The sequence below is a fragment of the Henckelia pumila genome, chromosome 2 (assembly GCF_033568475.1).
Source record: "Henckelia pumila isolate YLH828 chromosome 2, ASM3356847v2, whole genome shotgun sequence".
Taxonomy (NCBI): domain Eukaryota; kingdom Viridiplantae; phylum Streptophyta; class Magnoliopsida; order Lamiales; family Gesneriaceae; genus Henckelia; species Henckelia pumila.
This window is the reverse complement of record NC_133121.1, coordinates 142396249-142524908: the sequence shown is the minus strand read 5'-3', so window position 1 is coordinate 142524908 and position 128660 is coordinate 142396249. Positions and strand designations below refer to the sequence as shown.

Sequence of the window (128660 nt, the reverse complement as noted above, 5' to 3'; positions counted from 1 at the left end):
AGTTTTGATATTGCAAAACTGATCGGTCTAAGTCGATAAACTGCATTCATCAAGAAAAGTAGAGTCAAGACATAAACTAACGAGCCATATAGAAGACATCAACTGAGTAGATATTGACCGAAGCTCAATCAAAGAAGATGAAGTAAATTATATTGCATTCAATTTTAGGTGCTAATTAAACTGAATCAATTTCACTGTAGTCAAAATTTTGTCAGTTGATCAAAAGCGAAACTACAGCTCAAACAAAGATTATCTAAATGATCAACTGAATGGTCCATCAAACTGATTGGTTACTTCATCAGTTTACCTGATCATATGGATAAGATCAATCGTACAAGACCAGACGCTGCATATTCAAAGCACTCAGTGTACGATGATGTCAGGTAATGTCTGTGGATGAGACAAACTAACGATATTAATTCAAATTCAAAAAAGCCGTTGTCCGCCAAATATAAATTAATATTCACCTAGGGCATCAGAAATGAGATCCGACTCAATAAGAATTCTTGCATATATACTCCAGTTAAGGTAAACTGAACTCTTTCATTTTACCCACTCAATCGAGGAAACCAGCATAAAGCACTTTGAAGCTTATCATCTGAGAGTCGTCGAAGAACACTATCAAGAGCATTCAAGCATAGCAGATCAAGTGAAGATCAATTAGTGCTAAGTGTTGTAACAAGTGTTGTTGAAGTGATATATCAGTTAAGGTTATGCAAACCTCATTGTAACAAGAATCAGTCGTGAACTAAGTTCTTGAATGTTTTTAGGAGTTCTAGGATAGGCAGTTGTGTGTAAATCCTAATCTTGGAGTGGGCTGTTACAAAAGAGTTGTAATAATCAAATTTTTTTAGAGTGAATCCTTCCGAGGTAGAAGAAGCGATGACGTAGTAGTTTTTGAAATCTCCGAACATCCATAAACAAATCTTTGTGTTGCTATATTTTCAGTCGATCATTTTCACCCACACACCAAGTCCATTTATCACAAGTTCAATCAGTTAGTTGATCTCATTCCTCATTTATTCAGTTGGTCAATTAATATCGACACACAAGAAGAACATATTTTATAAGAATGGCAGCGGGGCGGGTTTGGGCAAACCCGAGACCCGCCCCGTGAACCCGGCGGGTCCAATCCGGGTTAGACCCGTTGGACCCGTCAAATTTTATATAATTGAAATTTTATTAAATAAAAAATTTAAATAAGTATAAAAATTAACAAAAAATCATTAAATTTATTTTCAAATTTATATTAACAATATCTAGGACAAAATATATTTTCACAAGTTAAAATATATATATTTTATTTAATTAATAATTAAGAACTAAAGAAATTTTATAATAATACATTTTCATATTAAAAATATCATGATATATTAAAATCATTTCAACCCAAAAATATTATAAACTCAAAATCTCAAATTATGGATAAAATATTGATTATTTAATATAAAAATAAAATTATATATTATTAATATATATACACATATATATTTTATATTTATATATTAATATATATATATTTTTGGCGGAACGGGTCCGGGGCGGGTCCGTTCAAACCCGAAACCCGTGTGTAAACCCGCCCTTCGGGCCGGGTTCGATGCGAGACCGGGTTTATATCCGACCCATTGACATTCCTAATATTTTAGTAGTTTCAATCCCCCCTATAAACCGATCCCAACAAAGTTAGTGATGCAGCTAAACTTCTTTACATAGGGATATTTTCATTGAAACGGTGTGCATTGGAGTCGTGACAAACTAACTATTTGCAGCATCAAAGATTAGCTTATGGTATTAAATATGTGAGTCTCATTTTTAGCGTACTCTAGTACAACAAAATAAGGATAATCATAGTTTATAAACTTTGGAAAGACATCGCTTACCAGCTTCGAGCTATCAGCCATGATCGTAGACTCCAACCAATCAATGAAAAAAATAAATTCACAAGTCCACAAATCTTGAATTGTGATTCAATCAGAACACTAAATGTCAGGATCTAATTAGATATAGTCAACCTCCTCTAAAAAAAACATCTTGCAGCCCTCGTCTTTTCACCCTTATTCTGAGCTTTATTAGACTTATGCTTTATATTGGAAGATTATATGCTACGTCGAGAGAATCTTTCATCTTTTCTTAAGATGTTTACGCGAACATCTCACTAAAAAATATATAAAAAAAAGTATTGATGGGGTTCAATGCCAATTAAGTATAAACATGGATATAGATTATAAATAAATATTGTATACTTAATTTAATTTTATCGAAATCCAATGACACTTTTTATATACTAGTAAAAGTCACGAACATCTTTTGTTGTCGATAAATGTTGTTAAATAAATTAATTGAGATGAGAAGATATTAATACGCAGTTAATAAATGATAATTTTCATTGTAATAATGGTTAATGAGATCCTACAGTAAAGGTAATACCCAAATCATGCATCTAATGGTTTGTATTTTTACACATAGGCGTAATTAATGATATATTTTTGACGTGACAAATAATGAAGACCTTAGATATATCTTTGGGGTAATACTCATATGCTAGGTTGAACTCAACCGGTAATAATATATATTTTTTGGAAAAAAAACATATTACATGTCTTAGTGATGTAATCAATATAATCTTCGACATTGCAATTAATAAAAATATTTGCAACATTTTCGAACAATGTAACACTTGCAGTTTCAGTGTTTGTATTATTTACGGTCATGATTATTGTAACGCCCCAAAATTATCTTAAATTGAGATTATATGAGATTGATATTGATATTCCGATATTATGAAATTTGAGGATCGAAGTGAAATTTGATCAGGGACTGAATTGCAATTTTTGAAAAATTTAGAGACTAAAGTGCAAATCTTGACTTTAATAGATATTTGACTTGGACTTGGATATTTTTATGAGATGTATAAGCGTGTGTTTGTATTTCTCTTCTCCTCCATAACTGATTCCTCCATTGTTGCTTCCTCCAAGCTTTTGAATTTCCGATTTGCACGATCCGTCCGGTAGATTTCAGAATAAATCGTATATTCGCGATCACCGCTGCGAGGGCTTCGTTTTGCTGTAAGTTTTATTCCGATTGCTTATACTTCAATTTTTAGATGTTGTTGGAATTGAAATATTATTGGATATATACATTCTTGAGCTAGCCGTGATAGTATATCTAAGTCGGATCGAAAAAATAGTAGCGTTTGGATTTGTTATGAATTTGGAGGGATTTCAAAAAATGGGGCTTTTAAGTAGTGTTGATATTTGAGTTGTTTATGATGATATGAAGATGTTGTGATTGATATTTGATGGTTATATTGTTGTTGTTGAAGTTGGGATTGCCGATATATAGTCGTTACGCCGCCGGTTCAAGTTTTGATACCGGTTAGTTTGAATTGATTGGGTCGTGTTTCGATTGAGTTTGAATGTTGATATTGATCCTATTATACTTCATTTCAGATTTGGATTGAAGTTTGTCAAAACCAGAAGATTTAGAATTCGAACCAATAGAGTTGAAGCACAGTATTGTGTTTATTTTTCATTCGAAGATTGATATGAATTTGAATGAATTTTGATATGAGATTATTATTGATTATCCAGATTTGGGAACCTTGAATCGAGAATAAGGTATAAGATGACATCGAGTTGAAAAGGGACGAACACTCGAATCCGAATTGATTCTCGAGTTCCCTAAATCACATACTTGCATGTTTATTTGATCTTGAATGAGAAGTTGAAAGATTGATTGGTTATACACTCTTATTTGACATATTATGAAATGAATTACTTGAATTATGATTGAATGCATTATGATTTATATATGCATTCATCTTGAGCTTAATTATTTGATTTCGTTTCGAATTAGACATTTTGGAGACTATAATTGAGTGGTCTTGGTTGTGAGTTCTTCCAAGAGCCCGAATACTCCTTATAGTTGCACCAGAGTCTAGAGGATTGAGATATACATCATTCACCTCGATCGGGAGGGTCGGTGAGTTAGTTTTGATATCTTGTCCTCGGGATCCCAACCGAAGAACCGAGTTTTCCCTTGATTATCCGGTTACATAATCCCGAATTTTAAAGACATGCATTTCATTTTATTTATCATTGAAATATGTTTATGTTATATCATGATTTTGATATACTATTTGATATTGCATGTTATGTCGCTTTTACTGGAAATATTATTCTCACCGAAGTTATCCGGCTGTTGTCTTGTTTTTATATGTGTACTTGGCAACAGGTGGGGCAAGATCGATTCAGAGCGACATGACTAGTTTGGGTTTGAATGATAGAAGTGGGGAATCGGTTTAGAAGTCGAATTGTAATTCGAACTTGATTTTTAATTCTGAAGTTTAGCAAACCTGGAAATGATGCATGTTTCTACCTGTTGAGTACTTTACCTACTCTAGATACTTCATGTATTATAGAATGCTAGATGGATGTAATAATACTTGTTGTGGTTTGTTATTTGAGTTGTCGATGGGATTTTAGATTTGAAACGCCTTAGGAATTTTCTGATTTTTAGCAGGACACAGACTTCGTGCCTGGGTCCGTGTACCTTTGCATTTGTTACTGATTTTATTTTGGCTATGCACGGACCCCGTACATGCATCCGTGCATGTGTCCGTGTGAGTTTGTGTTGAGGCAGTAGCATCCAGATTTTGAGTTTTTGGGCACGGACCTTGACCCGGAGGTGGCACAGGATCCGTGTACCTTGCATTCGTTGATCCTTGGCTACATATTAATGCATGGACATGAGCACGGAGGTGTGCACGGAGTCCGTGCATGTTTTTTTTAAAAAAAAATTCATTTTCTTTATGTCTTGACTTATTGTTGATGCTTGAATGATTTATTCTTGATTAGATGATTAGAACCGATGTCCTCACAATTATTTTACATCCACATTAACAGTTTAGAATAAGACATTATCGATAATTCATGTAAGCTTATAAATATAAGTGTTACGTTTATTGTAGTTTTACATTAACACAATATCGATATTGAAACTTATGTAATTATTACAGCTCGACCGAGTTTTATATTTTTTTATTAATCTTGAGAAATTATGACATGCTTCGTACCATGAATTTGTTTTATTTTCTGAAACGCCTACTACTAGTAAAATGCGGAAAAACTTTTTTTTTTAAATAATACTATACATATACGCCCATACATATATGTATATAAAAATAACATATATTTCTTAAATAACCTGAAAAATATTAAATAATTAAATCCTTAAAAATGTTTCATGCATCAATTTAAAATGATAAACAATGCTGCTGAAAAATCTCATACGCGGAAACAATAGTAAAATAAATCATGTTTCAAAACTCAACGCAATAATCTAAATAACTGCGACGGTCACGGGGTCCACTACCATGCTCGCTCATACGTCCTCGCCACCGGTAGGAGCTACATAGACATCATCATACTTACCTGCACCATATAAGCATAGTGAGCCTAGGGGCTCAACATGTCTAATCCTTTATAACAAGGTTAAAAATAATGCATTACGTAGATACTAATAGATATACATGTACATGAGCATGCATGAAAATATTTTTCATAACATAAATGTTGAATCATAAATCATAAACATAACATAACTTTCTTCATCATACATAACATAATTGAGCATGTCATAATCATAAAAACTGAGTATGGTCATATCCATGAATGTGACTAATAACTGTGCCGACTGATCAGTCTAAAGAACCATCATACGTGGCGGTGGATAAATCCACCTCTATGCTGGTAGTAAACTACCTCTGTGCTAGTGGTAAAACCACTTCTATGCCGGTAGTAGAACTACCTCTGTGTCAGTGGTAAAACCACTTCTATGCTGTCACATCACTTCAATTTCCATAAAAATATTTTTCATGCTCAATTCTTAATCATAAACACATCATAGAATATTTCATGTATGCATGCACTTAAAATATGTCCGTAATATATATTTAATTAATTTTAATAATAAATATACTTTTACTTAAAATAGACTTCATGCATAAAAATAATTAAATATATATTCCGGAATTAGTTTATTTTCATGGGTTGGTCCAGACTGCTGGTCACTCACTCTAAGCCCATTAAACTTAAATAAAAGCCCAATAATCATATCTTAGCCCAAATAACTTAATTAAACTTAATTGGGCCTAAATAAAAATATTTAAGCCATTAACTTAATTAAACCCAATAAAATTCTAGACTGGCCAAAAAATACACTGACTGGCCCAATGGGCCCAAAAACCCAAAGACTGGCCCAATAATTTCCATGGGCTCCCAAGCCCATAAAATTAATTGGATTGACTTAAATAAATTATTTGAAGCCCAAATAAAATTATTTAGTGACCCAAATAATTTTATTTCTAATTAATTAACCCAAAAACTCAATTAAAACATAAGTCACTTAAAAATTAAAATACTCGAGCCCGGCTCACCTAGCCCGGACCCGGACCTACCTGACCCGACCCACTTACACCCTAGACCCGACCCGGATGCCCAGACCCAACCCAGGACCAAACCCGACCCGGAAACCCCCAAAAAACCCCAAACCCGTAGCCCTCTTCCCTTGTTCTATCGGCTGGGCGAGCAGTTCTGCTGCTCGCCTTCGGCCGGCCAACTACGGCTACCTTTGGCCATGAAACCACCGCCTACACCTAGCCCACTTCAAGACGTTTCCAAAAAGCTAAAAACCAGCTCAAACCGAGCCCTAACGAAGGAGAACGACCCAAAACAATCTAGCCCTTATTCTGCTCGCGCGCTACGCGCAACCAGCGACTTCAGGCCGTTCGGCCGACAATCTCCGGCAACCACTGGCCGGAGGCCCACCTGTACTACCTTCCTCTTTGTCTTACGGTTCTAACCCAACTGGAATCAGCCTAAAACACGCACTGTGGCTTGAGAACGAGTCAATCTCCCTACCTCGCTCAACCTGCGCGATCTGCTGCACCACTATGGACCAAAAACTGAACCAGCCTTGAACCCAGCCAACTCCAGCCCTTAGCCCGACCATGGTTTGATTCCCTAGGACCCTAAATCACCTCTGACCCGAGCCCCAAGCCCCTGGACTGAGCCATGCTGAATAAAACATGAGCTATGACATGAAAACACTCAAACATGCATCAAACTTCAATAACATTGCATAATTTCGAAATATTCTTATGGAATCTGAAAAAAAAACATCATGCATGAATAATAGCTTATATGGTGGCCAAATAAAAGTTTTAGACATGCCTTAAACGAAGATAGATTGAGAAACGAGACAATAATCGCGTGTACGGCGCTCCGGGACGACGAACGAACCAAAGACTCCAAGAATCTATGAAGGATCGGCTATGGAGATTGCTTTCTGTTGAACGTGAGAATGGGGGTGGGAGGAGATGGGAGTTGTCGGCTGAGTGGGGTTTGGGTAGGGTAGGTTTTTGTTTTTAAATTTTTGTAACTAGGAATAATTTAGGATAATAACTAGTATAAAATAATTAGATAGATAATATAACATAAATATAAGATTTTAAACTCTTAAAAATATCTACTAATCTGATAACTAATCAAAAATCTCGAAATACTAATTTATAGTATTTTTAAAAATTAATAAAAGTCATTAAAATGACTTATTTTGGCTAAAAATCAACTCTTAAATAAATATATAATTAAATACTAAAATTTTCTTGACAAAATACCTTAAAATAAGATTTTAAGGCTCATAAACTCATAAAATATTTTTGGCTAAGAATTTTGGTATCTCGTCCGTCCACGGTCCCGTCTACGCGATCAAAATAATAAATATTCTCAAAAATCCAAAAATACCATAACTGCGGGTTAAATGATAAAATAAATTTAAATCATGCATATAATTCACATAATAACACATAAATGTCATTTAACCCAAATATAAATTTTTAAATAATTATTTTTTCTAATTATGAATGCGAATTTATGTATTAAAACTTTCGGGTGTTACATTTTCTATCTCATTTATGTATAATTTATTCTTTATTTGTTAATAAGTGAGATATATTAATCAAATAATATTAAATATGATTTATAATTTTCTATGTTATATGTTGATCACTATTGATTTATGGAAAAATAATTAGTATAGAAAATGCATTCTAAACATTAATTTAAATTATTGCGTCAAATATTTTTTTATTTTATATTTGGAATTTTTCTCTCTTTAACGATTTTTCATATCATGTGTTTTTTTATTCTCCATGAAAGAATCATTATTATCATCATCTTCAATAACAATTCTTGTGATACTGTCTTCATCATTTGCATTTTTCTATCGTTATTATTTAATCAGACGTCTCTTTTTTATACTAAAAATATTTACTTGCAAAGAATAAAAATAATTTCAAAATTCTCATCTACATTCTGGTATGTTATCGTCTTTCATTACTTGTATGTCAGTATCGTTAACGATCAATGTATTTGTTGGACATCCTCTTTTCTTTTTAATATCTCGTTTTTCAAAATCTACTGATCTCTTTTTGCTTACAATACTCTCATTGCTAAAAATTTTGATAGAATTTTGAATTTCTTTAATTACAAATGTTAACATTCCATATTTTATCTCAACCGTTTTGTTGCATATTTTTCTTTATTTGTTCATCTGATTGAAAATTCGCATTAATGTAATTTTTACATGATCTTTAATTTAATGTGAGAATTTTTGGGTTGTGAAATACAATCAATATTGATTTTGATGATAACAAAACTTGTTATTGTGTTTCTAACATATTTAATCAAGTGTTGTAGTTAGTAGATCAAAGTTGGAAATATTTGAGCTGGAAATCAAATAAATCAATCTGGCGCAGTTCAGTAAATCGATCATATCTCATGGCTCAGTAATCCAAATGACTTGAGGCCAAAACGGTTGGAAAGCTTACTCAAATATCTACAAGTCATATCTCAGGCCAGATGAGTTAATTCAGACGTTATCAAGGCGAAATGGTGGTCGCAACATCGAGCTGGATGCAAAGCAGATCGAAGTTACAGCAACCAGATCAAACAGACTAGTCCTGGTACTTTGGCCATAACTTACAGCTCTCTTATTCAAACGGGATGATTCAGTATGCGTTACGAAGCTAAGACAATGATCTAAAAATCATCTTCAAGAAGAGCAATCTGAATCGGAGTGTAAGAAGCAGACAAAGCACGATGAAGCTTCAAGATCAGCACAGAAATTCTGCAGAACAGAATTTCTGATACAGATTAGTATTTCGAGTATAGCTCTCACATACAAACTCGAAATCGAGCGATTCTTGATTTCGTGGAAACCCAAGAGAAAGGGCTAAAACTTTTATGTTCATCATGTTGCCCAGAAATCAGTGAATCAAGAGCTATAATCAAATGAACAGATCAGATAAAACATGACCAAACCAGATTAAGTGAACAAGTCCAGATCGAAGTTGTTCTAGACCAGATCAATTGAACCAGACCAGATCAAAGCTTGACCAGATAAAATTCGGACCAGACCAGATCAAAGCTTGACCAGACCAGATGATTTTGACCAGATCGAATCGGTCAAACCAGCCCGATGAACAGTAAATTTAGCTCAAACTCAAAAAAGTGTCAGCTACTCAAATATGACCGTTGCAACTTCAGAAAGTGTCCAGAAACATCCCAAACGGTCATATTATTGAATCTAACGTTCAAATCATTCTTGGAGCTTATAAATACAACACTTTGAAGATTAAACACAAGCTTGGGCATGAGATTCAAAGTGTGGGCAGCCTACATGAAGAAAACAAGCTAGAATGAGAGCAAGCCCAAGGTGTGAAGAACATCATCAGAATTCTTGAGCGTGAGCAGCCTTAGTTCTTCACACCCAACTCACTCACATATTCGAGAGATGTATTCATAGATTAGTTGAGTGAAAGTCTTAGCACAAAGACATTAAAGATTGTGTTTGTAGTCTTGGCATAAGAGACGTAAAATATTATGCGGATTGTGAGGTTGAGACCTACAATCGAGAGTGGCTAGGAGTTCTCGTTTAGGCATTGGATAAGTCGTAAATTGGATTGAGTTTGTACAAATGGGTTTGTATAAATCAAAGTCTTCTAGTGGATCCTTCCGAGGTGGAAGAAGGGGTGACGTAGGAGATTGAGCTCCGAACATCCATAAACAAATTTGTGTCTATTTGTTTATTGCATTTACTTTATTATTGCCACTGTTTTAAGATGCATTGTTGAAGCATTTTATGTGTTCTTCATATGTAAGAGTGGGTGCCCAGTGAGCCAACTGTGTGGCTATGGGCTTTGATGACTCTTTGTATAAACAATCTTTTGTTTAATATTATTTACACTTTTATGGCAATGACTTTATATTACTTCATATTGTTATATTGTGATATACTATTGTTGTTTTGATAAAGACCTTGAATATACTATAGTGTATGTAAGATGTGGTAGAACATGGAGATGTCTATCATGAAATACATCTTATAGTCACTGTATATTCTAAAAACCGTTCCTAGTCGATTGAGCCGTCCGATAATAAGGATAAGGATCGCTCGAGTTTGAGACTAGCATTTGCGATGCGGAGTACCACGTTTCATTGGTAGGGAACATGGAGATGTTCGAAGCATGCAAATGGATATTCATAGGATGAATAATCGAACTACCCTATCCGGACTTTCCAAGTGGTTATCACTTATCGAGTGGATAAAGTCCGCGGTTTTGGTTGTACACCATTAGTCCTTACGACTTGAAACATCATGGAGACTCTATATGCTAGTGCTGTGCTTTGACTCGTTTACCGACTCTATGGGGGTCATCAGGTGTCGAGATTGGGTACAGTTACGACACATATAGGAGTCAATGCATTGTTGTCAAGGATTCACCACATACTTGCGAGTGTGGATATCCTATGCGATCTGAGGAGATATTAGTGTGACAAATCTCTGGCCAGAGTACTTGATGTGATTTAAGAAATGGTTTCTTAGTAGCACATGCGATGTCACTAATTTGATCTTCAAGATGCATTGCATAGTTATCGAATCTTGAGCGACTCTCGATATACCAATGGTTGTTGATTCGATCGGGATATATGGATGAAGGGACCGTACTGTACGCTAACCAAAATCTACTGGTTCTTGTAGGCACTATCAGTGATACCTAGGGAATCATGGGGCGATGTTGCTAGGCGTTTTACCATGATTCGTTGGGTAAGTCGGAAAGTGTTGTTCCGAGTCACAAGGAGTTGTGAGCCCACGGCTAGCTGTATCCCTGAACCATTGAGGGTCACACAGTGTAATGGAGTTTTAATCCCCGTTGAGATAGTTAAATTTAAAGAGTTAAATTTAATGAACTAAGGAGTTGGACTTCTTAATTAAGAGTAAGGGAGTAGGGTTTCCTAAAATGACATAGGGATGGACATTTTTGGAAACCACTGAATTCGGATTCAGGAAAATTTATTTTGACTTTAAAACGTGCAGAAATGGTTTCTGTGCACATTGGTGAAATCGTTTCATCAATCGGAGTCACGATGAATTTTATATTAATTTCTGAACGAGCGGGCTTTGCTTGTCAGGCCCCAGCTTATGATTAATGGGCCCTAAGGTGTTAGTGGCCTGCATTATAAATAAGTTATTTCAGTACAGAAATTACACACAACAGGTCATAATTTTTGAGAGCAAAAATCAAAAACCCTAGTTCCTCTCAAAGATTGTTTCGGCCGAACCCTCCCCATACTCTGCCCGAGATTTTCCGGTCTGTGATTTTGAATCGCAGTAAGGAATAACGAATCAGATTCGTTTATTCTCTTCGCAGAAAACTTCTGATAGATTTTCTAGTGCAATCTATCAGAGGGATTAAACCTCTGTTCGTGGACCTGATTGAAGGAGTTCATCGGTTCCAGGGAGAGACAACAAGAGCAGATAAAATCTGTTGGTGTCCAGTAATCTCGTTGCGAGATTGAAGGTAAAATTTAATAATTGTTATTTGAATTTTACACACACAATAATTTAATCGTTAAACGGTTGATACCCACACCATGGAATTGTTCCATGATAAAATTTTTAAACTTCCGCTGCACCGGGTATCAATCGTGATTGATCTGACCGCCGCGTTTTCCAACAGTGGTATCAGAGCCAGGTTGCTCAGATCAAACGATTAAATTAATCGATTGTACAAAATTTTTGAATCTCGGTTTTTGGAAAACAAAAATAAATATTTTTAAATAAAAATTTTTTTTTTTTCGGGGCAAAACCCGGGCAGCGATTGGATCGCTGCCCGGTGGGGCAGCAATTGTTGCTGCCCCGGGCGGCGCACGGCGCCGCCCAAAGGGGGCGCACGGCGCCGCCCAGGACGGCGACCGTCGCCGCCCAGGGCGGCGCACGGCGCCGCCCAGGGCAGCGCTGTGCGCTGCCCAGCGTAGCGCTCGGCGCTGCGCAGGGCAGCGCTCGGCGCTGCCCAGGGCGGTGCACAGCGCCGCCCAGGACGGCGCACGGCGCCGCCCAGGGGCGGCGCCAGGCGCCGCCAGGGCAGCGAGAGTGCTGCCCTAAGGGGGCAGCCGGGCTGCCCCCGGCCCGCGCCCCGGGTACGGGCCGGCCCGGGAGTGTCCCGGGCGGCCCGCGGGAAAAATTTTATTTTTATTTAAAAATTAATTTTAATGTGTTGAAATTTTATTTTTGGTCCGGTCAAAAATTGTTTTTGATTGGTTCACGAGATTTCGGATCGAATTGTTCGAGTCCGTAAATTTTAAAAATTGATTTTTGGATAAATTTGAATTTTTGGAAAATTTTAATATTTTATCCTTAAATTGAATTTTGAAATCAATTATTTTTGGTACAATTGATGATAAGATATGATCTTATGATATATTAAGTAAAATATGATTTTATTTGTAAAATTGGATTTTATAGATAAAATATGATTTTATTTGATATAGAGATAAAATATGATTTTATATGTGAAATGAGATTTTATATATAAAATATGATTTTATCTTGTTTAAATTTGAATTGCCACTGCATGTTATCCAATAAATTAATTTTGAATTAAATGTTATTGGATAAGGATGATCGATTGCCATGACCAATTTTGTAGGTGTATGTTAGGAATTTACATTTTGTTTTTATTGTTGTTGGTTTTATTAATGGGCCTGGTTTATGGCCCGATATGAATGTCATATGTAATAAAAGTGGGCTTGGTTTATAGCCCGTTGCCACCCCTAAAAATGTATCCCCTACTTGTCATTGTTTTTTATTGTAAATACATTAGATTTAGTGGGAGATCAAGATTTGAAGACGGTGGGCCCAGGAGACAATAAAGACTGAAGAAATGTAAATTGGAAGCACATGTAATAGGATTGCATTGCATACTGCATATTACCTAGGATTGGACTAAGACCCGTGATTGGCAACCACGGGTCAATTAGAAATGGAATCGATCATCCTATATAATATTTGATATTATGATTGTATGCATGTTTAGACATAAATTGCGAGAATCCGGCAAGCATGCAATAAAATAAATATGATGAGACAAATATTTTTATAATTAAAAATCCCTCATTTTAAATATGATTTAAAATTTATATCAAGATAAATAAAGGAAATTTAAATTTGTTTAAATGTTCCCACCTTCCATCAACGGTCAATGTATGTGACGCTACCCGCAGATACGGTCCGGCTCATATTATTGGGGGGGCCCGTCCGTCGGAAAGCTGTACATTGGATCGACAAATGTTGTAAGTTGGGTGGAACTCCCATGGGATCGGCTCATATTATTGGGGGATCCACATGGCGACCGTCCATCACAACTTAATATTGATGGGTCATCTTGACATGTCACTTTAAACGGCGTCATATTATTGGGCCCTTATTGGACATGAGGTAAACACATGGGGGTTGCTTTGGAAGCAATTGGGCTCTACCTTTTGAGAATTATGGTTGGCTGATATTATTCGGGACCATAAGTTTGTCAATTGGACTCCATGTTCTCACTAAGGAAAAAGTTTCCCGTTTTCACTAGAGGGTGGTGAAATCGTTAAAATAGTGGGAGTGAGATTCATAAAATTAAATTCGCCTATTTTATGTCTTAGTAAATTGTTAAACAATCATTGATATATGTCTGTTTTTCTTTTCAGTATTTCATACAATGAATTCGCGAAATCCATTATTCTCGATCCTCGAACAAAACAAGTTGACTGGCGCCAACTATACGGAATGGTTCCGGAAGTTGAAGATTGTCTTAACTTCGGAGAAAATGCTCTACGTGTTAGAGAAGCACCTCCGAAGGAAGCACCAGCTGACATAAGTCCGGAGGAATTGGCCAAACTTGATGCATGGTGTGACCATGACATCAAGACCAAATGCTATATGCAAGCCTCGATGTCTGATGAACTCCAGAGGCGATTTGAGGACACGGTGAATGCTGCTGACATTCACACGCAACTCAAGGAACTTTTTGGGGCTCAGTCGAGGGCTGAAAGGTTCGCTACTGTTAAGGAGTTGATGACGTGCCGCATGCGTGAAGGGACTTCGGTCCGTGATCATGGGGTACGAGTGATTTGGCTCATACAGAAGTTGGCGACCCTAGATTTGGTGTTGGAGCATGAACTCAATGTGGATTTATTGCTTCTGTCTCTTCCTTCTTCATTTGATGGATTTGTGATAAATTTTAATATGAACAAGATAGAGGCCACCCTTGAAGAGATGGTCAATATGCTCGTTACATATGAATCCACACTTAAGAAGGATAAGCCAGCTTTCTTGGTGGGCTCCTCATCTTCTGCTAAGAAGGGGCCAAGTATGAAGGGCAAGAACGTTCTGCCCCACCCAAGAAAGTCGAGCCCGAGAAGAAGCAAAAGACAAAGGCTTCAAACAATGGAAAATCCAAGGATGTTTGCCATTACTGCAAGAAGTCGGGTCATTGGAAGCGCAACTGCAAGGAATATCTTGAGCAGTTGGGAACTGCAAAGGGTATGTTCTATATTGAAATAAACATGTCACTTAATACAACTTCTTGGGTATTGGATACCGGATGTGGATCTCACATTTGCAATGATTTGCAGGTGATGACAAGAAGTCGCAGGCTTAGAATGGGTGAGACCCAGCTGAGGCTCGGGAATGGTTCCAGAGTTGAAGCTACGGCCATTGGAGATGTTTGTTTGACTTTGCAGAACGGTTTTAAATTATTGTTAAGAGATGTTTTATTTGTGCCAGATTTAATTAAAAACATTATTTCTATTTCTATGCTTGATAGAGATGGTTATTCTTGCAATTTTGTGAATGGGATTTGCAATATTTACAAGAATGATGTTTAATTGGAAATGGACAACTTGAAAACGATCTATACAACTTAAAACTAAAAGACGTTCCAGTGAATTATGTTGATAAACCGGCGACAACAAACAAAAGGAAAATCGATAGTCAAAACCCGGCAAACCTTTGGCATGCTAGGCTAGGTCATATTTCCTCAAGGAGGATGAACAAGCTAGTGGGAGAGGGCATGTTTGATATGTCTGATATTAATTCTCTACCTACTTGTGAATCCTGCCTAAAAGGAAAAATGACTAAATCTCCTTTTAAGGGGAAACCTGAGCGTAGTCAAAATCTATTGGATTTGATCCATACAGATGTTTGTGGTCCATTTAGAGTAGGGACTCAACATGGCCACACCTACTTCATTACCTTTACTGATGATTATTCAAGGTATGGGTATTTATATTTAATGAAATATAAGTCTGAAGCATTTGAAAAGTTCAAAGAATTCAGGGCTAAAGTAGAAAACAAGCTAGGTAAAAGTATTAAAGCACTTCGATCGGATCGAGGTGGAGAATACTTGAGTACCGAGTTTTTGGACTATCTGAAAGAGAATGGGATTCTCTCTCAGTGGACTCCTCCTATGACACCACAGCTTAATGGTGTATCGGAGCGTCGTAATCGAACTTTGTTGGACATGGTTCGATCTATGATGAGCTTCACTGAGCTTCCACCTTCGTTTTGGGGCTATGCGCTTGAAACGGCGGTATTGTTGTTGAACAACGTCCACACTAAAGCAGTGGACAAAACACCATACGAGTTATGGAATGGCAAAGCTCCTAAGTATTCGTACTTGAGGATTTGGGGATGTCCTGCTTACGTGAAGCGGACAGTGGGAGATAAGTTGGATAGTCGATCCAGCTTATGTTATTTTGTAGGGTATCCGAAGAATTCAATCGGATATTATTTCTATTATCCTGCTGAAACAAAGGTGTTTGTTTCTAGGAATGCCACCTTCTTGGAGAAGGAATTCTTATTGGATAAGAAAGGCGAGATGATGGAACTCGAAAAAGTTCGAGAAGAACCCGAAATACAAAATAACGATCCTACACCTCAGGAACCATTGCTGGACACGCCTGCACCTAGAAGATCCGAAAGGACTTCTAGACCTCCAGTTCGATATGGTCTTCTTCTTGAAGGGGATCAAGATGAACCCGACATTGGATGTGATCCAAGAAACTTCAAGGAAGCAATTTCTGATGCGGATTCGAATTTATGGCTTGAAGCTATGCAGTCAGAATTGGATTCGATGCATACAAACCAAGTTTGGTCTTTAGTAGATCCTCCCGATGGAATTGTTCCGATAGGGTGTAAATGGATCTACAAAAGAAAGCTTGGGCCTGATGGTAAGGTATTGACCTACAAGGCGCGATTGGTGGCTAAAGGTTATACTCAAAGGCAAGGAGTTGACTATGACGAAACCTTTTCACCAGTTGCAATGTTCAAGTCCATAAGAATCCTAATTGCCATAGTTGCATGGTATGACTATGAGATATGGCAAATGGATGTGAAGACTGCTTTTCTTAATGGAGACATTAAGGAGGAAATCTATATGAAGCAGCCTGAGGGGTACACATCCATGGGAAGCGAGCATAAGGTATGCAAGCTTCAGAGATCAATTTATGGTCTAAAACAAGCATCAAGAAGTTGGAACCAGAAATTTGATGAAACAATAAAAGATTTTGGTTTCATCAAGAACCCGGAGGAACCTTGCGTGTACAAGAAAGTAGTTAAGGATGCGGTGACATTCTTAGTACTTTAAGTTGATGACATCCTACTCATTGGGAATGATGTAGGGATGTTGCAGTCAACAAAGATATGGTTATCAGGTAGATTTTCGATGAAGGATTTGGGAGAGGCATCCTACATTCTTGGGATACAGATCTATAGAGATAGGTCTAAGAGAATGATAGGACTCACTCAATCAACCTACATCGATACCATATTGAAACGGTTTTCAATGGATGGGTCCAAAAGAGGACATCTACCCATGTGTCATGGAGTTTCTCTATCCAAGTCTATGTGTCCCAAGACTGATGAAGAGATAGAGAATATGACACATGTACCATATGCGTCAGCTATAGGTAGTATCATGTATGGGATGATATCTACCAGACCGGATGTAGCATTTGCTCTGAGTGTCACGAGCAGATATCAGTCTAATCCTGGTCAAATGCATTGGAAAGCCGTGAAGGACATTCTTAAGTACTTGCGAAGGACTAAGAATAAGTTCATGGTTTATGGAGGACGAGAACTCAAATTGGAAGGCTATACCGACTCTAGCTTCCAAAGTGATGTGGATGACTCGAAGTCAACCTCTGGATTTGTGTTCATGCTCAATGGCGGTGCTGTCTCTTGGAAGAGTTCCAAGCAGGACACCACAGCGGATTCCACCACTGAGGCTGAATACATTGCAGCATCAGCTGCTGCTAAAGAGGCCGTTTGGATGAGGAAGTTCGTCCAAGAGTTGGGCGTCATTCCTGAATTTGTTGGTCCAGTCCCGGTGTACTGTGACAACACGGGTGCCGTTGCTCAAGCAAAGGAACCAAGGTCTCATCAAAGATCCAAACACGTACTGAGGAAATACCACATAATCCGGGAGATTGTGGAAAGAGGAGACATCATTGTCGAACGAGTGGCCTCTGCAGACAATATCGCTGATCCGCTTACTAAGCCCTTGCCAGGACCATTGTTTGACAAACATCGCGAAGCAATGGGTCTACGTAGTATGACTAGTTGGCTATAGGGCAAGTGGGAGATTGTAAGAGTGGGTGCCCAGTGAGCCAACTGTGTGGCTATGGGCTTTGATGACTCTTTGTATAAACAATCTTTTGTTTAATATTATTTACACTTTTATGGCAATGACTTTATATTACTTCATATTGTTATATTGTGATATACTATTGTTGTTTTGATAAAGACCTTGAATATACTATAGTGTATGTAAGATGTGGTAGAACATGGAGATGTCTATCATGAAATACATCTTATAGTCACTGTATATTCTAAAAAACCGTTCCTAGTCGATTGAGCCGTCCGATAATAAGGATAAGGATCGCTCGAGTTTGAGACTAGCATTTGCGATGCGGAGTACCACGTTTCATTGGTAGGGAACATGGAGATGTTCGAAGCATGCAAATGGATATTCATAGGATGAATAATCGAACTACCCTATCCGGACTTTCCAAGTGGTTATCACTTATCGAGTGGATAAAGTCCGCGGTTTTGGTTGTACACCATTAGTCCTTACGACTTGAAACATCATGGAGACTCTATATGCTAGTGCTGTGCTTTGACTCGTTTACCGACTCTATGGGGGTCATCAGGTGTCGAGATTGGGTATAGTTACGACACATATAGGAGTCAATGCATTGTTGTCAAGGATTCACCACATACTTGCGAGTGTGGATATCCTATGCGATCTGAGGAGATATTAGTGTGACAAATCTCTGGCCAGAGTACTTGATGTGATTTAAGAAATGGTTTCTTAGTAGCACATGCGATGTCACTAATTTGATCTTCAAGATGCATTGCATAGTTATCGAATCTTGAGCGACTCTCGATATACCAATGGTTGTTGATTCGATCGGGATATATGGATGAAGGGACCGTACTGTACGCTAACCAAAATCTACTGGTTCTTGTAGGCACTATCAGTGATACCTAGGGAATCATGGGGCGATGTTGCTAGGCGCTTTACCATGATTCGTTGGGTAAGTCGGAAAGTGTTGTTCCGAGTCACAAGGAGTTGTGAGCCCACGGCTAGCTGTATCCCTGAACCATTGAGGGTCACACAGTGTAATGGAGTTTTAATCCCCGTTGAGATAGTTAAATTTAAAGAGTTAAATTTAATGAACTAAGGAGTTGGACTTCTTAATTAAGAGTAAGGGAGTAGGGTTTCCTAAAATGACATAGGGATGGACATTTTTGGAAACCACTGAATTCGGATTCAGGAAAATTTATTTTGACTTTAAAACGTGCAGAAATGGTTTCTGTGCACATTGGTGAAATCGTTTCATCAATCGGAGTCACGATGAATTTTATATTAATTTCTGAACGAGCGGGCTTTGCTTGTCAGGCCCCAGCTTATGATTAATGGGCCCTAAGGTGTTAGTGGCCTGCATTATAAATAAGTTATTTCAGTACAGAAATTACACACAACAGGTCATAATTTTTTAGAGCAAAAATCGAAAACCCTAGTTCCTCTCAAAGATTGTTTCGGCCGAACCCTCCCCATACTCTGCCCGAGATTTTCCGGTCTGTGATTTTGAATCGCAGTAAGGAATAACGAATCAGATTCGTTTATTCTCTTCGCAGAAAACTTCTGATAGATTTTCTAGTGCAATCTATCAGAGGGATTAAACCTCTGTTCGTGGACCTGATTGAAGGAGTTCATCGGTTCCAGGGAGAGACAACAAGAGCAGATAAAATCTGTTGGTGTCCAGTAATCTCGTTGCGAGATTGAAGGTAAAATTTAATAATTGTTATTTGAATTTTACACACACAATAATTTAATCGTTAAACGGTTGATACCCACACCATGGAATTGTTCCATGATAAAATTTTTAAACTTCCGCTGCACCGGGTATCAATCGTGATTGATCTGGCGTTTTCCAACATCATATACCAAAATATAGCATACAAAGTGTTTGATAAAATGCTTCACCAAAACTGTTTTTATCATTTGAACTTGCATTATTTCAAATGACTTTCAAAATATTTATTCGGTTTCTACGAAGGATTATTTCGAGTGTATTACGCTTGGTTTGAAAACCAAACTCGATATAATTCATCGGTGCTCGGTTTATTTTTTAACATTTCAAAAAGGAGCTATTGTAGCTCTAAAATATTTTTAAGTGTGTATTCACCCCCCCCCCCCCTCTACACACGTATTTCGATCCTAACAATTGGTATCAGAGCGGGTTGTTCTTGAAAGAGCATATGAAACTGATTTTGATCTTCAAAATTTCGTTTTTAAGATTTTCTAACACATATATGCATAGTTGATAATTTTTTACAGCTTACTTTGGAAAAAATGGCATAACTCCTTGCTCGAGTGTCCAAACGGCAAACCGCTTTTTGCGTTGCAAACTAGACTCGTATAGGATCGTAGCGGTATAAAATTTGCACCCTGGTCATGCACCAAAAAATGCAGTTTATTCCTTGAAGGCAGACCATGTTCGCTGCGGCAAAAACTGGAAATGAACATAGAGTTGGTTTTTTTTGTCAAAAAACTCAAGGATGTTGCACTCATCAATAGAAGAGACAAAGAATCTTAAATTGCAGTCACACGTCATCAAGAAAACTTGGTACAATCGTTCTAAATTAGCTTTAAGAGAGCTTTTGAGTTTGATTGCCAAAATGATATTCTACTTGTGATAGCATGTCTTGGATTAAGAATGTCTAGTCATTTCCCTTAAAATGTGATTGTGCTTAGTGACTAAAGGTTGCTTAAATGTTTCATGAATATTTCAGTTGGCATATCAATTTTGATTTTGTGATGCTTGATAGTTTGAGATAATTTGGTTCGATTTTGATGAAGCTTGCTAATTGTCAACTTGCTTATTTGTTGTGCATTGCATATTTTTGTACTAAACCCATAACGGTATGGAGAATGCACGGTAGGATCAAATATTCAGTTGCCATCAGATCATGATTGGATACCACCAGTAACGAACCAGATTAATTAGATTGGATGTTGATGTTTGTTTGTTATGATATTGCTAAACAGAGATTTTGTGTTGGGGGCAGTTATCCGAGACTCGAGGGGTACAATTTTGGGTGCTTCGGCGCATGCCATTAGACAAATTAAACTGGGTCAATGAAAGAGGCAGAATTATTGGTCATTAGACATGGGATGGAGTTTAGCGTGAAGAATGGGATTACCGACATGCATCTTTTCGGATTCCAATCAAGCCATTAATTCTCTGAATTCAGCGGGTGAAGATTTGGGTCCTTGTGGCGCTATAGCAATGGAAATTAATTCTCTCTTGGCCACAGTCCATCATCTAGCTCATATTTTTTTTTTTTTGAGTTATCTACGAATGTTGAATGGTTTGGTGGAGCCATGCCTTCTTGATTTTGTAATATTGTAACTCAAGACATTGTGGAATAAAATTCCTGGTTTGTTTTAAAATAATAATAATAATTTTATTAAAAAATTATTAATTTTTTTATATGTTTTGTTAATTTTATATTTTTCTCTTATAATGGCCAGATAGCTGCACTAATAATTAATAATAATATATATTTATTTTATATAAATAAATTATATTTGCTGTTTCGAGAGTCAAGATTTTGAATCTTCAAAAATGATTATAATGTTTTGATAAATAAATGAATTTTTTTACTAATTCAGAATGACCCTTTACATTTTTACTTGACTTGATAATCATAGAATGAACATATGAATACAATCTTATCCATTGTTTACTTACAAAAATCCAATTTCCTCAAATCTCAAGGTCCGTCATCCAACTCTAATTTCACGAGATATCTCATCCTTAATTACATAAAGTATAACATATTCTGAACAATATTTATGGAAAAAAAATCAACATATATAAATTCTAATATACCCTCCTTTAGTTCCATTATTTACCACCCAATTTCTCTCACTCTCTCTCTCTCTCTCACATAACTCGGTCTATAAATTTTATCTATTTTGAAAAAATACAAATTTTTAACTTTAAAAAAACACATATTTTTATACACAATAATTTTGATAAGTTAAAATGACTCACATGATCATCAATAATAATTTACAATATTAAAAAATAATCAAATTCAAATACATGAATACAAAATTAAACATAAGATTATTTATCATAAGTGGAGGATAAAACTGTAATTCGTCCCTCAATCATTATTTTAATTCCAAAATTAATAACTCAAAATAAACATGTTATTGTTTATCCTTCAGTATTCCACATCCTTCAAAATTATTTTAATAGTACTAGTATGATTTATCCACATATTAATTATAATCTCATCTCACTAAGTAAATAAATTCTTACATGCATCATTAAGAGCATGTACAATGACCAATGAAGTTGAGTTGTAAGGCCCAGGATTATTTAATGTAATTCGGGATTATTTAATGTAATCCGAGATAATTTAATTTTAATCCGAGTATATTTAATTTGGGAATATTTAGAGTTTTGATTTAAATTCTAATATTCTTAAATTATTTAAGATTGAAATTGAATTAAAATAAGGGTCGAGGACTGAATTGCAATTTATAAAATTTCTAGGGGCTAAAGTGCAATATTATTTGAAGCTATCAGATTATTAGTTGCTTCATCAGCATGTATACGTGTGATGTAGAGAGAAATTCAGAAAATGGAGAGAAATTGAGAAACAGAGCCGAGATCTTCTTTGTTTTTTTTGAAACTTTGATTTTCAAATCACCGTATTTTTTGATCCGATCGTCCGATTTCGATTCCGAAAGGTGTTCTGAAATCCTTACGACGAGGGCTTCGATCTAGTGTAAGTTTTTACTTCTTTCGGCATGGTTTGAAGTTCAAAAGTTGGTAGATATCAGATATTGATGATATGTATATGTTCTTCGACGTTTATGTATTCCGATATCGAAATCGGGTTGAAGAATTCATGTTGCTTGTACCTAATCCTGATTTTCAGCTTGTGTTCGATGGTTATAGCTGTTATTATATGATTTTATGAGTGGTTATTGCTGTTGTAATATACGTATGAATTGTATTCAAAGTCAGAAATAGTTTCGATATTTCATCGGTTACCGATTTTTAATCGCTACGCCGTCGGTTTAGGTTTTGAAGTTGTTTTGATAGCCTATGATTGAGCTGAGGATATTGTGGTTGTATACTGATATTTCTTGATCATAATCGTTACATTTCATATTAGTTTCAAGCTCGATCAACTCAGGAAGTCCGACTTTGAACTGAGGAAGTTTGCTGGAGGTTTGAAGTGATTGTATTAACGTTATATTGATGAGTTTGATTCGATCTTGGATTGATCATCTTGAATGAAGTTTGATATGATTATTGGGATTGTTATATTTCATATTGGAAGTGTTCAGAACCAAGATATACGAAGGTATAATGACGACATCGCGAATCAGAGATTTGAAACTCGAGAATGACGTTTCTTGAGTTGTCCCGCAAAAATCACATACTTGATTATCTTTTGATTTGATTTTTATGTTGTCGATCCATCTCAAGTAGTGGATCTTTGAGTTTGAGTCGTTATGATTACAATATGATATGTTATTGAATTGATTCTATGCCAAGGTCTGAGGCGACCTTATTTTCGAGTCAAGAATGACTACGACATATGGATATCCATGTCAAGATCGTTCACGAATCTTGATGACAATGATGTTTTTATGAATCAATTCTTAATCGATATATGCGTTATTTACTCTATTGTTGAGTCGATTATGAATAGAGTCGATATGATTTATTTAACGCTTTATATATGTCGGTTATACTAGAAATGTTTTCTCACCGGAGTTTATCCAGTTGTTGCTTTGTTTTGTATGTGTGCATGGCAACAGAGGGGGCAAGAGCTAGTCAACGACGACATTGATAACTCGGAAGCGAGATTTAGCAAGTGAGGACTCGGGCTTTAGATGATGTATGATAGTTGGACTAGCATCAAATTTGTAGAAGAATTATGACTAGAAGTACACTTTGTGTAGCTTATGGTTTTAGTGCCTTTAAAACTATCCGTTTAATGTAATAATTGCATGGATTGATGCTTGAGACTTCACATATGTATGTATGCATATTTCCAGATTTTATAGCATGTGTAGAATCCATGTTTGTTGAGGATTTATGCTTTGATCCAAGTTTTGACAGCACAAAAAATTTCTGCAGGTTTTCTGTGCAGAGAGGCCGCTCGATCGGTAGGATTTCACCGATCGAGCGAGGCCTGTTATTGCTGAGCAGAAACTTAAATTTTCTTGCTCGCTCGATCGGTAAGATTTGATCGATCGAGCGAGGTCAAGATTTTCTCAGACCCGAGGGATGAGATTCCTTGCCCGCTCGATCGGTAGGATTTTACCGATCGAGCGAGGTGCAATATTTTTTTTAAAAAAAAATTATTTGGTTTGAGTATTCTTTTAAATACATGATTAATTATTTATTAATCGTTAATTGTTTAAGATGAGATTAGCAACCCGAGGTCCCCACATGAGCGATCAAGCCCAACTTCATTGGCCTAGTTTCCGCGTGCGGTGAAGTTTTTGGGACCCGCGCGGAGACTTACCGCATGGTGAAACCCGCACTTTTTTATTTTTTATAAATAATTATGAAAGGACATAAATTAAATTTTTTTAAAAAATGAAAAAAAAATATCTAATTTTTTAAAAAATATATAAAAAAAATTACCAACATGTCATTTTTAATTATTTGTATTTTTTACTCATGTGTCATTTTTAATTATTTGTATTTTTTAAATTATGTATGTGTTTTTAATTCAATTGTGTCATGTTTTTAAAAATTATGTGTAAGTCTTAATATTTAATTATGTGTAATTGTATTTTTTTTCCCTCCACTATGTGCAATTTTAATATTTTTAAATTTAAATATAAATTTATTAAATTGTATAAAAATAATAATATTTCAACATCACCATTACAACATCATCACACCATTGTAGAAACGTACGTACAATGAAGTTATCAACACTGAAATCATCATGCGATCAAGTCATCAACTTCACCTCACCAATTTTCTCACATCCTTGAACGTGCTCTAAAACCTATATTTTGTAAACGCTTCAATAAGGATTTTGGTATATATATATATATATATATATATATATATATTTAAAAACAGTATTAAAATCATTTATTTACCAAATAATCTAACTTGAAAATTTTTCAAGTTTCACTTTTATTTTAAAACAGTACCTTAGTCACTTTAACCTGGTATTTTTTATATGATTCATTCTATTATCAATTTGAAATATAAATCTTACATGTAAATTGTAAATAATCTGATATAAATTTATTAGAAATAATTAAGTTTTTAGGAATTAATTAATATAATAAACATAACTCATATGCAAACATAAAAATAGAAGGTCAAGCTAGGAAACAATAATGGTCGACGTAGAATTTTAGTTTGTCGATCCATGTTTATAAAAAATTAAAATAAAATAATAATAAATAAATAAATATCCAAGTTAACGTAAGGTAAATTAATTAGGCAAGAATTTAAAATAGGTCCAACAATTCCAAATAATTACAGCCGAAATCTTGAGGTTTTGGTTAAGAGCCCTGTTTTCTGTCAAATCTTCATAATTTTGTTCATTGGTTTCTAATATGTCATGTCTACACATTTCTATCGTATTGGACATATTATGGTACGACGACTTTACATCCTCTTTCCAATATAAATAAAAATAATATATTATTAGATACATAGGATTCTATCTATCCACTCTAATGGACGTTGGAGATTGATTTGTTGAAAATTAAAGGAAATTCGTGTGATCTCCATGCACTTTTTTTATGTATATTATCGAATTTTAGTTTCAAACATTAACGTGTGTTTTGTCATATATATATGACTAAAATATAGTTTTTCATTGAAATTAATTAACTTATTGATAATTCTCAAATCTTTCCAGTTTTCCGGCTTAACAACCCATCATGAATCATGATAATGTAAACTTATATTATATATATATGTATATATAATATACAAAATGTCTTCAAAAATTGATAAATTAATGACATAATTAATTTATATAAATTTGAAAACATGAAAGGTGTGAATATTAATTAAAACATAAACATTCCAAATAGTTTAATAGATTTATAAATGTCGCCCCCTAGTCCGCTAAACAAATTGACGAGTGGCCACAAAAAAACAAACGATTCCTACCCACTCATTCTCTCAATCTCCATACTAGCTATGCCCCGCCACCCCAACTCAGCCATTATATTCACACTTTTTTCTTCATCTTCTTCTTTCTTTTTTTTTCTTTTAAATTTGCAAATTTTATTCACTTGTTTAAAAAGTATTAAAAAAAATTGTAGCTGGATTAGGGGTGAATATTTTATCATGTACGCTCAAGAAGAAACTCTCATCGTGTATTTGTACGAGATCAATGTTTGTGTAAATTACATCTCACTTGAAAACAAAAACAAAAAAAATTATAGTTGACATTACATGTTTGTTTTCAAGTGAGATACTTGTCCGAACATCTGAGTCTTTTTCTGGATATAACATAGCTAGAATAACCTCATAAGTACTAATCAGCTAGTTCATATTATATAGTTACTGATTTTAGCTAGGTACTAATCATGATATGTACAAACATAGATAAATCTATTTAATTATCAGAATCATGTTCAACTTCATGTTTAATTTATATCAAATTTTGAGGTTGACTAATTTGATTTTTCCACTTTAAAGAAAAATATCCTCCAAGATTAAAGCAAGTCAATCAAATAAGTTTAATTTTACGAGTACTTAATTCACAACATATATATCGAGATTAATCTTAATTTGTGTAATTTTGTAATTTAAACTAGGGGTGGTTTTACGGTATACCGTACTAAAAATATTGGTAAGAAAAAAATTCATACCGCGATACCGATAGTGAAATTCTGAAATTTTGGTATGGAAAAAATTCATATTAATACCATATAGATACCATAAAAATGTCTGTATATCGAAAAAAATTCGGTACGGTATGCCGAAAATTCGGTATTTTGGTCCGGTATGACAACCTTAATTTAAACCCCACAAAAATATGTAAAAAAATTTCCAAATAATAATAATAATAATAATAACAATAACATTAAAATTTGTCGATAGATAGATATATAATTAGTGATTAATGTGAGAGCTAGACTATATTTCGTCACGTCATTTCCGCAATACCGACCAGTCATGATCTCATTTAATAGGGACCAAATTTACCAGTCGTCATCTCTTTCTTTCTACATAATCTATAATATACTATGCAAAATTTACATGTTCTCTAGTTAAAATGATCCACATATTATATATTGATCCCTTCTTCATTAATCTTCGATCTGTCTCTCTTTTCTTTACCTTTTGCTCCAGTACTCCGATCCCTTGTTAATTTCCAAGCAGCTCTTATTGCTTAAGCTAGAAGCTGATCATCATGAACTCAAAATATTCCGCAGCTCTCGATCTGCTTTAGCTATCCTTGTTTAACAATATATATTAATTTCTTGTGCAATTCATCTGTATGATTCTACAGGAGAGTTCTTAATTAGATTTTTCTGTCTTACTATATATATATATATATATAAATACTTGGGATTATAACTGCAGTAGTACTACTGATCACCGGCGATTGATGGAACCGGCTAAAATGTCAGCGGAAAATTCCTCCGACCGTGTTTGTTACGTTCACTGCAACTTCTGCAACACCATTCTAGTGGTAAATATACTAAGAATTTCTCAATCTTTCAACCCCCAGCCATATATTCTTGAATTACTAATTAGTTTAATTTATAGGCTACGACGTGTGTGACCATTTTTCTTCGGTTCGGTTTGATTTTCTTCGCATGGAAATCTTATCATATGATTTCTTTTCTTCTTCTTCTTCTTTTTTTTTTTTTTTTTTGCTGATGAATGTTTATGTCAAAAAGCTGGCAGCTGAAATATATAGGAATATAGATAAGACACATGAACGAAAAGAGTTGCAAGATTTTCATCTGGGCTCTAGCTCGTATATTATATATAAGATTCTTGAACATGGATTTATATATATATATATATATATATGAGTACTGGTACGTACTTTGATATTGTGCGTGATTTTATGATGAATCTGAAATCTGGATTTGTTTTCTTTGAGTGGTTTTTGGATCAGATGCTTCCGTGTTTCACTCAGAATGCTGAGCCCTAAACGAGAGAGATCTACAAAAACAGCAAGAATCTTTGTACCTTTTCAAAACCCTATTTTTCCATTTCTCGACAGTACCCATCGATCGTAGCTAGCCAGCCAGCCCATATGGTTAATATATATATAGCAGCTGTTTCTTTTAGGGTTGTTTTTACTAATTAAGTTGGGGGATCCCCAGAGTTCCCCACATATATCTTTCCCAAGATTAATGATGGATACAGATTAACAAGTTCCATGCCATTAATAATATTAATTAATTAGGGATCGGAGTTTCAATTATGTATATATAAAATTAGTATCAGTTGTCTTTAATTTCTCTCCTTGCTTCTTCGTACTGGTGCAGTTGCAACCATTAATTGAGTTGTAACTTTGATGCCGACAGACACGTCAACGTGTTGCCTACTGTGTGGAAAATGGGTGCTTCTGTTCTCTCCACTTGATCTTCATTTCAACTTTGTTCCTCAGATTCTCCATTTTCTTCGCCCAAGAAATTAACCAAATCATGCAATTCATGATCTTTATTTATTTTTCTTGTTTAAAGTAAGTAGTAATGAAAATTACCCTTTTCTAATTTTCTGAATCGCGGCAGCTTAGCTTAATTGAAGGGAGCACTGATTCCATAATATCTCTCACGTTCAAGTCACGTCGTTTTCCTCTCTCTCACACACTGAAGGTGTCAGAGCACCAGAAAAAAAAAAAAAAAAAATTTAAAGTCAGGAGCACTGATTGGAAAATGAGAAAGAGAAAGAAGTTACAAGTCCCTTTGGGGTGTATCACGAAACTAATCACCCATGTGAAAGCTAGCATTTGTGGTGCCTTTCTTTTCTTTTCTTTCAATGGCCTCCATTAATTCTACTCAGTCTTTCGTACATTCTGAAAGCTACGCATGATGTTTTCACCACCATTTTTATTACCCTTTTTTCCCACCGGAATAATTGATTATATATCTTGAAATCTAATTTCTTGGCTCAACATATATATATATATATATAGCATGCTCAAAAATCGTTTCTTGTCTTGCTTCTGGTATATATACTACTGTTTCAGCTAGCTAGCTGCATCAATTAATTAAGATCATCGTGTATTAGCAAGTAATTAATTGTATGAAGATTTTAATTACACGTTCTTTGAAGGGTGTTAATTAATATATTAAAAAATGCATGAACGTACGTGTGTGGGCAGGTTAATGTTCCATGCAGCAGCTTGTTCAACATTGTGACAGTGAGATGCGGGCACTGCGCAAATCTGCTGTCTGTTAATGTGGGAGCATTGCTTCAGTCCTTTCACCTTCAAGATCATTTCCAGGTTTTTCTTCCCCTCGAATCACGGATACATATATTTATATATCTGTCTATTCTGCAACATGTTCACGTGACCATCGTGGAAACATTTAAGATTTACGGTTCCCAAAAAAAACAGGCGAATGTTGATATATCTAATTAATTATATAATTCATGATGCATGCCTAGCTGATTTTTACTCATGTAATTATTAATTTTGTTTATTCGTGATGATCAAGATCCAGAAACAACATTCGGGCCATCCTGCTGGTGGTGGTGTTAAGGACAATATCGGATCATCTTCCCGGAGCAACATGTTTGCTACATTCCAGGCTGAACATGTACAGCCTAGGACACCTCCGATCCGACGTAAGTTCGTTTATTTTTAGATATCGTTTTTACATTATTATAAAATCTGAATAGGGAAATTTACGTAAAATCTTAATTCAGTTTTTTTTTTTTCCCCTGGGAACTTAATTTGATGGGATGACTGTGTCTATTAATAAACTCTTAAGTACATTGGATATATATTATGCTGCTTATTAGTTCTTAGTTTTTTTTTAATCTAATGCTTTTATTAATTACAAGATATAAAAATGTTTGCCGTATTAATCAAGTTGAGTAAATTTACACTTTTGTTTAATTTACATAATTTCAGGAGAGAAAAATGTGTTCTTTGAATGTGCATCAAGGAATTAATGAAGTTTAGGTTTAGGTTTTTTCGAAAGGAAATAAAATTTAATGTAGTTGTTAATTAATTAATCGTGAAAAATTTAGTACACTGATTGAATTTCTAAAGGGAATTTTTAAAAAAGGAAAACTGTAATTTTAGTGTTGGATGATATTGTCATTTTAAAGTTTTCTGTATTTGATTTGTTTTTGCAATTTTAGTTATTTTTTCATTCGTCGTTGATGTGACACTGACATATGCAGCGTCATATCAACACTCATGCATAGAAAATTACTCAAGTCAAAAATTGAAAGATATGTGATTGAAACTAAATTTCGTAAACTAATTAATGTAAAAAAAAAATCAATCACAAAACGTTTTTTAATTTGTTCTAAAAGATGGTATAATTTTGTTCCGACAAGAAATTAAATGAATCAAATGTATGTTAGTTTTTTGCACTTTTTCCTGTGGAGAAATAGGCTGATCTTGTAAGTCGAAATGAATTTGTACAGCTCCAGAGAAAAGACAACGCGTTCCTTCTGCATACAACAGGTTCATAAAGTGAGTACTGATCACTGCACTACTTTCATATACATCTACATCAAATGTTTCAACGAACGATAACAGAAAATTAATTAATGTAATTGATTCACAATATTCCTTAATAAATAACAATTCCAGGGAGGAGATTCAGAGGATAAAAGCTAGCAATCCTGAAATCAGCCACAGGGAAGCTTTTAGTACAGCCGCGAAAAATGTACGTAACCCCCCGATTAACCTTAATTATTTCTCTAAAAAATGAGATGTTATCCTAAAAGTACATCTCGTGAATGAATATTTATCAATACACGCGGAGTTGACGATTCTTTTCACTAGATTAAAGATAAATATACCAGCTTTATGTGATCAACAATATTGAATCATGAATGTGTCAAGTACAATTTTGTTATGCATGGTGCGCAGTGGGCACATTTCCCTCACATTCATTTTGGACTGAAGCTGGACACTCACACCAACAGCAAACAACCAACAAATTAAGCTAGCTGGACCACCCCATGCCAGCCTCCTATATATCCTAGCTCAATAATCTTTTGGATTTTTCTATTTTTACATTAAAGGTAAAAAAGTTTGTACTTTCCCCACTTCCAATAATATTTTATTTTTTGTTTAATGTGATAAAGCTTTGTTGTCTTTCATAAATAAGTCCAAATCTTCATTGTCATGTGATTCCAATGGATTGTTTAGTTTCCACATTCTTGGGTTTTATTCAAATTAAGTACTACTGTATAAATTTAATTTTCAGTATTCTCATTATGTTATTATTTAATATATTGTTACTTATTATTATAATATTATATATATACCACGTATATATGTGTATAGTGGCGTGTCGGGGATGATAGGAACAGTTCATTTAATCATACGTCGCAGTCATCGACGTGAAATTCAGACCCCAAGATCACAACTTTGCTGGTAAGTACATTAATTAATATAGAAAAAGGCCAATTCTAACTTTATTAAAAATATATTCATTATAACTCATATATATAATCATTACGTTCTGTCAAATTGTCAATCATATTTTTATAAAATTATTCAATCGCTTTTAGATATTGATCATTTTAATCATTAATTATATGAAATAATAACACCGTGTATATTGTACAAGTGAGCTAGACATATAGTTAACATAAATTGAGAGTTGAGACCCCTTCTAACTTTTTTTTTTTATCTCTTCCACACCTATACTATATTATTAAACATAAAACAAAACATAAAATTAATATTAGTGCCAAATTTTTAGAATAAATTAATTTGGACATAGGTTACCACCTTAACATCAAATCAACTTTTCGAATCAATTTTGATTTTTGCTGATAAATATTTTTTTATTTCGTTAAATTATATAAAATGGTATGATTAATGAACACAATAGAATCTGTAACGTCAAATCAGGCGTATATAAAGGGGCCTGATCAATTTTGGAATTTAGTCTACTGTTACTATAGGCTGTTCCTCTGTCACCTCACTCGCAAATCCCAAAACACTGTCATTTCTTCGGCCACAAAATGCTATTTTTATTAATAGTAATACATAACTAACGGAATACTTTTAATGTATTTGGATTTTTTTTGTTAAAATTCTCAAGAAAATTATTTTTAAATTTTTTTTTTTTTTGACGTGGGAACTTACAGCCGCTATTCTTGGATGCGATTTGGGTAAACTCCCGAACTAACATAGCCTGTAAACTACGCTAGTCAGATAAATCCTGTTGGGCAAACTCTGTGAAAAATCCCTGAGTAATCGGCCGATTTGTTGTTGTGGATGATTTTTTGGTGGCAAGAGTTTTAATTGCTACGAAATTGAGATAGTACATAACTAAATATATAATTTGTTTGCATGTATTGCTTTAAATATTTGCTTCTTCTTAATTCGAAACCTATCATATATATCACTGAAACTGAAAAAAAACAAAACAAAACATAAAAAAATACATTAATTAGTTTTGATCACAAAGTAAAGGGAGAGTTGGATTGAATTACCGTTCAGTGATCCCATCGAGATTGAATGACTCTCAAAATACCTCTTTTATGCTTTCCAATATTATCGATACTCCATCGTGATCACTATGATACACGAATGCTTGTACAAAAAATATAGAAGATGTACCATATGTTTTATACAAAGAAAGACGATCACATAAAATTGAATTATTTATGAATTGTGGTATAGTGGAATGAATTCTCTCGTTATTTCATCGACCAAAAAAAAAAAGTGAATTAATATTAACGTAAAAAAAAAGTAAACCAGAGACGTTAACAACCCAAAAAAAAAGGACTTTTTTGAAATATTAAAAAAAACGTATCCCAGAGAAGTAGTTAGTACTCTTTCCCTTTTTAATAATATAAATAAATAAATATATGTATATCTTTGGTTAAACTCTTTGCAATCTACTATGATAAATTTAATATGAAAAATGCTAGATGTACACATTGTAGTATAGATTTTGATTTATACTTTTACTTATTAATTACAAAATTTTTTTTGATCAACTAGATATGTATTTTTTTTTATCATTGGTAGTTTTGTATTTAATGAGGAAAATTTTAAGTAAGAGTGTAAACCAAAGTGCACATTACAAGGGCGTACATCTCGCATTTTTCATTTAATATATCCTTCCATATGATGTTCGTGACTCTTGAACAACTGGTCTGCATTAATTATTAACTACGAATATTGTATAAATTACAATATAACGAATGGTTAGCGATTAAATTAATAAGAGGGTGTTTGGCTGAACTTATAAGCTTTTGAAAACAACTTAATGGTTAGCGATTAAATTAATAAGTTGTTTAAAATAAGTCGATCCAAACACTTTAACAAATTATTTTTAAAATAAAACCGGACAACTTATAAGGTCTTAAAACAATTTAAAAGCTCATAGAAATTATATTTACACCCGATCAACTTTTACTTTTAATTTTTTTTAATTCCAGAAACACCCTTAGTTATTATTTAATATTAAAATTTAAAATGGTAATGATATCTCGAATTTTTTGTATAATTTCTCAATTCTATATTCAATTTAACAAACAAATATTTAGAAGAAACCATGACAATTTAAAGGATTAAATTGGTTATTTTCCCTATTATTTATTAGTTTATAATATTTCAAGAATTATAAATTTGACTGCTCGGAAATGGGATATATATATCCGGCGGCAAATCATATATAAACCTGGAAAAAGCTTTGTTGAACCCAGTAAGGTTTTTTTTATCGGCCTTCTGCTAGTAGGCCCAAACGAGATGGTCGTATTGGACCGAGTCGAGTTATAATTTCCATAATGTATATTTGGGACATGGGGCCATCAAGCCCATCTAGGTGCCAGATCCACGTGCTGGCCCATAGCACATTGAAATGGATGATGGTTGAATTTGGGTCACATGACTTGAAATCATTTACTTTTTGAACATTAATATATACTGCCTATTTATGCATACACGTTGCAATTTGCATGTCACTGAATGTGATCACATTATCAACCGAAAATATTTTGTTGGGTTATTAAACAAATTTCATTTTTTTAAAAAAAAAATGCTTTGCAGGATAAGTTTGAAAAAGCAACTAAGCATTAAGCAAGCACGTTTTCTTACAAATTTCAAAATTGAAGTTATTCGTATAAATTGGATGGGAAAAACAAAATCGGAAGAAAAATATGAGTTCAGAAATTCAACCGTCACTAGGAACCAAGGGTAAATTAGGAATAAGAAAATGACTTCACCAAAATCAGTTCTTTAAAAGTGACTCTCCATTTATATATATATATATATATAGTTTTGATCAACGTGGCATTGACTAATGTGGCATCTTGCTCAACCAATAAATGAATAATACGTCAGTCGGTGCTTACGTAGTTACCTACGATGGTTGCTCAAAAAAACTTACGTGAGCACCGTTGAGGTGGCATCATGCACATCCAATAGGTGAACGCCTAATCAGCCGATCCTCACATAAGTGCTCACAGTATAGGTGACCATATCAAAATTATATATAAATATAAATATATATATATATATGTGTGTGTGTATGTATATAAATTCACACAAGGAGAATAGAATGCAAATATGCAATCAAGATGCTTTTTAGTGCTAGCCACAAACACAACAAGAAGATCAGCCAGAACTATCTCATGATGTATTATATGCAAGAATCACCTCGTAATAAATACTTTTGAGAGGTCGTGTTTGATAAGATATTATTGTGAAAGTATTACCATCAATATTCAACGGTCCATGTTTTACCATACATAAGAAAAACATTTAAGGTAATAATATTAATTATTAGATCCACTAAGAGCTGAATAATACTACAAGGTAGATTAAACTCAATCAGAGTTCACAAAGAAAATTAGACATTTGTGTGGTCTAATCCTAACTCGTCCCCAAAACTTTTGCCTTGTGTCAAGCCACCTTGTCTGATAAATTTATCATAAAAATACGACAAAAAAATTGCATACTCATGCACTGAATGATTACTTGTCAACCAATTAATATTTTCATTTACGAATTTAACTTGTCTTGCAAAAAATTAATTAATATTTCATTGTAATTATTCATTCATTTGAATAAATGAAAGTTGTCGCCAATTAATTTGTTTCCACGTCTATTCCTCTTCCGGTGCTTTTGAGATTGTGCGAGTCAAAATTCTGGAAATTGGAATGCTTCGTGTATGCCCACTGTTTCGACTCCATAGAAACAACTGATGTAGACATATTCTGCTGTAATTTAAAAAGAATTCAAAAATTTTATTTGTGAATATTTTTGTGAACAATTTTTTTTCTCGATGACTCTTTCCAATTTAATTTTTGGTCCCATGTCTCTTTAAAATTGAGTTCTAGTTACTTTCAAGATGTTGGTAGTCTTGAAATTTTGATTCTACATGTTATCAAAATCGAGTTTACCAATTTTACTGTTTAGTTCGAAATATGAATTGACGAAGGATGTATATATTGCGGAGAAATCTATTATTCATACTAGCGACAGAAGCACATGCTGTTACGTTTGCAATATAATATATGATATTTTATGATTTTTTATTTATAAAATAATATATTATTTAGTAGTTGAAAATTAGTTATTGAGAAGATAATATAAATTTAATATACTACTATATTCAAAAAGGTAGAATAGAAAAAATGGATAAAAATGTGGATAAAAGGGTAAAATTGAAAGATATTTTTGGTGTGTCATGAACAGTTATTTAAAGGCCCTCAACTTTTATATAATAGTGTATATATATATATATATATATATATATATATATATATATATATATATATATATAATGCATGAATAACATAATGATAGATATTCTAAAAAAAAACATAATGATAGATGGATGAATTGAACACATTACTTAGGGATGTCAATTTGTGTACAACGATGAATTTATTTTTTTAGAGTACAATTACAATCTAGAATCAGTGTACAATGAAATAAGTAAACTGTCAGCACAACCGACGAAATTTGAGCGTGCATTCGAGACTTGCTTATCTCGAACATAAAAATTACAAATAAACTACTAATTATATCTACATAAATAAATTATGATATCTACCAGCAACCAGCGAAAATCGAACCTGAGACCAAATGATTCAGGGTTTCAACCTTAGCCAGTAGGCTAAGGCCTCATCGGCAATATTCCTACTAATCAAATAGTTCGTAAAAACGAATGGTTTTGAATGTAATCTTATCGTCTTCGGAGGGATCGGAGCATCTATACATGCAAGCTTTATGCCTTTTACATGGTACACAAATGTTGTTCCACAAATGCATGCCACCCCCTTTGCATTTGCAGATGTTGCCCTCGATTTGGAAAGACAACTTATATATTGTTCCATATATATATTCCATTATATTTCATGAGAGATCAAAAATCGTCCGCATGTGATCATGTAACGTCTAATTAATTGTACTCATTTATAAATTTTACTCAGATCATAATATGGAAAAAGATTTATATATATGCTGTGTTTTGAAATGATTTATTTATTATATATAAACAAATTAAGAGACGTTTGATTTTATATTTCAGGTATTCTTGAGAATTCATAAAAAAGAAAGTCGCGACAAATGCAATTTACGTAGCATGTAGTGTACGATTGAGGGTTTAGGGTAAGATAATTAGGAATATACATACACTGAATGGGATTCCTTCTTGGCTGTCTCCAAACTACTAAGAACCAAAATGGCGCATTAATAGCAGCCACACCAAGGTGTTGAAATTTGAAGATTTTCATAGTCCATTCATCTCATATCAATTGACAAGTGTGTGTTTTCAAACAAATCAAGAAAGCGGTTGAGAAAAAGTAAATTTTAGAAGAAATTTCTCATGCATTTTACCCATATTTAATGAAGATTTTAATTTTTAATAAAATAAAATAATTTTACATGTAATTAATGATATTAATTTAATATGGGTAAATTGAAAAAAGAACAGGAGAGATAACATAAATATGAAAGCTAGAATATATATTTGGGATGGATAAAAAATGAAATGTAGTCTAAATGAGTGAGATAGAGGGAGTATGTTTTTTGCAGATATATGTATTACAAGAAAAAGAAAAAAAACATTAATATTTTCCCTTCATTTACAAATTAAATTATTATTATTATTATTATTATTATTATTATTATTATTATTATTATTATTATTATTATTATATACACACACATGCATGGATTTACATATGGATTTTTTTTGTTTTAAGTAATTTTTGTGTAAAAAATTATAAATTATATTAAAATAAAAACTTTAAAAATGTTTTGTGATAATAATTTTATTTTATGGTTATATTATTATTTTAAATTTAAAAGCACATATAAATATAAAGATTAATTTATTAGGATATGTTAGTTTTAGATAAGATATATATATATTTACTCAAATAGTTTTTAATGATTTTTTTTATTAAATAAAATAGAATGATTTTGTCTTTTTTTAAAAATGTATTTTTGGTTTATTAAAAAACACACAAAGATATCAAATTTAATTATATTTATAAGCCCCTCAACTTTAATAATATAGTATAGATACGATATTTTGGGCTCCTGTTGTTTGGCCGCTTCATGAACGAGAATGTCATATTAGTCGTCCTCTCGAACTTTTTTAGATCTCGAAAATCATGTTGCATTAAATACTTTCATGATGTTCAAATAAACATATTGCGACTCCAATGAAATATCCAACAAGAGACACCCATAATATTAAAATTACGTGTGTGTATGCATATATGTGTATATATATATGTGTGTGTTATTTTTTCTTAAAAAAAAGAAAGAAAAAGAGACAATCCTCCAATGAGTCTAATAATGGAAATGAGAGTGACTAGAGAGAATCACCAAGGTGAGTGACTGGTGAGTGCTCCAACCATTTCTCCAAAAAGCTAATTCCCGCTATTCCACTTTAATTCCTTTTTCTTTTTTTGCTTCCTTTTTCCTAAAAATCTCCACCAATTCTTTTCTCTTTTATACAAATATTTTTTCAGAGAAAAATAAATCATATTTCTCCTTTTTAGTAATTCAAATTTTGGCAAATATTTTCGATGAATAATTCAGCGAATTAGTAGGATTTAAAATACAGCATGCAATTACACCGATCAAATTAGCTAGCCAGACTCAATTCGCTTGTCAGAGAAGGCATCGAATATATTGATATTTGTGAATTATAGCATATATTACATACTATTCTAACAATCCCACGTAATACACAATAAGCCAAATGAGTGAAAATCAATCATAAGGCCATTCCCACGAACCAGTCGTTGTCGGCCTCCCAGGCCCCAACCGCGAGCCGCGCGCGCAGGTCCCCGATAATGGGAATGATGACTTCAGCCATATATCTTCTAAATTTATATGAGACCATGAGCCAATATATCATTTCGTGCATGATATTATATTACGTACAAAAAGGATAGTGTCTTCTCCATAGAGCATAGCCACCGTGTGTCTCTATATATTTTAACGAAGAGTTTTAAAAATTATTTTTCAATTTTTTCTTAACAAAATTCTTTTATTAAGGAAAAGTTGAGAAATACTTCCTTAAAACTCTCAAAAAATACCTAAGCATTGCTAATATAAGGAATTGAATTATCTACATATATATTATATACGTACCCAATAATAAACAAAAATTAGAAATAAAAGGAATTAAAATATAATGTGAGAAAATTAAACTTGGGTTTCTACAGGTGATTAGTGTACAGAGCTAGTTGGAATCACGGAGCAAAAAAAGGTTTGAGTAAAGGTGGTTCGTAGTGGGCGGAACCATATGCTCTCAATTGAACATCAGTTTACGTATAATTAATATAATTTATTTATACAAAAATATAATAATATTTTAATCTCACCAGTTCTAATTTCTATTTCCCACTATGAAATATTTATATTATACATGCAACCTTTTGCAAGTCATTATTTGTCTTTCTAAATCGCATAATTTTTGTGTTTTCATCCATATTTTTTAATATATATACTACGTACGTAAATGAATTTTATCGTGTCGAAATTTGTTGTGGGGATATATACGTACAGCTTGTTATCTCTTGATGAATGAGCATATATGCTTGATAGCAAACTTCGATCATTTGTTGTAATAAACCATCGAATATGCCGCAAAAATTAGAGATAACATCGATATATATTGTGTCATCATGTTATATAATATTATTATCTAAAAAGTTATAGCGTAATAACCCATTTTCTTTCCTTTTGTGTCAAAATCACTATTTACCAACTAAATAAAATAATTGAAAGTGGCAAAAATATAAAATGACAATATGCTGGATTTGGAATCGGATTAGCTAAGACCCGAGACGGGATCCGTTAAGAATATGAAGGACCCGACTCATGCAACAACTCGTTTAAACATAGATTCATGCCGTCCCAACCAGGTCATCGCATGAGTCGGATCCTTCATATTCTTAACGGATCCCGTCTCGGGTCTTAGCTAATCCGATTCCGTCAAACCTTTCAGATTATACATATTCACAATATTTTGTGTAGCTTCTTATTTTTGTTCTTATATATATTTATAACAAAATTTAAAATGAAAAGAATATAATGTTCAATATTTAATGCATTCATGTAATCTGTAAATGTTGAAAATGTAGACTTTTGTGTATATATATCAACACAGATAAGAAAGAAAAAAAAAAAAAAGGGAAGGGCTCATGCAAGGAATTAATTAAGTATTCATTAATCAACCATTAAGTCGCAATAGAACCCATAACAAGAAGTTTAATTATTAAAAAAAACTTGAATAATTAATCCTAAACTGTTGACTTAATTAGGATTATTTTAACAGCACTATACATAAAATATATCAATAGTCAAAGCATTAAGTAGCTACACACATTAAATTCATGATAGATACTCTTCTAATCCCTAGGCTTTGTGTCTAAAAATATATTAATATTGTGCCTATATCAAGATCAAGAATCCTAATGACATGAGGATTAGCTAATTAAGCATTAATTGCGTTCTTAGTGTGGAATCAATTTATTTAATTGCTAGCTAGACGAGATTCCCTTTCATTGATGAACATAATTTGGTCAACTCGGAATAAATCCATCGTTTTCGCATAAATTCCAACATCTTGCGAAGAAATTAGTGTAGTACAAGTTTTAAATTAAAGTAACATAATGGAATTCTATTAATTTTTAACTTTTGTTTATTTTGCGCCAAGATTAGCCTTCATTATGACTAATGAGTAGAAGCCACGTATATAATTAAGAAAATGTCCTAATTAAAGTTTAGGATAATAAATTTTATAATCTCAAAAAATATCTATAAATTTTTGATCGAACGCACCACTAGGAGACTTTCTCCAACATGATCATTAATATTTGTGGGTTTAATTTAGTTCATTAGGTACATAATAATAAGATTTTTACAGTACTCCGGCTATAGAGACGGTAAATTTTGGTATGAATATATATTAAAGTTGTATCGTTATCAGTAACTATGTCATTTGATAAAGCTAAGTGTTTCATCATATAGTTGGTATCAGAATCATTAATTCACGTGTTTGATTATCTTATATTACAAAGAGTGCAATTATTGAAAAAAAAACTTTTTGAGATTCATCAGTTGTGTCTACCCGAAGAGCGATCAAAACGTGACATATCACATATGTATTATTCTACGGTTTAAAAATATATGGAAGTTGCACAATTATGATACATACATACACTAACTATAATTTTTAAAAAATAAAAATAAAACAATGACCTAGCGTTTGATTTTTCAATGTAAAACTGAAAAGTGGATGTGGAAAAACTTAAAACATTTGAATGCAAGATTCAAGTTTTGTTCCCTGGAAAGGTACGCATCATTTGGTCTTCAAAATTTACAAATGTTTCGCTTTGAAATTTATTCAAATTTTCGGGAGAATATTACGACGATAAGTTTTTGTTTTAAGAAAATATATTTTAATTCATAGAGAAAATGGCTGGACTTGAATCAAAGTAGAAATTGAACATTTCAAAATAATGAAAATGTTGCTGATAAATGTTTTTTTTATGTTAGATCAATGGAATCCGGATATCTCCACAATGATATGATATTGTCCACTTTGGGTATAAACCTTCATGGTTTTGTTTTTGGGAACCCAACCAAAAGGTCTCATACCAATGGAGATACCATTCCATATATTAATCCATGATCTTTTCTCTTAAATTACCAATGTGGAACTTTTGGTTGATCATTCCTAACAATCCTCCCCTCAAACGAAGTCCCACCAGGCCTCCCCTCAATCCGTCCCTCCAATCGAGCCTACTCACCTTCAATGCGTTGCAGCACACGCCTTACATGAATTTTCGGAAGCATCACCCCTCGAGAGCTTTAACACGAATCTTACCGGGAGCCTCACCCTCCTTCGTTTTTAATTTCGAGGATTCCACCCACATTGGTGGAAGCATCACCCCTCGAGAGCTTTAACACGGATCTTACCGGGAGCCTCACCTTCCTTCGTTTTTAATTTCGAGGATTCCACCCACATTGGTTCGATCAGACCATGGCTTTGATACCACTTGTTAGATCAATGGAAACCGGATATCTCCATAATGGTATGATATTGTCCACTTTGGGTATAAACCCTCATGATTTTGTTTTTGGAAACCCACCCAAAAGACCTCATATCAATGGAGATATCATTCCATATATTAATCCATGATCTTTTCTCTTAAATTACCAATGTGGGATTTTTGGTTGATCATTCCTAACATTTTAACTACTGCTAACACATAAATCTCACAAATTAATATTGTAAGACAATGTCTTAATCAATCACATCGATGAAAAATATAATTTTTATTTAAAAAATATTAATTTTTATTTCATATATTAATAATATTGATTTATCTTAAAAAATATAAATTCGTGAGGTCGTTTAAAGCCAGTAACGTTTATTATTTGTAGTGAGGGGGCCAAATATCGTCAGATTTTTTCGTTGCTTACACTTGGTCTCATGTGGCAAAGCATATAATTTGGATTTTGGGCTGACATAAAATCTATACCCGTTAAATCATGCGTCCTAATCAAATCCATTCTCCCAAATTTACTGTCATCTCATGATCTAAACTTTAAGAAAAAAAATTTATCAAGGAATTTGAAAATATATCGTTAGGAAGAAGATATTATTAATTAAATACAATTGTTAAAAATTATGGATTTAAATCTAACTCAATTTCATTCTTTGTCTTAGACTCTCATAATATTTTGGGGACATATTTCAACACATCACATAATGAACATCTGAAGCGTGGAGATATCCAACCGATGTGAAAAGATTATGGACTTGAACGTAACTCAACCTCAAGTTAGCTCAAGCAAGAAAAATTGTTTTTGTTTATATATTAAATTTTCAAGACCTAACCGATGTGAGACAAAACTGATACACGATATGTCATTTGGCATAAGTGGCATTAGCCTTCTTTTATTGCGATGAGATCTCGTGTTCGATCGTTGATTCAAGAATTAATTCTGACAAGGGACAATCGTAGAGTTTTGATATTTAATTTTACGTAACAAGTTACAACCCTTATGAAAATGAAGATGGTACGATCAGTCCCAAAAGATAGTGGAGTTGATTGAGTGTGTGATGTTTGAGCATAAGGTCTTAAGTTCAAATTCTACAAAAAGTTTTCTTTGTTTGAGTACAAACAAAGAAAAAAAAAGAAAAAAAAAAAAAGAAATCTGTGTTTATATGAATTCTTCAATTGAAATTAACTTTCATTACAAAGCCTTGAGAGCGTAATTTCGTATGTACGTGGGGGAAAGCCTTTCGGAAAATAACTTTTTAGTTCTCGTTTGTCGTATTCTTACGTATGCAGTATGCTTTCTGTTTAATTATATATATATATATATATATAGTTATTAATTAATATGTTGAGCTTTAATCTTTATTCGTTTGTGGATGGATGCATAAATAATTACTTCTTTATAAATAAAATATGAATTTGGCTGAAAAAAAAAATGAAAAAGACACTAATTTGTCGAGAAATTAAACACGAGCGCTCTAAAAGTAAATTTAATTGCTTCCTTCTTAAGCCATTTTCATCCAATCATTGCTCGTATACCTTATTGTAAATAATCGTTCCAGCTAAATATTATTCTACATACGTACGTACGTTAACCTTATCTTGTTAATTTTCTTGAGCTCTAATCATTCTTCCTATATTTTAATAAAGACATTATTAAATGAAGTAAAATCAATCGATGTTTTCGAACCTTTCATGATCTTTAACAAGTTGTTAATTAAATGTTTTGAAATAATTGTATTATTTTGAACAATGAAAACAAGTGATGTTTTCACATGAAATAAGTAACTTTATAATGCAAAAATTGATCCAAAGTTAATGTTCTTTGTTAAACTTGTTTTTGAATCGGAATCTTTTTTAACAAATTAATCGAGGAAAGGTGATCACTACTAATTGGTCTGATACAAAAGCAAAAATCACGCAAGATAGCGACCGGGGGAGGGGGAGGGGGAGGGGTGGTGTTGTGGTATGCATTTGGTCTCCTACAAATACCCGAGACTCCCCACTCCTTCTACTGCGTCAAGGCCAAATTAAATACACCATTTGTGTTCAAGACTTACCCCTAGAGACACCATCCTTTGATTTTGGATGCTGTTTCTTGATTATTTTAAGGTACTTTCACTTGTATTTGCTCTGTTGGATCATGAATGTCGTCAGAATATTGGTTTAATTTATGACCGTATGCATTTGTTGCTTGTGTTTCTGTGCTGATAATCGAATTAATAACTTTGTGCAGATAAATTAAACAAGAGTGTTTTTGCTCACTGTTTTTTAAGTGAAGATCATCATGTCTGTGAGCAAGAGCCTGCGTCACCTATCTGCTTCAGTGCTATCTGCACAACAAGTTGAGGAGAAGAAACCAATGAAACAAGGTATAGTCACCATTCTTGGCTCAGATTCTGAGAGGAATTACAAAGGATCCTCCTTGAGAAAAACACTCTCAGCTGATATGTCTTCCAAGAAATGGCTTTCCCAGAATGGGTTTTTCTTGCCTGTGAAAAAGGTCTATTCTTCTCAAGAAGTGGTGGTGGTTCCGGATCATGATTCTTCTTCATCTGAGAGTGAAGATGAATTTGAGAAGAATCCGACACAAAACGACGTTTGGAGGTCTATTCAATCCCAGAAAAAGGAGCATAAACAAGAAGAAACAAATGTTTGGGGAACAATTCTTACTCAAAAGAGTGAAAGTTCAGCTGCCAGAAGTTGCTTGCCACCCCCTTACGTTCATCCTCTCGTGAAAAGATCAGCAAGCGCTATGAGTGAAAGGAGCCTTCAAATTTGCACTGAGAGTCTTGGATCCGAGACTGGCTCTGATGAATTCTTTTCATACCCTACTTCAGAAACTCTGAGCAATGGGGATGAAGGTAAAGAAGAGAGGGAAAGGGCTGTGCAAGAATCTGCTAGAATCAAGGCGGCCGATCCCTACGAGGATTTGCATGTTGTCAAGTACAAGAATTCACCGGCACGGCCTATTCCACCACCACTGTCATCCATTTCTGGTGGAGATGGAGCCCCTTCACTCTACATGCATGCATACAGGCAAAATGGTAGGTTGGTTCTTGAAGCTGTTTCTGTCCCACCAAGCAAAAGTTTCCACGCTAAACGTGAAAACGGGCGCCTTGTTTTAACTTTGATTGATCGTCTCCATTCTCAAGTAAATGAAGCAGAAAATAGGGGGCATGAATTTGAAAAGGTGTTTGATGATATGGAGGAGGATGGTGGAAGTATTGAGGAGGGGGAGTTGGATGGCTGTGGCCACGACGATGATAATGAAGAGGTGGAAGAGGAGGAGGAGGAGGAGGCCATGGCTGAAAACACTGAACTTTTAATGGATCAAAAGACAAGTGTGCAAAAATCAGCTTTAGTGATGAAAAGATTCATGGGATTAGGCAACAAGAACCCAAATTGCTGCCACGAGTTCAACAAGTCAGCCAAATCGATAGATGAAGAATTCACTGTCCCGCAATCTCTCCCACCACGGCCGCCATCAGTGGCTCGTCTGATCCCATCTTCGTCACCACCACAGCCAGCACCTGCTGCCACAACGTTTAATGCTTATGAGTACTTCTGGTGGAACAAGGCCGGTGCCGTGCAAGCCTCTGTCCTCAAGAACTACACGATAACTAATGGAGCAAATCATGAAATGGAAGTCAAGAAAGGAAACAAAATAGGGTGTTTTGTTCCTTATCTAAGGGGCTGCAATAAGGAGCCAAGAAGATCTCTAGTAATGTGGGAGCCATGCTGCATTGCAACCTCCTGATTTTCAAAACATTACTAATGCTGAAATACATAAACTATTGATTAATCCCTTAAAATATTAATCTACCTGTCTTGTATAATCATGTCTAAGGAGCGTTGTGTATCCCAATAAACATGAATTAAGAGAAATTTCCGAAAAACAGAGTTACCTCATTTTCCTTATAATTCAAGTCAGATGTCTGTTTTTGTTTGGTGTTACCTGTATTGTTTCCTCGTGATAATGGAATTCTACTACTTTTCATCACCCATTCCTATTGATTTTACTTTCTAAACCGTTAATCTTCTGGGCAACACCCTATCCATCATTCTTGATTTGTCTTGGAAATGAATGAAATGAACGAAATGCGTTATGCATGCAAATTCTATGTAACATCCACAGTTCTTTTGGAGTGGAGCTCACAATTTTAGACTTAATAGTTATTACACAATTGTAAGACGTGGTGAAATCCAGAGGTATCAAAACGGACCAACGGGGCGTACCGGTCCACAACCCGTCGTAACCCACCATTAGGCGGGACGGGCCGATCCACCTTTTAGGCAGGTTGGAAAAACATCAATCCAACCCACCTATTTTAAATGGCGGGCCGAACCAATCCAGCGGGCCTACGTGTAATTTGACGGATTTTGACAGGCCAATCCACAACCCACCATTAGGCAGGGCGGGGCAGGGCGGCCCAATTTTAGGCGGGTTAAGAAATCGTCAACCCAACCCACCTATTTTGTATGGCGGGACGGGCCAACCTGACGAACTTAACCCATTTTGACACCTCTAGTGAAATCTCATCTTTCTCGTTTCAAGGGTTCAATTCTCTCTCACCCAGAGAACGTCAACGTGAGGTGGATTTAACGGCCAAAATTGGTCCATTTTTGTTCTATACCGAGTAAAACATGGATTTGAAACTGGGAAAACATTTCCAACTTTTTGCAAAAAGAATTACTAAAATAAATAAATAGAACTTTATATAATCTTGCGATAACCAAATGGTTTCTTACATGTTTAGCTGGAACAACTTAACGTATATTTCAACGAGTGCAGGCACCTTTAAAATAAACTACCATCACATCAGTATGTATGTTTAACTATCTATACAATTTTAATTATTTCTTCAACAAAAACTGAAGTTTCTATCGAACTAACAAAATTAGTGCCAAAGAAACAAACATATAAAACATGACAATAATACAATGCTAGAACTTCAAATGAAGCCCAAAGTAAAACAAGTTCAACACTCCGGAACACAGATTTATAGTCATTCGATGCTCAAACATGTATATCGGATTAGGCACCCAACCAATGCCAATGGCGAGATATCACCACACAACTTTTACATTATACAAGAGTAAAAACACGAATTACACAAGCCAACACCGTCTATAATTCATCGACGACCAAGAAAATATGGACCCGATACATCTCAACGATCATGTATACAGAATACAAAATCATACACCTAAATGGAGGACCAAAAAAAATATAAAACTACCAAGAAATACCCATCCAATGAAGAAAATAACACTGATTCTACCCGTCCAAGTATCATGTACAGAGGATGTCGTTTGCAAACCATTAAATCTTTCAGCACAACAAGCAAGAGTGACACTTCAATCAATCAAGTCTCTTCATCTTCTGAAAGCCACTCAAGAGTACATACCAGAAGCTAAAAGCCTTCGTCTGAGGACTGTAGATTTACCGGGAACTCTCCATATAGCATCATGCTATGTACAAATCACTGGAAATTCCAGGTATATTAACACAGGCCTGGAAGAAGTATAGGAAATAAATCTGGGAGCATAATCTAAATCCAAGCAAGAGAACCTCGGTCATTAGCAACTTGAGGACGGCCTCTAGTGGGTGTAGGTGGTCTGTTAGCATTGAGTTCCTATGTCCACGAACAGGCAGCAGATCAATATCGGTATATAACAGCTTGGTTAGTTAAAGAAAAGACAAGTGTCAAAAACAAGGAGAATGAGGTAACTGAAGCACCTGCATCCACGTGTCTTCTATATGGCGTTCAGGAGAAGTCTCCGGAGATGAAATCGCAGGGGGTAGTGGATGAATTAGTTTCGGAACGACCACTAAATCTCTGCCCAATACCAAGATAGCACCGGCATTATTTGCAGTACCTGAAGAAACAAATCAAGAAATAAACAAGTCAAACTTTAGAGGATAAAGTCAAGATTATTCGCGAATATACAGATTATGTAATTATATAGAGAATTAGGGCATACCACAGTAGTTCGTCGCTGAGAAGAGAGTGATTAAATGCCCTTGGGCAAATCGTTCAAATCCATCCATCACACATTCATGTGCTCGGACAATTAACTGAAGATCGTTGTTATTACAAAATTCCATAACTCGATCAGGCTGCAACAAAAAGAACAGGAATGAACCAAAAAGCATCAGCAAGATTGCAGTTGCTGTTAAACACGTGATGATGGAAGCATCTTTCAATCTTTGCTATGAAGAATAAACACGAAAGTAATAACATCTAAATGAAGCAGAAAAAGTCACGGAATTCATGGTGTTGTAACAAACAATTTTTGTCGTTAAAGGGGTAAAAAAAGAAAAAGAAATATATGTGAGAAACGGTGCTGCATGGTCAACCCTGTGCAACCTATTAGAGCCAAAGGAATTTGAAAGCGATGGGACGATTAACGGGTTTATCGTATAGGTCGGTGATCGCCTTAGAGGTTTTGCGTTCCTTTCTCCCTCAGATCTTGTGATACTCTTTAGAAGGAAATTTCTGGATAAATAAACTTGCATTTATACAAAAGTTCTGACCAACAGTAACGAAAGTTCTCCCTAAACTTAAGAGTTAAGACCCCTAATTTAATTGAGTTGCGCTATCCTCCACCTGGAGTAATTCTCCCCATATCCCAAAACTATAGGATTGTGTAGGTCCCTCACATTTTAATGAAATTTGACATCATGTGTTAATAATCCAAGGACTGAATTTTTTTTAGATAAGAAACGATATTTTATTATATGCATAAAGGCTATTAGTTACAAGAAGCGAACAAGTGATCCGCCAACGACATAAGGCTAAACAAGACCCTGATCATATCAACAATAGACCAAAGCTACAAGGGCTGAACTTTCATCACATCATAAAGAAAGAAACATTCCAAATGTAGGATAAAACATATAAGAATTCTTTTAATTCAATAATAATGGAGGATTTTCTAAAATGAATACTTGATCTCCTACCTAATTAATTCCCAGATTATAGTGAATTATCCTTATTTGAAAGGAGAAAAAATAAATAAAAGTTTATCTAGGGAAGCTGATAAAATATAAATAACATTTAATGTGCTTGAGCTCTTGGCTCGGCTGGTCGAACTGTACATCACTTCCATCCTGGAAAACGCGCTTACCCAAACACATGATAGCCGGGAACCAAACGGCCGCAAACATCCCTGTTTCCAGGTTCAATTCCAAGCAGTAACATCTTCGATTCCTTCAAGCCAAAATAATTATTTACATTGATGGCAGCGATTATATATTTCATCAGAGTAGAAATAGAGACGCTTAGCCCTCCCCTCTCCTCAATTGCAATTCTGCTTAGCCTCTTGACAAATGGGGTTTTCGAAGAATTAGCTGCTGGGTGCTATGGTGCTTTGTTGAAAATTCTGATACTCTTTCTACACTATCTCGCAAGGCTCATGTCACCAATAAGAAAAGAAGGATGTTGCAGCTCAACTTCTTCGGCGATTTGTTCCTGGAGCCCACTGATATATATCCGAACCTCGTGCAAATTGGTCAAAGATCTTGTTCGAGCGGCTAATTGCTCAAAGCGGAGTTGGTAATCATCTATCTACCGTTCCATCCTGGCGCAATTTGGACAAGTCCCCCAGGTTATTGCTTTGCATGGACGGACTCGTACGTAAATTACATTGAGTTTTGAATTCCTCCCGATGTAAACTTTGGTGGTCACACTCTAATTTCAAGAACAAGAGCTGGCTCTCCATCAATGTAAAGAAGCCAACCCAACCTTATCTTCATCTGGAGTTCTTTGATGGCGGAAAAAATGTTGGCACCTGCTGAGAAATCCTAGCGGATCAAATAGCCCATCATATTGCGAGAAATCCAACTTGGCATAACGTGGGGACTGATGAATGGGTCTCCTCTCCCTGGTTCATGTGTGCGCTTCTGGAAGGATTCACGAGTGTCGCTGTTCTCCCCCCTCCTTTGTTCGAAAGTTCCACCTTCATATGTGACAACTTTCTGTACAATTCCTTGAGTTGAACGGCAATGCTTGCTGCCACTGTTCGGTTCTAACTTTGTCCTCGTGATATACCTTGAGAAAGGCTTTAAAGTGTAGCTGGAGTGTGCTGTAATCACCCACAGTTGCTGGCTCTGGTACCAGTTTGTTATGGCCCAAGGATATAGCTCGGGTTATGGGACGATTAACTGGTCTATCGTATAGATCGGTGATCCTTTTAGAGGTTTTGCGTCCCTTTTTCCCTATTGTGATAAATGTGGTAAGGGCTGGGTTAATGAGAGAACCCTCGATCTCGTTAATGCTCTTTAGAAGGAAATTTTTTATATTTCTCGATAATAATCTAGGATTTCCTAAAATGAAGACTCCTTAATCTCCTAACCAATTTATTTCCGAAAGCAGAAAAATAAATAAAAGTTTAGCGAGAGAAATTAACGAGGGTTTTCCAAAACTTCTCCTACACGTGATGCTAATAAATATCTTTTAATGTGCCTGGGCTCTTGGTTGGGCTGCTAGAACCAATACACAGCGCCACTGGCCATTCCACCCAGTAAAGAGGGCTTCTGCTTGGGCAGTCATTTGATCACAACCATGATCAAGTTAACGTAGGGGAACACGGAAAAAGTAATAAAAATAATAAAGGATGAATCTGCCAGGCTGACTAAGCTGCATTTACTCAATATTTCAGATGATTGATTTGATAACCAAGTAGAACTAAAATCTAACAGTTCACTGGACTCAAATCATTTATTGATATAAATTTAAAGTCTCATTCAACCAATATTGTTCCTTGAGTTTCCAAAACGCGAGTTTTCTCGATTTGCAAGAAAGAAACCACTAAAGTGGAATACAAACTAGAAGATTATTAAACCTATGGTTTAAATCACTCTTTGCCAAAATTAACGTGCAAAATATTCATAACACAAGGACCCCATCCAATTTGCCGGACTCTAAAAGCTAAAATGTAAAATCGGATTAGCTTGGCCAAAGAAGCATAATCTGCAACTATAAAATGACAAAAGGGAACAAGCGAAAAATGCTTGAACAAATAACTTGGCATGTTTGCACTCAAGCAAAAGAGCAAAAGCATGAACAGGCGCGAGAAGTTCCAAAAGTGAAGAAGTCTTTAACGGACCGCAAGGGTATTAGAAGCAACTCTGTTCACTACAAGTTATGACTGAACAATGCGAAACCGTCGAGAGAGACACCTACCCCAAAGGTAACCAAACCAGGACCTCTTGCATTCGGCCGCAGTCCTTCCACACTGTCGTTTTCAGTAGGATCGGACCTACAATGATAGATTCACATCAACAACAAATCATACATAAATTTATAACAAGGACAAGAATTAAAAACACAACAAGAGCAGACATTCACTAACCACAACAAGTCCATCAGAACAATGGAACCTGCTTCCATTGTGATTGGCCGCTGAATATTCTCGATCTGTTCCATATGGTTTATTGATCTCCCAATACCACCATGCATGCAAATAATTTTTTTCTCAATCAATGCAGCCAGAGGAAGCCAATTAAACAGCCGGTTTATACGATGCCAGGCCCATATTCCATCTCGCTCACCCTGCACGTGAAACAACCATAAGATCCACGTTTTGATCCAAATAACAATGCAAACCAAAAAGAGTTGACGATAATTTACCATGCGCTCGATGCACTCAATTCGAAAGCCAAAAAGGGCGTTGATATCTGCAGCTTCATGATTGCCACGGATCAAATGTATTTGATGTGGATGCTCAACCTAAAATAGACCAACAGTTTAAATTGGAGTAGTATATTGAGGGTAGATGCAGCATATGAGAATGTGTCAGGCACCTTTAAAGCCAGGAGTAGTGTTATGGTCTCCAAGCTGTGTTGACCACGATCAACATAATCTCCCAAGAAGAGATAATCAATATATCTGATGGAAATCTATAACAGTCAGAATCCCATGGAAACAAACAAACTCAAGAGTCAAATAGATAGAGAGATGCCACATCATCATTAAAATTATTTATGGCCTCGCTAGATGTCATTATATACTTAGCACCTAATGAAACATCACAAAATGTGTTCCATTAGATTTAACTCATCAAAAGCGCCATTATCGCAAAATAATGATGACAAATTTGTAACTTAAAACCTTTTTGACAAAACTGCTGTGCCTGCATTGTGTTAATTTGTGACATCACAAAGGCAAATAGCATGAACAGATATCAATAGATAGGGACGGATATCAGATGCCAAAGAGAAACTAAGAAAGCATTCCTATTATTTGTAGTGTGTAAATAATTTTCGTATTTGCTACCATTTATCCTTTCATTTATTGACACTCTACTGTATCCAACTATATTTAAAATACTTCTAAAATTATGTTTACCATAGATTGAAATAGTAAGAGCAAGCGAAGGAAGGTAAGAGTAAAGCAAGCATTTAAAATGGGAATAATGAGGCTCGACATCAGAACAATAATTCAGGTCGTCATTTTGGAAAGGGCAAAAACATAAAATCACAGATGCAGTCCGTCACATGGTATTCATAAGGAGGGTTGAAAGTAAAATTGACAGATGCAGTCCGTCACATGGTATTCATAAGGAGGGTTGAAAGTAAAATCAATTCCACCACCTAGATATGTAGCCTTCTGAATAGAACCTGACAGCAGGTGCCATCCAAACTGCCTAATATATTACTGATGAAATCAAAATTATATTTCTGATGTTTACATAGCATAATTAAACAGGAAAATACACGTGAAGCAAAAACATTAGGTATGAGATGAGAAAATGAGTATTGTTGCTCATAGTTTAGGAAGTTACAACCCCAAATCACTGAATCAGAATAGTAGGCAGTGTTTACATTAAATTACAAACATTATTACATCACTAAGCAAATCAAGGATTTACACAAACTAAATTTTAAACATGACAGCAAATCCAAAAGCACATGCAACAACATAAGAATTAAGAGGTCACAGAAATTTTGGCAGCCAACACAAATTTCACAGTAAAAGACATTGTCACAAAAGAGACGTCAAAAAGATGTCTATCAGCAAGCAATTTAGACAACAAACAACACAATTTTCTAATAAATTAATTGGGTCGGCATTCGAGAGCATGGATTAAGATGTGAGTCTAAAACTTACGCAATATCACCAGCAGTTGAAGGGGATCCATACTCATCAAAAAGACGCATGAGATCCCCAAACTGCCCATGCAAATCCCCAAATATTTTAATAGGAGCCTTCAGCTGCAATACACTAGGCTCACTGGAAAATATCCTCTCAGCACTATCACAGAGATCTGCGATCTCATTGCAATCCAAGAAAAATTGCCGCCGAACTGGAGGCTTCCAACCACGAGGTTTCAAAAGGTGAGCAATCACCTGAGAGACAAGTAGAGCTTGACCATGAGGCTTCCTAATAATCTTTTAGTACCAAATAAAATATCCATGGTGCAAAGGTCATTATTCTAATTTAGCAACCAAAAGCCTATGATAAATAGCTACATGAATCACTGAAAACAAATTTAAGAAGCTACGCAGACCTGAAAAACATAACCATGTGATTGATTTTTAGAGCATTCACATTTTAAAGAAAAAATCCTTTTTATGCTGCCGAATGCACTTTGACTGCATCATACATTATCGAACCGGTCAACAAGCCATCCAACACTACAACTACAAAATCTAAAGTGGAAGAAGAAAGCAATATCTTTCATCAATAATTTAACTCAGAACTCATCACCGACGTCCCTCTATTCAAATCACAAAAAACCTCACGTTAATGCAAATAGAATCGTGAGGAGGCCAAACTACCTTCTTCGGTACACTGTTAATAGACATTTGTCGATCCAATAGTTTCCTAGCTGCTGTTGCACTTTCTGGAGTTCCATAACTAACCCGCCTGCCTTCGTTTTCAAATTGATCAATTGACAGCTGCCTAACCATACCACCTAAAGCACCGCCAGTTTCTGCGGCTACAACCACCTGCAAATGTAATGACAGCAATTGAACAAAATTATGGGCAACGAAAACAGTGGTGATTTATAAAATGGACATAAGCAATACATTTATGTATCATAGATACTCACGGCACGATGATGAAGCCTAACTCCAGCCGGGACAGAAATATTTGAATCTGCAGAATCAGGTTTAATCAAGGTAGATATCTGTTTTCCACTCGGGGTTGCCTCTGCCCCACGATCTCTCTCTGGCAGTTCAACTTCCCCATTAATTTGTCGAGCTTTAGCCGCTGCTAACGTAGCACTAATAGCCTCTGCTTCTGCTGCTGCTGCCTCAACTAAGTATTCAACACCTCTGCTTAGTCTCCTGTGTGAAATATTCTATTCAGTATAAAGCACTGGAAGAAACCAGCAAAGTCAAATTTATGAGCAAAATATACAACATGTATAAATACAAATATAGTTTTACCGGGAACCTTGGAGCATTGCATTTTCTGTACTTATATCTGTATACATATCACCATTTACAGGGGTAGCAACAGGACTTCCTACCACAACTGAGCTATCAGTATCTTCATCAGGCACTGATGCCCTGGTTCGATCATCATTGAATCCATATCTTCCTTGTAGCCTTGCTTGTTGCATATTGGAAGCAGCAGCTGCAGCAGCTGCGTGTGAAGCTGCACTCGTCGTTTCAGCAGCGGCCAGATCTTCAGCAACTAGCAAATCATCAAGCAAAACCCCTAAAGCAACAACCGTTCCAAATGTTAATAAAAGTAAATGACACATCTAACTGCATAACAAATTTGTTAAATTGTATGGAGCAATATCCTGTATAAAGTTCTGGATCAGGGATTTGCAAAAACCATAAACAAGATAATTATTTGCAATAAAATCTAGCATTTGATTCCAAGTTACGAATAACAGATGGCTAAAAAGTAAGATTTTTAAAAGATAATCAATATTGCTTAACACGAGAAATGCTCTGAGAGATGCAACATAATGATAGTAATTTGTGTTTCAACAAACTTCTCAGCAAACCGCTAGTAGAAGGCAACTTAGCTAGCAAGCCTGCCAGCAGCTCGTCTTTATTGTTTCATTTTCTTAACATTATGCACTCCAAAATTTGAACTTACTAAGAAGACATGGAAAGATGAACATAAGGCAATCATCTACATTGAATACATTCAACATAGAAAACCAATTTCATCTTTCACATTTGTTTCCAACTAAGTACACAGAAATGCTGTAAACAAATGCAAGTCCAGCCACAGTGTTTCAAGTAAACCATTATTCTCAAGAGGCTTAGCAAAAAAACAAACCAATAATCCCTGGTGCGAACTCCAGAAAAATTAATATAAAGATTTACTGACTTAGCGATACAATGTCTCACCACCACGCAGCCCCCCATATATGAAGATCAAGTCACCCACGGCAGCGGAAGCATGTCTACAACGCCTCGTCAATTCAACTGCTGCATCCCCACCAGCAGCATCAGCACTATATCTACCAGTTCTGGGACTTGTAACAACAGACTTTGTGTCACACCAAACTCCTGCTGCAGTATCCAATACTGCAAAAGGAATAAAATATCTAAAGATCATTTCAAGACGTAAATGTACTTCAGATTTATTTTGAAATAAAAGTATTTTTTGGTAGGTTAAAGAAATTAACGTATAAAAAGTGTATTGAAAAATACCAGCAACACTTGATGAGTCCTCCACCATGCGTCCGCCGCCAAGTGCCCCTCCAGATACATGAAGGCGTGCATTAACAAAAACCTAAAAAGACAATATAAACTGGAAGTTTTCTCCACAGAATAGAAGGATCATTAACCCTTATTTATCAATGATTTTAAAAATGAAATAACATTATTTTTCTTGACTAATTAAAAAAAGAGCTTACTGCCGCGTGTTGATATCTGGGAGATGGTGACACCCCGGGCGCGATGGCCCATTCCCAACGACCATCTCTGTGTTTGGCCAGGCCATATGCACTAGCCAGTGGCTGTGTGATATCATTAAAAGAAGAGCATTAAACAGAGAGCCAAGAATCACCAAAAAATTACTGTTAAGGAGATTACAGTCTTGTTCACCAACTTAGCAAAATCAATCATTATTGTAAAAGGAATGCACTTACACACAATAAGGACTACTAGGTATCTTTATGTCAAATAAACATTTAAATTAGATTATTCACCCCCGGAAAACTAAAACTTACCCAAACCACACTCTCAAATTAAGAACTAAATAAGTAAAGATTTATAGCTGGATGTGATTGAAATATTAAAATATTGATTCAAACTGTAAACATTTTACAAAATCATGAACAATCTTGTCAAGGATAGTAGTCCTTACAGCTAAAACATATCCTAACGTTGTGCTTGGTTGGAGGTTAAGTAATGCATTATTATTTATGGAATGATAAATAATTTGATTTGATTGGATAAGAAGAAGAATGTGATAGTTAATTAATTGTTTGGTGTAAATAATTGGATGTGGAGTTAGGTTGTGATTGTAAAACAAAAAGACCCTTCTGCTACTTTTAGTTTTTTGGGAATGGTTTGATAAGAATCTGGATAGAGAGGGAGGAATAATAGTAAAAGCATACTGTAATCCAAGGTACTGTTTAATTGTGGCTTAGAGATCAGGCGAAATAGGAATTCTCCACAATCAATTAATAGGAGTGCAATCTTGCAGGCCCCAGATTTGAAGTTGTACTATTTTTATGCAACCATTTATTGGATCTTACCGGATAAGTAAATAGTCAGATTCTAATTATGCACAAGAAACATAGCCTAAGAGAACCTTTAGCAATATTAGCCCTTACTCTGAACAACTGGAAATAGAACTACATCAATTGCCTAGATTATTACTAGAGAATCTATAAAATCAAAAACCAATGATCAAGGTGTTAAATCTACTGGTTAAGATGAACACGATTCCATCCTATAACAGACATTATTAAACCTTCAGCCATAGAATTATCTATTTATTTGTTGTTTTGTTCTTTTACATGAGACAATTGCCTTTGCGCATTTTAAAAAAAAAACAGAAAAAGAATATTGGGATAGAGCACAAAAGACAGCACCAAATAACATGTAGAGCCCTTAAGTTGTAGTTACAGCCATAGAGATTTCCTAAATTTTGGATCTTGAGTAAATTTGGTGTGGAAAATGTAGGAGTTATTTGACTGGACTATATTTCACACCACTTACCCAAGGCACTATTTTACATGGGAAACAAGTGCATGCGAGCAAATTATTAGAGACTATTCCCTTAATCTAAACAAACCAGATCTAAGAACTGAGTGATTTTAAGAAAATATTATGAACCAAGGAAATAAAGCAAGTAAAATAGGTTATAGAGGTAAAGCAAATCCATGTGAAAGCAAATTAAGTAAAGCACTAATAAGTCAATCCCATAAAAACATGAATTATTGATGGAAAATCACACTAACCACACTATTCGCATCCCTCCCACCACAGAGTAAAAGAAGACCATCAGAACGTGCACTTGCAGTTGCATACCTAGGTCAACACACAAGCAAGACGGATGATCAGTGTGTGAACAGAAAAATAATGTAACTGAACCACATTCATACCACAATCCTCCAATTAAAAACAGATGGAAGCTGTTTTTCAAGAAAAATAAAGTCCAATAGCATTAAGACTGAGTACATCAAATAAGGAGCCCACTAAATGGACACCAGCGAATAGCACTTCACAATGCAAGAACAAAATATCATCAGCCCGAGAGAAAACAAATAAATAGAAAATTCATAACTTGTCAGTAAGACAAGATCAATAAGAAAAGAAAAAAGAAGTATAATTCATGAAGCCAAGACACTTCGACTTGCCATAGAACTTTTCAACTAGCAAAAACCAGAGAACCAAAAACAACTATGCAAGTTACAACAGAAAATATTCCAAGACAACAAAAACAGGAAAATACATAATTGCAACATCAATAATGAACAATCATTCAAGGTTCATAGAAGGGTGAAAGAACATTAAATATTGAGTAACTAAAGAGTAAAAAAAACATGTTCCAAACCATATATGCATATAACTTATAAGTAAGCCATATGCATCGGTTAGAGGAATAATAAATGTTTTTCAGTTTCTTTTCATTGGTCTAGTATGCATAAGGAAAACAGCAAAACAAAAGGAAGATGCATGAACTAAAGAAGTAAACAACATGCAGACAAGATCAAAGAAGAGGTCATCAAGAAAGAACAAGGCCCCAAGTTTTCAGGAATAGTGGCTTGTTTTATTTACTTAAGACCAGATTTTGTATTGTTAAACCTTGTAAAATCTAGCCTTAAACACCTTAAAAGTATCCAGTTCAAAAGGGGCAGAGACTTAGCATGCTTCCGTCAACATACATAAACTATTTCAACCATCGACATTCAACTGTAATAAACATTCATACAGACACACACAGACCCTAACACTACATATTAACAGTTACACTGAAATATGAACCTAGAAGCAAAACAAAATTGTAAACAAAGATAGTATCACATCAAATAATATTCCAGCCTATCCAAATAACATAATCAGATGAAAACTTAATTTAATAAAAAAATCATATTCATATGTCAGATAAAGCACTAGAATTGAAGTACTCAAGTAAAACAATCCTAATGCCAGAGTGAGCATAAAAGGTAATAAGAAAAAATAAACATTTACTCAAGTCTATGAGAAAGTATCTGGAACTCACATGCATGGAGGTGGACCTTCGCCCTCAGGTTCCAGTTTACGCCATTCATATGGCTTAGCAGCAGTGTCCAGAGCCCATACATCAGCTAGAGGCCTCTTTCCTAGTAAGCATGCGCAGATATATCGGACAACAGATATTACAAAGCAGAAAGAGAGAAACTACCAAAACCAACGTGATACCAACCGTCATTTCCGCCAATTGCCATGAGATATCGTTGCCCCACCAAAGCCATTACATGACCGTATCGAGGTCCTGGTCCAGGGCCTTGGACCACAACCCTAACAGAAATTTCAGTCCAGCAATTATTTAAGAGATGAAATTGTCAGAGTGAGTGCAACAATTACTCACAAGTTAATGTGCCAAACATGCATAGATTCACTTTTTTTACTCACAAGTTAATGTGCCAAACATGCATAGATTCACTTTTTCATGAAAAAAAAAGCACTGACCTGTGCCATCTTGGCCGTTGTTGCGTAAGGTCAAGAACATGAAGATCTTCTGCAGACAAACCAGCTGGGCCAATCCCACCCTATGAAGATGAACATCAAAGCATCATATCCAGATCACAGGTAAGTATTTAACATCGTTCTGCGTCAACATACCTGAATAACAACCATTGTACCCACAGCAGTTGCGACGTGAGCTGCCCTAGGTGTCGGTGGTTCTCCAATTGGTGTGATTCTGCTCGTAGTAAAGCCCCACGTCACAATTACAAAAGTTCAAAATAAGAGAAAGAGTGAGCAAGCTAGGAAAAAAACAACAGATGAAACATAAAGGCTCCAAGTAGATCAGCAATCGACTCATCTTACCGAGACCATTTATTCGTTAACACGTCGTAAGAATGAACATCAGCAGTAGCCCCTGCTAATCCTGCAAATAAATATACGATTAAATGTCATTAGCATCCCTATGAAAGTCCATTTTAACTATTAAGATTAACATAACATCATAGATATTTTTCACCGATAAATATTTTAAAATTTATATATGCCAGGGAAAAATGTTTGCCTATGAACTGAAACGATTTTCAAAAAACATAGAGAGGGAGTTCACACTTAGCTCAATAGAAAATAGAGTTGATAACATTCTGCAGCCCAACTATAATTAAGATTTGTACCAAAATCTATCACTCCAAAAAATAAATGAAGATAAAACAGACGTTCTTCACATCATCGCAATCTACAAAACTAAAAGCATGCGGGTACACTCTCAATTAACACAGGCAAGCAAGATAACTATTCTAGAAAACTGCGGCGAATATACTCCATCTTGATCTCTACTATCTTGATACACGACTTAATCCGCTTTCAATTCCTGATTTATTAAATTATATTTGCATTGACGCAATTAAAAAATCACCAAGGAACCCTATAACGATTATCCAAGAGAGAAAACAAAGGTTAAAGTCTAGAACTTTCCAAGAAAAAAGAAAAGCTAAAATTGCTATAAAATTAAGTTCAAACTCAACACAAAACCAGAATTAGGTGGAAAAAAAACCATCATCTTCCTATAATTGAAACAAGAAATGAAACTCGAAATTAAATTTTTTTTTAAAAAAAAATTGAAAATCATCCATAATTCCTAGGTTGGAAAAGCATACGAATTCCCGCACTTCCGGCAGAGGATGGAGTTCCAGATGCAGAATTCCCTTCAAGCGCTGTCGCCCCGCCGAAGAGAATCAATCTAGGGCCAAGATACCCGGAACTCCCCTCCTCCCCGACAGCTGGCACAGCTGTCAGGGTGTGTCCACACCGAGGCCCTGGACCATCCTCCTTCTTCTCGATTACGGCATTAACCACGCTGTAATTAGGGGCGCAGCGCGGCCCCGCCAGCAAAGCTCCACCACCACTATTACTACTACTAACACTGCTGTTACCATCACTTTGCTGCAGCTGCTGCGCATGTAACGACGAGGACTCGGATTCCGTAGGCTGGTCCTCACCATTAGCAGTGGCTGCCTGCTCCGACGGATCGTGATCGTTGTCAGTAGCCATAGCAGAATCCACGTCCATTTCTCACTCAAAACCCTAAACTTCAAAATCTTGCTACAAGATCGGAGTTTGAATTCTTGATAATTCGCATTACCAAAAACCACTAACGAAAAGCCCTAGCTCCGATCCTCCAAATTTCACCAAGAGAAGAAACTCCCTTCCCGAGCAGCCGCTTTCCGACGAAGCGGCGACGAGGATTTCAGGCGAGACTGCCAATCCAATTCCGAGCACGCACTTCCTAGTTCCTCCCTCAATCCAGACACCGCTACTTTCTCTCTCTACAGTTATATTCTTATATATATATATATATTGTGTGTGTCTCTCTCTCTCTCCTCTTCAGAAAGAGCGATGGAGAAAAGGAAAGAAATTTACCATTTTCTTTCTATATATTTTCCGCTTTTATTGACTGCCGTAGACTTAATACGACGGCGGCGCAATTTAACTACATTTTCGGACTCGCAAGCTCTTCAAATTTTGAACCAAAGGGTTGTACCTGTGCATCAGAATGTTGTACTTCCAAAAATAATTATCGTAAGGATTAATGGTATCCTCAAAAAATAAAATTACATAAATTCTTAAATTTGTTTTGCTGTCATCGAAAATTGGAATTATCCATTTTTCACCATACTAATCATTCACATTATTGTGTTTGTGAAATTGCTTCTTAACTAAAATTACAATACAAGTGTATAAATTATTAGGAAATATTTACATTAAATCATTACATAAGATTATAAATGGTCTGACAACAATAACATTTTATCTCAACTGGATAGAATTAATTATATGAATCATCTAACGTCGTTGTAGTCTATCATCTATCTACTATAAATGGCCAAATAAATGGTCTGCATTGAGCAAAAATGATGGCTACAAGCCTATAAATATTGTCGTCTCACAATGACTTTGTGAGAGAGATCCAAATTGAGCCTAGCCTTTTTGTTAGTCATGTATAAAAAATATTGTGTAATATATTTTAATTTGAATTACAATTTTTTTATATATTTTAAAATATTAATTTTCAATGTAAAAATATCATTTTTTTTGTTAGTTATGTTAGGTAATATATGCTAATTTGAATGAAAGTTGCTATTTTTTTATGTAAAATATGTAACGTTTTACTGAAAATGCGGATAATCGACATGTATCATGGATATATATCTATATGTGTGTGTGTGTATGTGTGTGATATTGTTGAACAATAAACTTACTAGTAGATAACATAATGGTTTATAATTATAATCATTTATAGATTTTAGTCAAACGCTGAACGAAACAAATAATCAACTAAGACGTCATTTTCAAAGATTTCGAAGAGTTATTGGTAAATAATAATAAAGTAAGTGGTCAAAACAACACACACATATGCATAAATATATTATATATACTAGTAAAAAATGCACACGCTTCACGTGTATTATAAAATATGATTTTTTTCATGTGAAAGGTGGAGTGAGGGGAAGGTTTTTAGTGGCGTTGTGGATAGAAAGGAAAATTATGGAATAACATGTAAAAGTGAAGGAGAGAGAAAAAAATAGAAACAAAAGATGGTGTACACACATAAACGATTTCTCTAGGTCTCTCAACTATTATAATATAACTAGTGTATTGGTGCACGCGATGCACGCTTGTACATTATTTTTTATTAATGTGATATAAAAATTATCGAGGGACTAAATTACAATGATAAAAATTATCGAGAGACTAAAATGCGATTTAAAATATTAAAATTTTAAAAAAATAGACAAAGGGCAATTTTGGTAAAACAAAAAATGATGTCTAAAGGAGAGATTATTTATATATAGGAAAGATAATGATAATAATAATAATAATAATAATAATAATAATAATAATAATAATTAATAAAAAATACACACGTCATGCGTGTGTAAAATAGAATTATATATATATATATTTAAAACAAAACATGGAGTGAGTGGTAGGTTTATTGAGAAAAATAATAGGAATGAATAATTATGAAATAATATATTTGAGTATTCTCAAAGATAGTTAACCGTTTGGTACAAGTACAATTAATACTTGTACAATTTATCTTATTCAATCTCACGTTTTTCTCGTCATATTATTTATCCATCTATTAATTATTTATTTTACATCAATAAAATCATTAAGCAGTTATCTTACATCAATCAAATCATTGAATTACTATATTACCCTTATAAATAATATTATTCATATTTTATTTATTCTTAAAAGGATAAAATGATAATTTATATTTTTAATATAAAATTCAATCAAATCAAATAAACTATAATCTATCAATCAAATCAAATACTAAATTAACTATCATTTTTTATTTATTTTATATTACATTATATTACTTATTCAAGTATTATAGTATTATTTATCATATTCTCGAACCAAACGGTGCCAAGTAAATGCTTGTTTTTAAATTATTATTATTATTATTTATTTAAAAATGCTAGATTTTATTGTGGAGGTACGCGCCGATGTGGGGCGTGGAAGAATAATGTTTGACCGAGTTGTGACAAATACATATGTGGTTTGGGGCTGGCAAGGGCCGTGCCTTATCATTTTAAAATCAATTAAAATTTTGTATAATATAATGGGGATGTCTCCAACATATAAGTTAAATTTCTCGATTACATTCATTTTTCAGAAAATTGACCAACAACGTTGTGAGACACCCAACATCCTTTTAAGCCCACAAAATCGTATATGGTGTCGTAAAATGTCTATATTTTTAATCTCATATCAATATCAATATATTATTTTAAAGAAAATCAAGATGGTGTTTTATTCATATTAATATATAGTATCTATATACATGTGATTGATTATACTTACCTATTTATTAAATAAAACATCATTGGATCTCCTTGTATCTTCTCTTCAACCAAAACTTTACTACATGTATACACTACACACACAAAATGTAATTACTAATTAGGGTGAAACAATTTGAGTCTGATAAAAATTATATGTAAAATAGTTTTTCTTATTCAAAAAAGTAAAAAGATTATTAGAGATTAGGTGAAGGTGATAAATGCCAATGGAAAATGATTGTTCATTAATTTCAAAGTGGGATTCCCATTGTGGTTGTTAGGATTATACAGTGTTATGCAACGGATCCTACTACTGTACTTGCAAATGGATTTTAAAGGCATATAATTAAAGTTTCCTGGTCATAAAGTTCGGGCCTAGGAATTTCTTTATTTTTTAAAAAAAAAATGTTTAAAGATAAAGTTAAAAAGCTTTTATGGGGAAAATCCAAATCATTTAATGCAAACATTCCTTTATAAAAAAAAAAAGTATAGGAAAAACAGTGTTTAAATAAGCTTTCATGAAACATTAAAATATTTCATCAAAAGATTTTGAGTCATGATTGCCCCCATGAGACCTCCACTCCTATAGTACTTTGTTGGGGCAAAATCAACATAATAAAATACAAAAGTCAACTTTTCAACACTTTGCAAAACCATATTAATTCAGAGTTTATAATAAGAACTGGAACATCGAATCCAGATTCAAGAGGTAGCAACATGGTCCCTCCAAAGAAAAATATGATATAATAACCAAGCTGGGAAAAAATGGCCATCTTTCGAGAAAACGAGCCCCTTCATGCAGCATTCAAAGGACCTGCATTCGCTGGCTTGTGAAAAACCCTAACCAGTGGCATTCCATCACCTCCATCGCCTCTCACTCTCCATGTTCGATCTTTCTTTCTCTGAGGCTTCTTGTGCTGTTTATGAGGCGCTCTCGAGGACTTCTTTGCGATTTCCTTACTGGGATATGACTCACTGGCCATGTCAAATGAATTCAGATCGTCTAATGCATGCTTTAGATTAGATTCGGGTTGGGCAGATTTGTTTTCAGGCATGGAAGGGTCATCTTCATCATCGGATGAGTCTGATTCATCTATCTCTGATGAGATGGCTGTTGTCGCAGCACCCTCGGAGTCGTCTACGTGGTCTGGCGTTCCCGGTGGCTTCTCAAAGTGGGGAAGCTTTCCGTGAATATAGTCCTTCAATATCAGTCGGGCGGCTCTAGTTTCATCTGGTAGTCCACTTGAGGCAACATATCCACGGGACGCACAGTATGATCTCAAAAATTCTGCAGCCAAAGGAGGCCGAGATTGTGACTCATGAGCCTTGGGTTTCGGTAAAGAGATTTTGTACACATCTTCAATAACAGATCTGGGCACTTGATTAGCCACAACCTGCACTGCTTCTCGGTTCTCAGTCATGCGATCAATAGGCAAGACCCCTGATGCAATCATATGAAATCTTGAACTTGTAAAGGAAGGAAACACCAATCCAGGACAATCACAAAGAGTAAGTTTTTCGGATATCATCAACGTTTGGAAATGCTTCGTTTTTCCCGGAGTTGAGGTTACACCGGTCCTCTTCTCTCCAACCAAAGCGTTGATTGTAGAACTCTTCCCTACATTAGGATATCCAACAAATCCTACAACTACACCGCGAGGGGATACATCTCCGACAAGATTCTCATTGTCTGAATGAATGTGAGATGGTCCTGCAGAACTCGACCTTGTTCTGTTCGCCATTGAAACTATATCCTCGGCTTCAGATTGCAGACGAGCAAGTAGCTCATCCCTACCATATACTTTAGCATCCACACAGGCCAACTCATGCTGTATATTTTGCATACCAGATGAGAGACTTAGAGTTTTCCCCTCTAAAGCCGCAGATGCAGCCTTGGCTGACCAGAAAAGAAAGAGAATCCCATTCTGATGAAAGTATTTAGCCCATTTTTCTCTGTCATGACACATATTTGGTATAAGTAACAAAGGAGGAAACAAGTCGAGGAACAACATTAGAGTGTTAAAAATACTCACCTAACTGAAAATGGTAGAAGATCCGCCTTGTTGATGAGAAGCAATGTCCTTTTGTGCTCATCTATTTCTCGTGCATACGCCTGCAAATTTGTAAAATTCTCATTCTACCGGTAAACCTAGCCAACACAATATCGGCAACTTAACTTCTTTTCGGCATCACAGTAAATATTTTTTCTTCTTTAAACATATTTTTTTGGCGTTTCAGTCTGATCATGCAGTAAGCCTGAAAATGTCTCTGCAGTAGAGATAACCGTGGTGCACAGCCATTATTCCCCATTAAAAATCATTTTCCACATTTCTTCATATTACCGTTACATCTAGCTTATAGAGTGTTATAAAATTAACAAAAGAAATAATTAATTCTATCACCTCAAGGTCAGGGCATCGGTAAAAGAGCGGGTCCCTTGCATCAACAACCATTACCAACTTCAAGAAGAGATGTGAAATACATCAGTAATTTTTTTGCACAAACATACATCAGTATTTAGTTAAACCAAATTCAACAGTAAAAAAGATGCAGATCAAATTGTCAAAAGAACAAAGGGGAAAAGAAAAATAATTATGGTGCTCAAAAAATGAACATCATAGGACATTTTCATTGAGGCTACAGAGCCTGCGGACTCTAATCACCCACAATGGCCACTGCTGAAACAGGTATGATCGTTATTTCTGAGGCAAGAAAGATTATAAAAAGTAAAAACGCATTCAAGGAACTAGCTTCTAGAGGAATTCCACTCATATAAACTGCACCAGATAACTCCTTAACCCTTCCACCTCTTACCAAGACAAGACAAAGAATGTTCTTGTGAATGATTGCCGATACTGGGTGTATAAAGCAGTGATTTCAAATCCAGAATCTAATCATACTTTGGCAACTTTTACGCAAGGTAGAGTTTGGTTTTCAGGGGTGATAGTGGAAATCTTGATAGAAGTAAGGGAGGAGAAGGGTACCCTAAATACAAATATAACACATTTCTCTTAACCTCAAAGGAGTTGGCATGTTGGAAGGCACAAACATGTAAAAGTGACAATGATCAAACATGGCCAGGGCTATTACGTAAAAAAAACCGAGAATAATTAAAAATAAATCTTCGAACAACGGATAAATGGAATGAAAATTGTGAATAGCAGATCAAAATTAACTTCTGTTGGCATCAAAGGTTGCCAACCAGCAAAAGTGAAAAAATAAATTGTGTCACTGATGTTATACAATCAATTTTAAAAATCGATAAATATCTTGTTCTTTTTATTCCTCACGCCACAAAAAAAAACGACAAAAACAAACAAATCTGCATTTCAACACTAGGCCACTAATCATTATAATCCAGAGTTTCAGACGAACAAACATGCCAAAGATACAAGTAATCTTCAAATCTAATCCCGCAAAACAGTAAAATTTGACCCAACATATGATAGTAGATAAGTAGTAGTAGTCTCTTCAATACAAAAATGCATTACTAAATCAAGAACAAACCACTTGGGTTAGACTTCACACCATGTCAAATATGCCAAAATATGTAAATCAAGTTCCTAAATTCTAAAAATTTCACAAAAAAAACTTGGAGTAGTGCACTCACCAAATCACTGCGTTCAAGCACCCTCCAAAGTTGTCTCCAGATATCAAGGTTCTTCTCAAATGGAGTCAGAACTAGCTTCTCATTCTCTTCAAGCCTGAAGGGGAAGTAGACAATGAATTCTTAGTAAATCAAGGGGAAAAAAATGAACACAGAAACACACATGATTTTTTTATTTCCCTAAAATCCATGGATCCAGGTGCCGATGGAAAAACTACACATGACCAGAAAAATATAAAGTTGATGGCGTTAGAAGTACAAGGCACAGATATCCAGAAAGTATTGACATATTTGTGTTACTCCAATAAAATATAATGACAATTTTACAGAGAGCGAAAACGAACATCACTTAACCTGCAAAAACCAAATATCATAAAACAACTAACAAGACAATGACAACAAAAATATGAGTATCTTACAAATAGATTCAGGTTTGGGGAAACCATAAGCACACTCAGTTATATGAATGTATTCGAGGCACAAAAAGATAGATTAATCATTAATGTAATCAATCCTTCTTATTTTGACTAGCACGGCTGACCTTGCAAGGTTACGACGCCACTCTAGAAAAGCTCGTTTTTCATTAGCATCAAGCTCTTCTACAGACATTTTTGCACTCCACGGTGGCCTAGAAATACAAATATTATCATTAGCCTCAACATTTAACGGCAGACGATTCATTGCATACATAGATAAGAAGAGAGGGATGCCTGCGTGGAACTCTTAGGCTACTAGCATGCAAAGCTTCCTCTTTCTTTTGCTGCTCCCTTCTTTCCACAGATGTCATCTCATCATTGGTGCTAGAAGCCGAGTCCCTGAGCCATCAAAAATACAATTTGGACGTTAGTGAAAAGGATAACCAGAAAAATTATACGGTGTTCGTGGATTATGTGATATATTGTAGGGATAATAAAGACTGATGTGGTTGTTATAGCCTTTAGCTGAAGGTCGAACAAAAAATTGAATTGTTATTTGTTATACACCAACCATATAGATTCTTTGATATGATACTATCATGAATACAAGATAAGGGCATCCAAAGAGGTAAAGAAGTCCACCTGCTTGCCAAAAGGAATATATAATAACTCATAGGAGAGAACCTAGCAGCATCATTCAGATGCAAGAAATTAAGCAACTTGCCATCTTTGAGACACAGATGCTATACATTTGAATGATTTACCACCTAAAAGATTCAATTTCGATCTCTAAGTTTTTCCTAGTGTTCACCCTGAGGAAAAAGCTTAATTCCAATGGGAAAAGGAAATTGGTGAACGTGCTATAATTAATACTAGCAGCTACACACACGTATTTGTGCAAAGTAACAAAAAAACCTATATGTTATACTTTTTATCTTTCAAACATTTGGTTCATGTCACAACCTATAAAAAACTGTGATTATAAAACTTAGTTGTATAAAATGCTATAATTAACTGTGCTGCTTATTTAACCATAACGTGGTTGTTTTGCTAAGGTGAGTCGGTAGTTTAGTGTTTGATTTGGAGTGCATAGATGGAAATTGTGATAAAGGGAAGTTGGTGGGATAACTGTATGGCGCTTCCCCGTGTTCTTTTCCAACCTAATTGAGAACGAAAATTATGGCAGAGGGATGCTGCAGTTATTTTTTATTTTACCATACCAAGAGACCATGCGATGGCCCTCTTAAATAAATAGGAATAGATGAGATACCGGAGAGGCAATGAAATCCACCTGCTTGTTAAAGGAATTTCTAACAACTCATGCAGAGACACTTGGCAGCATCAAATCCATCCACCGAGTGCTGACAATTATTATTATTCACGTATGTACTGAGTTACATGGTGGTAAACTCGGCTACTAGTGTATGCAACTATAGAAGGAAACAGGGGGTTTGAAAATTTTGGTGGTCTGCTCTGTTTCTTTTCCACTTTTCTAGAGTTGCAGACATACTCGGAATTACCTATTTATTTTCTCTCAAATTTAAACAAATAACAACTTAGATAACCATCATCTTACACTGCAATCTGCCATCAGGGACCGACTTTGCTTGCCCATCTACTACTTTCATGCTTACAAATGAAATTCGATTTTTTCTGTCTTAATTTGCCAAAAATATTAAAACTCGTAATAATGGGATGCTTATTCAACAAAATTTGAGCACATAAGCTCCAAATACACCCCGTCAAATCCGTGGATTCAACAAAAAGACCCTTGTAAAGAACAAGAATTTGTGAATTTCCGGCCCCCGATGGTAACAGTAACTGAAAATAAATATAGCAATGAAATCATGAAAACTAGTTACTGGAAAAAACCCCGAAGCTTACATATTGATAGCGAGGTTGGCGGGGCTGTTGATGGAGGAAAAAAGGCGGTGTGCCTCGTCGGCCTGCTCTATAACTGCATCGATATCGTTAACCTCCGTCACCGATTCCAACACTTTCTTTTGCTGGCTCCTGTAATAATTCCCCATCTCCTTCGACTGCTGTATCATCTGATTATGGTGCTTCACCAGAGCCCTCCCCAGCCCGGTCTTTTCTCCCTTCCCCATCACGAAATACTCCCTCCCACCTGCCTTGTCCTTTCTTTCACCCTTTCTCTGCTATTCAATCGGCTAAAGATGAACGCAGAAATGTAAAACCCTCGCCGGAATTTCGCTTTTATGTATATATATTTGTGTGGACGCGCAAGGGACCGAAGGACGGTGTCCCAAGAGCTCAGCTGAAGCAGGCGTCGCGACGCTTTCTAAGATTTGGTAATTGGGCTTCATTCATGCCCAAATTTCCCTAACATTGATTTGTGAACTACTTCAAGAGGCCCATATCTAAATAAGGCCCAATTTAGGGTTCCGTTACGGATCACAGGGCCCACAAAGTTCTTATTTTGAATTGATTTTCTACCATATACGATTTTGATTATAAACACTAATGGAACTTCTAAGTTTTTTTAAGAAGAATAGAGAGATGGGGGGTTTTAGATGTCTTAGAGATAGTTGAATTGGTTGAGTACGTAAAGTTTTGGTACCAAAAAAAAAAAAAAAAAAACTTCTCTACTTGTTTGATGTTTTTGCATCTGAAAAAGTAGTCGTATTGGATTTCTCATCGTAAAAATGAATTTGAGTTCTTGATATCGAGATGATTTTAACGAGAAAATAAATCTTTTGTACTTATGCTCAATTATAAAAACCAAACAATTTTCTCAAAAAACAAAAAACAAACTTATTAATGACCCAATTTCATTAGAAAAAAGGTAAAATCCATGTCATGCGATTAGTAATCAATTAAGGGAGTGTTCGGTATAACTTCTACAAAGTGCTTCTTAGTTTCTAGCTACATAGAAGTGTTTTTGAGTGTTTGTGAATGTTAAGGGAGTGTTTGCAATCACTAAAAAAAAAGTGATTGTTAGCTTTTGACTTAAAAAATCATTTTTATGTGTTTCTTAAACCTAGATTATGTGTTACCTTATGCTTAATTTAATTAAAATCCAAAAGCTAGTCATATGGTGATTATGATTCTCCAAAAGTGATTCTAATAAGAAGGTCATTGCTAAAATCAATCTAATCACTTATTTATCAAACACTATCCAACTTTGATTTTTAGATTTTCACATATGTTTTCAAACACTACCAACTTTTGATTTTTCTTAACTTTTTTATAATTTATAAATTAATCACTTCTACAAAAGTGCAATCTATTGCAAACACTTCCTAAGGGGGTGTTTGCAATCACTAAAAAAAATGATTGTTAGCTTTTGGCTTAAAAAAAAAAATTTGTGTGTTTTTTAAACCTAGATTATGTGTTAGCTTATGCTTAACTTAATTGAAATCCAAAAGCTAGTCATGTGGTGATTATGATTCTCCAAAAGTGATTCTAATAAGAAAGTCATTGTTAAAATCACTATAATCACTTATTTATCAAACACTACCAAACTTTTTTTTTTATTTTCACATTTGTTTCCAAACACTACCAACTTTTGATTTTTCTTAACTTTTTTATAATCTATAAATTAATTACTTTTACAAAAACACAATCTATTGCAAACACTCCCTAAATTATGTTTTAATTTCTACAACTTTTACCTAAAAGTAAGAAGCTAAAATTTGATGTTTTTTTAGCTGATGTTTTTTTGTTTATAAAATTACAAGTTGACATATATACTCTTAATAAACTTATCATATTACATATGTTTTTATTATTTTTAATTTTTTTTTTAATTTTACATTATTATTACAAGTATTTTTTTAAAAAATATTTTTTATATTTTACATTATTATTACAAGTATTTTTTAAAAAAACATTTTTTAAAATTTTACATTATTATTACAATAATTTATTTAAATATATATATATATATATATATATATATATATATATTGCATTGTCATACATTTTTGTACATGTCTTGTATATTTATGCATTTTTTTTCATTTTTAATATTTTTATTTTTATTAATCTTATATATTTTTTCAAGTATTCATCTTATAAAAAAATAAAATATTTTTGATACAAAATTCATAATGTAAAATAATATATAAACTCATTTTTTATAGTATGAGTATAAAAAATTAAATAATCAAATAAGAATATGGTTGTCATTTAGTTAAAAAAAATTAAGCTTGGAATGAATTATTCTCCAAATGCTAAACTTTAGCTTGTATTAGCTTTCAAATTCTATTTTCAAACACTCTCTACTTTAGCTTCTCACCAACTTCAAAATAATCGCTACTAGAATCATTTTTAAATAAGCAAAAGCTCTGCAAAACATTCCCTAAATCTTAAATCTCATGGACCCAATAAAATGTACCCACGTATGGAGTCCAGTGAAGGCCGGCCCAGTTGATAAAATAAACGTCAAAAGCCCAAACATTCTCCACGTGTGGGCCATTGAAGAATCTCATATCCCGTCCAGAAAAAGAAAGAGATAACTTGAGAATTAGCAAGATTCTGCGGCAGTGTCTGTGTCTGTGTATGTGTTTCTGTGTCGATTTTTTCTAACATTTGGTTTCCGAAGGTGAAATAAAGGGAATTGAAATTACGTTGAAAGGTCGAATGTCACGGCAGTTTTTGGATTTGTAATGGGATGGGAGCCCAGAAAAGCATTCACGCTGGCAATGGTTGGGACCAAATTTAGGAAATTTCAAAATTTTTCTTGCGAATTGTTTGCTTATCGTTTCTTTTCTTGAATGTGTTTGTAGCGAAGATAGACTTCAATGTAGATTTCACCCACAAACTATGCGCCGCTTTGATGTTCCATCCCCTGAGGTTTCTGCTCTATCTGAAATATAATTTATTTTTAAACGTTTATCAAGTGTGTGTATTGGGCAAGGTTCCATTTTCTTTGCCTTTTTCTGCTTGTTGAAACGCCACTCGTTTGCTTTATCTCAACAGGGATGCTGGTGTGGGGAGTCCACTTTCGCTTGTTATTGGAAGGTGGCTTTTTTTTTTCTTTTTTTTTTCTATTTTCCCGAATGCGTTAGGAAATGATATAGATATTTCTGTGTTTTTGGATTATTGTGGCGGGGTGAGGACCGGATGGGTTTGTACTGTTATTATTTATTTATTGAGATGTATTTGTTTTTGCGATGGAATTAAGAGACTGAGAATGATAATCGTTGAATTTGCATCCTTTGGCAGTCTCTGCGTTAAGCACCCAAATTTGTTTGGAAAGAGTGAAAAGCTTGATGTCTTGTGGGATAAAGGGCTCTGTGATTCCAATATCTTGGTTACTTACAGGAAGCCAAGACCAGAATGGCTTCCGCAACACGCATTGGTCCTTCAGGTTTCTACAGTTCTACTTTAGCGGTTGTTTTTATACTTTTCCACTGGGGGTAGCAAGACTAGTCGGTTGCATGTCTGATATTTAAAGCCACATTATACAAAGTTTCATACTCTAGTTTATATTAAATGATTTTAGGTTCGACGACTTTGTTTTTTTTTAAATTTTTATAAAGTACTCCTTTTTTATTTCTTCATGATGTAATTCGGTAGTGACTAGAGTGAAACAGTCGTTTTGGAAATTTAAACTTTTATACTAATGCAAGAACAAACATGGAGTTTTGTTATCAAGGGATGGTTCTATGTTAAAATTCGTGCAGTAGGTTAGGCTTATTATCGAGCTGATTCTTCAACCATTTGGCTTAGTTTTTTAGCAACGCTTTCCACTATTATTCAGTGACACTTTAGATGAGTTATTGAAAAGTTGGTCCAATTTACATGCATGTTCTTTTTACCGTTTTGATAAATATAGTTTTATCTTGACCATGGTATTATAGGGTCTAATTTTAGCATTACTTTGCTCTCCAGCACTCCATTTCTCCAGAGATTGGGATTCATGGCCTGCCGGTTGACAACTTCTCTCGTACAGGGAGCGGAGGTGTCAATCTGTATCGTTTGTCTACTGGAGTAGAACTGAGTGAGCCTGCAAGTTCCAATTGGAGCAGTAAAACCAGCGTAAAGTTTGAGGTGTGTTCCTTATCAAATGGTGCTAATTTGTTTCTGAATGACAGTTCTATCAACCTTATTGCCTTCTTATGCTAACAAAATGCATTTCAATGCAGCATGTTCGTCCTGTTAATGATGACGGACGCTCAATAAGCAGAGATCTTCAAGGATTTCCAATTACGTGCAGGTAGCTGAAGCCTCTACTTTCACGTTCTCTCTCTCTCTTATTTTTTTCTCTGTGATATTAAATAAAAAATTTCCTCTCTGATGCTTTTTCCTCAGTGGTGGTGACCATGATAGTATGGTAGTGCTCAAACAAGAATCTCGATTTGCGAAAGCAAATGACCGCAGTTTTACTCAAGTACTACCTTTTCCTTACCTAACCGGACTAGATCTTACATATGTATATATAAATACGAAATCAGTACATGCAGATTGTGATAAAGTGCTCAATGAATTTTTGTAGTTTAGTCTGCAAATAGAACAAGGGATTCCTATTCTTTCTAAGTGGCTGATCTTCAACCGGTTCAAGTTTGCTGCATCGAAGGGAATAAGGCTTGGTCCAGCATTTTTCTTGACAAGGTGAGTACCGATTGGCATGTCAGACAAAAAATTAGAAGATTTTTTAGAACTTGGGCCTAGATCTTGTAAATGAGGAAGAGGGAGAGAAGGTATTTGTAAATATTTAAATTATAAAAGCTTTATTCCGAATAGTTATAAAACAAACAGCTATGAGAATGCAAAGAAAGCATTGCCGGTACACAAGATCGATCGTATTCTAACATCCTTTCCCTGTGTTTCTCTGTTTTTTTATAATTTGTTTTAGTGTTCTAATTTGTGCTCCTATATGTGCCTTCTGGTAGCCTTACAGGTGGCTCTATTGTGGGGGACATTGCTCCTTATCAAGCGTTTTCAATTGGAGGACCTGGTAGTGTGCGAGGGTATGGTGAAGGTGGCGTAGGATGTGGTAGATCATGCCTCATTGCGAGCAGTGAACTGACAGTACCACTGGTTTGTGATTTCATAATTTTGTTTGAAAATGCTTGTTTCTAAATGATTCTGTGAACTACGTCCATTATATGTCCAGTGTTCCTAGAGAATTAAGCCCTTAATTTGCTTGGATCTAAAGCTCGGATATTTCAGGATTCTGGATAGTCTACATTTTACAATATATATTTTTATTATGACACCTTAAAGAAAATGTAATTTCTTGTAGTTCTTGTGGTGATCACTGCTTAGCTTTCTCAATTTGTTCAGTATGATTGAATTTTATGCTGTATTTTTTTTCTTCTGCTTTTCAGAAAGAGAGTTTGGCGATTCTTACAGACATTGGCCTGATGATAATTCAATTAATCGCATCTTCCTGTTATGTCTACATCAGTTACTGAGTGTTGCTCTTTGTCATTAACGTCTTATATATTATTGTATCCAGAGCCCAATTTTAGAAGGTGCAATTTTCTTGGATGGTGGATCTGATTTGGGATCTGGTCGTCTCGTGCCTGGTCGGTTTTGATCCCTTAAACTTTGTTTGTCGGACTGTTTAATGAGTTTTATCTGGATGTAAACAAGAAACTTTCATGGCTTAAAACTGGCAAACACATTGTTTTCTCGTTGTATATTGATATAAAATCTTTATTGCATAGTTTGCTCCGAATTCTGTAAGCTAAAGGGGCTTTGTTTGTTTGTTTGTTTTTCCCCAGGAAATCCTTCTCTTAGGCATGGTAAACCTGGAAGCGGTGTTGGGTTTGGATATGGACTTCGGTTTAAGTCCCATTTGGGACACTTGCAGGTCGACTATGCTATCAACGCTTTTAACCAGAGAACTGTATATTTTGGGTTCAGTAACCTTGCTCGATGACCCTCTCTGCCGGATGGTTCATAATATCCAAAACCGAAGTAACACTTGAAAACGGGTGTAGTTTTTGTGTGGAAGGAGATATGATTCAAGTGGCTGGTGTCGAAAGAGTTTATCTTAGTGTTCCTCAGTTATGTTTTTCCTATCATTTAGAAGTAAAACTTTTTAGCCACAATTTCTTGAGAAAATTCAAACCACATGGTTCTTTTCCTTGTGTTTGAAGCATCATTATAAGAGATTATACATACAAACAATCAGTATATTTATGTATGTATTATGTATACATTGGAGAGCAATAAAGGATACTTTTTGGTAAAGTTGGGTAATTATGTCCTCATGTTTTTAATACACGGTATGGAATATAGGATTTTGTTGATGCTAACCCATTGGGATAGTGCCCAATGAGATAGTCAACGGTCCAGATTCAATGCAAGTGAGATGTTCGCGCGAACATCTCACTTGCATTGAAAAATGGGCCGTTGGAAGTACCTACATGCCAGCATCGACTTTACCGGAATATAGAATAGAACATCTCACTTGCATTGAAAAATGGGCCGTTGGAAGTACCCACATGCTAGCATCGACTTTACCGGAATATATAATAGGAAAAGAAGAAGATTTCTACACAATAAATAATGTTACAATACAAAGTATCCCTAAACCTGAGTCTGGTGCATTCCTTATTATTGAGCCCACCGGTTGACTTGTGTTCTTGCTTGAACAGTAAATTATGACAATCCCATGAGTAATTGGGGTATCTAAAAACCAATCAAACATGAGATTATGAACCAATCAGGGGTTAATCACCCCAACCAAATGGCTCCTGAGAGAATTGGTTTTGTAGGGATATTAATGTGGCGGGTTTGGTCAATCTTAGGATCGTCCTGTCTTATTTTAACCTTGTCTTTATTCGTTTCAAAACTCAACGAAATTTAATCCAGATTAGATATATTAACATGTCAAGTATTATACAAAGTTTTAATTCCAATAAATACATAATAATAAAAAAAAGTCCGAACATTACCCCATAGATAGATTCATCAAAATTACATTCAAATCATAAAATTTTAATAATAAATTAGCAATAAGTGATGATAATATCTTTTACTATTTATTAGTCTAAGCACCACAAAAAAACTTATGATGTCTTGATCTGATTTTTAATAACCCAAAATTGTCCCTCCACTTATCCACGTTCTTCATTTTCCCCCTTCTCAATTGGCGTTTGTGATATTTAGTTTTGAATGTATTTTTACACAAGTGAAATATATAATATTTGTGTTTTACGTTACACACACAGTGTGTGTGCACAGATTGCTAGTTGTGAATAAAAAATATGAGTAAGGTCTAAACCTGATCAAAGGGGTTGCGACCTAGATGGATCTAATCCCGGCCCATTCCTATCTGTACTTGTATATTGAAGTTTGTTGAAATTGGTTTTTTTTTTTGGGGCTTTTATTAGGTTGTTACCAAAAATGATGATGATGTTATTATCATCATTATTTTGTTATTATTATTATTATTATTATTATTATTATTATTATTATTTATTTATTTATTAAAAAATGAAGATAATCTTCATCCGCCAATTTATTTCCTAACAAGGCCGTGTTTGGTGATAGTCCACAAACACTGATAAAAAGTGATCGCCTACCACCACCATTTCTTTTAATTTTGTTAAACTTATATTCCTCCAAAATAGATAAAGAAATGAACATTTTTTGTTTCGTTATTTTAGATATGTCCTTTCCACGTACAACTCGTATACACCTATGTAACTTGATTAATGTGTTCGTGCCAATCTTTGATTCTTCTACATATTTCTTAGACAATGATTGTGCCATTTAGAGTCAATGGGTGCATTTTTAACATTTCAAGAAATTCAATTTTTATATGTATGTATAAATAATAAAATGATTTATTCACATGCGTTTTTCTTGCCCCAAATGAGCTCAACTCTGTTTAAAATCCTTGATGGTGGAGTCATAGCGTTAGCTGTTAGATAAAATTTTGACAAAATAAACAACAATAATGACTCGAAGTGATAATGTTAATATGGTGTCAAAAAATTCAATAAAAGGATGAGAATATGATTTTTTAAAAATAGATAACTATCAAAATAATACAAATAATAGTATTTGACATATATAAAATAATAATTTTTTTTAGAATAAAAACTTCCATTAATTAATGAGATAACGAGTAAGGTTTAGAACGTCATCTAGCCAAAATGGCATACAACCATTAAGCCACTCAATGAAATAGTTGTTGTTGTTATTATTATTATATTTGTATTATGTTTATATTTTTTTTAATGAGCTGTATTAAGGGATGAGATGGAGTGAGCAGGGACGGAACCAGGGTTATGTAGTAGGGAGGGCTAAATTTTTATGTTTTTATTGTTAAACAGGTTAACAAGTTCTTTACATTGCATTAATATTTAATACTATTAAATTATATATCTTATATTTCCTAATTATATATATTTTTAAAAAAAACAATTTTGTAAAAATTTGACTGCGTGATTAGAAATTTATTTTTGATTTTTAATTTGCTTGAATTAATAGTTTATTATATATTATCCAAATGTACCAATTGTCTTGCAATTTTCTATTAGTATTTTTCAAAAAAGAAAATTGAAAAAATATAAACAAACTCCCCTGCAAATCCATAAGTTACGAAAAAATAAAACTAAAAAACGCACTAAATTTTGAACTCAAGATTACATTTTCATAGCCAAAATATTTCGTAAACATGCTAATTAGAAGCATTAAGCCTAATAAATGTAGTGAAGATTTGGGTTGTACTATAAAAATTATATACATATACATGTGAGGGCCCAGCCTAGCCCACACAATGGGTCCGTCTCTGCAGTGAGGGATGAGAAATCATTTTAAAAAAAAGAATTATATTGAAAATTTGGAGGGTGAGATATAATTATAAATGGGACGGAGTTGAGAGGGAGTGCAAGCATGATCCCCAGACTCCATCCCTGCATCGATTTGAGTATAATTACACCCCAAAAATTAGCTCCATGGAATGATTATGGAAAGAAATTAATCCAGTCGACGTGAGATACCTAACACATCCATATCATGATCATGAATGAAAATATGAAATGAATAACTGAAGCATGATAGTTTACAAGGCACTAACGAGTGACATATTACCAATTAGGGTAGTCCGACACATAAAAATGGGTTTGAGCTCTAATACCATACTAATTACTAAGGTCATGAACTCGTGCTCAACTGCACCCAAAAACTACCTCATACATGATAGTTTAAGTCCATATTTACAACTCTAAAAAACTTTATCCAATCGATATGGAACATCTAAAAAATAAATATAAAATGTATTAATTTTGGTAAGCTTATTAATTGTAGTGTTTGGTAGATTATTAACTATGTAAATTTACTTTAAATCTTCAAATTCAAACATAAATTTGCATTCGGTCTTCGTCAGAAAAAAGTATGTTTGAGTATCCCGATCTATAATAAAATATTTCTGCACTTTCTGGGCCAATATGTTTTTTTTCGGATGAATGTCCGTACAAAAATTTGAAAATACGGTACTAATACATTTGAACATAAACGGTTTTAAATTTGGTACTAATTAATAATGATTTTGAGTACACAAAAATATATGCAAATATTGTTATCAATTATATATTTGTCTTCTTTATAATGAACAACGGTACACAACATTGAAAATATAGTACTAATATATGATATTATAACTGCTTGTTTTAGATCTGGTACTAATATATGATTATTACGTATCCAATTAAGCATGTGTGGCATATAAATAAATTTGTTCAAATTTTATACCCAAAATTTTATCTTTTGTATGGATCTAAATCATTTAGTGCTCAAAGAACATATATTATTATCATATTTTCAATGTTTTGTAGCGACTTTCACATGTAAAAAAACCATGTGTATCTAGAGAGTGCAAAAATATTTATTGTGTAGATCAAAGAGTGCAAACATACTTTAATTTTTTTTGTTAGAAACTGAATGTAAAATTATGTTTAGACACTACAAAAAATTTGTTAAGTAGTAACGGCAAAATCCGTTACAAATCCGTCACTAATTCATCTTAGCAACGGCTTTGTAACGGAATAAACTGTCACTATTTCGCTCGTCGCTAATATTTTAGTAACGGAGGGAGCAGTTGTGACAAAATATAGTAACTGAATTAAGCATTCCGTTACTAAATATTTATGATGGATAAAATATTTCCGTCACTAAAAATAGACACGGAACTAGACTTTCGTTTCTAATATTTGTGACAATAAAATTTTAGATCCGTCACTAATTTATTTTTTTCGTCACTAATATTTTGAGACAGAAACACATAATCTGTCACTAAACTAATTTTAGTGACAATAATTTTTGTCCGTCTCTAATTTTGTAATGGAACTTCAATTTCCGTTACTAATTCTGACCCCCCTACAAAACACACGGCAGTTGCTAAAAACCCCTAAAGCATTAGGTTTGAGTTGACACAATCAACCACAATGCAAAACATCAAATATACAATACATTCAACCACAAAAGTCGATACAATATCGGAGATGTAGATAAATAATTGTTCAAATGTCAACCAAAAACATTCTATATTTGAGTTTAACTCATGCATCAAAATCACCCAAATTCTAGTTTAATCCATGTGACAAAATGACCACAAACAATGTTTACGATAGATTGAAAATATTATGTCGCTATTTAGTAACAAAATTTTATTTCCGTCCTTAAAGCCATTACTAATCCGTGAATTTTTTGTAGTGAGATTTGAAGATGCAAACCAAATTTAGTCGTATAAATATTTCGATGGGATTCATGGGATTATTTGAATAAAAAGATAGGCTGAGTTTTTTTTTTTTTTTTTAAAAAAAGAAAAGAAAGGAAAAAGATGGGCGCTGGGGAGGGGGCAACTTTAATCAATTGTTATCAATTCAATGGACGCTTCAAGAATCAAGAATATATATAAGAAGCACACGTCACAAGGACCATTCCCTACATCATTATTATTTTTTCTTTGTATTTTAGTTATTATAAATGACACGTAATATGGACACTTGGTTGAATGTTGTAGTATTTATCATCCATCCATACATAATTGAGATTGTGACAATTGATAATATATAAAATATTTCCTGCATCTATCGATACAATATGAAAACTAAAGACAGAAAAAAAAAATGCCTCTTATGGATTTTGTCAATTCACTTTATTTACTTTTATTCCCAATTTGTTGCTTTTTTTCTTTTATAGAAAAAGAAAGATGTAGAACATCATTTGGTTTCACTTCTAGAAATGAGAAGAAAGGAATAAAGAAATTAGAAGAATAAAAAATGGCACATCTTTTGTTTTTATTATTTTTAATTATTAATTACTTGGCCGACAGTCCTTTAAATATGCAGAAATTAGAATGAAAGTGGATACTAATACAAATAATAAAATGATTTGGACACTGGTAGGTCTCAACTGCCCAAGCATTGTATGTTCGATCCAAAGTCATACACTCCTTTTCATATACTCTCTAGTTAAAGAGTATTCTCTCCTCTTAATTATACATACCATTTTTCATTTGTCTCGAACTCTCTACTGTATAGATATTTTATTATATTTATTAATTTTTAACAATATCATATGTATATAATTTTCAGAATATATCCTTATTTTACTTTTAAAATTTTAATTGATAAACGGTTGAAAAAATAAAAAACTATTTATATATTATTATATAGCTCCTCATTAAATAAGGTAAAAGTGGAAAGTTTTTTAATGATATTTATAGTTTCTTAAAAATAATTTTTTTTAAAAAAATTATTTTTAAAATAAAATAATTTTTTTATATTTCATCATTTTTTTTGTTTAAAAAAAAGGTCCGTGCAGAAAATGCTACCACTTGCGCTCCATGCCACATGATTAAACGAGGGATGCGCACCCATTCTGTGTCTCTAGTGCATAGTAATGTTTGAAGGAAAGCATCCACAAACGGTGAACTTTACAAGAAATGTACGTTTCATACATTATTTTTATTTGACAATGACGTGATATATAAATCTACAAAATCGTCATATAAAAAGTCATACTCATCAGTCATCAGTTTTACTCTTTCCAAGTCTAAGTTTAAATAATATTCAATTTCATATTTTTTATATGACGCAAGTACATTTAAAAAAGATAAATTAAACAAAGAATTTGAAGGATTTAGGAAATGGAATAAGTAATAACCCAAAGACAAGACAAAGCAAGCAATTGTCAGATGCTTTAAAATAAAGTGCTAGCAGGTGGTCAAAAAGGGCATTCACAGCTTTGAAATTCATAAGAAATTTTAAACCATATATATTTATTTAGCTACTTTTTTTTTGGCACCAAAAACCATATATAATTTCACCTCAGAAAGTAAGGTAAAGGCCAAAGGGATTCCCATTTCTTGATACTCCACACCAAGCCAATAACTGTTCATTCCCAAACATGAACACTCATTCATACATATGTACAGACAACAGCAAAAAGGGACCAAAAGTCCCAATCACAACCAATAACCTACTCCACCATTATTTTGGGTGTTAAAAACCCAATTCAAACACCATAAAATTACATCCCATGAACATAGTTTCGACTACTGAATTCGTCACTGAAGTCGGACCGGACCCCTTCGGGTTACCTTAGGTTGAGGGCACCATATTGTTAACAGCCACTCAAAAGCCTAATCCCATATGGGCACACCAACTTTTCTTGAATTCAAAAGCCTCAAACTCTTCACCTTTGCATCTCCCATTTCTGTAACAAAATATATGGTACAAATCAAAGTTAGACCACGATCGATTAAACTTTTATTCAAAGCCAATGCTAAGAGTCTCACAAACACATTATGTGGCCACTTTTGCATACTTTGAATAGAACTTATGAAAAGCCTAAAGAACTAATAAAATTCAACACACCAGCTATAAAAAAGAAATATCATCAACCTCTTAAAAAAGAGATTCCTAAAGCATCCTCTAAAACTTTGAATAATAACAACAAAGGTTTGAAACTCTTAGCCCCCCTTCCAAAAACCAAATCCCAAGACAAGACATAAGGCACTCGTCCTGCACATCACATGAGGTATGCTCAAAGTCTCCCCATTGGATTCTTACCACTCGGCCAAAAACAATCACCAGAGAACAAAAAGTGAAAATTTGCAACGCCTTTTCACCATCACACATGTTCCAAATCACACAACTGTTCAAAACCAGTAAACTAGACCAGCTATCTACAAAAAAAAAAACAAAACAAAACAAAAAACCATCACCAAATCAACCTGTTAACCATCAGATTACTCACTAAACATCAACCACTGATTCACCACAAAATACATGTCACTGATTTTGCTGATAACTCATCCAAAACTATGCTGAATCAACTCCATTCAAAAACAATGTTCAATGTAAAAAATTATCTATCTTTACTCACCAGAGACAAAGATTAGTCCTTGAAGATAACAGAGTCTGCAATTTCCATCAAAGGGTTCAAGCAATCAGGGGAGAACTTTCTTGCAAACATGTAAGAGTAACTCGAACTCGATTTCCTAAGCGTGTGAATCAGTTCAGGGGAAACTTCAGGAGGGTAGTATGTGTGCGGATGCCCATCAACACTATTAGTCCAGTTCACCCTCGTCAATGTGTAATGAGTACAACCATTGGGATCTTGCATAGACAACATTGTAGGGAAATAATGCTCTTCCGGATAACAAGAATGTATATTCAAACAGGGCAACTTGAACTTCCTCCATAACTTCCTATCCTTAATCACCATCAGAGCGTGCTTTCGGGTAAGCACAAAAAACTGCGAGCCCACTCGGAACTCGTGGAAATTCACTTCAGGGAGCATCACATTCTCCCCCCTGGCGTTATACCTATCCCATAAAGTAGGCTCCTTATCAAGAATTTCAATGTAACTAGAGAACCTCAAATTCCTCGACAGTCTCCCAAGGTCGAAAAGAAAGCTGTAAAAATACTGGAAGGAGTGGAGCGGGATGCAGTGCTGAGAGATTACCGCGAAGTAGGTGTTAGCAGGGTCGTCGAACATCGCGGTGGCGAGGAGTCGACGCGCCGCCGAGATGAGACTAGGCGACGCTCTTTGAGTTCTCTTGGAATGGATTAACCTGCCCTTAAACACACCCTCCAAAGAACGGATTTTGACAAAAGGGTCTGCGTGGATGTAGATATTGTACTGTCTGGCGCTGACATTGGAGAAGAAGCGCTCCCAAATTGGAGCAAACTGGAGATCAGAGTTGGTAAGGAAGAGAAAGGCGATTTTGGGGCGACGGATGGCGGAGGAGAGGCGGGATTTGGCAGCGGGTAAGCGGGTGAGACCGCGGGAGTAGTTAGCGGTGTCCATGGCTACAGCTTTCTGAAAGAGAGAGATATCATCCATCTCATCAAGAAGGGAGACAACCGTTTGCCGAGTGGAGATGAAATGAGGGGCCAAGAAGAAGAAGAGGGCGGGCAAAGAGAGCAAGAGGACAAAGGTTGGGATTACGGGGGAAGAGGGATAGGCAGCGAAAACCATCTTCGTTTTCTTGGCTGATGAATCTGATTGATTGGTGGATTGCTGCAGCAGAGATGAAGAAGAAGAGCAGAGAATTTGTGGGAAGGGGAAGTTGAGATAGATATACGAGGGAGAGAGGTGTCGCTTTATTTTGTTTATTTTTATACTGATTAATAAAGTCCGCGTGTCACTCTATTTTCTGTAATAATATAAAATATTACCAATTTTTTGTATATTTGTATGTGCTAACCAATATATACAATGTACATGTATGTTTTTAGTGAGCACTCAATATGCATATCCATATGAGAAGATATGACGTAGATATATATAATTTTAAAATCTTGGTAATACAAACAAATTAGTGTAATTTTTAGATGCGTGAAATATATTTCTCTCTCTTTTTATAGCTCTTGTGACAATTCAATTTTATGTTTAAAAAATCGGAAAATTTAGTTTTTTTAACAAATTTTTTTTTTTAAAAAAATCGGATGAAATATACATCCAACATATACATAGAGCAGCAAGAAAATTTAGTGCATTTTTACACTACATGTGTGTATATATATATATCCACATATACACACAACATCCAACAAATTTAGTCTATTTTTGCATACGTGTGTATATATATATATATATATATATACTAGCAACCGTGACACACGCATTGCGTGTGAAAGTTGAAACGAAAAAATATGGCAAACGCCGTGTTCCATGAAATAAGTTATTTCTTTAGTTAAACTTCAATGAGATTCCTGCATTTTTATTTGAATTTAACTTCTTTCACGACTACATGGATTTTTGCTATGCTGACCTAGAGTACTTGCCAAAAAAAACAAAAACATGTGATCCAAAACCATATCGGTAAACATATTATTTTCCAGGCCTTCAGCTTGCGTTCTCATTCCAAAGTTCTAGAAGCTGAAATAATTTGAACCTTTATGCGCTTTGTCGAAATCTATTTGCCAATTGTGAGCATAATAAATTAGAAGAGAATGTGCAACTTTTTCCAACAAATCAATGCAAAAGATATTATTTATTTGCATGAAATCCAAAATAAATGACGCTCAAACATAACCGTATATTGAAAAATTTAGAATGTATTGGGTAAACCATCTAAAGAAACTTAAAACATGTGAAAAAAAAAATGTGATTGATGTTTTGGTCGGGTCTTTCCAAGAAATTTAAAGTAGACCACAAAAACCAAGAAAAATGAAATTAGATTACCCAGTAAGTTGATGAAGCTGCATGAAATTTGGACATCATACATAAGTATACTTAACCTTTTTTCTATTGCCAATACATGAGAGTTTAAATTATAAAGATATAGCTGAAAAACAGTAGCCGCAAAGCAAAAAGTTTGTGTGACATGTGGACATAATATTATTTAATTAGTACTTAAATCATAGATAACACACTAATATCTCCAAATAGTTTTATTACGTGTGAATAAAAACTGGAATTAAGCCTCGAACTCACCTGTACGAGGATACCTCCAACCCACCAACAGTTTGATGATGTATTATCATAACAAACTAATACTTCCAAGAGTGTGATTTCATGAGAATTAAAATTGAAATAAAGCCCACAACTTACCTCTACGGAGATACCTCCAATATCCTCCAAAATCTTGATTACAACAGTTTGATTACAAAATAATACCTTCAACAATTTGATTATGTGTTTATTAAATGGTCTATTTAATTTGGTTTTTAATGTCATAGTGTCGTAGTTTGTAACTGAAAGTTTTATTTCTGTTTTTTTTAAAAGAGATTTGACAATTAAAACTCTTTGGCATAATTTCACGACCAAAAGAAGAGCAATTGATATGACATGTTGATTTTTTTGGTTTATACACAAATGTTTCAGTGTTAAAATGCAGTTATGAAGAAAAGTCGGTGGCATGTGAATTAATATAGTTTTAAACCGTTTTAGCGCAGCATTTAGCGCCCCCATTGGAGCTCCTTTGCTGCGCTAAAATGGTGCAAAGCACCATCTTAGCGCAGTGTTGGAGCTGCTCTTACACCTACGTCGTTGAAATATGATAAATATACCTGATATATCAGTATTGCCTTTGCTGTGGAACATCTCGCTTTTGTCGTTCAATGTCAACTGATTTTTTGGATATTTTTCCTTTTTTGACATCACCACGGTTGAGATGAGAGATAATTTCTCCAAGTTGTGCACCAACGGTGGCTTGAAAGAAGTCAATACGGAAGTCAATATGAGCAGTCAAGTCAGCTTGAAGGATTGAGATTTTTTGTAATGCTCCGATTTTATCTTAATTGACTTTATTTGAGATAATTGGAGATTACAGAGTTCAAGAGCCGACTTGATTTTGATCAGGGTCCTTTTTGTAAATTTTGGATTTTTCAGGGACTAAAGTGAAAATTTGGGATTTGTTAGATATTTATAACTCCTTTGACTATTCTATTCACTCCACCCTCCTCCTCCATCGTCTCTCCCTCCATTGAAGGCGAGAAAACGCCTCCCAAGCTTTCCAGATTTCACCTCGAGTTGATCCGTCTGTTGAAAATTATTTCTGAAGGCAGATTAGCGATCACGACAGCGAGAGCTTCGTTCTATCGTAAGTTTTTCTCCGATCAGATACATTCTATTTTTTGGATGTTGTTAGAATCGATTCAGTTTCGAGTATGTTGTTCTTGGCAGAGTTCTGATCGTTTATTCTCTGTCGGTTTTGAAATAGAGCGTCAATTTGGAATTGTTATGATTTTTTGAGGGATTTTCGAAAAAGTGAGTTTTGTGATTGGTTGGAATCAGATTGTTTTAGTTGAATGTTGGTTGATTTGAGTTTATTGGATTGATATTATGCTGTCTGCGATTTCGGTTTGATTAGAATATAGTCGTTATGCCGTCGGTTTGAGTTGATGGCTATAGTTGGGTTGAGTTGATTGAGCCATTTTCAGTCATGTTTGAATGTCGATAGTGACCTCGAGCCTTTATTACTTCTTTTGCAGATTCGTTTGAAGGCCGTTGAGTTGCGAGGTTGCAGGAGTTGTATCGTTTTAGAGATTATAGCCGGTATAGTATCGATTCTCTTATTATCGACTAGGAAGTTTGATTGAATCTTGAATGAGTTTATTGTTGTTGTTTCCAGGTTGGAGCATAGACGTTTGAAAGAGGTATAAGATGACTAAGATTGAAATGGGTTATGATTTGCATTGCATTCATATTGAGCCAATGGATTTTATTTCATTTTGAGTTAGACGTTCTGAGAATTATAGTAGGGGGCATTGGCAGGCGATTTACTGCAATGACCGACTTAACTCTATATAGTTGCTTCAGAGTCTAGAGGATTGAAATATGCACTATTCACCTCGAGGGGAGAGTCGGTGTGATTTGTGTGATATTTCATCCTCGGGATCCCAATAAAGGAAAAGAGCAGAGAACCTTTACCTTGTGATTATCCAGACTTGATAATCCAAGATTTTAAAGACATGCATTGCATTTTATGCATTTGAATTGAGTTTAGACATGATTTTGGAATTGCTTGTCTTGTATATATATATATATATATATATATATATATATATATATATATCATGTTTTGATATATTAATTGATATGCATGTTTTGTCTCTTTTACTGAGAATTGTATTCTCACCGAATTTATCCGGCTGTTGTCTTATCTTTGTATGTGTGTTTGGCAACAGGTGGGGCAGGACCGAGTCAGAGATCGCATGGCTAGGTGGTCGAGTTGATAGAGTGAGGCCTTGGTGTTTTAGAAGTCAACTATGTAATCGAACTTAGATTGGATTCGTACTTGTTATGCTTTGTATTGAATAAGCTAGACTAAAACATGTTCTACTAGTTTGAGATTGCATAACCCTAGAACTATCTTGTATTGAAGCTTGTATGATGTTTGGATGAATTATGTATTGGTTTATGCATGATTTGGATTGAGTTTGGACAAGTTTTCTGCTGTATTTTTAGTTCAGAACTGTCACCGATTGATCGGTAAGATGTGACCGATCGAGCGAGTGAGTTTTAGCCAAGTTTTTGTTTTTCTGAAAACTTGCCCGATCGATCGGTAAGATCTTTCCGATCGAGTGGAGCACTATTCACGAAAAAAAAAATTTGCTTTACCTCTTGGACCTTTTATGATTTTCGATAGGATTAATTCTTGATTAGATGATTAGAATTGAGGTCTCACATTAAGTGGTATCAAAGCGATAAGATTCTTGGACTGAATTTAGAAGTAATCGGGGTAGATCGAGTCCGCATGAATTGAATTCTCGCATGTGACTGAGTTATTTAAATTGATTTGTTTAAATACCATGAGAGCATGCTTTATTAATTGAGAATTATTTGAATTACATGACTATGTGATTTAATTTATAAAACATGATTTACTTGGGATATAACTGTTTATGTTATCGGCGAGTATCTGGTATTCCAAGCGGTTGTAAGGGCACCAAATTGTAGCGATTGAGATATCTTGTGTCCTAGCCTTTGATTATCAAATGGGTCCTCGTCGAGTGATAAACAGAAACTCACCGCCAGTTATTCCTACAACTCAGCAAGCTAGTACTGAAGTTGATCAGTTGGATGCTACAGGGACGCCTATGGGAACCTTGCTGAAGAGGTTCCAGTCGTTTAATCCACCGTTGTTGATGGGTACTGAGAATCCTGTTGACTGCGAGAGCTGGTTGGATGACGTTGATCAGTTGTTCGATTCCCTTGACTATTCTGATGACCGCAGAACCAGGTTGGTCATTCATCAGCTTTGCGGTGTTGCTAAAAACTGGTGGATCATGACGAAGAGATCCATGGAGAACCGAGGTACAACTATTAACTGGAATCTGTTTAATTCTGAGTTTTATAAGCTGTTCTTCCCTGTTTCATACCGAAAGGACAAGGGATCAGAGTTTGAAAATCTGAGGCAAGGGAATTTGAATATTGAGGATTATGTGGCCAAGTTTGATAGTTTGCTGAGATTTGCATCGCACATTGCCGACAATGAAGAAGTTAAAGCCGACCAGTTCATTAATGGTTTGAACCCTGATATCTTTACGCTGGTAAACACTGCTAGGCCTGATAATTTTGCATATGCCACGAATCATGCAAAAGGAGCTGAATCAGGTTTGTGAAGACAGAGAGGAGATCAGTTTGTGCCTCAGCAACAGCAAGGATAGTTCGAGGCACAACTTTCTCAATACCAGAACTAGCCGTCCCAATACCAGAATCAACCTTTTCAATTTCAAAATCAACCACCGAGTTCTGAAGGTGGTAGCAGTGGAGGTAATAGAAAGGATTACTATCTTTCGAAGGGGAAACAGTTTAAGAAGCATGGAAGCAGTTCTTTGAGCTCTAGTGGTTCGAGGCAGTATGGATCTGGACAGAGTTCGGTTCAGTCAGACATGTCTTGTGCCAATTGCAGAGGTCGTCACTCCAGTGATCAATGTAGAGGTATTTTTGGAAGCTGTTATATCTGTAACCAGGCGGGGCACTGTGCCAGAGCATGTCCTCAGCATGTCCCTGAGCAAGCGCAGAGTGGGAGTTTCTCGAGACAGACAGCTCAGCCTCAACAGCAAGCACCTACTGTCCACTCTTTCCAACCTCAGCAACAGAATAGACAGGAAGGTAATCAGTATGCAAATCACCCTCCCAGACAGCAGGCACGAGTTTTTGCTCTGTCTGAGGATCCGCAAACTCAGGCTGCACCTGATAATGACAGATCAAGTAACGATCGATTTTGGGTTTTCTATTCTTATTGACTGATAGATACGAGTGAGTCTCTTGCCTTCTTATTGAAGAATCTGTTTAATGTTTATCGTACCTCTAAAATTTTGTTGAATCGTTTGAATTGACAAACACTCCTGTAGTGTTGTTAATCTTTATTTTAACCGGATCTTTCAGAAGAATTAGTTGGGACTAGGAATTCTTATCGATGATTTACTTGTCTTTTGGAATAAGAATTGTACTGATCATTCAGAGCTTTTGAGAATCGTATAGCAGATGTTTGTGCCGAACAGTTGTATGCTATTCTTCGATGTCAGAATTCTTTTTGGATCGAATTTTCTTCCTCGATTTTAAGATCTGGTGATGAAATTTCTGTCGATCAGCGCTTCAGTATACTTGAAACGACCCTAACTCTCTAAATAATAAATAAATATGCGGAATTTTTTTTTTCTAAATAAAATATGTACATATATGCCCATACATACATGCACAAAATAAAAAGATTTAAAATAAATAAATAAATAACTAAATACTTAAATAAAAATGCATTCTTTAAATAAAATAAATATCTGAGTCAAACATTTAATCAAAAATATTGCATAAATAAAATGATTAAAGTTTGAATGCACTGACAATATTCAATAAAATATTCAAAACTCACAACCACTGAAAAATAATATAAAATGTGTAACGTGCTGACATAAACAAAAACATGCAATGTGACTCAGACATCTATCACGGTCACGGGGTCACTGCATGTCCGCTCATATATCCTCGCCGCCGGTAGGAGCTACATCCTCCTCTACGAACTCACCTGCACCATACCAGTGTAGTGAGCCTAGAGGCCCAACATGCTAACATAACAAGGGTTTAAAATAATTTAAAACAATTAAATACTAATACATACATATACATGAATGAGCATGCTTGAAAATTTCATAACATAACATAACTTAACTTAACTTAAATAACATAATACATAAACATTGTTGAGCAATTAATTTTCTAACATCGCATGGTTGTATCCGTAGTGTAACCTTAAATCATACATTAAATACTGATCAGCGTGGAAACCAACGTACGTGGTGGTGACGAATCACCTCTTAAATTGGCAGTAAACTGCCCTTCAATAGTTCACATATGGGGACGAATCCCCCTTAAATTGTCACACTACTTCAACTTCCAACATAAAATATTTTATTATTGCTCAACCTTAAACATTTAATTATGCATAAAATTATTTCATGAATGCATGTACTTAATTAAAATGTGTGTCCTTTATATATATTTAATTTAAATTTCTTACTAACATATAAATATTAAAATAACTTCAATGCATAAAAATAATTAAATATATAATCAGGACACATGCAATTTTCTCATGGATGGTCCTGGACTGCTGGCCCTAACACTCAAGCCCAATTACTTAAATCTGGCCCATTAACATACTTAAGCCCAATAAAATTGTTCTAAGCCCAATAAAATTGTTCTAAGCCCAATAAAATAATTTAAAGCCCATAAAACATTTTAGACCCAATAACAACTTAAACTGGCCCAATGGGCCCAAAAGCCCAAAGATTGGCCCAATAACTTTTATGGGCTCAAAAGCCCATAAAATTAATGGACTAACTTAATTAAAATTTTAAAAACCCAAATAAAATTATTTGGAAGTCCAAATAATTTTATTTCTAATTAATTGACCCAAAAACCCATTAATTCATAAAATATTTTAAAAATAAAAAGACTCGAGCCCGGCCCACCGAACCCGGACCCGGACCAACTTAACCCGACCCACTACCCTACTGACCCAACCCGGACCACATCTAAAACCCTAAACCCGATCCCCCTTGCCTCTTCTCGGCTGCGGCCGTGAGCAGCAGCCACTCCGTGGCTGCTGCCGGCCGCCCCTGGCCGGAGCGTCGCCGCCCAGACGTAGCCCACGTCTGGGCGGTCCTGACCTGACCCAGCCCCAGCCCCCATGCAGCCCCACGCACCGAGCCGTGGCCCTCTTCCTCGAAACCCTAGCTGCGTCTCCCCCTCGGTCGTGCTGCAGTAATGGCTTCCCTGGGCTCGTTTGGCTCGAGCCATTCGAGCCACTCGAGTCCAGTCACACCTAGGACACCCTAGGAACCCTAGCCAGCAGATAGAACGCACCCATGGCCTAAAAAACGTGAACATGAATCATGAAAACAAGTAACCTTGGGAAAAATTTGAACACTCGAACCATTTTCTGAAAAAAATTGAAAGTTTTGATGCATACACAATCCACACAATATAATATCTGATAGGTACAAAAAAATTGGAAGAAAATCATGCCTTTCACCGGAAACGAAGAGAAAAACGAGCGTGAGACGATTCCGGGACGACGGGGGCGATGACAACCGACTTGGACCTTCAAAATCGAGGCTATGGTGACTTCTTTGGGGTCTGCTCGATGAAGAAGATGATGGAGAAGGGGGTGTGGTGGCTAGGTTGAAGGGAGAGAGATTGAGCGTGAGTAGGGGGGGTTTTGGCCGATGGATTGGGTAGTCTAGGATATTAATTTTTTGAAAAATATAATCTAGGAGATAATAGTATAATTAAAAAAGTTTTCCTAAGTTTTTAAAATATAGATAACTTAAATAATATAACCCAAATCCCGAAATTACAAATTTAGGAAATTTTAAAAATACTAAAAAGTCAATATTTTGGCTTATTTTGAATAAAATGGACTCCTAAAATTATATAAAATTAAATACTAAAAATTTTGAGATAATAAAACTCAAAATAATATTTTAGGGCTCTTAAAAGGCTCATGAAATTAATTGGCTAGAAAGTTGTCATCTCGTCCGTCCACGGTCCCGTCTACGCGATAAAATAATTAAAATACTAAAAATCATAAAAATCACTAATTATGGGTTAAATACTTAAAAATAAATTAAATCATGCACAAATAATTCACATAATTATTTAACCCATAAATCTAAAATTTAAATAATTAAATATCCTAATTATGCATGCGGATTTACGTATTTAAAATACCGGGTGTTACAATACTGATTTTCGATACTGATGATCTTTCAGTACTTGGCATTCTTCTTATCGAGATTTTGGGGATGTATTATTATTCAGAGGAATCACACTCTAGTCTAGACATCGAGACAACTGAAGACGCTCGAGACTCAATGTGTGAATCTGAACTTTGAGCTCACAGCGATCTTATTGATTAGAAGATTTGTTACCTATTGTCTTATGAGGAGATTTCCGCGATCTTTTCTAAATCTTAAGAGTTTGAGTATTTATTTTCGTAGACGGAACTGATTTGGAGGCAGAAAAGAGAATTAGATTGTATGAGATTTATGACTGCGAATCTTTATCTGGAGAATTGTATGCAACAACGGATGTTTTGAGCCGACGGAATTATTCTTATTTTATCTACTATCTGATTTTGATTGACCGATTTATGGAATCTGCTACCGTATTCCGTATAGAGTGACTTTTAATCAAGACCAGAGGATTGATAACTTGTCAGAAGTCGTCAGGTGTCATGTTTTGCCGAAGTCTGTCAGTTTAGACAGAGATCCTCGTTGCACTCGTTCTTTCAGCATAGATTTCGAAGAGACTTTGTTGTTTGGTTACAGCTTATTTCATTTCAATACCCTCAGAACGACGGACAGCCAGGTCAGACAAGTTGAACTTAGATGTTATGTCTTGAGTTGGAACCAGAGATGATTCGATTGTAACTGAGCTTAGAAGAATTTTCTGACGAGAATGAGTTGAATTTCGTTTGACGGACTGAAAGGAGTAATTTGAGAGGCGCAGTTCGTGTTGGAACCGTGTTTGATTTCGATGACAAAATCTTTTCTAAGAGGGGGAGAATTGTAACGCCCCGATTTTATTTTAATTGACTTTATTTGAGATAATCGGATATTACAGAGTTCAAGAGCCGACTTGATTTTGATCAGGGTCTTTTTTGCAAATTTTGGATTTTTCAGAGACTAAAGTGCAAATTTGGGATTTGTTAGATATTTATTCCTTTGACTATTCTATTCACTCTACCCTCCTCCTCCATCTTCTCTCCCTCCATTGAAGGTGAGAAAACGCCTCCCAAGCTTTCCACATTTCACCCTGAGCTCGATCCGTCTGTTGAAAATTATTTCTGAAGGCAGATTAGCGATCATGGCAGCGAGAGCTTCGTTCTATCGTAAGTTTTTCTCCGATCAGATACATTTTATTTTTTGGATATTGTTAGAATCGATTCAGTTTCGAGTATGTTGTTTTTGGCAGAGTTCTGATCGTTTATTCTCTGTCGGTTTTGAAATAGAGCGTCATTTGGAATTGTTATGATTTTTGGAGGGATTTTCGAAAAAGTGAGTTTTGTGATTTGTTGGAATCAGATTGTTTTGGTTGAATGTTGGTTGATTTGAGTTTATTGGATTGATATTATGCTGTCTGCGATTTCGGTTTGATTAGAATATAGTCGTTATGCCGTCGGTTTGAGTTGAGGGCTATAGTTGGGTTGAGTTGATTAAGCCATTTTCAGTCATGTTTGAATGTCGATAGTGACCTCGGGCCTTTATTAATTCTTTTGCAGATTCGTTTGAAGGTCGTTGAGTTGTGAGATTGCAGGAGTTGTATCGTTTTAGAGATTGTAGCCGGTATAGTATCGATTCTCTTATTATCGACTAGGAAGTTTGATTGAATCTTGAATGAGTTTATTTTTGTTGTTTCCAGGTTGGAGCATCGACGTTTGAAATAGGTATAAGATGACTTAGATTGGAATGGAATGAGTGACTCGAATCCGACTTAATTCGAGTGTTACGGAAAAATCACATACTTTCATGTAATTGATTTACTTGAATTTATTGAATGAGTTATGATTTGCATTGCATTCATATTGAGCCAATGAATTTTATTTCATTTTGAGTTAGACGTTCTGAGAACTATAGCAGGGGGCATTGTCAGGCGATTTACTGCAATGACCGACTTAACTCTATATAGTTGCTTCAGAGTCTAGAGGATTGAAATATGCACTATCAACCTCGAGGGGAGAGTCGGTGTGATTTGTGTGATATTTCATCCTCGGGATCCCAATAGAGGAAAAGAGCAGAGAACCTTTACCTTGTGATTATCCAGACTTGATAATCCCAGATTTTAAAGACATGCATTGCATTTTATGCATTTGAATTGAGTTTAGACATGATTTTGGAATTGCTTGTCTTGTATATATATATATCATGTTTTGATATATTAATTGATATGCATGTTTTGTTTCTTTTACTGGGAATTGTATTCCCACCGAATTTATCCGGCTGTTGTCTTGTCTTTGTATGTGTGCTTGGCAACAGGTGGGGCAGGACCGAGTCAGAGATCGCATGGCTAGGTAGTCGAGTTGATAGAGTGAGGCCTTGGTATTTTAGAAGTAGACTATGTAATCGAACTTAGATTGGATTCGTACTTGTTATGCTTTGTATTGAATAAGCTAGATTTAAGCATGTTCTACTAGTTTGAGATTGCATAACCCTAGAACTATCTTGTATTGAAGCTTGTATGATGTTTGGATGGATTATGTATTGGTTTATGCATGATTTGGATTGAGTTTGGACAAGTTTTCTGCTGTATTTTTAGTTCAGAACTGTCACCGATCGATCGGTAAGATGTGACCGATCGAGCGAGTGAGTTTTAGCCAAGTTTATGTTTTTCTGAAAACTTGCCCGATCTATCGGTAAGATTTTACCGATCTAGCGGAGCACTATTCACGAAAAAAAAAAATTTGCTTTACCTCTTGGACCTGTTTATGATTTTCGATAGTGATATGAATCTTATGTATGAAAGGCAACACGATTTCAACGAATCGCACCTCAATTCGATAACAAAAAAATTCAATAATGTTGTCCCGATTTTGAAACAAGTAACAGATTTTGGAATCTCTACCTCTAGTTGAACCTGTAACTAGCAACAGAGAATTCACGATAGAAAACAATCAAAAATTCAATTAGACCTTCAAAGGAACCTGTCTTTGACAACCCAATTGAAAATCGATTGACAAATGCCACAAAGCTATGAAACTTTGATAAGTTTGATTTTGGGTAAAGCAAAAGCTTTGATAAAATTCTAAAGAGAATTTTGTATTGAATAATCAATAATCTGAAAATCTTAGTTATCATTAAAATAATGAATATTGTAGTATTTATATTACAACCCAAAATATTGAAAGATAACGCAAAATAAATCAAAAAGATATCAAAGATATCTCCTAAAGTTTCTTAGTAGGAATAAAAGACCTAAAATAAACAAAGTAAATCCAAAATATTAAAAATCCCGAACACACACACAAACACCTTGGGTGCGTGTAAAAGGACATGGCGCGGGCGCGCTAGAGAGAGACGCGGGCGCGCCGAAGTTGCGCAAACAAGGGCGCGGGCGCGCGATAAGGTAGCGCGGGCGCGCCGAGAGCTCGCAAAACATCGTCAATTTGGCATCCGTAAGCGCGGGCGCGCGATCATGAGGCGCGAACGCGCTTCTTCTCCGCAAAATAATGGCGCGGGCGCGCCTTGGCTTCGAGCAGTGTCTACAATTTCTTCACTTTTTTGACCTCTTTTGACCTTAATAAGATTATAACTTCCTCCAAATTGAATATCAAGAAATCCAACGCCCTCTTGTGCCTTCAGCAACAAAGATTGAAATGCTTTCTTAAACTTCTGAGCTCGGCCTCTCGTAACTGGTCCTCGTGGTATCTCCAACGGATCCTTAGGCACTTGATCAGCATGCGAACCATCCATGATCGCATCATCCTTCCCTTCTTGAAAAGGATTTGTTCTCAAATCTTGATCATCACCTACATCAAACGAAGATAAATCAGAAACATTAAAAGTAGCAATGACATTATACTCACCTGACAAATCTAATTTGTAAGCGTTGTCGTTGATGCGCTTCAATACTTGAAACGGTCCATTGCCTCTAGGTAGAAGCTTTGAGCGCCGTTTTTCAGGAAACCGCTCTTTCCTCAAATGCAACCACATCCAATCTCCTGGTTCAAACACAACTCTCTTCTTTCCCTTATTTGCTTGCTTTGTATACTGCAAATTATTTTTCTCAATGTTCGCCTTCACTTTTTCATGCAAATTTCTCACAAATTCCGCCTTTTTCTTACTATCCATGTTAACTCTTTCACTCATAGGCAAAGACATCAAATCCAACGGGGTTAAAGGATTAAAACCATACACAATTTCAAATGGTGAAAATTTTGTAGTAGAATGCACACTACGATTATATGCAAACTCAACAAATGACAAACATTCTTCCCAACTCTTCAAATTCTTTTTAATTATAACACGCAACAAAGTTCCTAACGTTCTATTAACAACTTCAGTTTGACCATCCGTTTGAGGATGACATGTAGTCGAAAACAGTAGTTTAGTACCAAGTTTGCACCATAATGTTTTCCAAAAGTAGCTCAAGAAACGAGTATCTCTATCAGACACAATACTCCTAGGCATGCCATGCAATCTAACAACTTCATTAAAGAACAATTCAGCAATATGAGAAGTATCATCAGATTTATGACAAGCAATAAAATGAGCCATCTTAGAAAATCTATCAACCACAACAAAAATTGAATCCCTCCCCTTTTTAGACCTCGGTAGTCCTAAAACAAAATCCATAGAAATATCTACCCACGGTTCACTAGGAACGAAAAGTGGAGTATACAAACCATGTGGTTGTTGTCTAGACTTTTCTTTTCTACAAGTTACACATCTTTCGCAAATTTTCTCAACATCATGCTTCATATGTGGCCAATAAAAATGTTCATGCAAAGTTTCATAAGTTTTAGCCACTTCAAAATGCCCCATTAAACCACCCCCATGTGATTCCTTAAAAGTTATTCACGAATAGATGACTTAGGAATACATAACTTATCCTCCTTAAACAAATACCCATCATGCATGAAGAATTTATCTTTTGGACCATGTAAACATGACGCATATATCTCACCAAAATCAAGATCACTAGTATATAACTCTTTCACATACTCAAATTCTAAGAATTTAGAATCTAGAGTAGATAAAAGTACATACCTTCGTGATAGAGCATCCGCTACCATATTTTCCTTCCCTTGCTTGTATTTGATAACGTAGGGAAACGTTTCCACAAACGCCACCCACTTAGCATGCCTCTTGTTTAGCTTGTGTTGTCCTTTGAGATGCTTCAATGATTCATGATCCGTATGAATCACAAATTCCTTTGGCCTCAAATAGTGTTATCATGTCTCAAGTACCCTGACCAACGCATAAAACTCCTTGTCGTAGGTAGGATAATTCAAGGACGCCCCACTAAGCTTCTCACTGAAGTAAGCAATCGGTCGCCCACCTTGCATCAAGATACCTCCAATTCCTACACCTGACGCATCACATTCAATTTCAAAAGTGTTAGTAAAATTAGGTAAAACAAGTAAAGGAGCATTAATTAATTTATGCTTGATAATATTAAAAGACTTCTCTTGCTCCTCGCCCCAATGGAATGAAACGTTCTTCTTGATCACTGCAGTCATAGGTGCCGCCAAAGTACTGAAATCTTTCACAAATCTCCTATAGAAACTTGCAAGACCATGAAAACTTCGAACTTGACCAATAGAAGTAGGCGTTGGCCAATCTCGAATTGCACTTACCTTGTCCTCATCAACTCTGACACCTTGGGAACTCACAACAAAACCAAGAAACACAAGTTCTTTTGTACAAAACACATACTTCTTCAAGTTAGCATACAATTGTTCAGCTTTTAGTGTGATTAGCACAATTCTAAAATGTTCGACATGCTCATCCAAATTTTGGCTATATACCAAGATATCATCAAAATATACCATAACAAATTTTCCAATATAAGCACGCAACACATGGTTCATCAATCTCATAAAAGTGCTAGGTGCATTAGTTAGTCCAAAGGGCATAACCAACCACTCATACAAGCCGTATTTGGTTTTAAAAGCAGTTTTCCACTCATCACCTTCTCTCATCCTAATTTGATGGTAACCACTTTTTAAATCAATTTTACTAAAGACGCTAGAACCATGCAACTCATCCAACATATTATCTAGTCTAGGAATAGGATGCCTATACTTGATGGTAATGTTATTAATGGCTCTACAATCCACACATATTCTCCATGAACCGTCTTTCTTAGGAACTAACAAAACAGGCACATCACACGGTGACATGGACTCACGCACAAAGCCTTTATCTAAAAGTTCACTTACCTGTCTTTGCATCTCTTTTGTTTCCTCCGGGTTGCTCCTATACGCTGGACGGTTTGGCAACGCACTTCCGAGCACAAAATTAATTTGATGTTCAATCCCTCTCAAAGGTGGTAATCCTTGAGGCAAATCCTCCGGAAATAAATCTTCAAATTCCTGCAAAAGAGAAACAACATTGCTCGGAAGATTTCCGGCTATATCACTTGTGTTAAGGAGAAACTCCTTATAGAAAATCAACACAAGTGGAGTATGCTCATGTAAAATCTCTCGCAACTCACTCTTTTGGGCCATAAATATTTTTTTATCGGCCTCTTTTCTCTTAATTTTTTTTTCATCTTTTTTTCTCTCAATATTATTTCCTAAGGCCATCTCACTTTTTTGTTCACTCTTTTTTTCGGCCTCTTCTTTCTTTTTCTTTTTCAAATGGTCCTCCAACACTTGCTTTGGAGTCATCGGTAACAATACAATAGGCTCATTTTTCAAGGTAAAAGAATAACTATTTTTAAAATCGTCATGTATCACCTTTCTATCAAATTGCCACGGCCTACCCAACAAAATATGACAAGCTTGCATAGGCACCACATCACACAACACTTCATCTACATATTTACCAATGGAAAACGGTACTACCACCTGCTTATGCACTCTCACCTCCGAGCTATCATTAAACCACTGCAATTTATAAGGTTGAGGATGCTTTATAACAGGCAAACTCAACTTTTCCACCAGCTCATAACTCGCTACATTAGTGCAACTCCCACTATCAATAATAACACTACATACTTTGTTATTCACAAAGCATCTAGTATGGAATAAATTCTCCCTTTGAGTTTCTTCCTCCTCCTTTTGTTGTACATTCAACACTCTCCTGGTCACTAGCAATTCTCCAACCACCGCATCATATCCCTCTTCAGCAGGATCCTCCAACGCAGGCATACTATCATATTTCTCATCCTCACTCTCCGACTCAATCTCACCACCAGCATTCATAATCATAATTTTTTTATTAGGACACTGACTGGCAATATGACCAAGTCCTTAACATCTAAAATATTTAATATCCCTAGAACGAGTATTAGTAGTTTCAGGTGTACCTTTACCCACTTGTTTTGGTGCCTCCAATTTGGTGTCAAATTTTGGCTTGGACACCGACTTGTTGTCCTCCCGTTTTGCAACGCTTGGACGCCAAGGAGTTGACGATCCTCCACCGGTAGGAAGTCGACCAGCTCCTCTCCTCTTGAGCTGCTGCTCCACCTTCATGGCTGTCTGCACCATCTCATCCAAATCAAAACAGTGGCGAAGCTCCACTTGATCTTGGATTTCTCTATTCAAACCGCACAAAAATCTGGCCATTGTAGCTTCATTATCCTCCTCAATGTTGGCCCGGATCATCGTGGTTTCCAACTCCTTGTAGTAAACCTCCACGCTTCTTGGACCTTGCTTCAGAGTTTGTAATCGCCTGTACATGTCACGATAATAATAGTTAGGCACAAACCGCTTCTTCATGACACGCTTCATCTCCTCCCACGTCTCAATAGGCGGCTCTCCACACCTTCTTCTAGTGGTCACTAATTGATCCCACCAGATTAACGCATAGTCTACAAACTCAACCACATCCAACCTCACTTTCTTAAGGTCAGAATAGTGATGACAATCAAACACAAACTTTACACGCTTCTCCCATTCCAAATACGCCTCCGGGTTAGACTTCCCATGAAACGCTGGAATTTTCATCTTAATATTACTAATATTTCCATCCTCCATACTGCACTCCGTATGTTTTCCTCGTACCGCTTCTCGCCTATGTCTAACCTCATGTACTCTTCTCCCTCCATCCCAATTCTCATCAAAACTCTCCTCATCTCCTTCAAAATTATTTCCCTTCCTATCTTTATTTTTTTTTTCCACTACCATTACTCTCCTCCAATCTACTCATCCGCTCATGAAGAGGTTCCAACTCCGACCTCATCACCCTAGTAAATTGACCCATCAACGCATCCATTTGAACCTTGGAAATTCCTTGGTTCACACTTTCACTAGCATCTTTATTAGGATTCATGGTACCTGCAAGAAAAAGGTTAGTAGTAAAATTCCTCACACAAGTTCTCACAGATCACTCCAAACGAATCACTCCAATACTCTTTTTCTTTCCACTCAATTTATGTAGGCTTTTGCTTTGTGTAAAAGTGAATCAAACTCTCAAGTTCACAACTTTTAGACGCTTGAAGATTGACTCTCGAAGATTGACAAAAACAAGAAGAAGAAATTTAGGGATGCTCGAATTTTGACTTGCATCCAAGGATGAACAAGAGCGAAAATTGTCCACAAGTTATCTTGCTTCTTCTATTATTATTTTTTTTGAAGCTTTTTTCGGTCTCTACTTTTTTTTTTTGACCGATTTCAAATCTCTATTTTTTTATTTTTAATTTTTTTTTGAATTTTTCGAGATAACTTGAAGAAGAACGAAGAACGCGAAGAACACGAAGAACAGATAGTCACAATGTAGTAGCCCATAACCAAAATCAGTAATTGAGGGATTAATCATAATTACTTGGGTAGAGTTCGGAAGCTCCGAAGGTGAGTTCGGAAGCTCCGATCGATATTACGTCAGGCATGACGTGTGGTTGGATCGGAAGCTCCGATCAGGACCGGAAGCTCCGATCACCCCTATCCGGAGTCATCAAGTGATATTTTGACACGTGGCAGATCAGGATCTTCGGAAGCTCCGATGACAGGATCGGACGTTCCGATCGAGGTTCGGACGTTCCGATCAAGGATCGGAAGTTCCGATCGTTGTCTATAAATAGAAGGCCGAGACTTCACTTTCAATTGCCAATTCCGAGTTCTCCTTTCCTTTCTAGTCCTTTTGGAGCTGTTCTAGTCTTCTTAGGCTTGGTCCGGAGGTCGGAGAGGCGTTCGGTAGTCGTAGCGGAGTCGTGCCCAAGTTCTAAAGGCATCGACATCAAAGGGCTAACGACGGACGAAGGTATAGCTTTTGCTCCCTATAAATATTTAGGAGTATGCAATAGCTTAGTTAAGGCTTTTAGAGCACTTTGATGATAGTGGTATCATTTGGCAGTGTAGAGCAGACTATAGGCGTGAACCTAGAGTTGGTAGAGCTTTCACTGTTTTGAGGTACGAAAGTACTGTTCGAGATATCCTGACTGAGTATGCATGTATTATGTGACTGCATGATTTATATGCCATGATATTATGCTGCATTCATTTGCATCTTGCTGTATCTCTTTCGAGATGTCTGTTAGTAGGGTTGTACCCTATCCTGTTAGTGGGTGGACTTCCATCGATTTGGGTCCGGCGTATCCACGGTTATCTTGGTATGGGAGCCACCTCCTGAAGCGACGGCACAGCGTGCTACATACCAGGGCCCGGTCTGTCTCTGTTATCTGATCCTTGACCTCGAGTCTATAGGGAGTTCACTTTGCATGCATGTATACTCATACTCTCGTACTGAGCGTTGTATGCTCACGTCTCGTACTCTGTATTTTCTGGACACCCTATTCCATGGGGCAGGTTTGCGATTGGACGAGGAGGGTGGATCCAGGAGGGGCTAGTCAGTGGTTGGGCCAGCTGGAGCTTCGTCTAGGTTTTATTACTGTTGTTTGGGTTTATACAGCTATTCGATTTGGTTGTATATTATTGGATAATTACAAATTCCTTTACTTGGGATTGTATAATGTTATTGGTTTCCGCAGTTTTATTCTGATATCTGTTTTAATTAAGTTAATTGCATGCATAAGTTCTGTTTAGTAGGTGATCCGGGTAAGGGTCACTACACACAAAGATGTGAAAACTTACTTGTTTCAAACCTAAGCTTTGATACCAAATGATATGACTCTTATGTATGAAAAGCAACACGATTTCAACGAATCGCACCTCAATTCGATAACAAAAGAATTCAATAATGTTGTCCCGACTTTGAAACAAGTAACAGATTTTGGAATCTCCACCTCTAGTTGAACCTGTAACTAGCAACAGAGAATTCACGATAGAAAATAATCAAAAATTCAATTAGACCTTCAAAGGAACCTGTCTTTGACAACCCAATTGAAAATCGATTGACAAACGCCACAAAGCTATGAAACTTTGATAAGTTTGATTTTGGGTAAAACAAAAGCTTTGATAAAATTCTAAAGAGAATTTTGTATTGAATAATCAATAATCTGAAAATCTTAGTTATCATTAAAATAATGAATGTTGTAGTATTTATATTACAACCCAAAATATTGAAAGATAACGCAAAATAAATCAAAAAGATATCAAAGATATCTCCTAAAGTTTCCTAGTAGGAATAAAAGACCTAAAATAAACAAAGTAAATCCAAAATATTAAAAATCCCGAACACACACACAAACACCTTCGATGCATGTAAAAGGACATGGCGCGGGCGCGTTAGAGAGATACGCGGGCACGCCGAAGTTGCGCAAACAAGGGCGCGGGCGCGCGATAAGGTAGCGCGGGCGCGCCGAGAGCTCGCAAAACATCGTCAATTTGACATCCGTAAGCGCGGGCGCGCCTTGGCTTCGAGCAGGGTCTTCAATTTCTTGACCTTTTTTGACCTCAATAAGATTATAACTTCCTCCAAATTGAATATCAAGAAATCCAACGCCCTCTTGTGCCTTCAGCAACAAAGATTGAAATGCTTCCTTAAACTTATGAGCTCGGCCTCTCGTAACCGGTCCTCGTGGTATCTCCAACGGATCCTTAGGCACTTGATCATCATGCAAACCATCCATGATCACATCAGATAGGATTAATTCTTGATTAGATGATTAGAATTGAGGTTTCACATCTTTGCGGTGGTGTGCTCATTCGTGTGACGAACAGTTTGTGACACTTGTTCTGCAACAGTATCCATAGCGCGAATATTGCGTTCCTTGTAGTTTCTCAATTCAGTAACTCATCTTCCGATCTCAGAATATAAGCTATTAAGGCGAGACATGATGGCAGATCTAGAGCTCGCAATACCAGCATCTTGCCCTTGAATGCGATTGCTAAGGCTCTGCGTCGTAGAGCGAAGATCTTCTATAATGCGTTCCAGAGCATAAGTCAAAGATTCTTGTTCAACAATAGATTCTGAGACAAGTTTTTCAGTGCGAGCTTCTGAGGCATCAATTGTAAGTGTTTGAGCTTTTGCAGGAGTTGTAACAGGGGAGGAGATGATGTTTTCATCAAGCATGGTGGTGTTGTCCAATGCGGAGGGTGCAACGACCCTGATCTCATGATCAACATGACTGATTGGACTAGTAGGATGAATGTTTTCAATAGTCGTTTTTGGAGAAGAATCAGCAGAGTGCATCTCATGAGGTGAGGATGTAAGCTGAACTTCATCCAAATCGAATAAGAACTTCAAGACATCCGAGACGGAGGTGAGTGGAATCTCAGGGAGAGAATCATTTGCAATAGTTGTGATTGGTGAGATCGATCGTGGTTCGAAAGCAGTAGGATGACGCGATGTCGTTGGTTCCTCAGAGGTAGAGACGAATGATAAATACGCCAAAGGAGATTCATATTGAGATGCAATGAATTATTGTTCCTCTGAAGTGAAGATGAAGTCAGGTGGTTCTGAGTTATCATGAGAGTCCAGAGTTGGAATCATCGCTGTAACTTCTGCTAGATACATTTGAATGTATTCGGCGGTCGGTTGAGGAATGTAGTGCTTCAGTCGATATTCTCGTAAGAATGTGTCGGTAACATCAACTGACTGTTTGAGACGCAAAATGACTTCACTGTCATCTTTGGCAGTTTTGCTCATTGGTTGAAAATTCTGTTCTCTTTGGGAGAGAATGTAGCGAGCGAGGCTATCGCATAGTTGGACATCTACCAACTTTTGTCTGCTGAGGGCGGTCTCAAGATGTGAGGTAGCTATGAGAATGAACATTTTATCCTCTAATTTTGAGAGGTATTCCAGCTTGTCCTCGTTCAAAATCTGAGTGTATGAAACGTTGAGACGATAGTTGACCCACTTATCAAATTCTCTAAGTCTGAAGCGAACTGCTCTGAGTATGCTAGAGATGATGAGTAGTACTTCTATTTTGGCTACATATTGAGCTTTTGGAGGAGGTACAAAAATTCTTTTGCCTTTTCCTTGAATATCGGTCATGGTGTTGTTGCCGATAACTGAAACTGAAGGCTCGGTGAGAGTGATTCCTTTGATAGAGGAGCTTGGGAGCTGATGATGGGGTCAATGGAGGAGGGTGCTGCATCAATTGACGGAGAGGAGACTGCAACCGAGATTGGTACAAGTGCAACAGTGGTGCTTTCAGTTGGCTTGGATATCATCTGGGAAGTCGAGACTGTCTGAGCAACTAGATTCATAGAGGCTGAGACTGCTATGGTTGTCCCTGTGACTTGAGAGGGCGGTCTGTGAACCGTTGAAAACAACTTTATCCTTCTGGGTTTCAGTTGAGATGACTTGAGTGCTGTTTTTTTCCTTGGAGAAGGAGAGAAACTGCCGAAAACCTGAACCAATGGAGCATTGTCACTGACATCGTCATCTGCATCTGATTCAATGAGCACAGTGTGTCTGCTGGTTCGAGAACGCTTCTGTGGAAGAGTTGTAGTTTCCATAGTAGCTTGCTGCTGTTCTGCGCCAATTTCTTGCTTGATAATTCGCAAAACGTTTCGAATCGATAAAACACAAAATAAATACTCCACCACATTTTTAGCACAATTGACGTTGCAAGGTGGCAATTCAAATGTTAACGATTCCGAAAACTAATATTCAAACACAGTAGTATATGAATGCCCATGAATCAAACACAATTCTTGAAAACATAGAACAATTAATCACCACTAAAACACTTTCTTCCCCACAAAAAATAATAATAATAGCACAACAGCAACAATAATACATAACCCATAAAATCAATGAAGAAACAAACCCCACAAAATTTTCGAAATGAAGATCCTACCGAGCTTGGAGCGGAGGTGAAACCAAGAAAAGAGCAGCAGTCTGAACTTGAGAACCAAGTTTTCAGTGCCCATTGAATTAATTGTTTATGATTGGAGCTACGGACCATAGATGGAATATGAGAATGAAAGTGGTGGGAATAATTGTGGCACTGTAAATCTTTGGATCCATGGCTTTCACCTAAAAAATCTGAATACGAATGTTTACTTTTTCTCGGAAAGAAGCGTCAATTACTTTTTCTATTTGTTCCGTTAAACAATTCCAAATTGGTGAAGTTCAACTTCATTGCGTGGGATCGAACTCCCAGATTAACAAATGGAAGAATGATGATGTATCCGACATTTGGTATTTATAATATATAATATAATGTAATATTTTTTTAATAAAATTAGTCCATAATGGGACGGGAGGCCCTTTTCGTTTTTTATTATTATTTATTATTATTATTAAATAAGGATAGGTTTGTGGTTGTTATTATTTCGTGGTATTGGATAACTCTCGTTTAAAACCAGATTTGAAAAGTATGGTTTTTGTAATTACTAAAACACAATTATTAGATTTTTATTTTAAAAAATCACTCATATTTGTTTTTTTAAATTCGTATTATGTGTTAGTTTCTACTTAATTTAATTAAAATCTAAAAGCTAGTCATGTGATGATTATGATTTTCAAAAAATATTCAAATATAAAGTTTTAATACTAAATTATTATAATCACGCATTTATCAAATAATACCCAACTTTTATTTTTAGTTTTTCATAGGGATGTCAATTCGGGTGATCCAGGTGGGTTCCGATCAGGTTGTAGCAAGGAAATTACAAAAAAAATCACAACTAGAACCCGACCAAACTTGAAACAACCCGAAAAGTGCAAACCCAAACCAACCCGGATATCACGACAATCGTCACAATCCAACAACCCGATCACTATTTGTAATTTTAATTTTTTGAGATAAAAATATTTTTATAACTTTAAAATTATATCTATTGTAAAATAATAATAATAATAATAATAATAATAATAATAATTATAATAATAATAATAATAATAATAATAATAATAATAATAATAATAATAAGGTATTAGTATAAATTACTTCAAATTGAATTTCTTAAATGAAATATATTTATTTTAACTTTAAGTTGAAATGGTGGAAAAGGAAAAGAGAATTTGTCTCACGTTTGTAATTTTTGGTAATTTATTTTAAAACCGTAAATATTTATACATAGCACAAATTTGTATATTGTTTGAAATTATCGCGTGTGAACTTTATGAACTTTTCTTAATAACATGTATTATGATTTAAAATCAGTATCATTTAAATAAACGTTGGTGATGTCAAATTAGTTAGCAATTAATTAGTTGTTTCTATTCGATAAGAGTATATTTGAGTTCGAGTTCGATTCGAAGCTCAATAATTTCAAATATTTTGGCTCGATCTCGGCTCGAAATGAAGTTCGAGTTCGGCTCGAAACATTCGAACTTATTCGTGAACTATAGTTCGGATATTATGGTTCGAAAAGCTCGAGATGTTCGAAAAGGTTCGAAATGTATATATATTTATTATATAATTATATTATATTAATTAAATATTAAGGCTCGCGAACTATTCGCGAACTATCGAACAAAATAATTTTGGCTCGAGCTCGGCTCGGAAAAAAGTTCGAACATGTTCGAATTCGACTCGAGTTCGATAAGCTCGAATACAAATCAAATATTTATCGAGCGGGCTCGTAAAGCTCACGGACCAGCTCGGTTCGTTTGTACCCATAGTTGAAGGTTACTTAGTTGGACACATTAGGTTATTCAGTTACTTAGCCCAAAAATACGGGAAAAAAAACAATGGATCGGTGGAGCGTGCGGGTTCAGGTTGGCGGTTGACCTAATTTTTAATTTAGGTCAATCCAGGTCAACTCGAACTCAACCCAACCCAAATAATATTTTTGCATATATAGAGTCAGACAGAAGATCTGTCTAATGACATTGACTCGAAAGACAGGTGCTTGTGATTAGATTAAAAAATGCTTTAGTAAACCGTATGTAATAACTTATAAGTTCGTCCGAGAAAATATTGATGATAGATAAGAAAAATCGAGAATATGATCATTGCATAAACACTTCATTATGCCGATGCCCAAAAAGGCAAGGAAGACCCGTATTTTTTATTGGAAAAATGCGGTGACCAATACCGACAAATATTTTAAAATATTAGATTATTTAGTTTTTGAAAAATAATGATCACTTTATTTTTTTTAAATAAATATGTATTTATTTTTTAAAATAACCCCATTATATTAAGTGCTGAACAGGCAAATATGTCTCTTGTTATAACAAGACACAAAAAAGGGGGTTACATTCTATATATTCAACCGAAACACTACTTCAAATAGCCTTAAATGCAAGCAAATATACAATCCCTCATATTTTCAAATTTTGAGCAGACAACCTTTTATTCGTACATATTTTTAAATATATTTATGCTCAAAATTTCAAAAAACAAGTTGTTAATAGTATTGAGACAACACACAGGATTGCTAAGGAAGCAAATCATGACACCTCACTCATCCCTAATAAACAAGATTCTACGAGACAATCAAGGCACAACCAACCGTGTCAAAATGGAAAGAATATCTCGGCCTCTACTCAAGACACTGACCGACTAATCAATAGGGAATAATTGATTGTAATCTCCTCCCTTAATTGAATTATTGTCTACTGTAAAATATATTTAAATAGGACTCTCTCTTCTCACGTTGAAATCAAGTCAGAAATAAATCAAAAGCAATTACTCAGTTTCTTCAATTTTCTTTGAATGTTGCCAACTTTGTTACACTCAAACTTACACCAAAAAACTATCCCTTATGGCGTGAACAGGTACTCGCCATGTATGAAACCAATGTCACGACAGATGCAGATTCAACTACAACAACAAAAATATCAGCGGCATATCTTCAATGGCGAAGAGACGATCGACTTCTGCGTGGGTGGATTATTGGAACCCTCACCGAAGAAGCTTTGGGTCTTGTCATTGGGCTAGAATCCTCACAATCAGTCAAGAATGCCCTGAAAGAAGCCTATGCTCAAGATTCTCAAGAACGGGAATTTACACTTCGACAGCAGCTCACATATCTAAAAAAAGACACCAGTCAATCCATGACAGATGATTTGCAAAAATTTAAAGGTATTTGTGATAGCCTTGCATCAATAGGACATCCAGTTCCCGACAAAACAAAAACTTACTCCTTACTCGCCAATCTTGGTCCCAAATATGAAGCCTTCACCACGACTATGCTCAAACCACCTATGCCATCCTACTCCGAAGTTGTGTCCCACCTACAAGGATTCGAACAACGCAACACATGGATCAAATCTTCCAATTCATCATCCTATGCCTTTTATGGCCAGCGCAACCACCGTTCACCACAAACCCACAACAACACTCGTCCTAACCATCAATTTTCCTCACAAGGTAGAGGATTTCAAGCTACGAACAATAATTTTCAGCAGCTCACCCTGGCCAGCAATACTTCACCACACCAACAACAAGGGACTGATCGCACTCCACGACCACCACCTCCTGGAAAACAAAGGATGACCAGCTCGAAATACGAAATGTACAAAAACGAACACTGCCAACTCTGCTCCCGACCTGGCCATGTTGCTAAAATCTGTTGGAGCTTACCAAATCATCAAATCAGCAATGACGATATCCGTCAAGCCCTTGCTGCTCTCACTATGGATACAACGGTCCCAGATGTCGAATGGACGACTGACACTGGAGCCTCCAACCATATGACAGCTCACTCAGGTATGTTATACAATCTCAAAAAATATAATGGACATGATTAAGTCCTCATTGGTGATGGTTCCTCTTTAAAGATAAATGCAGTGGGGGACATCCCACTCTCTGATGGTAAGAATGACTTATTACTCCATGATGTTCTGCATGTACCTCAATTTACTCAAAATTTACTTTTTGTTAGTCAACTAACGTCCCAATATCCTTTAAACTGTGAGTTTATTGACAAATCTCTTTGTATCAAGGACCGAGCAACAGGTCGCACATTGATGATGGGTCAACGTAAGGGAGATCTATATGTTTTATCATACTCAAAGGCAGCTCACTTTTCCCATAGACAAACCTCAGGGCACGCAGATTTGTGGCACCAACGTCTAGGACACCCACAATCAGCTACCGTCCAGTTGTTACGTACTAAGAACTTAATTACTATTAGTCCAGAGAAACAGGCACAAACTACTTGTGAAAGTTGTCAACTAGACAAACTTAGCAAACTGCCATTTAGCTTATCTCCCTCCTCTAGTACTGTTGCTTTTGAGAAAATTCATTGTGATATTTGGGGCCCGACCCCTATTTTATCTCTTGGCCATTTTCGATATTATGCATGCTTTGTAGATGATTATTCTCATTATATATGGTTAATTCCTCTTCATCTTAAATCTGATTTTGTTGACGTGTACTTGGGATTTGAAAGTTATGTACAACGACAATTTGACAGCAAAATTAAGATTTTTCACTCTGATGGTGGTGGTGAGTTTGTCAATAAGAGACTGTCTTCACATTTTCAACAACAGGAGATTGTTCATCAACTTTCTTGCCCCCATACACCTGAGCAAACAGGCATTGTCGAGCGTCGTCATCGCACCATTCGCAAACTTAGGATGACCATGATCTTTCACAGTGGCGTCCCTACTTCTCTTTGGGTTGAAGCTTTTACCACATCTGCATTTCTCATCAATCGTTTGCCATCTTCATCCCTTAATTTTAGCTCTCCTTATTTATGTTTACATGGTACTCACCCAAATTACTCTATTTTACGTGTGTTTGGATCCAGATGTTATCCTTATACGTGAGACACCAAGAAAAATAAGTTCGACCCCAAATAAATTCCTTGTGTGTTTGTCGGTTACAGTGACAAACATAAAGGGTATCGATGCTTTGATCCAAAAACTCGGTGGATGTTCGTATCTCGGCATGTTGTTTTTGATGAGCACCAATTTCCTTACAAAACAAAGGAAACCTCTTCATTCTTCAATGTTCCTGTCACCGATTTCCTTGCCAACGCGTCTCCCCAATCTGTGCCTTCATCTCCAATTCTGGATATCCTGTTACCAACCTCCATTTCTGATTCTGTGTCTTGTGCCCCTACCCCTACAGATGATGATAATATCACTATTCCAAGCCTTGTTTCCCCATCACAACCCGACAGTACACATCACAACCAATTTACCCCTCCTGTCCCGCCTCAGCCTCCACCACACTCTATGGTGACACGAGCCAAACATGGGATTTCCAAACCGAATCCCAGATATGCTTTAGTTCTCACTTTTCATGATATTCCTAGAGCACCCGGATCAGTTAAAGAAGCACTTCACCATGATGCCTGGAAACAAGCCATGCACGATGAACTTGCGGCCTTACATCAAAATCACACTTGGACTTTAGTCCCACGCACCGCAGATATGAATATCGTGGGCTCCAAATGGGTCTTTAAAACTATACTTAAAGCTGATGGCACTCTCGATAGGTTAAAGGCCAGACTTGTTGCCAAGGGCTGTCATGAAATAGACTAAACTGAAACCTTCTCTCCTGTTATTAAACCAGGTACTATTAGTTTAGTTCTTAGCTTAGCTATGGTTCGACGTTGGGATATTCGACAACTTGATGTTCGAAATGCTTTCCTCCATGGTCGCATACATGAAGATATTTATATGGCACAACCACCAGGTATGCATGATCCGAGTCTTCCCTATCATGTTTGTAAGCTTCATCGCGCACTTTATGGTCTTAAACAAGCACCCCGCGCCTGGTTTGATCGATTTAGTTCCTTTTTAATCAAACATGGCTTCTTTTGTAGCCTCTCTGATCCATCTCTATTTATTCTCCACTCTAAGCATGGCACATTATTACTACTTCTTTATGTTGATGATATGTTGCTCATAGGTTCAAATTCAACATTACTTGCTGATTTTATTATCACCTTGCATTCTGAATTCTCTATGAAAGATCTTGGTCCAGTACATCACTTCCTCGGCATCGAGGTTCACCGGTCGAACAACTCCCTCCACTTATCCCAAACTCACTACGCCCACACCATTCTCGAGAAAGCTCAAATTCTGGATTGCAAACCCATGTCTACACCTATGGAGACTAAAACATCGGGCCTTCACGACAGCACTCCCCTCCCCGATCCTACCCTTTATCGTAGCATTGTTGGTGCATTACAATATCTAACTCTTACCCGTTCGGATCTCTCCTTTAGTGTCAACTATATCTCGCAATTTATGCAATCACCTACCAATGCTAATATGAAAATGGTTCGCCGTGTTTTGCGTTTTGTTAAAGGATCTATTACTTTAGGTTTACACATCACGGGTGATACTACACTTGATCTTCTTGCCTTCTCTGATGCAGATTGGGCAGGTTGTCCTCTTACTCGAAGATCAACCATGGGGTTCTGCATCTTCTTGGGTCACAACATCATTTCTTGGTGTGCTAAGAAACAACCAACTATCTCCCGCTCCAGTACTGAAGCTGAATACCGAGCAATGGCCAACACCACAGCTGAATTAACGTGGCTCAACTTTCTCCTTCGTGATCTTCGTGTTATACAGCAACGACCACCGCTGCTTCTCTGTGATAACTTGAGTGCACTGCACTTGACCATCAACCCCGTGTTTCATGCTCGCAGCAAACTCATTGAACTTGACTATCATTTTGTTTGTGAACATGTCTCCATGGGTCCTCTTAACACACGCCATGTCCCCTCCCATGCTCAACTTGCGGACATCTTCACCAAACCCCTTTGCAAGGCTATTCTTTACCATTTTCGTCGCAAATTGTGCCTTCAACCTCGGCACATTTTGAGGGCGGGTATTGAGACAGCACACAGGATTGCTAAGGAAGCAAATCATGATACCTCACCCATCCCTAATAAACAAGATTCTACGAGACAATCAAGGCACAACCAACCGTGTCAAAATGGAAAGAATATCTCGGCCTCCACTCAAGACACTGACCGACTAATCAATAGGGAATAATTGATTGTAATCTCCTCCCTTAATTGAATTATTGTCTACTGCATGTAAAATATATTTAAATAGGACTCTTTCTTCTCACGTTGAAATCAAGTCAGAAATAAATCAAAAGCAATTACTCAGTTTCTTCAATTTTCTTTAAATAGTAATATGGAGTTTTCAATCTCGAATAAATCTCGAATAAAAAAGTAGAAGAAAATTTGTATTTATAAAAAAACAAAAAAAATCAATGCAATCCAACCCCAGATTCACAACGATAAGCCAATAATTAGGATTCCAAATCAATAATTTTGCTTGTGAAACAAATTCGTGAAAGCCAATAATTAGGATTCCAAATCAATAATTAGGTTCGTTTATAAATGAACCGAGCTTGAACATTCAAAAGCTCGGCTCGGCTCGTTTACATCCCTATTTCCAAGCATATGAAGATGTAACAAAATCAATTCAGTTTGAATAAATTCATAGCAACCATTTTCAAGTATATGAAGATGTAACAAAATCAGAATAAATTTATAGCAACCATTTCCAAAATATATGAAGATGTAACAAACTCAATTCAGTTGGAATAAATTCATTGCCTGGCCTGCCAAAAAAATATAAGCACCTTCTGGACTTCATTGAATAATTAGATTGATATACAAGGGTTTCAAAACTTCCAATCTCCAACAGGGGAAAGTCTATGCTGGCCTTTGGGCTGTGCCCCAATCCATTTAATTTTTGACACGTGGCATAAATTTTTAAAACTCAATAATGGTGAAAATCGTGTTTTTTTTAAAATTACAAAACTGAGTTGCTTGACCAGGGTTAACTTTGGTTAGAGAAAAATTTAGGATTTCTGCTTTCTTCGCGCTAAACTCTGATCTCTCATCTCTCCCGCCCCACTTTAAAAAAAAATTTGGTTCTTGCTCTTGGCTAACACACCCATCGTCTCTCGTCATCCCTCCCATCGCCGTCCGATCCTCCATCCGCATCCTCGGATCATTCAATTTTTCAAAACTCTCCGCATAGCTTGGGAAGAAGAATTCCATATTTCAAAACTCTTGGCATCTCTAGGAAAGAAGAATTCTAGATTTCTATTGAGCGCTCAATCCACAGTCATCCGTGAACTCCAGAATTTGTTGGTCATAAAAACACAATTAGTGTGGAGTTTTTCTTTCTCTCTGTCTTGATTTTCAAAATGTTTCTTGTTTTGTGATTGTTCTGTGATTTTGTAACTCATCGTGGTATATATGTATTGTGATTTGAGCCTTGCTTCTTATGAGACTCGGACGCTACAACCAAAACCCAAAACGATTTGGGGGCATAATTTTTTTTAAATATATAGTGCTCAGTTGCGCATCAATAATGCGCGTTCGCGCATAGCTCATTCGCTGTTGAGCACAATGATGCGCGTTTGCGCATGAGCATGCGCTGTTGGGCATCATCAGCGCATGAGCTATGCGCAAACGCGCAACATTGATGCCCAACAGCGCATACTCATGCGCTAACGCGCATCATTGTGCTCAACAGCGCATGAGCTATGCGCAACACTCATTGTGCAGAAATCCTAAAAATAATATAAATTAATATTATCCAACCTTAAGTATTGATCGATTCTTTTGAAGAAAGTGGTGATTAAGATATGAGGAAGGCACCTTGATTTTGTTCTACACGTTGTTATTTCTAAATTTTTTATAACCTTGTATTGACACATAGCTTTGATTCATTATTATTTTTATTTACATTTGAAAATTTTGTTTAATTATAGGCTTGATGGTAGACAACAACGAAGAGTTTGAAGTTGCAAATCTGACTCCTGAAAATGTCAAGGTATCATCTACCAACTCTATTGCAGATGAATTGGAGAGTAAACTACTTGTTGGAGAAATAGTGAGAAGTGTTAAAGATGCTTATTTATTTTATTGCAATTATGCACATGCTAAAGGGTTTAGTGTTAAGAAAGGTGATCAACGTTATTTTCCTAGTACAACTGAATTGCAAGCTAAAGATTTTGAGTGTTCATGTGAAGGCAGTAAAGATGAAAAACGCTCTAATAAAAAAGTTCCTGTTTACTTGAAGCCAACTAGTAGAAGTAAATGTAAAGCTAAACTCAGAATAACCAGGCAAAAAGGGGGAGAGTGGAAGGTTGGTAGGTTTGTTGTTGATCATAATCATGCCATGGTTGCTGTTGATCAAAGGCATCTGCTGAGATCATCACGTAATATTTCTCATGCTCAAAAATTCACTTTAGAAGCAATGGTAAATGTGGGGATATCTGTGGCTAATGTTGTCTCATATATGGAAAATGAATCCCAAGGTCCACAGAATTTAAATTTTCTCCGAAAGGATGTATATAATCACCTTAGTCGTATGAAAAAGCATACAAAAGTTGAGAATGGGGATGCTTCTGCGCTACTTCATCATTTCATAAATAAGGCAAATAAAGAGTCAAATTTTTTTTGGAACGTGCAGTTAGATGATGATGATAGGGTTGATTTTTGGAACTTCTTCCTTAGGGATTCGAGATGTCAAGTTGATTTTGAGTATTTCGGTGATGTTTTATCAATTGACACCACATATCGAACCAATCGTTACAACTTGATCTGTGCTCCTTTTGTTGGGATTAATCATCATAAGCAAAGTGTGATGTTTGGCTTGGCATTCATGTCTGATGAAACTGAGAGTTCATTTGAATGGTTGTTCAAAACTTTTCTTGATTCTATGAAAAGGAAGCAGCCTGAAATAATTTTCACAGACCAATGTCAAGCTATGATGAATGCAATTGAAACAATATTTCCATATTCTCACCATCGGTTATGTCAATGACACATCAATCAAAATGCTCCGTCACACTTTGGGAGTTTGAATGGTGATTCGAGATTTAAAAGATTGTGGAATAAATGCATGAGTCATTGCGAATCGGAGGAAGAATTTGAATCTACCTGGAGGATTATGAATGAAGAATACAATCTTAGTGGCCATAAGTGGTTGAATAATATGTATGCTTTGAGATACAAATGGGCTATTGTATTTAGCAGTCATAGGTTCAGTGCTGGTCTTTTAGCAACTTCTAGAAGTGAGGGGACAAATGCAGTGTTGAAGAGAGTGGGTAACAGTGCCATGTCATTGTATGATTTTGTGCAGAATTACGAGAAAATCCAGAAAAGTTGGCGTGAGAGAGAAAAAGTCGAGGATACGCGCTGCCATCACATGAAAGCTCCAACTATGCTAAAAAATAATCCATTGCTGAATTCTGCGGCAGATGTTTATACACTCACCATGTACAAGCTTTTTGAACTAGAATTTATTAATTCTTTGAATATGCGGTTGATTGAGATGCCCTCCGATTTGAGTGAAGTTTCTCTCGGGTTTAAAGTAAAATCTCATGATGAGAGTTCAAGGGTAAGACACGTGTTATTCAACAAGCAAACGTTTGAAGTAAAATGCAGTTGTCAAAAATTTGATTCAATGGGAATACTCTGCAAGCACATTTTGATGATTTTCAATTTTATGAATGTGAATTTTCTACCAAAACAATACTTGAAAAAGAGGTGGATGAAAAATGCAAAAAACAGAGTTGATGAATTTTTTCTGGATGAAAGTCGAAGTGGAAGCGGCAGTGGCTGTGGTTGTGAGTCTGAGACTGTTTTTGTGAACCAAATCATGAGATCAACATATGCTCTGAGCATGAGATGTAAATTTAATGAAAATTCCAGAAATATGTTGACAGAAATTCTAGATGGTGCGAGGGAACAAATAGATCGTTTGTTTGAAAATCTGAAGTTGGAAGATCCGAAAGTTTGTGGCGACGAATTTGTTGAAGAAAATATCATGTTAGATGACATACTTGTGCTTAATCCTCCCCGAGTGAAGTCAAGAGGAATCACAAATAAAAACATACAACGTCATTGGGATGTTAAAAATAAGAAAAGGAAAGGAAAGGAAAAAGGTGATCGATCAAGTAAGTTAAGTTGTAAATTGATCTTTCTTATGTGTTTAGTTCTTTTATGTTTAAATTATTATTTTGTATGATATAGATGCAAGGGGAACCAAAGGCAAAGGTCAAAGTTCACAACCCTCTCAAATTACAAAGTGCCAACGACGTCAAAATTCTGTTGTCCCTTCAACAGAAATCAATATTAATCATCCATTTGATTTTGCATCATTTGGATCTCAAATTCAAGTCAACCAACCATATCATTGGGTTATTTCTAACTGTTTCCTTTAAGTTCTACATTTCGATCATTCTCTCATCATCTAACATTTTTTTGTGTATTTCAAACGCAGGGAAGTCACACGAACTTAAATTTACATAGTCAAATGAATTTCTTCCCATTTCAGTTTGAGAATCTTCATTCACTCCAAGTAAGAGAAATTGTTAAAAATAATTTTAAAATTGTATTACAAATTTGTCTCACTTTCTTTGAAATACTTTTTAGGGACATGACGATGGTAACCATAATAGCTCGATATAAGAGATGTGCAATGTCTCAGCTTTTCCAGGTAAATTTTTTTTTATCTTTTCTTTTGTGTTAGTCTAAAATAATAAAGACGAGGTGGTGTAAAGCTTCATTAGTTCTGTATGTTTAAAACATGAGATTTAAATAAATTATGTGACTTTTGATATTTGTTTTTGTTGATAGAGATTTGTTAAAATTAATCTGCTTAGTTAATTGTGTTTTTAGGATAAGAGATTTGAAATAAATTGTGTGACTTTGTTTCCTATTGTTTGCTGTGTTGGTCATTTATTAATTGCAAGAGTTTTTTTATTTACTTTTTGAAATAGGTAGTTTATGAATTCTGGGTTTTTTGTGGAGATAATAGAGATGCTGGCAGCTGGTACAAGAGAATGGAAATGCTGGAAGTATTTTTGGAATCAAATCATGATTTAGACAGTAGGTCATGTGTTTGTAACTGGCCTTGATGCAAACTCCAATTCTTGTTCTGGAATCCAAGTGCTTGTTCTGGAATTCAAAATTTCAAATGTATGTTTTGATCGCTGTCTTGTAAGGATTTGAAATCAAGTTTTCTTGGCAATGCTTTGTGACTTGAAACTAAGTTGTGCAACAATTTATGTTCTGAAATCATATGACTTATAAAGCCACTTGGGTACTTCTTGTTATTTTTTTTGTGGCTTCTGTTATTATGTATTTGTCAAGGTTGTGTTTTAGATGATATTCACTACTGAAAAATATCAAATCTGTTATCCTGATGATTAGTTACGAGTCCGCTCGAAAAGTTTGCGAGGAAAAAAAATGGCCCATAGAGGAATCATCCGTGGGTGAAATGAAGTATTGAAATCAGTCATCAAAGAGACACCACTATCCTTGTTACTCCCGCTCACCAGTTGTTTGCATCATTTTGATTGGAATTTGAGTGAATTAAGGAGTGAGACACCACCATCCTTACATTATTGTGTATCAGTCACTATCCTTATATTATTTTATCAGTCACCAAAGAGACACCACTACCCTTTGTATCATTTTGTATCAATCATAATTACCCGAATTAATTTCCAGATTCTTCAAATCAACATTAGCATATTCTTAAATAAAAACATCCATAGATAAAATAAACAACCATCACCATGTCATATATAGACCACCTCATCATCGAGTCAATACAAATTTACAAGCGTCTAAAATGTTTGAACAAATACCAAATATGAACAAAGAAGAAATACGATTCATCTTCTTAACCATCACGATTCAACTTTATATCCTGAACCAATTTTTTTAGCTTATCAATTTCCTTCTGAACACGCATCGCATGATTCCGGTTCTCAATTTCTAAAGCAAACAATCCTAGTTGCAATTGATCGAGTTTTTCGTTTTGAGTAGAATTCCTTTGTGAGCTTTGGCTAGAAGTAGTGCTCGAACTTGCTTCATTGCTAGTTTGGAAAGAAGCCCCCCGATGTTTCTCCTTGTATGCCTCAAAAGCTCTTACGGCTTCCTCACGACTATAATATGACTGATGTAAAGCCACTTCAAATCCGATGACTTGATCATATGCTTCGGCCCAAGTCCCATAGATACCAGGCTTCCGTCCTACAAAAATGACGTACGTTTTTCCCTACGTAACAATTAAAAAATTTCATTCTTGTATAATGCCAAGACAAAAATAATAAAACAAAATTTAACTTTAAATTTAATGACTCACAATTTGATCACATGAAAGAATAACAAGACTATATCTGCTTTAATATTCTCAAGTGAAGATCTTCTGTAATTTGCTACATGAAACCAAATATAGTCTATTAAAATCTAAATTACAAAACAAATTGTAAGTCACTGAAAAAAATAGAATTCTATACAAAAAAAAAAAGCAACAATTAACCAGAACTACATGAAAAAGTATTAAATAATCCATATCCAACTCTACCATTATATACAAATGAAAACATTAAATCATGACATATTTAGTACATGATTTAGTACAAGATGTTAACTATACTGAAGAAATTCTAAAACAAGTAAACTAAAAAGGGAAGGACACACCATGTAACTAGATACAAGTATATTGAATGGAATGCACACACCTCTATGATTATTGATACCAATAATAAAACAGTAGAAGCCTTATTGTACATGCTTTCATAAACTAAAAATCAAGAAATATAATAAAACATGAAGTTCTCAAAGGTTAAGGTCTAAAAAATTGACAAGTTCCAGATTAAAAATATCAGGGCAGGATTAAGTTAAGAGGAGGTTTGTTCCAACCAAAATTTTCAACTTACAATTAAGCGAGAACGAAAACAAATTACTACAATTACGACATCCAAGCCCTCAGCAGTTCGTTCGAAACCAAGTGTGAGAGAGGCAGTGGTTTTTTCAACGGCTAATTGAAGATTAAGAGAACAATCCTGTATAATAAGAGGATAAAACAAGCCTTAAACACTAACTTCTTGGAAAATTAACTAGAACTTAATAAAAAAACAAGTGAAAAAATCAGTTGACGCCCACCAAAAATATCTGAATGTATACAATCTGCAAATGAAGAATACCGTTAAAAAAATTGCATCTCTGGCATGAGTTGAACTGTAAAAAAGGGGATAAACAATCTTCAAACACTAATTAATTCGAAAAATTATTAAAAAATCAGTTGGCCTCCCAAATAAAATCTTCATCGAACAATACGGTAAATACTATGTAAGAAGCTTTTTTGCGCAATCTGAGAGAATATGGTTAGAAAAATACCGACTAAAAATGGAGCCCTTGAAATCGATCCACACCTTGCGATCTGCACATGGAGAATAGGGTAAAAAACTCTTCCATCTTAAATAAAAAACACCCGTGAGATCATTTACTTCATAGTCGTCATTTTTGAACGAAAAAATTGGAAAAGAATGGTGGATAAATTTGAGAGAAAGAGAGATGAATTGATTAAGCGAGTCTCAGATCTAATTTCCGTATAACCATAGCCATGGTTAACCATGGTCAAGGTGGATGAGTTTTTTAATATAAAAAATTCAAACATTTTATTTAAAGTCCAAAATACACACCATTTGCATTAGAAATGAATTTAAAAAAACAATCACACGTGTAGTTCATTGGCTGGCTCAGGGTAGTAACCTTGAGCCAGCATAGACTTTCCCCTCCAACAGATACCCTGTCTTCACATAATATTGACCTTTATCACCCCATCTCCAAAATCGTAAAGCTTCCGACTCCTGAGTACTCAAAGGGATATTGAGAATGTATTCTGCTTCAAAAGTTGGGAATTGATTTTTGAAAGCTTCTTCATTCCAGGTTCTATCTTGTGAATTAACTTTCTTCCGTAATCTTTCTGTCTTCTGGATTCACCTCTCTGTAACGCAGGGCTGATATGGAATTCTAGGAAAAATCTAAAGAAATGGAGGATGAATCCGATGATGATGGATCGGAGCTGATTCACGAAGCATTTATTTGCTGTGTTTGCCGGTAATTTCGATTGCATTTCATTGTTTGTTTTTTCCTGCATTCGTTTGGCAATTTGTTTGCACGAAGCGCCAGTTTGTTTTTCTCGTCATACGGCGGTGTCGTGTCAATTTGAGGTTAATTTTGGTTTGCCATTTATCTGAATTTGAGAGGAAAAAGGTCCAAAATTGATGCGCAATATGCGTGTTCTTGGAAGACGGTTGTTTGTGTTTCTATGCTTTTAGTAATGCACGGATGTACTTTTTCATGGCACGGAATCAGGAGAGAACTACGATGGTTTTTTTTTGTTGGCTTTGTTTGTCGATTTGCGTTTTTTTTTATTTTTTATTTTTGCTATAAGTTGATTTCCAGATTTTTTGCTTGTCGGGGTGGTTTGAACTTATTTCCAGTTTGTGCTTTATAGTTGTTACTGCTATGAATGGGTAGAAACCAGCTTGGTGAAGGAGAAGCTAAGAAGTGATTCCTAGAAGCTCTCCCAAACACTACCTAAGTCATCATGTAGTCTTTGAAGTTTCCAAACATGGTCAAATTGCTTTTGTAGTGCATGTTCGTGCCTTCCGCCTGTATGATCCCCTGTTTTCTTTACAAATATCTCAAGTGTGTTTTGGAAATTAAACTTTTTTTTTTAATGTTCTTCTGCAGAGATGTTCTATACAAGCCTGTTGTATTAGGTAAACTTTTGTTCCATGATACATATACACAACCCCCTGGTATATTAGCTTGTGACTAATTCTTTCCTCGCATATGTCACAGCTTGTGGTCATATCTCCTGTTTCTGGTGTATTCCTAAGTCCATGAGTGGTCTGCACAAGTCCCGTTGTCCGATATGTAGGAACCGGTATTATCATTTTCCTTCAATTTGTCAGACTCTTCATTTGATGATCTTGAAAATGTATCCTGTTGCCTATGAGAAAAGAGGAAACCAAATTTTAGGTCAGCTTTACCGTATTATAGTTCTTTACTTCTTTTGTTACTTGGTTGATGATAATTGATGCAAGCTCAGCCAGTGGTTTAAGCAATTTGATGATTTTTCATGCTGCAGAAGATGAGAAATTGATGGGCTATTTCTCGCCGCAACTCATTGTTTCTGCAGACAAAGTACAACCGGAAGACCCGGTCATTCTGTCCCCTGATTCTTTACAACATGCTTATCTCGAGCTGATTCATCACTCAATCCGTGTTCTATAGGCAAAGAGGAGATTCTGGGGAGGATGGAGCTGGTTGGACCTGATCCAGTTCATCTGGAGACTGACATCCCAAACCTACAAGCTCACAAAGAAGATACTTTGACAACTAATGCTATCAGTGTCAAAGTTAAAAATATGAATCCTAGAAATAGTAATCTTAGAACTTGGAAGCCAGTTTCGGCCGATGAAGTATTGTGTGGCTCCTGTAAGCGTGTGCTCTTCCGACCTGCAGTTCTTAATTGTCGTCACGGTATGATTGTTGACACCATTCATCCTGATCTTTTATGGGAAAAATAAAAAAAACTTTATGTTCAACCTTAGAATTGATATGGTTCCTCTAAAGGCTAAACCACATCACCTGTAATGTTTTCAGTATTTTGTAAATGCTGCATTATCCCGCCAACAAATGAGATGCTCATGTGTGAAGTTTGTCAACATCCACATCCGAATGACATTCCAAAAGTATGCTTGGAGTTTGATCATTTTCTGGAGGAACAATTCCCTAAAGAATATGGGTTGCGGAAAGGTATACAGATGAAAGAAGAGCAATTTCCTTGCGAAACTCCAAGCGCTTGTATGATTTCATTGCTTTTTTTATTTAGTACTTTTGATTGTGTTCCTGGGGTATCTTATGGTAGAAATGTTTTGTTTAATTTGCACTTTACTTTTGCATGTGTTCGATTAACATACTGTATGCATTTAAAAAAAAATCAATAGAATGAAAGTGGATAAATAATCATTAGTAACAGAATTTTCCTATTTCTATGGAAGACTATTTAGGGGAAAGATTCCGGTTTATATTTTTGCTTCACAAGCAAGTTGGACAAAAAATTCTGAAATCTTCTTTTCTTACTGCCATTGAAAAGTATTTCATTGTTTGTGGACATACTGTACCATCCTGTTGCCATTGCTGCGCATCTAAGTACCAATATTTTTGATATGAACATGTGGTTTTCAGGCTCATGGGAAGCTGACAAAAACAAAGTCCATTTTCCGTTTTCATCAGGAGAGGATCATTTGCCATTGTGGGATGCTAGCTCAAATGTCCATATTGGGCTTGGTTGTGATGCTTGCGGGGTATGTTGATTTGCTAACTCAATTCAGTTAAAAAATTTTCCTGTTCGAGTAATTGCACTTTGTTAATTTGTGAATCTTTTTCTTCAGTTAGTTAGATTTTTTTAATTATATTTTCCATTAACCTGCTAAAAATTGTACTAGCAGTAAGGTAGGATCTAACAAAACCACCAATCAACAGCGGTTAAGGCAGACCCCAATCTAAAAATATATTCAAAGCTGAAACTGAGGTACGTAGAGGAGGATAGGGTCTAACTTCTAAGATGGTAAAAATCTTGTCGAACCAAGAGAAGCCATTAAGGAGAGATACAATCAGAAAACAAAGGAGCCAAGGTGATTGAGAGCTTTCACCTTGAGCCCTTTTCTTACTTTTTGACTATAAAACGCTACAAGATTTATGATTCATCGAGTCTTCTTTTCTTTCTCAAAATAAGCTCCATTAGCACTCTTTCTATTGTCATGTTATTCAGACTTGTATGTATTCTATCATCCTCCAAAACTGTACCTGAATGCAGATGTATCCAATAATCGGTGATAGATACAAATGCAAGGACTGGAAATAGGCTACGACCTCTGTAATCCAAAAATTTTATGAAAATAGCTCATAAAGATTTAATTGTTTTCTTAATTTTAGAAATGTATTTATCAAAGTAGATTTTTTTAAATCAAAATTAGTTTCTAAGAAAATCCAAAAATTTTATGTTGAATTTGTTAAATAAAAATTTTATTGTATTTTTAAAAATATTTATTCAACATATTTTTCTCATAAATTTATTTTTATAAAAAATTAAAAAATAAATCTAATATTATTGGAATCAAAATAATAATAAAACTTATCAAAAAAATTCAAATTATTAAAAAATCATTTAATTTTATACGCATTGAACATGATTATTATTAATTTCAAATCATATTATTTATTTAAAATAATGTTAAAAATGAATAGATTTAATTTTTTTAGTAGTTTATATATATACATATTCATATTATTTTATTAAAAATTACATTTTAAAAAACATAAAATTTAAGTGGAATATGTTACGTTATTTTTTTTTAAAAATATTATCTTTTGATATACAAATTGATTTGATATACAAATTGATTGATAACGACAAAATTCGACATGTGTTCAAATTTATTTCGTATAATAGGGAATATAGTATGTTTGCGTCGTAGAAGAATTGACGTCATCAACGGAAACAACAATGATGATATTCCCGACATTGGTATTTATAATATAATATAATATAAAAGGAAAAGTATGTAGCGTAGACAAATTCAAATGTCTTAGTTTTGAATCTCGAATACAAATAATAACTAAAAAGGGTATTTTTTTTTTTAAAAAATAGATAATAAATAATACGATCCAATCCAATCTAATCTAATCTAATCCAAGATTCAAAATCAGTCGTGAAAATGACGCCAAATAAAATATAATAAAAAATAGATAATAAATAATACGATCCAATCCAATCTAATCCAAGATTCAAAATCAGTCGTGAAAATGACGCCAAATAAAATATAATAACTTATATTGTCGATCGAGAAACAAAACAAACAAATTTGTGAAAAAAAAAGAAGAAAGAATGGGTCGTCCTGCTTGGCTTCCCCCATTGAACTCGCACGCCGACTATTCCATTAACATAGGAATTCATCAGTTCGACTCATCTGAATGTCTGCCGCCGTCAACCCAACCTCGCAACCTCAAATCAATCCACATATTCTTCTATGTTGACTTGAAATTCTTCGATTTCAACAACCCAAATCGATGTCCAATCGATGGTCTTGCGCTATGCCATGGAATCAGTATTCAAAATTTTTCACCGCAGCCCTCGCAAGCCACGGTCAGAAACTGGGTGGTCAGAATTCTTCAGAACAGGCGGGTTGTGCCGTTTCGAGTAGACAAAGTTCACTGTTACAGAGAGACCGATCAACTGGAACCGATGCTCGACGAATCTCGCGACGACCAGTTGCATACTGAGGAGGACTTGGCCTGCTGTATGGCCGATTTCTTGATTCGGGCCATGAACAAATACAGCCAGGCAGGCGGGGAGCAACTGGAGATATCTCTGCTGATGGAAAAGTTGGTCACGATACCCAATCAGGAGTTCGAGGCGTGGATGAGTTGGTTCCAGGAACAGAAGAGACTGAATCCTAATGATTTTCAAAATGAATACATGGCCGCCATCCGTGTTCCGCGCACTCTACATGAACTGTGGTATGAGGCCTCGTTGAGGAATTGCAAATCAGCCACCGACTCCTGCATTGAATCACTTGAAAAGTTGGCCTTGGAGGAGGAATGTGCTGATTCCCTCGGAATCTCCTGCGCCATATGTATAGAAGATCTGGACCAGGTAGAGGAGGTGACCAAGCTGCCATGCTTGCACTTATTTCACAGAGAGTGCATTGTCCAGTGGTTGAAGAGGAGCCATTTTTGCCCCATTTGTCGCTTCAACATGCCTACATCATGATCAGGTCAACTTCCACCTTGTTCTACTTTTGCAGTTTTTTTTTTTTTTTTTTTTTCGTTTTTAGTTAGATGCATGGCTTGTCAATTCTATTTCCTAAAATTTTTTTAAAAATAATTGATGACAGAAAATTTGAAAAAAAATTTGATGACAGCAATAAGATTGGTTGAGAATATGTTAGAATTTTGATGACAGAAAATTTGTAAAATCGATGACAGCAATAAGATTGGTTGATCATATGTTAGAATTTTAATAACAGAAAATTTGAAAAAAATAAAAAAAAAAAGATGACAGCAATAAGGATCGGTTGAGAATTTGTTAGAATATTAACACTGTGAAGTTTGAAATGATCTTTACAAAGCCTTAGGTTTATATGTGTCAGTGTATAAATGTTTGAGATCATATACTTGTTGTTTGGTGTGTGATTCACGATGATGACAGCAATAAGATTGGTTGAGAATTTGTTAGAATATAAACGCTGTGAAGTTTGAAATGATCCTTACAATGCCTTAGGTTTATATGTGTCAGTGTAAAAATGTTTGATATCATATACTTGTTGCTCGGTGTGGGATTCATGATCTGTTGTGCTCGAACTTGAATTCGGAAGTTTGAGTTTTTGAATTGACTTAGGTTTTAGTATGGATCAACTATTTTGCACAAATTACACATTTGTTGGATCGAGACGGTTGATCTGGATGCTCTAAAAAAAATTAGAAATTGAATTTCATTGTGACTGTCTTCTATTCTATTCACTTGCGAAAAAAAAAACACGAAAAACAGAACTGTGTAGCAGGTATAAAAAAAGAATGATAGTTGGAAAAAGCTACCTAAAAAAACACAAGAATGTTTGTTTAGAGTGTGAGCTACCAAATTAAAAAATCTTGGAAAAAGCTACCTATAAAGACCCAAGGGAATGTCTTCTTAATGTGTGAGCTTCCAATCTGAAAATTCATGGAAAAAGCTACCTAAAAAACACAAAGAATGTTTTTTTAGTGTGTGAGCTACCAAATTAATAAATCTTTGAAAAAGCTACTTAAAAAGACCCAATGGAATGTCTTATTAGTGTGTGAGCTACCAATCTAAAAATTCCTGGAAAAAGCTACCTAAAAAACACATAGAATGTTTCTATAGAGTGTGAGCTACCAACTTAAAAATTCTTGGAAAAAGCTACCTAAATGACCCAATGGAAGGTTTCTTAGTGTGTGAGCTACCAAATCTAGTACCTGCGAAGTGATTAGATGGCGAGGTAAAGTTTGAACAAAACTTTCAAATTCTTGGTTTTTTTAGAGTTGAATTTGAAAATTTTCATAGAAAAGACATCTGTGTAGTTCAAACACACACACACGGTCCATACTTAGACTTGGGTAGATTCGGGGACTCGATGAGTACGAATTTTGGTTTTTGAGTATATTTTTGATTGGACACACATTATGTGCATATATGTATGTGATACGATTTTTTTTATTATTAAAACTCATTCTTTGTGACGCGTATATACTTGAGGAATTGTAGGGATCAAAAGCCTAGTAAATTGCATCTGTTTTTAAGTATCAAAAAGGTTGAGTACTAACATTGTTCGCATGCTTAAATTTGAATTGTTCCTGCTGTCAACTCAGGATCATGAGTCAAATTTGTGGTGCTTTCACCAAAGTTTGTAGAATTTCAAGTTCTGTTTGGACACAATTCAAGCTATATATTACGTTGAGTTCCCAGAGACAGAAAATTCTTCCTCCCAAGCCTGTTTTGCAGCTGACAGACATACAAACTCATGAAATGAGATGGAAGCTTGCTCAGTAGCAGGAAGGCAGATGATGATATGCATGGAGGAGCCCAAAGAGTGCAATGTGCTCAGTGGTACGGTTCAATGAGGACTCAGAGTTCGTAGTCCAGAGTTAATGGTGTTGCAAGTGTAATTGAGTTAAAAATTGGCATCGTGGATTTATTTGAGATTTGAATATACATGCAATTGCTGGACTTGATTATCGGCTGATTTTTAATGCCTCTATTTGACAAGTCTTTTTGCGTTGATGGCTTTAGATCTTAAATATAGTAGTTTACTAGTTTGGCAGTTGAAGTTTCATGCATATTAGAACTTGTAATTGTTTGGGAATAATGATGGATATTGACGAAATTTTACATCGCAAATGTAACGTACAGTACATCTTCCTATCTTGTTTTTTAGCTCACTTGTTAATTTTCAAATTCTGCAGTAATGGATCAAAATCAGGAAGCTTCAATAAAGTGCACATGGTGTCAAGGATCACAATTGGGCAGACTTGGGCCTGGAATGATTCAGCAAATGCAGCATCCTTGTTTTCCAGCAGCAAGACGAGGCTGGCAGCGCATCATCGGTTTCAACAGAACCTAGAAAGCCAGCGTCAGAAATCGATGGGTAGGGCTCACCCTTTCTTTGTATTTGAGTGTGTTGCGGTGGATTTTTCGTTGGTTGCAGAGTTTACTTCTTCTTATCTTGTTTTTTTAGCTCACTTGCTAATTTTCAAATTCTGCAGTAAAGGATCAAAATCAGTAAGCTTCAATGAAGTCCACGTGGTGTCAAGGGTCACAATTAAGCAGCTTGGGCCTGGAATGATTCAGCAAATGCAGCATCCTTGTTTTCCAGCAACAAGAGGAGGTTGGCAGATCATCATCAGTTTCAGCAGAACCTAGAAAGCCAGCATCAGAAATCAATGGGTAGGGTTGCGGTGGATTTTTCGTTGGTTGCAGTGTTTGCTTCTTCCTATCTTGTTTTTTAGCTCACTTTTTTATTTTCAAATTCTGCGGTAAAGGTTCAAAATCAGGAAGCTTCAATGAAATGCAAAAGGTGTCAATGGTCACAATTAGGCAGACTTGGGCCTGGAATGATTCAGCAAATGCAGCATCCTTGTTTTCCAGCAGCAAGACGAGGTTGGCTGCGCATCATTGGTTTCAGCAGAACCTAGAAAGCCAGCATAAGAAATCAATGAGTAGGGCTCACCCTTTCTTTGCATTTGAGTGTGTTGCGATTTTTAGTTGGTTGCAGAGTTTACTTCTACCTATCTTTTTTTTTAGCTCGCTTGTTAATTTTCAAATTCTGCAGTAAAGGATCAAAATCAGGAAGCATCAATGAAGTGCACATGGTGTCAAGGGTCACAATTGGGCAGACTTAAGCCTGGAATGATTCAGCAAATGCAGCATCCTTGTTTTCCAGCAGCAAGAGGTTGGCTGCGCATCATTGGTTTCAGCAGAACCTAGAAAGCCAGCATAAGAAATCAATGAGTAGGGCTCACCCTTTCTTTGCATTTGAGTGTGTTGCGATTTTTAGTTGGTTGCAGAGTTTACTTCTACCTATCTTTTTTTTTAGCTCGCTTGTTAATTTTCAAATTCTGCAGTAAAGGATCAAAATCAGGAAGCATCAATGAAGTGCACATGGTGTCAAGGGTCACAATTGGGCAGACTTAAGCCTGGAATGATTCAGCAAATGCAGCATCCTTGTTTTCCAGCAGCAAAACGAGGTTGGCAGCGCATATCGGTTTCATCAGAACCTAGAAATCCAGCATCAAAAATC

At 35.4% G+C, this 128660-nt stretch overlaps 6 protein-coding genes and 1 pseudogene across 10 annotated transcripts; 4 read left to right on the top strand and 3 right to left on the bottom strand.

The window, feature by feature from the left end:
* The first annotated feature begins 27160 nt into the window (after positions 1-27160).
* On the top strand, positions 27161-31264 carry LOC140881778 (putative axial regulator YABBY 2). 2 transcript variants are annotated; one of them, XM_073287352.1, is made up of 7 exons: positions 27161-27478; positions 27567-27675; positions 29326-29448; positions 29663-29792; positions 30606-30654; positions 30775-30850; positions 31057-31264. In XM_073287352.1, exons 2-7 carry the CDS (start codon positions 27592-27594, stop codon positions 31129-31131), a joined length of 537 nt encoding a protein of 178 aa, XP_073143453.1. In that variant the 5' UTR covers positions 27161-27478; positions 27567-27591; the 3' UTR covers positions 31132-31264. The 2 variants fall into 2 exon arrangements, with proteins under 2 accessions (XP_073143453.1, XP_073143452.1); XM_073287351.1 differs by having other exon boundaries at positions 27162-27675.
* A 12403-nt stretch (positions 31265-43667) lies between these two features.
* On the top strand, positions 43668-45685 carry LOC140883402 (protein FAF-like, chloroplastic). The gene is made up of 2 exons (XM_073289850.1): positions 43668-43805; positions 43930-45685. The coding sequence occupies exon 2, from the start codon at positions 43981-43983 to the stop codon at positions 45451-45453; it is 1473 nt and encodes a 490-aa protein (XP_073145951.1). The 5' UTR covers positions 43668-43805; positions 43930-43980; the 3' UTR covers positions 45454-45685.
* A 969-nt stretch (positions 45686-46654) lies between these two features.
* Positions 46655-60702, bottom strand: LOC140882052 (serine/threonine-protein phosphatase BSL3). 3 transcript variants are annotated; one of them, XM_073287795.1, is made up of 22 exons: positions 59952-60701; positions 59161-59221; positions 58954-59032; positions 58801-58880; positions 58535-58629; positions 58352-58451; positions 57087-57156; positions 55533-55634; positions 55327-55408; positions 55021-55200; positions 54097-54370; positions 53757-53994; positions 53482-53652; positions 52811-53049; positions 51505-51589; positions 51332-51430; positions 51054-51253; positions 50885-50960; positions 47682-47817; positions 47437-47576; positions 47269-47332; positions 46656-47182 (listed from the first exon to the last, which is right to left on the bottom strand). In XM_073287795.1, the coding sequence occupies exons 1-22, from the start codon at positions 60361-60363 to the stop codon at positions 47169-47171; spliced, it is 2997 nt and encodes a 998-aa protein (XP_073143896.1). In that variant the 5' UTR covers positions 60364-60701; the 3' UTR covers positions 46656-47168. The 3 variants fall into 3 exon arrangements, with proteins under 3 accessions (XP_073143894.1, XP_073143896.1, XP_073143895.1); XM_073287794.1 differs by having other exon boundaries at positions 46656-47332; positions 59952-60700; XM_073287793.1 differs by having other exon boundaries at positions 46655-47332; positions 51054-51430; positions 59952-60702.
* A 2934-nt stretch (positions 60703-63636) lies between these two features.
* On the bottom strand, positions 63637-69451 carry LOC140880285 (GTPase LSG1-2-like). The gene is made up of 7 exons (XM_073284600.1): positions 69057-69451; positions 67467-67571; positions 67298-67384; positions 66760-66853; positions 65552-65608; positions 65183-65262; positions 63637-65102 (listed from the first exon to the last, which is right to left on the bottom strand). The coding sequence occupies exons 1-7, from the start codon at positions 69278-69280 to the stop codon at positions 63944-63946; spliced, it is 1806 nt and encodes a 601-aa protein (XP_073140701.1). The 5' UTR covers positions 69281-69451; the 3' UTR covers positions 63637-63943.
* A 2187-nt stretch (positions 69452-71638) lies between these two features.
* On the top strand, positions 71639-75331 carry LOC140883320 (outer envelope protein 39, chloroplastic). Of its 2 annotated transcripts, XM_073289742.1 has the most exons (11): positions 71641-71842; positions 71924-71990; positions 72117-72158; positions 72363-72507; positions 73032-73190; positions 73286-73356; positions 73452-73530; positions 73636-73751; positions 74033-74180; positions 74602-74671; positions 74870-75331. In XM_073289742.1, exons 1-11 carry the CDS (start codon positions 71809-71811, stop codon positions 75025-75027), a joined length of 1089 nt encoding a protein of 362 aa, XP_073145843.1. In that variant the 5' UTR covers positions 71641-71808; the 3' UTR covers positions 75028-75331. The 2 variants fall into 2 exon arrangements, with proteins under 2 accessions (XP_073145844.1, XP_073145843.1); XM_073289743.1 differs by lacking the exon at positions 73452-73530 and having other exon boundaries at positions 71639-71842; positions 73641-73751.
* Positions 75332-81441: 6110 nt separating this feature from the next.
* On the bottom strand, positions 81442-83676 carry LOC140884191 (glycosyltransferase BC10-like). Its single transcript, XM_073290869.1, has 2 exons — positions 82494-83676; positions 81442-81821 (listed from the first exon to the last, which is right to left on the bottom strand). Exon 1 carries the CDS (start codon positions 83589-83591, stop codon positions 82506-82508), a length of 1086 nt encoding a protein of 361 aa, XP_073146970.1. The 5' UTR covers positions 83592-83676; the 3' UTR covers positions 81442-81821; positions 82494-82505.
* Positions 83677-120043: 36367 nt separating this feature from the next.
* On the top strand, positions 120044-123336 carry LOC140884428 (E3 ubiquitin-protein ligase PRT1-like; annotated as a pseudogene).
* Positions 123337-128660: the final 5324 nt, after the last annotated feature.

Coding starts and splice junctions, on each gene's coding strand:
- LOC140881778 (XM_073287352.1), top strand. CDS start 27,592: ATGGAACCGGCTAAAATGTCAGCGGAAAATTCCTCCGACCGTGTTTGT. Junction 30,655..30,774: donor GCATACAACAGGTTCATAAA/GTGAGTACTGAT, acceptor TAACAATTCCAG/GGAGGAGATTCAGAGGATAA. Junction 30,851..31,056: donor TTAGTACAGCCGCGAAAAAT/GTACGTAACCCC, acceptor CATGGTGCGCAG/TGGGCACATTTCCCTCACAT.
- LOC140883402 (XM_073289850.1), top strand. CDS start 43,981: ATGTCTGTGAGCAAGAGCCTGCGTCACCTATCTGCTTCAGTGCTATCT.
- LOC140882052 (XM_073287793.1), bottom strand. CDS start 60,363: ATGGACGTGGATTCTGCTATGGCTACTGACAACGATCACGATCCGTCG. Junction 53,653..53,756: donor TTAGGCTTCATCATCGTGCC/GTGAGTATCTAT, acceptor TTACATTTGCAG/GTGGTTGTAGCCGCAGAAAC. Junction 51,431..51,504: donor CACTACTCCTGGCTTTAAAG/GTGCCTGACACA, acceptor GGTCTATTTTAG/GTTGAGCATCCACATCAAAT.
- LOC140880285 (XM_073284600.1), bottom strand. CDS start 69,280: ATGGGGAAGGGAGAAAAGACCGGGCTGGGGAGGGCTCTGGTGAAGCAC. Junction 67,572..69,056: donor GCCAACCTCGCTATCAATAT/GTAAGCTTCGGG, acceptor TTGATGGCTCAG/GGACTCGGCTTCTAGCACCA. Junction 65,263..65,551: donor ACCGATGCCCTGACCTTGAG/GTGATAGAATTA, acceptor ACAAATTTGCAG/GCGTATGCACGAGAAATAGA.
- LOC140883320 (XM_073289742.1), top strand. CDS start 71,809: ATGGGAGCCCAGAAAAGCATTCACGCTGGCAATG. Junction 73,357..73,451: donor GGATTTCCAATTACGTGCAG/GTAGCTGAAGCC, acceptor CTTTTTCCTCAG/TGGTGGTGACCATGATAGTA. Junction 74,672..74,869: donor ATCTGGTCGTCTCGTGCCTG/GTCGGTTTTGAT, acceptor GTTTTTCCCCAG/GAAATCCTTCTCTTAGGCAT.
- LOC140884191 (XM_073290869.1), bottom strand. CDS start 83,591: ATGGTTTTCGCTGCCTATCCCTCTTCCCCCGTAATCCCAACCTTTGTC.